Source organism: Cornus florida, unplaced genomic scaffold (assembly GCF_030987335.1).
Source record: "Cornus florida cultivar Cherokee Brave unplaced genomic scaffold, ASM3098733v1 CherokeeBrave_3.0.0_Hap2_Chr09, whole genome shotgun sequence".
Lineage (NCBI taxonomy): Eukaryota > Viridiplantae > Streptophyta > Magnoliopsida > Cornales > Cornaceae > Cornus > Cornus florida.
This window is the reverse complement of record NW_026775579.1, coordinates 93,933,655-94,051,071: the sequence shown is the minus strand read 5'-3', so window position 1 is coordinate 94,051,071 and position 117,417 is coordinate 93,933,655. Positions and strand designations below refer to the sequence as shown.

The following is a 117,417-nucleotide window of genomic DNA, read 5'->3' as shown; positions in this document are numbered from 1 at the left end:
AAAATTAAAATCACAATACCAATTACCCAAATTTCATCAATCCATGGCCAACAAACAAACTTAAAATTAAAATCACAATACGAACTACCCAAATTTCATCAATCGAGGGCCAACAAACAAACTTGAAATTAAAATCACAATACCAATTAATCAAAAGCATAAATCACATGATAGAAAGATAAAAACAACAAACAAACTTGAAATTAAAATCAGAATACCAATTAATCAAAAGCATAAATCACATGATCGAAAGAAAAAAAATGATGAAGAGGGTAGTTAATAAGTAAGTACCACCAACATAACTCTAATATAAAATCTAAAAAAAAAAAAAAAAAACATAAACCCTAAAATGAAATAAAGCATTTAAACTACTCAAAATACTGTTCCCCTTCTCTGCTACTAAAGAAACCTAGATGGTAAAATTAGAAGAACCTAGTAAACCATGAGCGAGACGAAGCAGTGGTGGTGCCTTTGGCATCTTGCAGCACCCGGTCAGTGGCTTCCTTGCCCAGTTGATGGCCGTGTAAATCTGAGAGCATGAGATAGGAAGCCTGTGTCACCATCTTCTCATTAAGGTTCATCTTGTTCAGAGCTTCGTCGTCCTCAGGATTAACATGCAATTCCATAACCCCCTTTGGAACCGAAGGATTCAACACCTTCTTGCAATTCAGACTGTGCATTGCCTTCGCAAAGAATTTAATAGTCTCCGTTTCTTTCATCGTCTCTCTCTCTCTCTCCACTCTTCCCTTTCAAGTGTGTGTCTCTCTAATATATATAGTGCCGGTGTTGTCTTGGACAACAAGTCGTTAAGCTCCGTTTAGGGTTTAAGGACCCGCGCAACAAGCGCGGCAAATGTTAAAGCCTACACTACTCGGGTTTGGTTATTTGATTTGAGTGGTATTTGACCCGTTTAGTAAGGTTTACCGGGTCCAACATGTCCAAGGACGATAGAATAGAAGGCCCAAACTCAGATATACGAGGAATCTAGATGGGTCTCCGCCAGTCCATTATCGCTCGACACACATTCAATTGTTTTTATAAGAACTTAGTAGAAGCCCTTTAAATTCTCGACTTTTTATTTTGAATGGCTGAAAAAAATAAATAAATAAATAAAATAAAATTACCTAACGGACTTCAGAGATATTATTTCAGACTCTATAGCTTTTTAAGTTATATTTTGAATGCTTAAGAGGCACAACTGCCTCTTCAGACTCTATATAGCTTCTTAAGTTATCCCAATTTATGTTGCAAACCCTTTTTTATATCTTTCATGGGGACAAAAAATAATGAGAAACTCAGATTTAAAAAGTACCGAAAATGGCTTCAAGACAAGGCAGGCTTATAGTTATCACTTATCAGCTAACCAAGAAAAAGCCCTAAACCGGAAAGTATATATAAATTTTCTACTCTGGCAAACTAAATTAGTCCAACTTATTTTTATATAATATTCACCAAATGAATGCTTCAACTTCTTATGTGCATCTAGAAAAAGGTAAATTTACTACAACCGACTTAAATAGATGAAATTTTATTCACATGCATAAACATAAAAATAAAATAAAATAAAATACCTCTTATATATAGTTGTTTTATGTATTTTGTTGACGATGGTGGTGTCGGCTCTCTTAGAGCATTTTAACTAGTCATACGTATTCACGTGAGTTAACATGATATCATTTCATCGACATGTATTGATTATTTTATTTTCTTGTCCATGCATCAATTAAGTATCGATCATTTTATTTTCACGTCCATATATCAACTAAGTTTTTCTATGTATATATATATATATATATATATATATATATATCAATCTAACAGTCATTCTGTTTAGCTATACTTAAAGAGTAAATGTTTGGACATTCTTATCTCTTCCTTATTCAATGAAACAGTAGTCATATGTAGCGGGCTAGCAGCATGCATGTGGGTTGGAAAATGATCATTGGATACTTCACCAACATTCATCGTAGTGTTTGGGTGAACTAACGCATACAAAGACACGGGTTCATTGTGTTACCCGCCATATTATATATATATATATATATATATATATATATATATATATATATATTGTATCTCAAATTTTTATTCTAATTAGGTTTTTATTTTAGAGTTATATTCTACAAGGAAATTTCTTATTAAACAAGTAATTCTTGTCCAACAAATAATTAGGTTTGTAACTCTATAAATAAATACTTGGGTTTTGGGTTGAGACTTGTGAGATTGAGAGAGATCTAGTCTCATGAGAGGGATAGGTAAAGGTAATATGAGTAGGAAAAACACCGATGACATTGTTAACAACTTGGAAACATGGTAAAAAGACATGTACAATGTGTTGATTTTCTATTGGTATAATATATTTAGGAGTCATAGTGAAATGTAGGTCAATTTAGATTGAACCATGTATATTTTGTGTTTGTGTGTGTGATTACTTTGTTAGCTTTCATTGGATTTCTGTGTTCGCATACTTTCTTTGTCCCCAACAAATTGGTATCAAAGCCAAAAGTAATGGAGATCTATAAACACAAGTTTCAACATGTGCTGCAACAGGCTTTAGTTATAGGTAGAATCAATCGGTTTGGTTACATGGCATGGAGCTTGAGTAGTCGAGGTGGAGACTTAGAGGTTTAACTGATCGAGCAACGTATAATATGAACAATCAGAGTTTTGCACGAGTAACGACAAGATTGAAGTTGCAAAAAAATTATCCTGATTAATGCCATGGGAAGCGATAATTGGCCGAATAGAATTTGAGATGTAGATTGTTGGAAATTGTGTCTCAAATTTCTACTCTAATTAAGTTTCTATTTTAGAATTGTATTCTGTAAAGAAATTTCTTACTCCCTCTTTTCCAAAAAGAATGTTTTTTTTTTAAATTAAACAAGTAAATCATTGTTTAACAAGGAATTGGTTTTGTAACTCAATAAATAGATAATTTATACTTTGAATTGAGAGAAATGTAATCTCACGAGGGAGCTGATAGATTGGATCGAGACTTGTGTGATTAAAAGAAAAGTAGTCTCTTGAGAGAGTTGATGGGTATAGATAGTACGCGGCTTGGTAGAGTAGGAAAAACATCGGCAAATCTAGAAGAGAGGAAATAGTCTCACTGGTGTTTGTACTTTATTATTATAACATCTCTACAAATCATAATAGAATCTCTTCTCATCCACGGACGTAGACTGATTTTGATTGAACTATGTATATCTTGTATTTGTGTACGTCTGGGATCATGAGATCAATTAATATCATTTTACATTCCCGACTACCTATTAAAACATACAAGAATGTCATCCCCAGCCTTCAAGCAACCCAGATGTTACTTGTTGCATTCTAAACCCGTAAAACTGGGGCGTCCAGTTCTGCGTAAGCTAAAAGAAATGAAGAAAACACACACACACACACACACATTCATATATATATATATATATATATAGTTTAAGTCTCTCTTCTCTTACAATATGGTAACATGCAAATAAAATTTGAAGACCACCTGGACGTATACAATTAAGAAGAAACACCAATTGAAAAAAGAAGGAAACTGTTAAAAATATATATATATAATAAAAAAATGATCAATGACTTGTCAGTGGTCGATCAAAATTACATGAAGCCCAAGTGGGCAGGGATATCCACTTATTCCAAGGAAATTTCCAAAATTTTATTGAGAACTATTTCTATCCCAGAAACCAATGGATACAACAGCTTCGGCAGAAAAAACTAAAAAGCCTAGCTGTGTTTTGAGGTAAGAAAAATAATTTCAGGGGAGCAGTGGACATTTACCAATTCTTGTAAGAATTAATCTCTCTCTCTCTCTCTCTCTCTCTCTCTCTCTCTCTCTCTCTCTCTACGTGTGTGTGTGTGTGTGTAAATTAAAATACAACATCAGGGGTGCTAAAGTAAAACAGGTGTAACTCAGCACTGTCACTTTATGCACTACTTAACCTTCTGTCACGGCATAAGATTATATTTAGTGAAAAACTTGTGATGCATAATACTCGCTTTCATTGAAAACAGGTCTTAAATCTTCTTTGCACATGAAATCCAGAGGGAAAGAAACAAGATGCCCCCTCACTGACTCTAATCTCTCAATTGGATCAGTGACCTTGATATCTCCATCTTGATATGATTCTAGCTTCTCAGGGGCAATTCCTAAATCAATGGTGGTGTGACCAAGTTTTTCCTTCCACTCGGCCACGCATTGTCTGAGTGAAGCTCTGAATGTGATTATAGGAATGTTTACATGTTAGAAACATGGACACACACAAACAAAAATGACAGGAATATAGCAGCCAAGTCATACCTGGAATGTGTAAGATCATTAGGGAAGCAAGAGAAGACATCTTGGTAGATCATGGTATTTGTCTGTGGATAAAAGAAAACATCAACACTTGGTTTTGTTGGAGATGGATATGAAAGCAAAAGATAAATGCAGAAACCTTCAACACAAAATCCATGCGATCATAATCCATATTTTCACACTTCAGCAGATTTCATGCCTCAAGGGGAAAAAAGGAGAAAAGAACCTAAATCTGTTGTAGACAATAATTAGATATTAAACCTACATCCTAATCAACTTCAACCTCCACCCAACTCAACAAAGCTTTTGCCCAACTCTTTGGAGTCGGCTACATAAATACTGTTTCACCATTCCACTCTATTGAAGGTCATAAGCTCAATCAAACCACACACTATCATATCTATCATATCTCAACGCATTAGTTTTGGTCTTCCACTTTTCCAAGCTAGATTGCCCTTCATAAGGACCACGTCACTCTTCCTTATCATGACTCGTTGTACAATATCCCCCTGCCTCACTCCCCAAATATAAAAGAAGAAAAAGGAAATAATGCAGAAAAATACAAAAGATAAAAGTTATTCTCTTCATATAAATTCTCAAGAAGCCTGGATTTCTTATCAAGAAAATGATAAGAATAGTCATACGTGCAAGTCTTCAACTTAATAAAAACAAAATTTTCATCTTTACCTTTGCAGTTGCCATCCATATATCTCTGTAGGTTGAATCAACCACTGGATCATTTACTCGATAAATCTGCAATCAAAAAAGAAAAAGAATACAGTGTTAGCCAAAATTAAATTCACTCTGTTTCATTGCTCCTTTTTCCAGCCATCTCTTCCACAACTGGAGTTGTTTGACAGAGCTTTAGATGTGTAAGCATAATTGAAACTTAAATAAATATATAAATAAATAAAATTGCGTTCAAGTAACTAGTAGATTGAAGGACCTCCCCAGAACGAAGACCTAGGTGTTCCGACCATAGAGAAAGGCGAAGAGTCAAAGAAAAATTTCCAGCCTTCCATGGCTTTCCTCCCATGCACGAATCAACAAATTGTTTGTCTTCAATAAGTACACCAATCTGAAACAACAATAGTTTTGTGACAACCAAGGGGAAGCTGCAACAGAAAATGTGAAAGATTTGCACATAGAACAGACAATCAACCTATAGAATAAAATATATAACTTCTAATCACTATTGTGATTGTAAGATAGTGGGGAATATTCAGAAAGTCAGCAGTAACAATGAAATTCTATATTAGGGTCAAAATTGCATCAATCTCAAAAACAAAGAATCAAATTTATAGTTTTAATTAGTATTATCACAGCATAATTTGTCTAACAATACAACTGTACTCATTGTTCACTTGAACCATGACATCAACAATGTGAAATTTTTCTACAATTGAAAAGATCATATATAAATAACACTTAAATACTCAATATCTTAAAAAGGACATCCTATATAAATAACACTTAAAGACTGAATATCATCAGCTGAACTTACGCAATCTAACAGTATGTAGGTTGCCAAAGCCTAATTTGTCTAACAATACAACTGTACTCATTGTTCACTTGAACCATGACATCAAGAATATGAATTTTTTCTACAATTGAAAAGATCATATATAAATTACACTTAAATACTCAATATCTTAAAAAGGACATCCTATATAAATAACACTAAAAGACTGAATATCATCAGCTGAAATTACGCAATCTAACAGTATGTAGGTTGCCAAAGCCTAACGCAGTAGTAAAAGTGTTGGGACGGAACAGATGGCATCTGAAAGTGAAGCAGAAGGGTGAATTGGGAGTTCAATTCATATTGTTTTATTAAAAAATCAAACCAAAAAAAGGTTTTAAAAAAAAAAAAAAAAAAAAAAAAAACTGTATTGTATCAGATGATTCTATAAATTTTCTTAATATTCACAAAGCGAAGGCACTGTCGTCATTTAACCGTGTAATTGACAGTTCTGTAATTAATTGCCTGGTATGATTAGTTTTGTTAGTTAAGGGGGTTATTTGTTAGTACAGGGATGTAAAAAGTCATTTCTTTATGGTACAGGGGGGCTTTGTGAAATTAACCCAAGAAAGAAAGAACAGAAAACAGACTTTTTAAAAATAAAATAAAAAGAGAACAGAACAAAGAGAATTCATGGATGGGAAATTTAAAACTAATAATATTATATCCAAATCACAAAAATAAAAAATAAAAATAAAAAAAATAAAAAAAAAATATTACTCCTTTCACAAGAGTCAAGTCAAATTCAGAGATTCAACAGCAAGAAGGGAGAGAGAGAGAGAGAGAGAGAGAGAGAGAGAGAGATTTATCAAATGATACCTACTTTTGAGATTTATAATTGCTGGCTGAAGAATATAAAATTACAATGGAAGGGATAGAGTAAAAGAAAATACCTCAGAATCTCTTGATCCAAGCAAACTCCTGTCATTAATATTAGCGGATCCAATCAAGGTTGTACAGTCATCAATGATCATGACCTTGCTATGTACATAAACCTGGAGAAACAAAAGGAATATGCATATGAATATAAGATATATAGATGTCGTACAAGCCAAAACTTGTGCACACAATATAAAGAGGCGCTTACAAATAAATATCATAATTGATCCATGAAAAGAAAGATACATAGATGCGTATAAGCAATATGCTGCAAAGGGATCGTCGAAGACATTACCTGACTGGAGGCCACAGGACCACCATCAGAAAGTCTACCATACGCTCTGAGACCATAGAAAGATATGTAATCATGCATCTTAGGACCAAGAAGATCATAAAGATTATGCAATATTGAATTATGTCCTCTGCATATTGTTCGATATTGCCAATGCATAATGGCTCTTACAGATGCCGCGCCACCATCATCCACACCTCCCTGTTTAGTTTAAAATTCAATACAATGTATACATCTACATTCAAAATTGAAGAATAAAATCAATTAAAAATACCTGGAAGCCTGGTAAAAGTGGTATAACAATAATAACCCTGAAACACTTCTTCTCATTGTATGCTCGCATGATACGCCTATATAATGCTTCTAACACTCTATTTCGTATTATCTCATCTCCCGAAAGACCTGAGATGAAAAACTGATTCTGGAACGAGTTGTCCATGCATAAAAATGGAATTGTCAGAAACATAATCAGCTAATCAGGACCTTTGCAAAGCTTCCTTGAATAGAAACCACCCAAATATTGAGGCAAATTTAAACAATCAAACATCACAAACTACATAAAACTATGAAAAGAAAATTTCTCATGTATCTTTTGCAAAGTTTACATGGGTATGATTGTAGTTGTAGACTTGTAGTAATTATTATCATCATCATCTTTTGTTGGCGTTTCTCCCTCTTTTGATATTATTTAAATAAGGTAACTGCCCTCATACCTAAACTTGCATTCTCGTGCTTGGCAAACCAAGATTTTTACCTTTTTGCACCAATGGTTTCCAAAGAGAAGAAGGAATAAAGATTAAAGAAAAAGAGAAAAAAAAAAAAAGAAGGAAATACAAAAATAAAAATATATAGCACAAAAGAGAAACAAACTTGCCAAGGAAAAATGAGCTATTCACTCAATCCTCAGTTTGCAGTCCATGTGTCCAAGATTTAGAAACAAAAGGAAGTGTCAGTGCACATATTCAAGATTAAATCTGAAAGGCCTCTTTGCCCATAGGTGAAAAATTCAGTAACTTCCAAGTGAGCTTATTTAGGATGAAGGTATGAGGGCAAGATCAGAGAATGCTGGTTGACGTATTGAAAAAAGACACTGGTAAACAATTTAACAATAAAAATGGCACCACATAGAACTTAAATGGCAAAACATTGTAGCTGAATGGAACTTTGAGTGAACTGATTTCTTGCTTTACTGTTTTCAAAGGAAAAGGTATGATCAAAATATCTCCACCATGATTGCCAAAAAAAATCAATTAATAGTACGTGAGAGAGAGAGAGAGAGAGAGAGTCAACAGTTACTAGCGGAAAATATTTTTCTCATTATAATCCCACATATAGTAGAAATAACCCCTTGAAAGATGTTCCATTTTCCCTTCATATGGTGGTATAATTCAAAACAGAATTTTCCCAGACGAGGGAACTTAGCATAACTACGTAAATTGGATGACAAAAGATTTAAGCTATCAGAACTCTATCTAAGATAATATCCATGACTACAACTGTGATATTTCAAGTGTTCAAGGAAATATGTGATAGAAGATCAAGCATCTGCAGTTAACTATAATAAGTCTATAATCAACTGTTCATATGCTGAAGCTGTTAAGAGAATTGTATTTTTATGTACTTTTCTATATTTGTAAGGGGTAACTTTATCTTTTCTTCTTTTAGTTTGGCTTTAAATTAATCTCATCTTTTGTAATTCAATATACTGTAATGCAAAATACAAAGACTTCTTTTCTTTCCTGTACAAATTTACAATGCAAATACATGACAGAAGATCAAAATTTGCAATCAACTATCTACTTTGAAATAGCCAAAGCATTTCAGGAAGCAACTTTGCTTCCACAAAATTGACTCTTTTAAGATACTTGAGTTTATAGCTCTTGAAGAAAGAAATAAATGCCATGGAGAGCTTTCAATGAAATTTTGAATTTAGACTGGACATGCAAGATCTTATGTTTTTGACAATTTTTTAATTTTTTTGGAGAAATTCCCTTCAAAAAATTTCATAATATTATGTACATGAAATGAAACTTTAGTTGATAATAATCTGGATTCTAAAACTAGTAAAAGCATCTGACCATGTATTATGCTTCTAAGGAAAGATGCTAGACACTTGTTTCCCTTATCTTTACTAAGGCCAATCTGTTCAATTCCACATGATCAAGGAGAAAAAGTTAACATAATATAACTGATTAAAATACTGAAAAGTTGTTTTTTTTCTTCCCGGAAGATAAAGGCAAAAATACCCACAACACGCCCCTAGCAGGGCACAAACTCTCAACCTCCCCTTCAGGGAGGACAGATTATACCATCCGGGCTGGTGGCCCAGTGGTAATAGAACAGTTGTTGCCTTTTACAATTATTGAAATATAGTAGGAAGTGTAGCTAGAGTGGGCAAAGCTTAAAAGAAAGAGCCGTTTACATACAAGACAGTATCATTGCATTGTTTTGGAGTTCTTGGACTTCATATTTTGTTTTCACCATTTGATTTTAACATAAAAAAAAATCAATCCTAATTTAAAGATCGAAACTTTCAATATATACCTCAATATAGACGAAGTGTTCTGCTTTCTCAATAAGAGAACAATAAGCATTGTGAATGCTTTCTTCATTTTGGCTCGTTCCAGCGGACCATTGACTGACACTCCTTATAATCTGAAAATGAGAGAAATCATCGATGATGATAGAGTACATGAACTCAAGATCATATAAAATAAAAAGTATTGGAAGTTGCCAGTTGTATTGCATTAATTATATGTTATGCAGATCTGGAACTGGGACAAGTAAATTTATTTACCCAAAAAAAAAAAACTAGGACAAGTAAATTTACTGAATACAGTACAAGAACATGAAAATAACAGCAGACAATCTGTACAACTCTTAACAGTTTGTGAAGTTGTTACAAAATCCTTGCAACTGAAAAAACTAGACATCATACAATATTAAGGGTATCAGGGACTAAGTGAACTCATAAAGATATTAAATATTAAACACTACATATATATTTATCTGAATTCTTCAAAAACTGTGAGGATGCAAGGAAATTAGCAAATTGTAGCTTATGTCTCAGAGATGAGTTCTAGGACAATGACAAGGGTATCAATGTCTGCAAGAGTGAATGCAGGGAGAAAAGCAACATCAATATATTCACAAACAGTTTATGTATTATATGCAACTTAACTGTGGTTGTACCAATTTATATCAACAACATTGTCTGGACAAAGAAATGGGTCAAAAGAAACCTAACATCATTGCATAGATGCAATCTACTTCCAAAAGTCCACCCATGATGCCTTTTTCTGGTGGATAACTATCATGTCGTGGAAATTCCAAACTGAGATTTGAGTAAATAAAAGAAACCTCCACAATGGTTTCTGATATGCACCGCCCAATCTCACTGAAATAGTAATTTATACAATCTTCAAAATCAATCACTTTAAAGCTTTAAAGATACTGTCTAGACCTAATTAAAATAACATCCAGTTAAGGATTGTTGAGTTGAATGAACTGAGTAATCAAGCGATTCTTTTTCTTTTCAGCTGGTTTGAATTACAGAATTTATATAAAAGGAAGATAAACAATGCAGATCAAAACTGCAAGATAGGTACACGATATATACCCAGGGTGCACATGATACTGTAAAAAACTCGAGAAATATAAGCCCACTTCAAGTTGCACCCACCTGACAACGGCATGGAACACGAGGACCAACTTGTCCAGTTTCATCAGCAGAAACAACCAGATCACCCCGCTCCTGTGTCTCCCACCATTCTCCATCCGCAGTTTTCACACCAGGCTGCACAACTAAATCTGAAGACAATGATCGCCGATGATGCATACTATCAAGGTCATCGACAAAACCTTTCATTGGCATATCTGGAACTAAAAATTCAATTTTGGACTTCCGGAAAGAGAATGGACTTCTGCTTCCCTTGCCTGTCGGATCATGGAAGTCATGAGACTTGTCCAGGCCATTTAATTTTGAGTCTCCACTGGAAGCATCTACCCCGTCAGCCACTTGAGGCATAAGCAGTGGAATATCTTGAAAAGATGATGGAGAGGAAAACGAATCTTGTCTTTTGATGTCTCTACAATTCTCTCCTACTTTCTCACTTTCAACATCCATCTCTCTGCTTCTTCCCATGTAATGTGGGATAACCATGTGGTGTTGAGGCATAAGTAGTGGAATTGCTTGCTCATTTGGAGCTTTATTTCTCTGAAAGAATGCATAGGTATATTAAGTATCAAAATGTATCAAATTATTCAGAGGAGACGTACTACCCATTTGTAAAAAAAATTAAAAAAAACCTTTGCATAGTTCCAGCGCTGAACAAAGTGCCTAGCAACATCACGACAAGGTGGTCCCCAAAGAGCACACTGAACGTCATGCCATGGCATACGAGGATATTTCCCACGATCCAACTCATCTTTCATTGTGTCTTCCCAAGAATTTGGTTCTGATTCCCTGAAAACGAAACTAAAAATCTTTAACCAATTTGTATTAAAGAAAAGAATTTTAGCGTACACAAACTGCAAGGCTAGCAAATAGTTTATTTGAAGGGGGAAAAAAGTACATAAAAATAAAAATAAAATAAATGAGCACCAACTCTAAGCTCGAGTGGTATCTCCTGCCACCTCCGAAGAGGGTGAGGTGTATGGTGTAAGTCCCTCTAGGGATGTAGGAGTTGTATAAAGGAAAAAATGACCTAAATCATCTGATCAGCATCAAGCACAGACAAAATATTCATATCATTCCGCATCAATCAATGGTGCATCAATCTCATCTCTTTTTTAATGACTATCGATCTCAACCAACCTAGTAACAATCCCCGTCAACAAAATGATATTGATTATGTCACTTTATTCCAGCAAGTGCAACAATACTAAAGTTCTCCCCTAAAAGTTTGTTGTCTGAAGCAATTTTCAGTACAACTTCAATGATAAAACTAAGTCTATCAGCTATACAAATTGAGATGGAACACAGTTGAAATCACAAAATGTTAAACAGTAACAACAGGAAATACAATCATTTTATATCTTCTAATCCCTAACTATTTAACTAACTGAATCAGGATAAATATAGAGACAAGCAAGAAAACACCTTGGGTTATAGTAGTCCTTTCCAGGCCATATCTGAGGAGGGCAATCACCCACTTTGTGTTCAAGTGAGTCATAACGACCAAAGCATAGATCAAGTCCTCCAATAAAGCAAATCTGGTGATCGACAATGACAATTTTTTCATGGTGGGACCTGTATGTAACCAAGAATATATTTATGCCATCAACTAAGTACCAAACTACACAAAATAAAATAAAATAAAATAAAACAGAAAAATAAAAGAAAATACAAACTCCAAGACAGTTTCCCATGTGAGAACTAAGTACCATAGATAGACACCACTTGAGAAATGGTCGGGAGAACGCAGTACTCTGACATTCTCGTGAATGTGAAGAAGCTTTCTCTTACTATAGACACTGTTTATTTTCAGGGCAATAGCAACCTCCTTGTATAGAAGAATGTAAATCTGCAATATAAGATAAACCAAATCAACAAACTTGAAGTGGTTCCGTATAAGTTTCAAAAAACGAAAACAGTAAGAATAAAGGCCGAAAGAGTTAAAACACACTGAATCTCGAAATATTTCGTCTATGAAACTAACAAAAAAATTAAAAAATCTCTGATTTCTTTGAAAATTAGAAAATAAGAATAATCAGGCAAAAGGGGAGGTAAGAAACGAGCTTGTCATAATACTTAGTGGCAAATTGTTACAGCTCATATAGCAAAATTGTTTATATTTCCAGTAAAAAACACGGCACAAAATCAAAAGCATAGGAGATTGTTTTGCTATCTGACAGATGAATTAGGAATTTGTTATGCAGTTGACAACTACCGATGGCTTTCCAATGTGAATTTCATGATGCTACATGAATAATCAGTGATTTGGTAGCATACTATTTTTAACCATTTTATTCTTAATAGTTCACTCTAGAGTCCATGCACATGGTATGTAGCACAAGAGAAATACGCCTGCTGAAGTGAAGGATCCAACTAAAAATCAAGTTTTAAAGATCTTGAAATTGAAAGTACTAAAATTACTATTTTTAACCATTTTATTCTTAAGAGTTCACTCTAGAGTCCATGCACATGGTATGTAGCACAAGAGAAATACGCCTGCTGAAGTGAAGGATCCAACTAAAAATCAAGTTTTAAAGATCTTGAAATTGAAAGTACTAAAATTATGTAGCACAAGAGAAATACGCCTGCTGAAGTGAAGGATCCAACTAAAAATCAAGTTTTAAAGATCTTGAAATTGAAAGTACTAAAAGTACTATTTTTAACCATTTTATTCTTAAGAGTTCACTCTAGAGTCCATGCACATGGTATGTAGCACAAGAGAAATACGCCTGCTGAAGTGAAGGATCCAACTAAAAATCAAGTTTTAAAGATCTTGAAATTGAAAGTACTAAAATTATATATAGTACTTTCAATTTCAAGATCTTTAAAACTTGATTTTTAGTTGGATCCTTCACTTCAGCAGGCGTATTTCTCTTGTGCTACATACCATGTGCATGGACTCTAGAGTGAACTCTTAAGAATAAAATGGTTAAAAATAGTATGCTACCAAATCACTGATTATTCATGTAGCATCATGAAATCACTGATTATATATATATATATAATTTTAGTACTTTCAATTTCAAGATCTTTAAAATTATATATATATATATAAGCATAGGATCTAAACTACTGCTGGCTTTCCTATGTGAATTTCATGATGCTACATGAATAATCAGTGATTTGGTAGCATACAATTTTAACCATTTTATTCTTAAGAGTTCACTCTAGAGTCCATGCACATGGTAAGTAGCACAAGATAAATACGTCTGCTGAAGTGAAGGATCCAAGTAAAAATCAAGATTTAAAGATCTTGAAATTGAAAGTATTAAAATTATATATATATATATATATATATATATATATATAAGCATAGGATCTAAACAAAAAATATACCATCTAAAATTTAGTAAAACCAAAGATAAAAGTGTGAATATAGTGAAGATCGAGAATCAAGAGATGTCAAAAGGCAAATATTTTCATTCTATAGGCTTGTTATGCAAAAAGAAAGAGAGATTGCAATGGCGTTAACAATATAATTAAAGCAGGATGGGTTGGAAGAATGTTTCAAGTATGTAATCATCTGATTGCCTGATCAGAGTATAACTTCAGAATTTAAAGGTAAATTTTATAAGCTACTACACTAGCCATAATATACAAGACACAATGTTGGGTAATTAACAGATCATTAAATGAGTATGACATGAATTCAAATACTAAGATGGATATGTGGCAAGACAAAAAGAAAAGAATTATAAATGAATAAATTTGTTAGAAAGGTGAAGTAGTACTTATTGGAGATAAAGTGAGAGGAAAGCGAATAAAATGATTTGAACTTTGTGCAACAAAGGTCAATAACTGCACTGTTTAGAAAAAGTAGAAGTGATCCTTATTGAGGGCAATCTAGGAAGCACAGACACGCCTAAAATGGGTCAGACACAGACATGCCCCGACACGTGTCGGACACGCCAAAATCCGTGTCTAGAATTTTTCATTTTTTATTTTTATTTTTGGACACGGTGCGAACACGCCATTGCAGTGTGTCCTATTTTGGGGGTCCAACAAGCGTGTCTTCTTTTTTTTTTTTTTTTCATTTTCATCTTTTGTTGATGAATTTGTTTTCCTCTTCTTCATTCTTGATATAATTTCAGCTGTCGCATGTGACTTGTGATGAAATATGAATTAATTCTTGATTTAATTTCAGCTGCTGTGAGTCTGTGACTTTTTTTTTTTTGATAAGTAAAAGTCGAAGAGTCTGTGACTTACTGACTTGTAAACACATATGAATTTATTTCATTCTTTCTTTGATGAGTTGTTCACTGCTGTTCTTTCTTTTGCTGACTACTGTGCTTACCGCTTTCTTTGCTGACTGCTGTAACTATGGTTAAACAATCACAAATGTTATGACTATGCTATTGTATTTGGAGTAAAGTTGCAACGACGATTAAATGATACAAGTTATCATTCTAATGTCTTGTTTTTTATTTGGTTTATGATTTAGTGACATTGTTCTCTTATAGTTCATTAGTTATGACTCGTGTATTTTTTTCATTGTGAGGTTGATGAAAAATAGTAAAACACTTAATTTTAAAGTACTACATCACATGTATAAAAAAATATTTATATATTATTCGCCGTGTCCCCACCGTATCCGTGTCCTAATTTTTTAGGATTTGCCGTGTCGCCGTGTCCGTGTCATGTCGTATCCGTGTCCGTGCTTCTTAGAGGGCAATGCAGGGGAAAAGGAAGACCAAAACTGACATGGTTTAAGATAGCTAGAAAGATTTGTGATAGCACGTGTTGAATTGAGATTATGATCTTAAATAGTTATGAACATAATTCATGTAGGTCATTCCAAATAGTTAGAAAAAGGCTTTATTTAGCTGTGTTGAGTTAAATTTGAGAGGAAATTATTTGCAATAATTCATTGCACCGGAAAACCTTGCTATTTATCAACAAAGTGAAAGTTTTTCTTTTTAATCAAGGAACTTACTAGGCAAATTAAACTGAAATCCCCTCTAGTTAGTCATAATAAGACACAGTTCCCTACAATTTTTGAAAATAACAGTCCTCCCGTCAGAGACTGCGTTTAAAATTCGTTAAGAGAACATGCAAATTTACCATATTAACCTTGCAAAATTTATTTACTTTAACCAAAATCATAGTTTAAATATATTACATATAGAGATTGTGCTCTCTCTCTCATATATATATATAGGAGAAAGAGACACTGTACTTCTATCATCTCCTTCTCTGCGTTGTAGGACTTTCCATGCCCCTCATCTTCCCCATTGTTGCCAACCTAGAAAGCACGGATATGAATACAGGGTGCAGATACGATACGATACGGGCACGGCGATAGTGCAAATTTCAAAAATAAAATAAAATAAAATACGTGTACTGCAGGATACGGCAAAAAAATAATAATCATAAATTCATTTTTTATATACAAAAAATATATTTTAAAATCAATTTCTTGTAATATTATGAATCTAAATGCAATCATTAATATAACAAAAGAGTTTGTTTCACAACACATAAAACAAGCACCCATAGTCATCATTTAATAAATTTTGAACTTTTCTTAACAATTACCCTATGTTATTATTGTTGAAAAAGTTACATTTTAATATTGCAAACTTGTTAAAAATGTGTTATGAAATATTTGAGAAGTATTGGAAACGCAATCAAAGTATCTGAGAAGTATTGGATACGCAATTGAAGTATCTGAGAAGTATCGGATACGTGTTAGAAATTAAAAAATATATTTTAAAATAATGGACACGTTTAAGGAGTATCGGACACATATCCTCGAGTATCCGAGAAGTATCGGTATCTCACACGAATCCAATATGGGTAAGTCGCTCTCGTAGAAGTATCCCTACTTCTTAGCCAACACAAGCAGTATCTCTGTCACCTTCTTTAAATCATAACTATAATCCACCACATAAAACCCATGAAAATTCTTTTATAAATGTTACCAATACATATATCCAGATATATCTATATATATGTGCGTGTATATGCATATATAAGTGAATATTGCAATTATACAAATGAAATTTAAAATTTTTCATCACTTCCAATTCAAACCTTTCTTAGATATAAGGCAGCGAATTCAATATTTGGAAAAAATTGATTGAATTTGTGATTTTTTTTTCCTTCCAACTGAAGAAAATATTTTATTTTTGGGTGTGAGTGGTTCATTTTCAAATCTCCAAGAAGAGCAATTCTAAGATTTCTGATGTCTTCAGCCTGGTCCTTGTCGTACTGGTGCTACAGATAAGTTCATGGGTACGAGTCATTGGATTAGATTGTTTGATTTTCTCAAGGGATCCATTCTCATTTCTGGTTTAAATCCAAATGGACTCTCTTTGCATAGCTCAATTTCAATTGATCGGCATCTAGACATTGCTAGTTTGAGGGGTTTGAAGCAGTGATAAAAAGGAAAACCAGAAAGAGAGAAAGAGAGAGAGAGCGGTCTTGTGTGGGAGCGCTTAGATAGCAATAAAATTTTAGAGGGAATAGTCTAGAGAAAGAGAGTGTATTTTATAGAGAGTGGCAAGAAAAAATTTAGAAGTTAATGAGAGGGCAACCATGTCTTCCAAGGCCAAAATTATCTTTTAAAATTTTAATTTGATGATATCAGTGGCGTTGACCATTATTGACATTGTGTTACAAGTGTATCAACTAAGAGAGATGTAATTTTTTTTTTTTTTTTTGATAAGAGAGATGTAATTGATCTTTTTAAAAATCAAAAGGAACCGTGTGTAATTTTGATGAAGTAGAGGAGAGGTTAGTGTAATTTGCCCAAAATGATTTTGAAAACCAAAGACAAGTATATCACAAACAGTGGTTTAATCAATTCGGATGAAATAATACATCATAAAAAATAACAAATAACTATGAAACAAATAGTACCTGAACACCTTTTTTGGCTTTTGCTTCCAGTAAAGCATCCAGCCGAGAGGATGCGTGACCATCAAAAGGACGTCGCAGATAAAGTTCTGGGCAAAGCCACCAGCCACAAATAAATATCTGCATCAAAAATTCAATCATCCAACAATTTCTTTAAATTAACGTTAAATAATCAATATGGACTAGACTTCTGACTATGCAAAAACTGGAATAATTAGACCTCTGATTTTGCTTCCTCAATTGCCAAAGCTATAGCTTCAAATGCTGCTCGACCATCTACAAACCACTGAGCCTGACTACCATCTTCAGTTAAACCTCGCGGAGGAGCAAAAGAGCCAAAGCGATGAGGATGACACCAGCCCTCAGGCGGCTGAAGACCAGCATCATTGATTGCTGCAACCCAGTCTTTAATTTTAACATTACTCTTAGTTCTTAACCTTATGCTCCGGGTTCCACAAGACACCTGTTATGACTTCCCATTATTTGTTAGAAGATGAACTTTCCCGAGGTACTTTTAAATTAGATATAACACCTTCCACCATCACACATGAAGAGGTATCAAGGGCAATAATCATTTCATATTTTGTAAGAATTCTTCAGTCACTAGTAATTTAGTCCCTTTGTTTGTAAACTATGGTTATAGAAATTCCTAGATTATAAATCGTGCTTGGACAAATTAGCAAAGCTCTATTTAGCTTACATAGGCTATCATAACTTCTTATCTTGAATTGGAAATTATAAGTACTTCTAAATCTAGTAACAGGAGCAAGCTGGAGTTCTTCACGTTGTTTCTGAGAACTTCAAAATAAATCAAGAAATAATTTGATACTACTTGGTACTTCCAAGTGGGAATCGAAGTTGTCATGTAGAAATTTTTGTTTAGAAAACCATCCCTTTACCTCTACAAGAAGATGCCGAGGTGCAAATAACCAACAGAAATATATGAATCTGAATTCCCTCTCAGATGGTCAGAACCAGTGCTTTATGATGATTTGTTCAACACATTTTTCCTTGCAGTCTGAGTCTGTTTTTCCTTATTTATATGCTTATTCAAACTCAAACTTTATAGTGGAAAGTTACCAATATTTAAGTTTGGTCAACAATAACAGTAGCACCTAGACAGCCTACATCTGTTACATGAATTAGATATCAGCCTTTATTTACTACAAATGCAAATCTATATAGTTAGGAAAAAAGTAACGCATTCATGACTAGTTAACTAAAATATGGTAAATCTTATCTGCCAAATTAAAATGTTAATTAACCAATAAACAACCTATGCAGTGAATTCTCTACATAATATAAGGTACATATGTTACTCACCTTAAATGAATGGCGTAAAGGGTTACGATCCTTTATTTCTTTTGCTAATGATACACGACCCTCTCCATTTCCATCGGAGGCTGGTAGTACATCAAAAACAATTATATCTAAAGGACTGGTATCAAAAGGATCTTTTAGCAGGGCCAAGAATCCAGGTTTTAACACAGCCCACACCTGCACACAATTCAAGTACAGGGCAACAATAAAGACATGGGTAATAGAGTAGTACAACCTTTGGAAAGAAAATATTCAGTGAAAAGGTTCCAAAGTATGGTAATATTTGTGCTCCACAGCATATAATGTCATGCCAGATGCTAAATTTCCAATTGCAACAAATTTTGAATCCCCAACACACTAAATGACAATAAACACAATTAGAAAGTTTAGGGTTTTGTAAGCATGTAGGTGAAACATGGAGAAGGTTTTAGTGAATCATTTTGTCTAATTTTATAATATATTTCCTTGTATGCGTTGAATGTGACTAAAAGTTATCAAACAGGTGCATTAAACCAATCTTAAATTTCATCATTCACCTTAATCTATCATTCAATTGCAAAACTAAAGCTTATTAGTGCTAACTTAAATAAATTGAATTACAGTAACTACAGTTCAATTAAATTATAATCAACTATTAAAAGCTTGCATAAAATTAAGTCCCTGTTTAAAAGGCCAAGAAGAGTCCTAAATATTGGCAGGTGAATTAGACCTAGACACGTATAAAGAGAGAAATTTAATACTTTTTTCAGAATTTAATTTAGGTCCTATGTACTGCAAACTAATGCAACAGCTGCATTGATTCCACATAAAAATGAAATGCTCTTGGTGCACTTAGAAATGAGAAAACACCCTTCCCAAAAATTTCATGAACACATAGGCATGCATCCTGATGTCTGAGAGACTTTGATAACTGTATGGTACCATTCTAATCCAGAAAGTAATATGCTTCATTTATTAAGATGACATGCAATCCTTGTCACGTCTAAGGCAATTTTAAAAAGAATAGAAATTTTCCCTCATAATCCACCATCAACAATTATGCAATTACTATTAAGAATCAGATATTAAAGGTCACTGTTTCAACTCCCCTTGCACCAACCCAACACACAGCTTGGGGCATGAAGGTGTGCTCTGAGGGGATAAGTCTCACGCAAAGGGTGGGGATACCCCTCTTGTTACATAAATTGTGTGTATTCAGGAGGGACTGTATTTGCAACTGATATTACTTTATGCATGACATGATCTGTACGCATGTATGTACAAATCTGCTATAGCCAGTGTCTAAAGAACAATTAAAATATAGAACTACTTAAGCCGAATCGATCTGATTGATGTACCATATAAAAACTATCTGCCAGACTCCGATGATTGTCTTTTGTCAAACTTTTGTGGGTTGAATGCAGGGAGATCATTACTCAACATTTAATCAGTCAATCTATGAAAGTTGCTAATTTTATGACTCCTACCAAAAGAAGCTGCTTAATCTACAAACAAGCCGTTTAGGTAACAAAGTAGAACGCTATCTAACCAGATAAAGTTGAGATAGTTACTACAATCAACCAGATGATAGCTTCTCCTTCAGGTATCTGCCAAATGGCACTCATCATTTCAATATGGCTAATGCCAGCATTTTAACATTTATACAAGAAAATTGGATTATCCTCTTAAATAGAAATGGACACAAATCACTGTCGCTTTAGAAATGAAAGCAGAAAAAGGACAATTCCAGAGACTGAAAGGAACTTACAACAAGCGAGTCTCAAATGGGGAAGAGAGAAGGCTTCAGTACCACCCAGCTAAGTAACCTAAGAATCTTGGGGACTCTAATACACAATTCTTGTTTACTTGTGACAACATACTCTATAGAATTAGTGATGAGCGATCTTTAGCCCATTTCCGTGAAGATCCCAACAATAATTCACAGTGTGATTAGTGAGACCGCAGTGAGTACATTTTGAGGATTCTCTGCCTCAACACTGCCTGCCCTCGAGTCACGACCCCCACGTCCTCCACGAGAACTATTGGGTCAACTCTAGGAAACAATTAAAGCTGAACGTTCACTACCAATATCAGTATTTACACTTGAAGCACCACTAGAGAGAGCAGCTCACTGGAATTGGGAAAGATCAGAATTGCTTTTTTAGAAGCATATTGGAGAGGATCAAAAGAATTTGGAAGGTGAGAGGAGGGTGACGCCATCTTAGTGACTTCGCCTAAGACTGATTGAACTTGTAATAATCTACACAATCCAGATTGATTTCTAGGTCTTTTTCCAGAATTGGCCCTATATTAGCCACAAATGTAGAGCACTGGCAGGGGTAGACTAGGTATGAAGCTAACAATTGATATATTTGCATAAACCAGATGCCCTCATACTTGAACCCATGTTTTACTCTAGGCAGCTCAAGCTTTTAAGCCAACTTAAGGGGAGGGTAAGGAGGAGGAAGAAGAAGAGGAGGAAAATTAAACTGACAAACTTTGAAGAGCACATGCTTCTAAAATGAACAATATTTGTCCTCTGATGGTTTTAAGCAGCAATAAATGATTTGAAATGAAACACACTTGGGCAGCACCACTAATTTCTCTCCAATAAGATTACAAGTATATATATAAAATATTTTCACAAATAAGATTATGTCACCTTTTGCCAGTTGTCATTACAACAACTGGACCAATGACATGCACAACATTTTCTAGTAGCATCATCCCTCTGAATCTTTGGTAAATGCTTCACCATTACAAAATCTTCTTTTAGCTTAGGGCCATACTCCGGTGAAAATGATAGCTTGGAAACCTCCAAAAACTTGCAAACCTACAGAACAGAAATGTTCTCTGTGAAGGACAGGTCCAAATTTATGGTATAGCAATGAAAATAAAGTATAAAAATTCAATTTTACTGAAAAGTCTCATTCAAAAGCATGTTATGTAAATTAAAGGCCAAACAATACAGTTCACAGTTATAAGAACAAATATAGGGATGATATAAGGTTAGTGTCAAAGAGTTAATAAGATGTATCCATGAGCAGTTTTAACGAGGCAAAGATCTTTCTTTATTTAATTTTTGGCAAGTATAAGGTGCAAACACAGCTTCATGTATTCACAGTTATGAAGGAAGGAGATAAAATTCAGCAACCTACACAAACAATCAATTGATTGGAAATCTTACGATGTATAATTGTACACTGATGTAACTGAATAGTTAGGACGGGGTTACTATCCAACAGTTGACCAATGCACCAAAATGAGGAAACCAGAAAAGCTGAAAGGTAAGCCTGTGAGAAGCAGAATGCTACATATTGCACAAAGTAGGGGTGAGCAAATAATCCGTCAATCCGGTCTGAACCAATCCGATCCGTGTGGTTCGGTTCGGTTTTCAGATCTCATGGTTCGGTGATGGTTTGAAAAATTTGCAATTCGGTATTCGCAGTTCAGTTAACGGATTGGCCCCTGAAAAAACCGATCCGAACCGTTAACCGAACCGAACCGAACCGTTAGTCAATCCGAACCGAACCGTGAATTATATATATATATATATATAATATTGAATATACTGTATACTTTTTACCTTTTTTTTTTTTACTTTTTTCTTTCTTTTTTTTTATTCATTATTCTAACCCTAACTCCCAAATAACTCATTACTCTCACTGGCATCTCATTAGTCATTTCAGCAGCGCCTCTCTCGCCTCTTCTCTCCACTCTCTTCTCTCTTCACCTTCTTCTCTAGAGTCTAGTTATCTTCGCCTCTGTGACAGTCTTCACTCTTCACCTCTGTTTTTGTTCACTCTTCGCCTCCCAATCTCTCGCCTCTCAATCCATCACCTCTCAATCCATAGTTCACCAGATTCGAAGCAATGGCGACCTCCGCGTATCGAAGCAACGGCAACCTCTTCGAGTGGATCTACCTCTTTTCCGGTGAGTTCACAATTTTTTTGCATGGATCTTCTTATTCTCCTCTTCTCTGAACATTTTTTGTAAATAACATCAATATTTTCTGTTAATCACCATAATACAGTGATGGATCTTCTTATTCTGGAAGACGACACCGCAGCCGACGGCCATCCCGTGGCTGAACTGTAACTGTGTGGCTTCGGGCTCCACTGTGTAGGCCATCACGGAGGGTTCTCGTATTTGTTCGGTGAACGCCGCCGATCTCTCAGGTCGCTGGAGTGCGATTAAGGCCAATGCTAGTAGACCTTCAGTTTATTTTCCTTTGTCAAGACAGGGAATCCATTGCCCTAACCCTTCCCAAGATGTAAAGTTAAAGTTTTTCATTGGAAAATAGACCCATATGTCGGATTGAGGAGGTGTTTTGCTTTTTCTGAAATTTTGATTCTTTGTGTTTTTTTTCATTTAGGGTTTCCTTGCTACCATGTTTCGTCTTTTTCCCTGTAAATATCATTGATTTTGTATTCATGTTTTTTTTTTATAAAATGAACAAGATTGACAAAGCCCAATCCGCAGAAACCGAACCGATCCGATCCGTTACTTCACGGATTGGTTTGGTTCGGATTGAAGGCCCTCACGGATCGGTTCGGTTTCAATTTTTGCCAATCCGTGGTCAGGCTTGATCTTTATCCCCAAACCGAACCAATCCAACCCGTGATCAGGCCTAGCACAAAGATCAAATGCTTCCAGCATAAGATCAATTAGGAGTAAATTAACAGACTGCCACCGGAAACATCCACTTCAAATGAGATCCATAAGGCTGTCGACCTCCTTGCATCTAGTATAACAATCTTAGAGAAAGATAATATTGCTGATTACTTAAACTGAAACAGCATGCATGCATGCAGGTTTCAAAAAAACATATGAAACAGCATGCATGCGGAACCTAAATCTGATGTGATATTTACATCGAATCATGGGTTGAGGTCAACCATATCATTCTTTGAATTTGAAATGCAAGTGCTACGAATTTACAGCACGTGAATCTCACATAAAATCACAAAGATCTTTGCTCAATAAATTATTTTGATTCATAATTTATTGGTATCAAAAATTAGCACTAAAAAAACAAATTCAATATACTATTTTGCAGCATCGTATGACCTTTTTTTATATTTAATTCAGTAACACACTAATATTCTTAATGGTCCACTTTTAAAAAACATTGTTGATATGCTAACAGATACCTAACAACTGTTTCCTTTTTTCGGATGAATCATTCGTAAGGCAATTTGAGGAGGAAGTTGTCCACAAACCCTGAGGGAGGTAGACAAAATGAAGAAGTGCTTCTGGAGAGCTGTGTAATCTTAGAATTCCTGTCAAGTTAAGGGAAACTTTTACAAAGCCAATTGCCATCTATGCTTTATGAAACAATATGTTGGGAAGTTAAGAATAACATTCTAAAAATGAATATAGCTTAAAATGAGAAGTTAAAATGTACGAATAACAAACTAACTAAAGATAAAATTATATATATATATATATATATATATACACACACACACACACTCAGGAAGTTAGAACGGAAAGAATTGAGTGAAAAAAAGAGTGGAAATCATAGCAACATAGAACAGCTAATGCACCCCATCAGGCAGAGAAGATTGATCCATATAGCCAATCAAGTAGTTGGGATTAGGGCTTTTATTTGAGTCAAAGTGAGAATCGATATAGTAGCATTAGAAAGAACAAACTTCAAGTAACTTTCCGTGGAAATTATGAGTATTCAGAACTAGTTCTCTTTATCGACGATGTGAATATTCCGAGTTGTAACAAACTCTACGATGTCCTCCATATAACCAATGTATCAGTAGCAATTCGAATCACATGAGACTCAGCCGAGTCCCTAATAGAGGCTCTGTTTAATTTAATTTTCTGAAAATAATTCTCAAGAACTCAGAAAACATAAAAAAGTTCTTGGCCTGTTTTCAACTCAGTTTTCAGAGAGAGAGAGAGAGAGAAAAAAAAAAAAAAAAAAAAAAAAGGGTTTTCCAAACATAGTTAATCAAACGAATATTTATATTCTTTTAGTTCTCTAAAACTAGAAAACAATTCTCAGAAAAGTGAACCAAGAAAACCCGAGTTTTCCAGTCTTTCCTATCAAAGCGGACCCATATGAGTTGTTAGGGGAAGAAAAAAATAAAAATAAAAACTAGTCTCATTACAATGGAAGAGCCTAGCATACCTCTCGGGAGTTCACGATATCCATGTTTCCTAGGAAATGATTCAAGTACCCTTGCATTGCTACCTTTGCTCGGTCTGACATAGAGTGCTGCCTTCCAAGAGCAGGCCGAATAATTGGCAGAGCCGCACTAGATGGAACATCTCTGAACAAAAAACCACCTGTAAGAACTATAACAATTATAGCTGGAAAGGGTGTATTCTGTGCTTCCCATCCAACTTAACAAGTGATAGGTGATCAGTATTCACCTGTTTTTAGAACTTTCGTCCTGATGGAGTGGAACAGTCTCATCATCAGCTTCTTCATCGTCTTGGACAACTGCTGTGTGATCTCCTATCCCTAGGTTTTGAAGCCATTCTTTTACCTTAGATATTCATTTTCAATGAAAAGCATATCAAAACCCCCACAATATAATGCCATATAATATCAGAAATATAATTTGGATCTCCACAAGCTTACAAGGTCAGAAGCAAGAATAAACTAATCATCAAATTTTATTAACAGCAGTTGAAACTCACCTGCTCTTGCTTCTCATGAATTTCCTCAATAAATGCACGTTTCTTCAAGGCAAAGTGTAAATAAAATACTTGTGAAGCTTTCTTCAGTAATTGCCACTTGAACTAGTGAACAAAAATAATATATTAGTGCACCAGAAGTTGAAGAGTTAATTTCTAACACTAGGGGAAGAAATAAAGTAGAATTGCATAATCCTGGTGCAGAAGGACAACCATCAAGAACTCTATAACACGTATCATTTTGAATACCAGAGATGGTCACAAGATCTAAAAAGTGCCAAACCAATGCACAAGGCTCCCGCCATTGCCGGTCTGGGGAGGGTAACATGTACGCAGCCTTAACTCCACATGGGCAGAGTCTATTTCCGACAGTGGTTTGTTATAATTGTTACTTAGGTTTATCTATAAATACCAAAAATAATAATAATATTAATATTAATATTAATTATAAATTGAGAGAGAAATTGGATATAATATTAATTATAAAATTAAAGAAGGATGGTTAAGTGGAGTACTCCTACAATACTGTGATCCTACATTACTATGCTATCAAAGTACACCTTTAACAGCAATTAAACCAACCATAGTATTTGGGGCATTTAAATCATTAAAAAAAAAACCATGTTTTTATTGAGATGGACGTGTGGTAAGATAAGAAATGATAAAATTGAAGATAACATTAAAGAATCAAACTAATATGATTTATCCATCATACTAACTGCCAAAGATTATCAGCGAGAGTGAGATTAAAAATGAGTTGCCATAGAAAAAGAAAATTTCGATACCTGTGGTTTGTTCATTGACCGATCTCAAATAATATAGACAGATTCTCTGATGAATCACTCAATATATATAAGCATCATATATCTATTTATTGAAGTAAGAACACAATTATTATATATAAAATTCTCAAACAACAACGTTGAATTTGGAAGAATGTGTGATATAGAATAGAGATCATGCCTGTTTATATTGAAATTCAATGGTGTAGGATAGAAGCATAGGGCTAATATCGCCGGCGTCGGGTCGAGAGACGGAGACGATTATGGCCTTGGGCAACTCATCGAAAATCCGAGTTGGCTCAGGGATTGGGTGGAATGATAGCATGGATGAGGTCGTCGACGGCAACGGCTCCGATTGCATTTGTACGTAACGTGGACCACCGCCGGACATTAACTCCTCGGTCGCCATTGATTCCGATCAGAAATCTTCCTCTTGATGTAGAATACAATAAATATCTTTATGTATGTGTATGTTTGTATCGGAGAGATCCAGAGAGATGGAACGAATAAGAAAAGGTCTAGGGAGAGAGGGAATTAGTTTTGGTTTTGCCTTCTTTTTGACAAAGCACCTAACACGAGCCCCGTCATCACAGTAAGGCATCTCATTATGCATTTTAATTCGGATTCTGGATATTCGAGTTAATGAAAAGGATCATACGAGATCATATTTATTTTAAAATTTCAAGCAAACATATTCACTACCACAAATATGTTTATTTTTTCACCTGAGTACTCATTTTCAGAATGTTTTCAATTATTTTATATTTGATTAATTAATTTAATAAAATTAATATTAATATATCTTTATAATATATTAATACATTTTTATTAGACTATTTTTTTAATCTAATAATCTAGATTAAATTAATTTATCAATTGTTAATAGTTCAAAATCACCTAATGTCTAAATTTTTTTTTTTTCCCAACTTCAATAAGCAGTGACAAAAACCCTTACATAATAACTAATTAAACTATATTCTCTTTCAATTTTTAATATTTTAATCAATACGTACATGAATAATTTTAGAAACTCATCCATATTTTAATCATTTTCTTATTTCTATTTGCTCGTGAAAGGAACTTACTTCAATGCCTCATTTGTCCTTAATTTCCAACATTATTTCCCGATCTAACTTACCGAGGATAAGGCTTACCGAGGATAAGGGAATTGCTAAAAACGATCAATCTCTCAATCTCTCACAGTTATCACTCTTAACAACTTACTTATTTATTTATTTATTTTGTTTTATTTTGTGTAATTAACTTTGGATTAAATACTCTGACACTCCCTTAGATATACCTTTATTACCCACATATTAAAAAAAAAAAACCTTCACTCAGGTTTGGTTAACTTTGCCCTAACCCACCCCTTATAAAAATCAAAAGTCAACTAATTAAAAATATATAATGCCAAAACTACCATTTCCCAATTTAAGTCATTTTAATTTGTACAAAAATATCAACCTAAATTAACTTCGATATATCATTTTAATTTAGAAATAAAGACATGAATAAAAAAAATGCATGCACCATATGTTTAAGAATCTGAAATACACACATGATTCGGCATGTCATGAAAAATCGAAAAAATAACATCTAGTGTTTCCAATCTAGTTTCATGCGTGATTTTTTCTTTAAATCAATCCTATAAAATTTATTAATATTATGAATATATATATATGTATTTAAATCAATTCAATAAAATTGATTTTGAATCATGGTACATAATTTAGCTGATTAAGCTAACAATATAAATCAACTACAATACGATTACTTAATAAACTTTATATAATGTTCATAATATGATGTCATATTTTTTCTCTATTTATTTATTCTTCTTCTTTTTTTCTTTTCCTCTACCTTCCTTCATTTTATGAATTGAATTTATTGTAAACACTAATGTTACGTTTGGTGTGCATGAATGAAATGAAATAAAATTTGGAATGGAATGAGGATGAGAATGGAATGTAATGAGTATTACCATTCTAATGTTTGGTGTGACACGGTGAATCGTTATGGAATGGAATGATTACTACCATTTTATTGTTTGGTTGAATATCATTAAATTTGGAAGGGAATGCCTTTTCTCAAAAATACCCTTTTCATTGGAGGAAAGAAAAATAAAAAAATTATAACTAAACCAAGTCACCATGATTGAATATTTAATCTAAGAAATTGATGTAAATGCTAAAAAATAATATATATATATATATATATATATATATATATATATATTTAATGATATATCAATCTTAATAATATATAAAAAATCGTGCATCACAAGATCAACTCAAATAAAGTTAAGGAAATAAATAAATCATCAACCCAACAAAAAAACCTGGTAATATTTCCAAGTACTTATGCAATGTTTTTTTTTAATTTTTTTTTATTGTAGATTTTTTGAAAATTCTAGTTTTGATAAAATTCTAATCAAGCAAGGTTCTCCATCCAACGATGAACTTGACTAAGGGTCCAAAAGTCAAACTAGTCCACTTTTGGTTCCAAATGATTACACAAATGTTCCAAGACAAAGATACAAATAAATAAATAAATAAGAAAAATAAAAAAAGTGATATACTTATAAGATAAAAGAGATTTAATACCTACTTATCAAAAATAAATAAACAAAGAAATTAATACTTGTAATTTGGTTGAAAGTCCTTCAACTTTTTTGTCAGCTCTGGATATATTTAAAAGAGAGGGAAGATGAAAGACCTTTATCACGTCTAATAAAGAAGTCGATAAATATGAAAAATGGAATGTGAAATTTTTTTGGTGAATGCGAAATATTTTTGCCTTATTGGAATATGATTAAGGACTTATTGGAATATGATAAACAGCTGAATGGTTGGAAGGAGCATTTTATTCCTGCACACCAAACGTAGCATAAGGGAAAAGAAGAAAAAAAGGTCTAAGTAGCCCCTCAAGTTTGATTAACTTTATCCCGACACCCCTCTGTTAAAAAAGTCAAAAGTCAACTAATTTTAAAAATATAATACTAAAACTACCCTTGATTAGTCAAGATGAGATGTACAAGGCCATAAATGAGTTTGAGACCAACTAGGTCATACATGACGTGAACGTTGAAAATTGTTTCATTTTTCATTAAGTTGGACGTTTAATTGAGGCATATATTGTGAAAGTATATTAGTATATTTTTAAATGTTTAATTGAGGCATATGATTGGTAAAACTAATTATATAATTTCATGTTGATTAATGTTTAATTTGTAAACAATAAAGGCAAACCTGAAAAAGGTATCAAAGCATTTAACCCTTAACTTTGTAATGATTAGAGACTTTCCTTCTTTATAGAATTACTCAAAATAATATACCCAAAAAATATGGATCTATAAAGACATAAATTCAATTTTTATTATTTATTATTTTCATTTTTTTGGAAAAATTAGGAAATCCCATAGACTACCGTCCTTAGTGACCCATTTGTCCAAGTTACAACACTTTTTGGTATCTTCCTTTTTTTTCTTTTTCTTTTTTATAAATTAGAATAACCTCATTTACATTATATTGTTATACACATACCTCTTCTCTTCTTTAAAAAAATATATTAGTCTCTTCTATAAATTATTTTCGTCCAAGCTTGACAATTATTTGAAAAACTATGTTAGTCTCTCCTATAAATTATTTTCCTTCAGTCAAGGATGCAATTTTACTATATTTTAATCTCTTAATTTGCAAGTACCGTTTACTTTTGGATAAATTAAGAAATAAATTATATTATATTTAAAATTCAAGAGATTACAAAATTACTCCACTGATCACTTAAAAAGAAAGAAAGACACGTCTAGTATTTTTGGATAAATATTGAATATAATAAAACACAAGATCGAAAAGCCACAAAAGTGACAAAATAGAGACTTACCATTTAGTCATTTACTGCCCATGATCGATAACTGAAAGTCTGAAATAGGTAGGTGCAGCAACAAATGGTCCAACATTAGGACGGGGTGTTGGAAATGTTGTTGTGGACATACAGTGGGACAGCAAAATACCGCTGTACCACATCGCTGGTTACTATAATTATATTCTGGAATTTTATGATCCTATTTACAAATACAACATAAAGCTAACGTAACATTTTATTCTTTTTTTTTTTTTTTTTTTATATTTACGATGTGTTTAATATAATGCCTTCTTATATTTTGATTTCCAAGATATGAAATAACTAATAATATTTTATGAGGAATGTTAAGGGAAGTCGTTATTCTTATTGGTCAGTAAAATTGTAATTAATGAAGACATTAATTATAAATTTTTAACTTTTTATGAAAAGTTAAAACTATATATATATATATTTTTTTTTGACAAAACAATCCTTTTAAACCTTTCATCCGTCTTCTCAGTTTTCTTTTCTCACTTGATGACGGTTTACATATATAGTGTATATATGCATATATATATATATATATATAAAGCATTATATGTATATATAGATATATACACACACACACACACACATATATATATATAAAGCTTTATTTTCTTTTTAACAATGAATTCATATTTATATATAAAGGTTAAACAACACAATTAAAAATAAAAGAGAAGAAATAATATGCTCCCATGTTGTTAGCTATATATATATATATATATATATTCTGTATATGAATTCATGGTTGAGAGGATTGCATATATATATATATATATATATATATATATAAACTGACATACGGATTTAACAAAGGAAAAAGAAAAGGAAAGTAACCCATACAAATCTAACAAGGAAAAAAAATGAAAAAAAGAAAAGAAAAGTAATGCTTTATATATATATATATATATATATGCATATATCTATATATACATATATTGGTATACCTATGGAACATTTATACAGTTTAAATGTAAACCTCATCAAGTGAGGTTCAATTCAATTGCCTAAGTTTGGAGTTTGAAAACTGAGAATTGAGGAAATGGATGAAAGACTTAAAAGGACTGTTTGTCCAAAAAAAAAATAATTTTAACATTTCATAAAAAGTTAAAAATTTGTAATTAATGTCTTTATTAATTACAATTTTACTAACCAATAAGAATAGCGACTGCGAAACAGTCACTTAGCATTCCTCATATTTTATATATCATGATATCAGTGTTGTTTTACAAAATTCATTATTTTGTATTACAATGAAACCATGCTTCACCAGTTTCGTAATGTTTTGCTGCTTTTGCCCTACATATTATTGGCAACCATAAAAAAAACAAGTCATCAAGAGCAACTATTTGTGATATGATTATTTTTCTCTTATGCCGATCGGAACAAAATTTGAAACTTGAGATTTAATATTATTATAGAAATATCATAATAATAAGTAAATTTTCTCAAATGAAAATGATACAAAAAGACATAACTCAATTTTTGCTTAATATATACTTAATATTTTAAATATAAAATAAATTATGAGAACAAATTTGTAATTTATAATTGGGGTTGGACGACATTTCTCATCTGCAATTGCACGAATTTTCAATTATAACTCCAACCAACACCAATCTCCATTCTAAAATTATTTAATCATCCCGTTAACGTTTTAAATGGACTGATCTTGCCATCCTTAATGACACATTCGATTGCGGAACGTAATTATGATTTTAAGACGAGCACAGTGCCATAAATTGTTCCTATCAAAATGTCCCCAAAAACATGTGTATGTACACCAACTTAATAAAGTTGAAAACTAAGAATCTTATTAATTGTAACTCAAGACCCAAAAAAATAGTACATGTGTGGCCAATTTTTTAATGGCGAACTTCTAAACAAAAAAAAGTACCACATATCTGTATCCGTATTTTTCTATTTTCATTTTTTTATGCTGAATTTTTTTTTACCACATTTACGGAGTCGTACTTTGCTAACTATAATATATATGTATAAACATTAAACACAAATATATAGTACAAGTAAAAAATAACGTATAAGGCACATGAGTAAAAAAACAATAATAAATAGATAAAAAAACACACACACATAGAATGAGCTATATATATATATATATATATGACTTTGATAAGCACCTAAATCAAGCTATTTACTTAAAAGAATAATTTTTTTTTTTTTAAAACATGTGTATTGATCCCACAACACTATTCAAATTATGAGTGCGGTTAAAAAACAAAACATGAAGAGGCCCTAAGGCAGCACAACTGTTGAAAGTCCAACCTTAACGATTAAAGTTTTTAAACACCGAGGAAACGAATTTATATACTTACAAAGTTTGTGTATGTACGTAATGGTAATAAAATAAAAAAGAAGAAAAACTTAAAACTCATTTCATCCTAAATTATTGAGGGCACCATCCATAGAATTTATATACATACAAATTGTGTGCATATATGGGCAGTAATAAAAATAAAAATAGAAGAACAAAGAAAAACCTTGCTCACGTATGAACTCTCATATTCATATTTATCTGATTGTTTATCTGCATAGATATTGTTCGTTTGCACGGTTATTATCAAAACGACATATATACAATTGGGAGTTGTAACGACCCACTCCACCATATGATATTGTCCGCTTTGGACCTGATGCGATGTGGGACTTTGCACTACACTTATATATAAGCATTTCACATTTCCTCTACTCAGGCGATCCGTCCACGGCATACCCGTCCACAGAGTCATCATAATCCACCCCCTTTGGAGGCTCGACGTCCCCGTCGGCACACTTCCAGCTCGGTCAGGCTCTGATATCATTTGTAACGACCCACTCCACCACATGGTATGATATTGTCTGCTTTGGGCTTGAGCCCGCACAATTTTGCTCTTTAGCTTTACCCCAAAAGGCCCCATACCAATTGGAGATGATATACTTATATATAAGCACTTTACCTTTCCTCTACCCAGACGATGTGGGACTGTGCACCCATAACTCGTCAATGTGGTAGCTTGACAGTGTCTCTCGCACCCGCCCACGGCACACCTGCCCACAAGGTCATCACAAGAGTTTTCCACTTATAAGTGTAATCAAATTTTTCCATAGGGTGATGTAGGACATTACAATAACTGATAGACGTGTATTTATGATATTTTGTCGTTGTAAAATATACTCCATACAAAATTAAATCCTACAATCACTTAACTAAAAATGTCTAGTAATAAGTATAGTCAATTCACGCATTCAAGTGTGTTTTTGTTTTAAAAAATGAGATTTAAAAATATTGATTTTGGAGTTTGTCACTAACTAGAATTAACTCAAATCATAGAGAAATGAATATTGAAAAACAAATATTTAAAGTTATATTAGAATAAGAAAATTCAAGTATATTATTAATAGTATAATAATATATTCTATAATATATTCTAATATATATAAATTGAGAGCAAGAAACTAATAAGTAATAAAACAATAATATATTAATGGAGAAGGAAATTACAACTAGAACAAGAAAGAAGCGCTTTCTAAGAATTTATTCTATCATTATATCTATCTCTCTACCTGCTCTGTTTTGTGCAAAAAGGTTGGCCTATGGCGTGTGGATCTACTTGCCTATTCTAACTACTCCCATCATAGGCCACTTTCAATGCTTAATCTACAATTTGCTTCCTTACACGCCACCACTTCTTATCATTATTTTTTTTTGTTAACTTCTAACCACTTCCATTTCATTTCTTTACTTTTTATTTCCTCTTGGATTTGAACTTAAAACTTATTGAATGATAATTTGCACAACAAACTTTCTCACAATGTTTCTTGTGTACGTCTTTTATTATAAATACATATAATCGTCCTTTTGTAGCCAATTAGTTTCTTGATGTAGTATCTCCCAAATTACATCCCAATGATATCATAACTTTGTGTATTCTAAAAGGTGATTTTGTTGAGAGAATATATGGCAGGACAGAAATAAAAAATTGCAAACTGAGGGAAAAAAATATAATAATAGCCATATTATTTATGATAGAATACAAACCTTAGAATAACTCTTTGACATACACTTTAGGGGTGATTTTTTTTTCTTGAATAAGAAATCAAATTTTCTCAACTGTCTACATGCCTGAATAATTTGAAAAATACATAATCCTGGAGAATACACACACACACACACAAAAGTAGACAAAAAGAAAAGTAGAGAGAAACCTAAGACTTGCTTGGTTTGTAATTCTAAAAATAATTTTTTAAAACTCAAAAAATAAAATTATTCTCAAAGAACAATATTTTATATAGTTGTTTGAAAATATGCATTTTTATAAACTAAGCAGCTTTCAGAAACTGCCTGAAAACTGTTTGGTTTGTAACTTTAAAATTAATTTTCAAGAACTCGGAAAATAGAACATTGTTCTCAGAGAACAATATTTTATATAGTTTTTTGAAAACATGCATTTTTATAACTGAGTTCTCAAAAAATTGAATTAAACAGAGTTTTTTATATTGTTTTCAGTTTTTAATTTTCTGATAACAAAAAATTATATGCATAATTACAAACCAAGCAGACCTCAATTTAGTTCTTGTTTTCACTTCTCCAATGTGATTGGCGAGATATTTAAATATATGTTACACCTGAATATTGTATATGTTTCCTGGGCCTGGGCCCTTAGGCTTGGGATAGACTATTTTTATTTTTTTATTTTTATCTTGTATGTAGTTCGTGTGGTTCTTTTTGAGCCGTGTTCCCTTTGGGCTTGGATAGTTTTATCATTTGTCCGTTTGTGGCCTTCTCAATCAATATATTTTTCATTTATCGGGAAAAAAAAAAAAAAAAAATCTAATTCATAGGTTGATGAATCCTGTATGTGTTGCCAGTTGAATTGAATTAAACTCATTGCGTGAATGAGTAATTGAAGTGTTTTGAGTTTGTTTTGAAAATCACTCTACATACAAATGTATTATTATTATTATTTATTTGTGTGTGAATTCAAAACTTGTATCAAATGATCAGAAATCTATAAAATTGAGAATTAAACTGCAGCAACATCTTGATTAGGATGATTCACTACCATTCCAACATCAAAATATAGAGCAAGCTCATTACTCTGCTTCTTTATTATTTATTATTAATTTATCTTCAGAAAAAAAAAAAAAAAAATACTTTGCTTTTCGTGTTTTCTACTTTGGTTGGTAGGCTATAATATGATAAATAGGTTCAGAATTCTCTCTCAACCAAATTTACACATTTTCTTGACTAAAACCCCAAACTTGTTCATTATAACTTAGATGTAGAAAAATGGGTTTAAGAAAATTAAAAGGGGAAAATTTGTTATCTGAAGAGCATAAGGGGGAGAAGTTTCAGATAGATCTTACTTTCTATCAATTCAAAAATAGGGGGAAAAAAAAAAATAGTAGAGAGATCGTATCAAAAAAATAGTAGAGAGATCGTATCAAAGGAATGTGGGTCAAGTCCACTAATTATTATTAAGGAAGGCTTTAAGTTTGAAATATTTTACCAAAGTAAATAAAATTTTGGAAAGTTGGTTAAGTCTATTGGGTGCTAATGGATCAAACTAGTGATGGGTATCAATAATTCAATACGTAGTAGAAACGGACCTAATTTATAGATGACATTGAAATACCACTTATTACTCGATTATATTTAAATTAATGGCGTTGAATAATTGTGTTTTTGGAATGATAGAATCAAGTCTACTTGGAGAAAATTTGATTTTATTCTTAGTTCTAATTTTAGGTCTCAAATTCCACGCCACTAAATGTAACCTAAGATAAATTGTGTTCGGTAACATAGAATCTATAATTCCATGCTATGCTGCTAATGCAAAATTATTATGTATATGAAAATAAGACATAGATAAGAAACAAAAAGAGAGTACTGTATTATTTTATTTTATTTTATTTTTATTTTTATTTTTTTTACCTTGATAACAACTCTACAAATCATACAGTAAAAGAGTAAAATGCGATACAATCGTTCATAAGAGTACAACACGGATGTTGTAACACGGAGATTCCCACACCCGTGAACTATGAACCATATAGTAATATGCTAATTGGGCGAGAAGAATGATGTATATATTGCCTAGAAAGAAAAATAGGGAAACATGGCGACTGGGAATAGTAGTAACCCCGGGGAAGCAGCAGGAAGTAATGGAATCAAGGAATAGATTAATAGCCCCCACTTGGATTTTGAGTGACGCACCTACAGTTTGGTTCATGCATCTTCCCATGTGAATGGCTACTCTATATTGTTTAATTTCATTGTCTCACCAACCTAACTTCATCTATTGTGGTTTATCTCTTCCTTTCTTCTTCCATATATATATATTATTTAGGTACATATTTAGGTCTTTTTAATTAATATGACACTTGTTTAATTGGCTATTGTGGTTCCTCTTCTTGCCATTAAGCTTTTCAATTATTGTTTTTCACTTTCGTTTCTTTACACGGCAGCATAGGTTATCTGAACATGAAAATTTTGTCTTCAGAAAGTAAAATCTTTGACAATCTCAGAATCTGTCAAGTCAAACTTTGTGGAAAAAAATGATGGAAATTTGGATTATGCTCACAACACATGTATTACTATAGCAGAGAAGCTTGGGTTTCGACAATGTTTGCTTACCACCCAAGGATGAGCACGAATATATATATTTTTTTATCATCCGACGTCATCGATGTGGTACAGTAATAATATTTTATTGGTCTCAAAATACATGTTTTGTACGAAGAGTCTAATGTTTTATGGTTATAGAGTTTTAATAATTTTTTGTTATATTAATAAGAATGAAGTTTCAAATATATCGATTTGGCACAGTAATAATACTTTACTTGTTCCAAAATACATGTTTTGTACGAAGAATTTAATGTTTTATGGTAGTAGAGTTTTAATAATTTTTTCTTATATTGATAAGAATGAAGTTTTAAATATATTCTTGTTAAAAAGATAAAATAATGTTCCGTAATTAGTGTACTTGTTTAGTTAATATAGTGTTTCGTAATTAGTTCACTTGTTTAGCTAATTAGACGTTTAAAAATGTTATAAAAAATAATACATTCTTTTCAAAATGAGACATATTTTTTTTTGGGACATCTTAAAATGTAAAGAGAGACAAATATTTTGAAAAGGACTAAATAACATTTTTTTTATTTTGAATTTAAAATATAAGAGAAAAAATATTAATATTTTTTTAATTTCAAAATGAACACCTTCATCATTGTGCAAACATATACGCAGTACAATATATATATATATATATATGGCCTCCAAAGTACTTTTTAAATAATTCGTCCATGTGAATTGATAACTGAAATGAGATCCACATTTTGAAGGAGATGATCACTCACTTCTGCAATGTAGCAGCCAACAATACTTAAACTCATTATATTAAGGTTGTATTTGAGGTATAGAATTGGAGTATTAAAAATAAAATTGGTGAAATTTTAAAAAAATTTGATTCAATTTGGTGAGTTATTTTTCTTCAATTTCATAAATTGTAATTTCAAGATTCAAATTTTATGCAACTGAAAGCAGCTTAAGTATTTTAGGCATGTCATCTCTCCATTTGGTTGGTTAATACTAGCTTAACAAAGCATTCAAACAATAATAGTAATATGGGTAAAGTGCAAAAAAACTCCTTCAACTATTGGCCATGTGCAATTAACTCCCCTGAACTACAATTTGCCCCCTTGAACTATTGAATTTGGTGCAATTGACCCCCAATGTGACATATCTGGCCAATTGGTGTAAACAGAAATAGTAAAAGACAATTTTACCCTTATAAAAGCAACCTTATGACCATGGTGACATGGAGGGGAGCTTCAATCAATGACAGACATACCCACGCCGAACCGTGCCATGCAGCTTCTCCGGCGACGGCAACCCATTTCATTAACTGAGTCGTATATGCGTTATGGGTCGAGCACCTTAATCACGAAGCTTCAACGGCATCAATGGTGGTCGCGAGACAAGAACGGCGACTGGTGTGATTTAGTGCTTGCCGGTTTCTAAAATCAATTTAACCTCTCCGCCGGGAACTCCCAGTCGTCCCAACACGGCTTCTGGGCAGGAGCATTCAAGACGTTCGAAAAGCCAACAAGCGGCTTCGCCTCTTCCTCACGATCTCTGTTGTGATGGTGCAAACAAAGGTCCTGCAATTGATTCCACCCGATTAAGAAAAATTAGTAGATCAAATATGCGACAAAATGGGTTCATTCGGCGATGGAGCCACTGGTTATTCCGGCGGCAGTGAAGCCGAAACTGAAGCCAAAGAAGTGGCAGTGGCTGCGGGTTTTGATCTACACTGCGAGACAACCACCACTTCGAACACCAAATCCAAACCCCAAATTGAAAGCCAATAACACACAACACGACCACCGGTCTTAATTTGCAGGTGGTTACCAAATCGTCCTCAATAAATCGATCTGTTGTAGTGGTGGCCATTGCCGTTCTATCCCGCCAAGCCGCGCCGCGTCGCAATCTTACAGCCGAGCTTCTTCTTCCATCGCCGGTTAAACCCTCACCGGACGAGCTCTTCACAGCCGACCCCTTCATCACGGACGAGCTCTTCACAGCCGTTCCATCCCGCCCAGCCGCGCCGCGTCGCAATCTCACAGCTGAGTTTCTTCCATCGCCGGTCAAACCCTCACCGGACGAGCTTTTCACAGCCGACCCCTCCATCGCGGACGAGCTCTTCATAGCCGACCCCTCTTGCTTGATTTTGGATCTTTTTTTTTTTTTTTTTTTTTTTTTTTTTTTTTTCATTTTTTGGATTGTATATTGTGTTTGGGCTTTACTTAGGCCTTGTTTGGTTGCTGCTCAAACACTATTCCGAGATTAGACAATAATAAGGGTACATGTGTCATTTTATTCACTTAGCTTAAAGAGTTGTATGGTCATTTAAAAAAATTTGAATAGTCACGTGACCGATCATGTGCGTCTTTACGGTAAAATTCAACGGATTTGTCCCCGGACGGGGTTAATTGCACCAAATTGATTAGTTCAAGGGGGTTATATGTCAAATTAATAAATCAGGGGGATTTTCTGCTTCATGGCCAATTGTTGAAGGGGAGTTTTTTTACACTTTACCCTAGTAATAATAATATTATTAATTCTTAAGATAAACATAGTTGCAAACAATATAATAACACTAAGGGTAAAGTGCATTAAACCCCCTTGAACTATTGGTCATTTGTAAGAAACCCCCCTGAACTACAAAAAACTCCCCTGAACTATGATTTTGTTGCAATTTACCCCCTTGAACTATTGGTCATTTGCAAGAAAACCCCCCTGAACTACAAAAAACCCCCCTGAACTATGATTTTGTTGCAATTTACCCTCCTAAACTATGATTTTGTTGCAATTTACCCCCTTGAACTATTGGTTATTTGCAAGAAACCCCCCTGAACTACAAAAAACCCCCCATGAACTATGATTTTGTTGCAATTTACCCCCCTAAAGTATGATTTTGTTGCAATTTACCCCTATGACATCAACTTCCGATACCAAAAATTTTGAAAGACCAGTTTACTCTTATAACAAATTGCGTCGTTTTAACTTATACACTTCTTACATTTTTTTTTTTTTTTTTTTTTTTTTTTTTTTTCTGCCAAAAGATGTTTTTCACCCAACACAACCCAAAACAGAGAGCTAGAGAGAGAAGAGACCAAAGAAATTCGAGGTCGGCGGGATGGCTCGGTCTAGGATGATGGCGGCTTGTGCGCGAAGGACTCGGCTGTGATGAGAGCTTGGTTGACTCAGCTGTGAGCTGTGGAGGCGGCGGCGAGCTCAGGGGGCCTCGGCGGTGAATTGTGGATAGCTGTGTGCTCGAAACACGAACAGCGGTATGCTCGACTATGGAGATGGCAGAATGGGCCGGCGAGCTTGGAATGGACGATGGAATGGACCGGCGAGCAAGGTGAGCTGAACGGCGGGCAAGGCGGTAACGGCGATGGGCTGACGCAATGGTGCAAAGAAATGCAATATATATGGCCAACGGAGACGGGTGGTGCAACGGCTATGATGGAGCTATGACAGGAGACCCACCAATCTCAGCAACAGATTCCTTGGCTTATCCAAACACTCCTCAGATGACATCTACTACTTCGATCCCAGCCACAAATTCCACGGCTTCATCGTCCCTTTCAATCAATCAATTCGCGCGGATGGGGTAAATTACAAAAAAATATATAATTCATGGGAGTTTATTGCAACTTTTATAATTCAGGGGGGTTTCTTGCACATACCCTAATAGTTCAGGGAGGTTTTTTGCAACTTTTATAGTTCAGGGGAGTTTCTTGCACATACCTCAATAGTTCAAGGGAATTTTTTGCAACTTTTATAATTTAGGGAGTTTTTGCACATATCCAAATAGTTCAGGGGATTTAATGCACTTTACCCTAACACTAATTCAAACCATAATATAGTAATATATTATTATTATTATTATTATTAAGTACGAGATGACACATGCATCGATCCACATCTCCATCATCCTCTAAGAACTAAAAACTAAACAAAAAGGCCACAGCATATCCATTACTGATAATAGTACAAGCAACTTACTGTCATATATATATTAGACAGATATGTCGATTTGGCCAAAGCATCAACAACATAACATACCGAACTTTAAAAAAAAATAATAAAAAAAAAAATAACATACCGTACACAATAAAACACTAAAATATCTTAAACCACCACCCGCACACAGCTTCTAGTTTTGTCTGTCTTTTTTTTTTTTTATTAGACCATATGATGCTGATCATAAGTCATCGGAAGATCATCCAACATCCAAAGATCAGCCGACTCCGACACACCAACTCCGCCGAACTGAGTTGATTCAGGCACCAAACCAAGGAACGACTCCAAGCCGAAAATATGCTCCTGCAACTCAAATTCACTTGCCACTTCTTGCTCACAGCTGGGTTGGCTTTGGAACCCGAAACTAACGGATGGAGGTGGCTCGGTCGACTCGAAACTCGCCTGACTCAACTCGGATTTGACACACTGCCTTTTGGGTGGTGGTGGTGAGGGTGAAGGTGGCTGACAAAAGTTGAGCTTGGCCTTGTCACCACGTATACGCTTAGCGGCCTCGTCGTAAGCTCTGGCCGCTTCCTCGGCCGTGTTGAATGTTCCGAGCCAGACTCGGGCTCCCTTTTGAGGGTCACGAATTTCAGCAGCCCATTTTCCCCATGGCCTCTGTCTGATTCCTCTGTACACGTTCTTCCGAGTTTTCTGACTCGGCTTTTGTTCACTCTTCTCACTTGTTCCTACCATCACAAAATTCATAAACCATTAGATTCTACTGAGTTTTTCAATAAAAATATTTTTAAATTAAGAAATAAAAAAAAAAAAACTATTTTCAAATAATAATAACTTACACTTCTCTAAAAGTAGAGATTTTCTAAACTGAATTTTCAAAGAAAAAAGTTTTAGAATCTATCAATTCTACAGATATTTTTTCAAAATTTTAATTTATAGTAGTTCTTATATATATATAAAAAATATTATCAGAAAACTAAACCATGTCCTTGTTATTTCTATTATCACGTCATGAATAAGCACTCATGAATAAAAAATAGACTTTTAAAAAAACAAAAAATTATTTTCAAAAAACTAAATCAAACATGACGTTATTATTTCAATTAACAAGTCATGAACAAAAACAGATGCATCTTCATCATCTCCTCATCATATAGATATATATGCTTTATATACGTGTATAAGTGTATGCATGTAGCTTATAATATATTTCACCTTTGTTGATAAGTAGCTCAGACTTGGCGGTGGCCTTGTTATCGGACTGGCTTGAATGGGGTCTATCGTTGGAGCCCGAACACGAGCCCAATCCCAAGAAATCAGAAATGGTGTCGAGCTCGGACCAGAGGTCTTTCGACGTCACTTTCCGGGCTCGTTTGTCTTGGATGTAATCGGAAATGATAGCTCCGCCGCACATCTTGTTGCTACTTTTGAGAGAGAGAAAGAGACTGTGTTTGTGTGTTTTAGAGAGAGAAACCGAAGATAAATGTGTGAGTGAGGAAGTGGACCGTGTCGAGTGGTTGATTTATAATTGAGATGAGATTTGAGACGGTTACACAATCGGTGAGAAAAGGACAAATCCCCGCAATTACTTTTTGCCGACTAGTTTGATCAGATGGTGATGAGTCTGACGACTGATGAGAGAACCGGCGATTTTAAAGCAAAAATCATGAAAGTATGTGGGTCCATCATGTCATTGTATCATTATTATTATTACTCCGTATTTTTTTTTTTTAACCAACTTATTGGTTTTAGATATTTTGTCAGTACAAATTAAATTGAGCTTACGTTTGTCACTTAGCAATTGGAATGCTTGTATGTGATTCTTTATAGTAATATTTTTTCAAGATTTTATAATGATGCGATCTCATATTAATCCATTTGTATTAAAAAAAAAAATAATAAAAGGCTATTTTTTGAAAGAGAGTTGATATTGGCACTTTATTAATATTTTAGAATATTTTTAGTAATTTATTAAAATACTATATCTCTCGTTCTAATTTAAGCATAGTTATTAACAACTGTGACTCATATTTTGTGTAAATCCATATAATTTTGTGACTCGTATTAACAATTTTGAGACGGAAAAATAATAAGAAAAGAGTAAATCCATCATATTTTGTGAGTCAGTTCTCAGTAACGAGATTTAAATTGGAATAGAGAGTATTTTGTATAAGTGATAATTTGTAATTTTTTATTTTTTTTAATCTCTAATAATATGTTAAGATAATTTGTAATTTGTACAAAGTTATATATATATATATTTTTAGTCAACATAATTTATTACTACAAGGGCTAAGGTGTAGATGTAGATTTTTTAGAACTCAACCATGGGCATCTGAGGCCTGTTGGCCGGTGTTTCTCAGAGTAGGTATAATTTTTGACAGTTGATTGATATAATTTATCACCACTAATTGAATTTTCCTTCTAACATTATTTTAGTGTAGAATTTTGTGTTTGTTGATTTGACTATAGCAATATAAAAAATTTCAAATTAATTTTGATTTTGTTGTTGATGAAAATCTTTCAAAATACTAAACTTTCTTTGTTTGGGAGCACTCGATACAAAGTTTATGAATTCATATCTTCTATAGTTGTTATTGCTAAGAAATAGAAACGTCATGGCTAAACGTAAAGTGTTTAATAAGGGTAAATATAAGATTCAAAATATAAAAGATAATTCTTTATATATATATATGTGGACTCTTTAGGAAAAAATAGAAGGTTGGAATGCATCTCGATTTTCTTTAAGTTGCTAATGAAAACAAATGAGAGAGAATTCTCTCATCTTCTCAAACAAAAACAAAAATGAACTAAAAAGAAAAGACGTGAATACTTATAATAGGTGAAAAAGGTAAAAGAATGAAGAAAAAAAGTTGGTTAAAAAGAAAAAAGAACAAAACCTGCTAAGCTTGGGAAACAAAATTAGAAATTGAGGGAAAAAAGAGTCATCCCATTTCCCTCGTTCTCTCTCTCTCTCTCTCTCTCTCTCTCTATATATATATATATGTGTGTGTGTGTGTGTGTGTTTTCTTTCTCTCAATCAAGTGAAAGTCCTGGCTTTTGAAGATGGGTATAAAACAAGCCAATATCACCCATCTTCAAATGCCAAGACTTTCATATATATAAAACAAGCCAATATCACCCATCTTCAAATGCCAAGACTTTCATATATATAAAACAAGCCAATATCACCCATCTTCAAAAGCCTAGACTTTCACTTGATTGAGAGAAAGAAAACATATATATAGAGAGGGAGAGAAAACTAAGGGAAATGATATATATATATATATATATATATATATATATTGTTGAGGGTGAAATTTATACGGTTCGATTCGTTTCTTTGCAAAAGAAGATCGATGAATCTTAACGGTATCGGTATGATGCCTGTTAAGGGCTCTACGACGATGAAATTAGTTATCGGAGGTCTAATAGAAAGGTAGGGATATATATATATATATATATATATTGTTGAGGGTGAAATTTATACGGTTCGATTCGTTTCTTTGCAAAAGAAGATCGATGAATCTTAACGGTATCGGTATGATGCCTGTTAAGGGCTCTACGACGATGAAATTAGTTATCGGAGGTCTAATAGAAAGGTAGGGATTTAATAATAGTTTTTTGTCGTACCTTTATTAACTGGTAAGATCTCATTCTTATAACTGCTCTCCCTCATTTCATTTGCGGTATCACAGAGGAGAGGAGATCCGTTTGTGCTAGATCAGAGGAGATCCGTTTGTGCTAGATTTGCAAGGGATATGATTTAACCCTTTGACTTTCTCAAATCGTGCTAAGGTTATCTTATCTGTTGAACCACGTCATCTTATCTTTCCTTGATAATATTATCATTCTTATCCAATGAAAATATCATCAATCGAAAGTAGAAGAGATTTGGCAGCGAGTCAACACTTACTTACCTTTATCGTTAGGTCAAAGTAGGTTAAGTTTATTTTTTCCTATCATATATAGTATGATCTCTATACATTATTAGTATTGGATAACATAAATATTATTAATTAAGCCCGATATTAAATTATTAATTATTAATTTAACTAGATATTTTATGTACATTATTTATTTTTTTCAAAACATTTAGTTTCCCAATAATCTTAAAGATTCAATCCATTGTACTTACTATCTAACTCATATAATCAAGTACATGCAATGTATTGAATGAAACATAAACTCTATTTTTATTTTTATTTTTATTTTTTCAGAAGGTAACACAAACCCTATTTACTCAAACACGAACTCTTGTTGTACTTTATTACACATCTATGGTAGTAAAATATCTATAATGTACTTCTTAAATTAGAAAAGACAAACAATACTAGAATATTATTATTATTTTTTTTTTTGAAAAGTAAAGCAAGTTTTATAGATCAGAAAAAAATATACTAGATTCATATTTTAAGAAAACATCTAGTCAGTCATATTTTAAGAAAACATTATAGTGAGTCATACATGTACTTCATACTAAATTATTAATTTATGTAATAGGTGGGACCTATAAAAACTTACAAAAAAAAAAATCTAAAATGTATTATTTTATAAATTTAACAATATTATTAATTTAGTATCTTGGCACAGTCGAGACTAAGATAATTTATTATTTAAAAAAGATTATTAATTTTGAGAGATAATGAAATATAAGTAAAATGTAATTTTACACTTGGCTTAAAGTAGATGAGAAAAAGGGAGTGAATTACAACCACACGTTACCTTTAGAAAGTATACAAAAGAGCATCAGACTAAAGCAGGCTTTTAGGATGCAAGTGTAAATGACCCAAAAACGAAAACGCATAGAAACGCTTTCGCACTGTCTCCCAACACCTCCGTCGGCCTCTTCTTAAGAAACAAACCCACCACCTATAACGGCTTCCTCATCAATCATATTTTCTTCGTGATTCTTGTTGCAGTCATGGAATTCTTCCAATTTTTTGCCCATAACCAATCAAGAAGGAAACCTCTATTGTGTTGTATATGTGTAACACAATTAAATCAATAATATAATACGAAGTAATTTTATCAAGAGAGAACAAGAGTCACGAGTTCTAACTATTTTAATAAGGGTTAAGTGCAGAAAATATCCTAGTGATTTACGTTTTGTGCATAAATAATTCCTCCTTTTTGAAAATATGTATTTCACTTCATAAAATTTTTAAGAGATGCAAATAAGCCCTAATAACCACTTTTTTTTTTTTTTTTTTTTTTTTTTTTTTTTTTTTTTGTCAAAATTGACATAAAGATAAATTTAAAAATCATAATTTGCCCATTTCTCTTCATATTCTGCCTTTTTTTATCAGTTGGGTTTCACCCGTTTAACAATGAGTTTTCTCTATTTTATTTTTTTAATTTTACATAAATTTTTGTACACATGTTTTATTTTTTATTTTAATTTATTGTGCCACCTAACCAATTAAGGTTGATAGATATGTGTCATTGTCTAAAATGATAATTTTACCTTACTTTATTTTTTAAATATTATTTCATTTTATTAGCAGGGGGGTATTATAGTCTTTTTATGTAGACGAGGTATTTGCACCAAATTAAAAGTAGAGGGGTGTTTTATACCACATAGGAACTTTTTTGCACTATATCGATACTACAAAAAGTTTTTTTGCACTTAACCCTTATTTTAACCGCTCAATTGAAATAGTTTTTTGAGATATATAAAGGGTTAAAATCATAAAACCCCTACTACTTTCAAATTCTGATAATAAAACCCCAACATGTTTCAGAAAATTCTTGCACATTTAAAAAGTGATCACATTGTCCCAATATCCGTGATCGGGTCAATTGGGTTATAATTTAACCTTACTATTTAATGTTAAATTAAAAACTAAAAATTATTTTTTAAAATTATAAAAATACCCTTTTAAATTACAAAAAGTATCTCCCCCCTCTCAAACTCTCACCCCTTACTTTAAAATATAATTTTTGTAATTTTTAAAAATACTTTTTAATTTTTTATTTAACATTAAATAATATAGTTAAATATGTCATTTCATAGTTCGGTTAACAGGTCGAATACGAATATTGAGACAACGTAATCAATTTTTTAAAAGTGTAGAAGTTTTCTAAAACAAGTTGAACTTTTATGATCAAAATTTGAAAGCAGTGAAAATTTTATGATTTTAATCTAAATATAAAATGTCAAATTAATTATATGATAAATTATTCAATGTAACTATTAAGGAGAGTTGTCACTTTTATCACGAGAGCTCTCTTGATAACAATATAACTCATTAAATTGAAATCACAAATGTCACTAAATTGACCATTATTTTGAAGACACAACACCACCACTATTAATTCAATTATAAAACGCTCCGAAGTAAGAATGTTTGCATAAGCGACAACGATATGACATGGCAAGCATTTTAGAACAATTTACACTGTATAGAATACAACATTCTCTGTAATAATCTAGTTATAGTATAAATATCTTAAATATTCTATGGAAGTATTGCTCTAAGTTTCTAGTGTGGCTCGTGAATCCTCAAAGCATCAATCATCAACGATTTAAAATGAAAAAGAAAGTATGATTAAAATTGTCATTTCCTATTGGCTACATCAATATCAATCTTATTCAAAAGCTCGTGTAAAAGATCAACGTTTAATTTTCAATTTAAAAATAATGGAGTAGCTCTCCACCCTTTCTTTCTTTCTTTCTTACATTATTCTTTCTTTTTTGACAGAAGACGCGTAAGGACCTAAGCATATGTAAACGAGAGAACGAGCCGTTGGCCCCGTCAATCCTCAAAAAAGTATCAGTCCTCTACAATTTAAAGCTTACTTATAAATAGAGTGGCCATTTGTCTTAAGATTAAAATGAATACGAAAATAATTCACAAAAATGCAAAATTTGAATATAATTATTAGTCCTCTACAATTATTATAGCATCTCATTTGAATATCAATTCAATGCAATCAGACGAATTAAGGACAATGGACATCATTTGAATATCAATTCAATGCAATCACACAAATTAATTAAGGAGACAAACAAATTAAAGACAACAGTTACTTTAATTGTGAAATATATCTTTCTTCATTAGGCATGCTAGCCCCATACCAGGTATGATAATAATTTCTTCTAAATTAATTCATGTTGTGTTCTTCTACTGGGTTAAGGCAGAAGGAAAACTGAATTCTAGTATATGTTTCTATAAAAAATTTCTTTATGTTGGCTTCCAAAATAGCACTATTTAGCCTTTTGACTAATCATATATTAACTGGAAAATGATAACTCATCATGACACATTTCCAATGATACTCTCTTCATGAAACATTACCAACCTCATAAAAATGTATAACTACCATTTAATTTTGTGTATCAATAAATGACCCATAGTAAGGGATTGAATTGTTTGATTTGCTAACCCGAGTCTAAACAAAAGATTGGCCATGATAAAATTATATGGATTTAAGGACTCAGCGGGAATTAGACATAACTACTGCATCTATATCCCCCTAATCATTCTTACCATATATAGGCTCAGTCGATTTAAATACGGAGAAAATTACTTAAGAATCAGTAAAATATTTTATTGTTTTTAATTTAGAAACACACACTGAAAACTTTCAAAAATTATTTTTAGATGAAAACAAATAGGCCCTTATGGTCACGAGGGAAAGCTAGCACACTCGTCCATATTATTAATTTATATCACCCACAAGTTTTTCAAATCGAGATACACAGTCCATAGTGTACATAACAACCATCTGTAACACAACATGCTTCGCCGATATGCAAAACCCAGCAGAAATTGCATCACTTATGATTCATAATTCTAAAAGCCAAATTATATTAACAAAGCGAAATAATTATCAGCCACAATTAAAAGAATATCTGCAATACAATGCATTATGCATTAAATTCACAAGACAAAAACAAACAGAAATATCCATTATCTCAAGCAAACTGTTATTATTCCCCGCACAAGTTCGTATTAAGAGGGGACATAGTATTACCAACAAATGGAAAGGCTTCCCCAGAAAGAGAAAAAAAAAAAAAAAGAAGAGAGAGAGAGAGAGAGAGAGAAAATATATATATAAATATAACTTCTTACTCGGCCATTTTGGTCAAGCGGTGAATGGTACTTCTAGCAACCCTGTTGCCAGGATCAAGTTTCATCACAGTCCTTAGGTCTTCTGCCCCAAGTTTGTACTTTTCCATACTCTCGTACAAGAGTGCGCGCTGTACAAGGACTGCTACATTTCCACTATCATCTTCTAGCACCTGCAAAACACCATACAAAGTTACAAACTATGGAGTAATTTTACACATCAATAATGAGCAAGAAAATGACCTCCCACTATATTTTACATGAATTGGCAACACAGAAATCTGCAGCATTCAATTGGTTTTTATCCGTTAAAAAAAAATCATAATAATAAATGGTTGCTATCCTACCACAGGCTAAAGCCTAGTAGAAGATTGAGGGTTCGAGTCCCCTTAGGTGTATAGTGGGTGTGTGAGTTTCTTGCCAAGGTAAAAAAAAATTTTAAAATTTGGTTGCTGTCCAATAAAATTGTGAAATCTCCAATAACACATGCCAATAGATTGTCCTAAAATATAAATAGCCATTTTTTTTTTCTTTTGCTAGACTGAGTTCTTAGATAGTAGTCGGGATCCTCTGCAGCACAGCTGCTGCACTGCACCAAATCCCAACACTAAGATAGACAAGCCGTGGATTGATTAGCTGAAAAAATTGCTAGTTTGAGGAATCCACAAATGGGTTAGAGAGCCTTTAAAAAATCTGTCTACCAGAAGAGCAGAATCCAGTACTTCATTGCAAGAGGGCAAAAGAAGGGATGAAATTCTGCAGTCGTACTTACCTAGATAAACAGAGAAGAAAAGAAAAAGTAATTCCAGAACTGCAATACAGCAGCTAGCCAACCCATGAATTGTCCAAACAAATGTTGACTTACAAAATTCTAATCACCTATAAGCCATAATGACACAGCAATTTGTTGAGTGACAATTCACGGCAATTCCATACTGTTATTTCTAAATTAATTTAGTAAACTGAAAATAATTTTCCAAAACTTAAAACAGAAATTAGGAAAGCATCAAGTATAACAGTTATACCTTTGTGCAGTCGGCCACAGCCTTTTTATATTCCCCAACTTCTTTGTAACATGAAGCCCTGCACGATAAGACCTCCTTGGTGGCAGCATCATCACCAGCCTTCTCAAGAAGAATCACAGCCCAAGACAGCCACTTAATAGCATCAGCATATTGCCCTTGCTTCTGATTATCCACCCCCTTATTCATTGCAGATGAAGCAGAAACTCCAGAGGGTGGGGGAGGAAGCCCTTCAAGCTCGGTTGTCCCACTAGCGTCATCCCCTCCTCCAAAATCACCCCAATCTTCAGCTCCAGAAAATTGTTCGCTCGCAAGTCCTTCAGACGCTTTTGGAGCAGCTCCAGCTGAGGCCGAGGATGAGGAGAACAACACATCAAATGCATCAACACCAGCGGTCTGAGTAGGAGGTTTATTCTGAGAAGTAGGAATCCCAAAATCATCCATGTTTGAATAAGAACCATAATTAGATTCCACTGAGTTGTTCTTATTTGCAGGAGAGGCATTCGATGTGAATACAGGTGTACTTGATTTCGAAGCATTCTGAAAGTTACCGAATGCATCATTAGTTATATTATTACTTTTCTCCGATGAATTCATACTACCCATTGGCTTCGATGAAAAATCTACCAAAGAACCAAAAGGGTCCTTATTTGAGCTCATCCCACCTCCACCTACACTACGAATTGAAGGACCTCCAAGATTTGCACTCTTTGTATTGTTAACATTGCTGCTGCTACTATAATTGAATGCACTAGTATAATTCCCAGTATTCCCAGAAGATCCCCAATTACTGCTATTCGACGCTGCATTACCAGCTTTTGGCAACGAATCCCCCAAATTACCCATTGAATAAGCACTCTTATTGGAGGCTGGTGTGGCATTTTTCAAAGGAACATTTGTGTTGCCCTTATTTTGCCCAATGGCCGAGCTGACAAGATCTCCGAACAAATTAGGGTTTTTATTGACAATTCCAATACCGGAGGTGGTACTAGAAGGAGCCGATGAACCCCAGGTCTTCCCAAATATATCTCCCACCATAGAGGTCGAACCAGTCGGTAACCCAGGCAGATTCGATTGACTCGGCGCGGGTTGGTGAGTCCAGGAGGGTTTGTTGGGTTGCCAAGACGACGTGGTATTAGGTTTTGTTTGCGTGGATGAAAATGAAGAAGAAGAAAATGAAGAGGTTTGGTTTTTCTGATCTTTGAGAGGTCGAGAACGGTTTGTGTTTAATCCTAAATCAAAGTCGAAGTTGTTTAGGGACACCGATTTACTGGATTTTCCGTAATTCGAATTCATTTTTTTTTTTCAAATGTATAAAACGATCTAAAAAACCCTAAATTAATAAGATCGAGGAATTGGAACACGAAATTGAGAGATCAGAGGGATGCAAATGAGATCTAGTTCGATTCAGAGCGTACCTGATGGGGAGGATAATTTTTATTCGTGATCCAACAATACAGAGTGTAGATCTGTAACAGAGAGAGATCAAAGTGGTTCTAACCTGCGCCTCTTCACTGCGAGACAGAGATGATGCCCTCCTTGTTGACGCTAACCTGCGTAGCAGCTTCTTCTTCTTCTTCTATGTTTGATTGCTATTGTATGAGAAGCTAAATTAGGACAGCGGTCATGCCGTTTGATCCAGAGAGTCCCATATTTAGCACGGAAGACAATGGCAATTTGTAATTTCACAGATTAGAAAGGGCTGCTTATGTAAAATGAGCCCACTCTATAATCTAGCTAGGCCTTCTAATACGGTAATTTCTTAAAAAATAATAATAATAAAATCACTATTTAATTTGGGGTGAAGGGCAAAAAAAACACCCTAACAGCTTAAAAAATGTGCAAATAACAGGTGGGCTTGAACCCCCCAAAAAAAAATTTTTTTTTTTGAATATTGTATTTTCAGCCTAATTTTTTTAAAAAAATTTTTTAATAGTAGTATTAGCCCCTTTTTAACCCACTCAAAAAAAATTTGCTTATAAAATTGTGTAATTAAATTTATGTTCAATACTAGTCCCCATTGACAATTCTTTGATTCGTCCTTGACATTTCGTGTTTTAATTATGTGTGCAAATAAGAACTTCTAACTCCAAAATTGACATGTGCGGATCATGTGATAAATAAATGATCTTTAATACCAACAATGTCCTTTTAGAGGACCCAAACTACTCTTTATTCATTTTCTCCTTCATTTCTATATATATAATATATATAATAGCGTTATTTAATTAATTTTCTTTCTATAAATACTTTATATATAATACATATATTTTCTATATATAATACTAATTATATTCATATTTCTATTATATTTCTCTCTCATATTTCTATTATATTTCTCTAACGCTTTTTTTTACTTTTCATATTTGTATTCTTTATTTATTTTCTTCACTCTCTATATAATATAATTTTTACGGATCTCAGGAAGATATAACCCTAAACAGGGACACACCTAGAAACCAGGGGTCCACAAAAATTCGGTGAAACCGAAAATTCAAACCAGACTGAACAATTTGGTTTGGCTTACTAGCGGTTTGGTTCGGTCGCGATTCTAAATTTTGTGAATCGTAAAAATACGATTTGGTTATGATTTGATGTCCTTCAAAATCGAAACAGACCAAACCGAACCGTTAAGAGATATATATATAAAATTATACATATAGTCAAATGGTTTGGATTGGATCATTTCCCTTTTAGAATTAAGACACCAATTTTGTGGTCTCAAATTTAGTGATAATAATTTTTATTAAGGCTCTCTTTGTTTCCACGTAAAATATTCCTTTTGAAAAATATTTTTCTTTGAAGTAGAATATTCTTTTATTTTTACTTTGTTGGTGTTTAGCAAAAGTCTACGTTGAGATTGAGGTCGAGTTTCATATAAAATAAATTGCGAAAAATTGATGGATAAGTTATTTTTGTTAATTTTTTTTTTTTTTTTTTTTTTGTAAATATATTACGACAATCAAATACCACAAAATAAAAAAATATTTTTTAAAAAATATTTTACGTCCAAACAAACGGAACCTAACTAGTATTTAATTATCAAAAAATTTGCTGGACCGAATTTGTAAAATAGTAAAAGTAATCGATTCTTAAAGAGCATCCAAAGTCCAAAAAATGTTACGATTGGAATAATGTTTTATGTAACTCTATTTTTATTTTTAAGGCTCAATGACTTGTGAGTGTGGCTTAATTCAGGAGAAAGGAAAAGATGGTCCCTTATGATTGATGGGGGTGGAGACGAGAAGTTTAAAATAGGGAAGAGAATAAACGAGTTATGTCTTCTTCTTTTTTCTCTTTCTTTTCCGGTAATTTGAACGATTTATTGCAGTAAATAAAAATCATTTAAAGATGAGGCAAAGACATGTGAAACTCTTAAATAGTATACATATTCTAATCTAATGTGTAGATATAGCATTTAAATGGAATTTTAATGTTGGCTAATGCTTGTTTATTTAAATGGAGACAATTTGGTATGTTTTAGTTTGATGAAACTTTAGTGTCAGTAAATGTTTGTTTATATAAATGGTGACAATTTGGAATGTTTTCATTTGGTATATAACTTGTTTCCCCCCCACCCCACCCACTGTTTTTAGGAGTCTATTATGTAATTAAATCTTTGTTATATTTCGCGCGTTTATTTATGGACCATTTTATGAATGGCATGATAAACTCTTAGTTGATAAAATTACAATCAAAATCCAGAGTTTGGTCAATAGTCATTTATATGATGCTGGAACGAATTTGGTGATTAAGTTTGTTTTATGTATTAATTAATCATCGTGTATTTTGAACTCGGATCTTCTCTTATGATACATAATAGTTCTGTAGCAATTATTTTATATTAATTATGTAACAATTTCATATTGGTTATGTAATAACTTATACTAGATCACTTATGCAATAACTGATGTATTCACGATAAATAAAGGACGTCTTGCGCAGGGCAGCGGACCTAAAACTTTAGGTAAGGAGGGCAAGGCTGAAATTTTGTAATAATTTTAGGGGGCATTAGCAATATTTTAGGGGTATATATTAAATAAAAAAAATGGTATATTAGTAAAAAAATAAAAATTTCAAGGAAGCAATTGCCCCCCTCACTTGCTATTAGGTCCGTCCTGTGTCAGAGTAGTGATCCCGTTTCTATACATTTTATTTCTAAAAATCATTATATTGACAAAACCCTCGTTCTTTCTAACTTCCCATTTCTCTTAATTAACAATTGCTAGGTAGTGTATCATGATTCATGAATGACATATATTAAAGGGATTTGTGCATGTATTATAATCTCAAACTAGACTAATAATTTAATCCTAGCTTAGTCATTTATGTACTAAATAAGAGTGCTAAATGCATTTAAATTATTAATATGATCGAAAATTTTCCAAAGATTTTTTTTTTTGTAGTGCCTAGTTGTTAGCCCCTTGACGGTTGTCCAAGGGAAGACATGGGCATTTCAAGGCCATGCCATGTCTTGGGAATACTTGGCTTTGGTTAGACAGCCATGAGGATGCTCAGTGGGTTGTCAGCGTGCACAAGATGCTCAGCGTGCACACAAGATGCTTAAAAGGATGCTCGGCGTGCACTGGGGATGCCCAGTGGCACTTTCGTAAATATGGCAAAAAGTGAAACTTGGAGTTTTGACTCGAGATCTTTATGGGAGGTACCTTGAGTCCATAGAAGCTGGTTGACGCAGACGGCACTTAATTTGGATGTCGGGAAAGGCCTGAAAGGCCATTATGACTCCTCAAACATGGGTGATGTCTACTCCTGTCAGAGTGCTTGATTTCCTTAAGACTATACTAGGGAGGGGTCTGTTGAGCACATCGGTTGGGCTATGGCATGGCTTGCTTAGAGGGCTTAGCCAACGTGCATGGGCACGTGTTGCACCACTCCAAGATGGTTGCACAAGTGAGGAGCATCCAAGATATTGAAGGGCAAACAAGTGGGCACCGACACGCGCGCTGGTGTGCAGCGACGCGCGTGCGGGCGTGCAGGTGGGCGCGCGGGCAGGCGTCCAACCTAGTGTGCGCGAGCGTCTAGCTCGGCGTGCGCATGGGCGTCTAGGCGGGCGTACAACCACGGGCGCATGAGGGTTCAAACATGGCGCGCGTAGAAGGGCGCTAGTGTGTGCGCCGGCGTGCACTTTGGCATGCACCCGAGCGTGCATGGCTTGGCACGCCGTGCACTCAGAGACATATATATGTGGGTGCAGATTGGTGGACTTGGGCTAGGTTCACAAGGTTGACTCAGATGTGGCTAGAGCATAGACAACACAAAGTCATGGCTTGCGGTTATAAGAGGTGGTAGTTTAGTGGGCTCGGTCAGTTGGGGGAAGTTACTAGCACTTCCCACTCATCATGAGAAGTGGGGGAGTGCTGAGTAACCTCTTAAGCATGTGGCATAATTCTGAGAGCACCAACACATAGGCGGTTAAGGGTGGTTTCTTCCACTATGCAGAATGTAACTTCTTGTGGTTATGTGGCATGAGCAGAACATGCCAACAAGTCTAACAGTTGGGCTTGTCAACTGCATTATAGTGCTGGCACATTTGGAGGGTGCCAGCACGACCCTAGGTGGATGGGGGTATCATCCATCATCTTAGTGGGCAGTTCTGGGCGGTTTTGAGAATGGCCTATATAATGCTAAGGTAAGCTTTGTAGAGGGGACAGAGAGGAGGGTGTGAGCCTTGGTTGTTCCTTGTACGAACTCATGTTTCTTTGTGATATGTTTAATATGAGCAAAGGTTGGGGCTTGTCCCTGTAAACTGTGTGTGCCTTCTTTACATTTATATACTGTGTGTATTGTGTTGTTGTGTTGGCTGAGACTTGGTGGCCCCAAGTGCCATTACAGAGGCAAAAATTCGTGGTGTAATTTGGCCCTGTAACACTAGTCATGGAGGCATGTCTCTTGCAAATTCATGGAACACACGTTTACCCGGTGCTACTACCATTGTGTGACCCCTCCCTGCCTTTGGAGTGAATGTAATTTCTATATTACAAGATAAAACGTGAGTGATTATTGGATGAATGTGCTACATTGATGATATACTTATTAATTTCTCGTTTATTTATTTATGTTCTGGGTAATTGGGTAAAGATCGAACAATAGGAATATAATTTGAAACTATGTTAGCAATTGGCAAATAAAATATGAGAAAAAGTATTAAAGTGGCAAATAGTCTAGTTCTTCACTTTGCGGCTATACTCTACGCTTTTGATGAAATATGAATTATATATATATATATATATATATATATATATATATATATATATTGGCGAAGTGCAGACATGGGACGTAAAACCAATAAATTGATTATTTGATTGATTAATTTATTTATTTTAAAAGGGTGATTGAGTATAAAGATCTGATTCGTCCCAAATATTTTATTTTTTTAATCACAATTTATCCTTCTAATAATATTTAATTTTTAAAAATTATTCTTACTAAATTCATCCATGTCAATAGTAGGATCACACACCAATCCATGCATAAAGATTAAATTGCTCAATATTTCAATCTGATTATGTTTTTTCATGTACTTATTTTTATACAATAGGAGCAACTTAATATTTCACATGAAATTGTGAAATAAATTTTTACTTTATATATTTAAATCATAATTTATATTTTTCCCATACTTTAATTTTTTTTTTTCCTCGATAAAATCATTTAAAGACTTTAATTGCATTGCTAACTCAGTATTTTAAATAAAGTGACACTTTAATCATTCTTTTATGTAATATAAAGTGAAATGGATCGATGCTTTCACATTTCTTTAATGCAAACTGAAATTTAAGTGTGAAACTCTTGATCATTGAAATAAGATTAAGAATCATTTTTTTTTTCTAGAAAAATTCTTAAACAAATGGAACTATGGATACTAATGTCAAAATTATGAAGTCAAAGTTGACTTTTTTTAATAAGGTGGAATTTTATAAAGGTATGTCTTGTTTATCAAATTGCCCTTCCTCTCTCTTTTACCTATCTTTTTCTCCATCTTTTTTGGAAAAATAATCACACCATTAACAAAGCTGAAGGTAAGTACATTCCCTTAAAATTCCTCGTATCTCCGACAAATTGTCCTTTATCATATGTGTGCATATATTTTATATATTTATGGTCTTTAGCAGTAATGGCTAGAAACCATGGTGGAGAGAAGAGAGAGAATCACAAAGAGGGAAAACGGAAGTATGTGTACATATATGTTTTATATATTTATTGTCTTTAGCAGTAATGGCTAGAGACCATGGTGGAGAAAAGAGAGAGAACCGCGGAGAGGGAAAGCGGAAGGGAGAAAGTAGCAACGGAGAGATATAGGAAGAAAAGAGTGTTGTGGCGATGGTTATGACAGTGAAGTGATGATGGCATTGCTGGCAATGGCAATAGTGCTTTTGGGGAATTATATATATAAAATCAAGGGCAGTTGGTGTAATACCCCTATTTTTAAAAGGATAGTCTCGGTATTTATTTATTTGTTTTAATTGTATTTTTTAATTATTTAATTAATTATTTGACTAATTGCTTATGTGTTTAATTGAATTAGGTATTACTTGATTATTTGATTATGTATCTATGTATTATTTGTATTTGTCTATGTGTTAATTGTTTAATTAGATTATGTGCTTAAATGGTGTTTTGATTAATTGTAAATTAAATGTTTTCTTTTCTTTTATTATTTTATTTTATTTTTCTTTTATGGTTATGGTTAGTAGTAATGGGCCAACCAATTGGGTCCCATGGACTACTTGGATAGGAGGTTGGATGTGTATTGATTATTACCCATGGATAATGTATGTATATATATAGATATATATTATATACATATATAAAAAGGAAAATAATTTATTAATTATTTTTATGGTAACTTGGGTAGTAATATTTAATCTGATATATATGTTTTATATTTAAATAATAAAAATATACATAGATTTGATACGTGTTATGTTTTAAGTTACTTTATAATATTATGGTAACTTAAGTATTATTGGATAATGCATTAATAAATAATGGAATGTGTATAATTTATTTATTTAATAAACATATACATAAATTATATACGTAACATATTTTACTTACCTTTTTAATATATATATATATATATATATATATATATATATATATAAGATAAAGTAATTTATTAATTACTTTTATGGTAATTTGGGTAGTAATATTTAATCTGATGTATATGTTTATTTAAATAATAAAAATATATATAGATTTGATACGTGTTATGTTTTAAGTTACTTTACAATATTATGGTAACTTAAATATTATTGGATAATCCATTAATAAATAATGGTTTGTGTATAATTTATTTATTTAATAAACATATACATAAATTATATACGTAACATATTTTGCTTACCTTTTTAATATTTTTATTTTCATTTTTTTTTAGTTGACTTGTATTGGGAAAAGGGTTAGGGTTATTTTATTTAGCCTATAAATATATAGCTATAGGTTGTAAAAGGGGATTAGAAATATTCACGTGATATATACTGGAAAGATAGTGTTAGAGAGGGAAGGAGGAAAATGAAGGAATGAGGAGAAAAACCCTATAGAGAGAAGATCAAGGAAGAAGAAGTTTAACTTTCGATCCGAAAGTTAAACTTCTTCTTCCTTGATCTTCTCTCTATAGGGTTTTTCTCCTCATTCCTTCATTTTCCTCCTTCCCTCTCTAACACTATCTTTCCAGTATATTAAGGAAAGTTCTTCTTCTATCTCTTTCCCTTTGATTCGTGTTTCTGTACATGCCTAGGAAATTCCAGAATTTATTAAATACATAAGATTAAATAATTATGCATGTTTAATTGGGTTAGAACATAGGTTTTATGAAATTGGTTCAAATCTGTTCTTGTATTATGAATTGATAAAATGCATGATTTTGATTTGATTTCTTATGTGAATTTTTATATGTTTAAATTATGTATTTTTCATATCTATGGAATGATGGAACGTAGAAACATGCCTAGGATTCCCGAACATTAAATAGGGACTAGGTTTTAATAAATTTAAATAGATTCAATCATAATGATGCTTGCTATTTGAATGTTTTAAACAAACGAATGGATTTAATCTTTTAAAATATTTTAGCAATTAAGATTAAATGTGTAGGATGAATTGGATATAGAGAATCCTTATTTAACGGTATAATAAAATATCATCATGTATAAGATTCAGTTTGTGTAGGACATATGATATAGGAAGTTTAAAGAAATAATAAGTCATTCCTATATTGTGATAACTTGATATCATATTTATCATAGTTATTTATGGAATGTTTGATGTATTTCCTTAATTGTTACATGAATTATTGGATTGTGTGGTTTAATGCACCGGTATGGGACGGTGGCATTCTAGGGATGGATTAACTTATCAGTTAAGTCCTACCTATTTTATATAAGGGAATGGATTAAGTAAAATGTTAAGTCCTACTTATATTTAAGTCAGGTCAGCTGAACAAGTTGAATGACTTATGGAGGATTAATTTATTATATAAGAGAATGGATTAACTAAAATGTTAAGTCCTACTTATATTCAAGTCAGGTCAGCTGAACAAGTTGAATGACTTATGGAGGATTAATTTATATTGGATAGGATGGTTACTAGATTATATATATATAAGTATGGTGCCATAATATGAGCTTGAGTCTCAGGATCAATAGTTAGGGCGCGTATATCGCCAGGGATGTGTAGCTAGATATAGTGTAGTTGTGTACCCTGGTAGGTCTAGGTACTCATGCCCACTATATGTGCGTTTTGCATGTTGCCTACTATTCAGGTTAAGACAACCCTATAGTCTAGTGAGGTTTCTTTAGTGTGTATATATATATATATATACGGACTATTAGTTACTGTTGGATTGACTAGGATGTATACGTGTATCGGATCTCTGCTTGGACTGTAGTAGAGTAGAACTTGTTTGTGGGTCTGACCCACCATTATTTTTCAGGTGTTCGTCACGAGTAGAGGTTGTTCGTGCTGAGCGGGGATCAGTCTACTTCATTCTTCCGATGCTACATAGGAGTTCCTTTATGATTCAGTTTTCTGTTTCAAATTACGGTTATTTGTTTAGTTTGGATTTTCTAGGGGTCCACATAGTATGGATTCCCGAGTTGTATTTTGGAGGATCAGTTGTATCAGAAGAGTTTATTAATTAATGGAAATATATTATGAGGTTTATTATTAGATTATCATTTTAGTTTCTTGTCAGCATTTTATTTATTTTTCTTTATTCTTTTGTACTCTGTGTTCGTTTATTATCGGTTTGTTTTGATATCCTCGGGTATTCGGGCGTGGGTCTGGCCAACCCGCATTCGGAAATTCGGGGGTATCACAGTTAGGGAGTAAATGTATAGTAAATTTTCATATCTTGGTCAAACTTTGATAAAACTCTTTAGTGCTTTTGGGAAATAATATATAGATACATATATTTTGATAAAATCATAGGCAGTTTGAAAATAAAAGAATAATGTAAAGTAATTTTCATGTCTTGGTTAGACTTTGATAAAATACCAGTGGTGGTGCTTTTCGGGAATTATATATATATATATATATATATATATATATATATATATATAGACACACACACACCTTGATTTTGTCAGTGACAGTTTTAGAATAAAGGGTTAATTACAATGATACCCCCTGAGGTTTATCACAATGACAGTCATATACAAGTTGGGCTTTTTTTGAACAACGACACCCGCTGTCAGAAATTGAATCTAAACAAACCCTTGAAAGGTGTGAAAAGTCAAGATTGCCCTTCAATATTTTATTAATTTAAATTAAAAAATAATCAAAACTCACCAATGATGTTTTTGCCCTTGGTTTGTCATCAGTATACGTCACTACTTCCTCTAACCTCTCACCTTCTTCATTAGAAACCCTAAATCCTAACCCTAACAAACCCACCACCACAACAGAAAAAACAGAGCAATGATCTCTCAAATCCTAACCTTAACAAACCCACCACCACCATAGAAAAAACAGAGCAACAGATAACCATAATCTCTCAAACCCTAACAAACCCAACCCACGCTCCCTTCCGTCGTAGTTGAACCCTCGGATCCCGCCGCCGCTGCCACCAAAAAATCCGTCATCGTTGAACCCTCAGATCCTGCCGCCGCTGCCACCAAAAAATCTGTCATCGTTGAACCCTCAAATCCCGCCGCCACCGCCACCAAAAAATCCGTCATCGTTGAACCCTCGGATCCCGCCACCGCCGCCAAAAATCCGCGTCGTTGAACATTTCCTCTCCCTGATACTTGACCAGAAACTGGTGCAGCTGATCCACCAACATGTGGGACCCCTTATCGGTGTACTTCACGAATGCTTTAAGTGGCAGAGGTGGCAGGTGATAGTTGGGATACCTTTGTTAACTTTATTAAACTTTGGGGGTGTTATTGTTTAAAAAAAGCTCAATTTATATATAGTTGTCATTAAGACAAACCTCAAGGGGTGTCATTGTAATTAACCTTAAAATAAAAGGATAATATATAGTAAACTTTCTTTTCTTGGTCAGACTTTAATAAAACTCTAGCGTGATGCTTTTGGGGAATCATTATGTGTGTGTGTGTGTGTATATATATATATACCTTGACAAAATCATGGGCAATTTGGAAATAAAAAGATAATGTATAGTAAATTTTCATATTTAATCATACTTTGATAAAAAGTGTATCATTTTGGAAAGTGGTACAGTTGACTCCATCATTTTGGCATAAGGATTCTATGATTCTATTTTTTAAAGAATTATTCCTTTTTCTTTCTCAATTTTATTTATTTTTGAAAAATAATATTTATATCGAATTGTTGTAGTGAATTGTCAGACCTATTTATTTTAACCAGTCATTTATGTAATAAATAAAGAAATTAGACCTTCCATTTACTTGTATTATGCATAAATATTTAATTAGAAATATTCGGTTAAGTAACTGCAAATATTACCACTCTTTATTATTTTTTTTACAAGAGTCCTTAACCTAATTTTTAAAGCAATAACCAACGGGTAATGGCCTAGTGTTACGGGGTTAGGACCTTGACAAGCCCCCTAACAGCTATGGGATGCTGTCAGCGTGCACTGGGGGTGCCCAGTGGCATTTTTGTAAATATGGCGAAAAAGTGAAGCTTGGAGTTTTGGCTCGGGATCTTTATGGGAGTTACCTTGAGTTCATAGAAGATGGTTGGCACAGACGGCACTCGATTTGGATGTCGTGCACTTTGAGACATTTATATGTGGGTGCAGATTAGTAGGCTTGGCACGGGCTAAGTTCACAAGGTTGGCTCAGATGTTGTTTAAAGCATGGACCACACAAGTCATGGACGTGTGGCATAGTCAAGTCAGGGACATGGGCACAAGGCAGTGGGCGTAGGCAAGGCTCAGCGTGCAAGGTTGGCTCAGGGGACTCAGACATGGCTTATGGTTATAGAAGATGGCTAAGTGGGCTCAGGTGGTTGGGGGAAGTTACACTTCCTATTAAGTGGGCTTAGTTGGTTTGGGGAAGTTACTAACATTTCCCGCTAAGTGGGCTCAATTGGTTGGGGGAAGTTACACTTCTCATTAAGTGGGCTCAGTTGGTTGGGGGAAGTTACTAGCACTTCCTACTCATGTGGGGAGTGGGGGTGTGCTGAATAACTTCCCATCCATGTGGCACAGATTTGAGAGGACAACACATAGGCGGTTGGAGGTGGTTTCTTCCACTATGCTGAGTGCAACTTCTTGTGGACACGTGGCATGAGCAGAGCATGCCAACAAGCTAGTAGTTGGGCTTGTCAACTACATATGTAGTGTTAGCACACTTAGTGGGTGCCAACATGACCCTAGGTGGCATGAGCAGAGCATGCCAACAAGCTAGTAGTTGGGCTTGTCAACTACATATGTAGTGTTAGCACACTTAGTGGGTGCCAATATGACCCTAGGTGGATGGGGGTGTCATCCAACACTTTAGTGGGTATTTGTGGGTGGATGGGGGTGTCATCCACCACTTTAGTGGGTAGTTGTGGGCGATTTTGAGAGTTTGCCTATATATTGCTAATGTGGGTTCTGTAGAGAGGGCAGATTGAGAATGAGACACTGAGTTGTATTGTGAGAGACTCTTGTATGCTTCTGCAGGTTAAGGCCTTTCCTTGTACAGTTTTGTGAATAATAGTAAAAAGGTTGGAAGCCTTGTGCTTCTGTAAAATCGTGGGTGTTATTGGCTTTACATTCTTGCAACTATACTTGTGTGTGAGAGTGTTTTACTTGCTGTGTGTTTTAGGCAGCAAGTGTGAGTTGGCTGAGCTAAGTTAGAAATTTAGAGAAAAGTTGTTCATATTTCTGGCTTAGTGCTATCACAGGGCACTAGATTCGTGTTCAGAATTTACCCCTGTGACACCTAGTGGTATAAGACCCTTACTAAAGGTTCAAACTTTCGTGGAGGCATGTGTGTGTGCGTATCAACTATGAAAAAAAAAAAAAATTTAAAGCAGTAATATTATTTTTTAAATATAAATGTTCACTGCCATGACTCAATTTGTAACCCTTCTTGGTTAATCATGCCCTCCGGAAATAATGTCGTGTATGGCTGTATAATAAACCGCCTAAGAAATATGGGAGTATTTTAGGGTTATCAAGAAATATGGTTTTATTTTTGGCAATGTCTTGGGGTTGAAACGCCGCCTTTAGAGCGAAAAAATACGATTTTAGGAAAAAGGGTTTTCTGACAAGAGTACCCGAGGGATATTTCTGATGGAGTTTTAGTGAATCCATAGCTTCTGAAGAATGCGAGAACAGAGTCTGGTTTGTCTGGGGTATCGAAACTCACGTAAGCTTTTTCTGGAGGTAACCCACATGATTTGATGAGGTAATCGACTGTGAATGAGTGTTGATTTAAAGGGCTAGATGTGGATTTTAGTGTTGATGATGATAAATATGCGACAAGATTCCATCTGAAGAATAAAAGTTGAATGACAGGTGAGTCCCTTCCTTCATTGTCCATGTTTAATTTCATATTCAAAACTTTTCCTTTTCCTCATTTGAGGTGGTTTGTATCAACTTCACCATTAGAGAAACTTCATTTTCTTCAACAGCACCCATCATCTTCATCATCATCAACACTAAAATCCACATCTAGCACTTCAAATCGACACTCATTCACAGTCGATTACCTCATCAAATCATGTGGGTTACCTCTAGAAAAGGCTCTCGTAGCCTCCAAGTCCGTTAGTTTCGCAACCCGAGACAAACCAGACTCTGTTCTGCTATTCTTCAGCAGCCATGGATTCACTGAAACTCAAATCTCAAGTCTCATCAGAAATCCCTAGGGTACTCTTGTCCGATCCCGAGGAAACCCTTTTTTCCCAAAATTGTATTTTTCCACTCTAAAGGTATTTCAACCCAAGACATTGCCAAAATACTGACTGCAAAACCAGCTCTTTTGCTAAGGAGTTTGGAAAATAAAATAATTCCATCATATAATTTCTTAAAATTTCTTCAAGAAATTATTCAAGTCTGAAGATAAAACAATTGCAGCTATTAAACGCTACGGTGGGCTTTCCTCGTTGAACTTATGTGTGGAACCCAATATCGAAGTTCCAAGAGAAGTCGGTGTGCCTGAATCGCAAATTCTGTCTCTCTTGACAAATAAACCTAGAGCTTTCATGACTAGGACTGATAGGTTCAAGGAGATTGTGGAGGATGTAAAGAAAATGGGTTTTAAGCATCAGAGAATGAATTTTGCTATAGCAATTCAGGCACTGAGGGGAATGAGTAAATCAACTTGGGAAAAGAAGGTGGAGGTTTATAAGAGGTGGGGTTTGTCTGAGGATGAGATTTTGGCTGCTTTTGGAAAGAATTCATGGTGTATGATGGCGTCCGGGGATAGGATTATGGGGATAATGGAATTTTTTGTCAATAAAGTGGGTTGGGAGTCTTCGATTGATTGTTGCGAGGAGGCTAGGGCTTATTTCCATGAGCTTGGAGAGGAAGATCATTCCAAGGAATTTGGTTTATCAAATTCTGTTGTCTAAAGGTTTGCCTAACAAGAAATTTAGCTTGTATGGGATGTATTAGTCTCGTGAAAGTTACTTCCTAAAGAAGTATGTGAAAAAATACGAGGAAGAAGCTCCTTAGCTTTCGAAGTTATATCAGGAGAAGTTGAATCTTTCAAAGTAACTAGGATATGGGAAAATAAGGAACGGAGTGGACTCTCTTTTTAAGGTTATACATCTCTGATTCCAACTATACATATGTTTCTCCTATTTTTAACTCTTGGGTAGCGAATTTGCTTTTGTTTGAAATACAACATGACAGTCAATTCACTTTCATTAATCTCCTAGCAAATTTGAGTTCTCTGCTTTAGTTCTGGCAATTAAAACTTGAAGCTCAACAGCATAGTGCATTGGATTCTCCGGTGCTTTTCTAGTGGTTAAGGCTTGGTGTGATATGCCGTTGTCTGTTTATCTGGGAAAGCAGCCTAGGTGATCCTGATTTTGTCGGACATACAATTATGGAGCTAGTTCAATTTGGTAAATTAATGATTTTGATTGTCAATTGTAATGATGCAAACATGTAACTCAGTGTTGTACTTTTTTATCCAGTAACTGTTATCTTCCTCTCTTGCTTAGAGCATAAATAAATGAGATTATATAACATTGTTCTCTTTATGCAAATGTGACATTGTTAGTTCAATTCATGCTTGAGTCCACATACCATCTTCATCCATTTCTGTATTGAGAACTTTTTTTAAATATGAATACAATGTCGAGTTTGTCCAGGATAATTTCAGTTCTACACTCTTCTATTACTCGTCAATTTTGCACTTCTGGTTGGTGTAGACAGCACAAACGCAATACGATGCTTACCTTAACGCACTGCCAATTGAAACCTCAACAACAAATAAATTTACCTATTATTTAAGAGGATTAGTCCATAAAACAATTTTCTTTAATATTCCATTAATAAAATTAATGCTCAGAGACTAAAAAAGGTCACCAATTCTCTCTAATTTTCCATCCTAAACATTTAAGGGTCCGTTTGGTTAGACGGAAAATTTGGATGGAAAGTGAAAGTGAAAGAAAAGAAAATCAAGTTTTCATCATGCATTTGGTTACCAGGAAATTTTCTGAAGAAAATTGTGAAAAAAACTTATTTTGATAATTTGGATAGCATGAAAAGGAAAAGAAAATGATTTCACTTACCGAAAATACCCTTATAATGTTAAATAGTATAAAAATAAATAAATTTGTGTCAGAGGAATAGTATTTATACTTAATTATTTATTTTAGCAATAAATAGTGAAATATGAAATAGAATGTGATATCATAATATAATTTTTTGCATTCTTCTTTATATAATTGTGTGTGTATATATCTATATTCACTTGAATTCACGATCTTTTATTTTTAAATCACCTTATAGCTAATTGTTTATATCTATTTTTAACAAACAATAATAATAATAATAATAATAATATATTATTATTATTTTAATAATAATATTATTATTATTAAAAATAATAATATAATATAATTATTTCTATTAATATCTAAATTGTATCTTACGAACACAACAATTATAAAACTTAAATCTCGAGCTTGTAAGTTTCCAATCAAATTAAGAATCCCACTAGCCTACAACACCAACACTAATCCTAATTTTCCAATAAAACTGAAAAACGTGTATGTATACCACTCAATCTCAATCATTATTAATTATGGAACCCAAAATATTTGAAATAAAAAATTAATTTTATATGCATATATAGAAATATAAATAATTATATAAAGATTACACCAATTTACAGAAGAAAATCTACCTCTGCATGAAGTTTGTGAAGAAATTGAAGAGTGGAGAAAAACAAGGAGAAAGCGGAGAAGAGTGAGGGGAGAAACAACTGACAGGGGTACAAGAGGAAACAAAGATACAAAGTGGCTAAGTTTTGTGAGAAAGTAGATTTTCTCGTGTTTTGTACAGAAAATTTTTAGGGTTTGTTTGGTTAGACAGAAATGTATGATAGAAAGTGAAAGTGAAAGAAAGGAAAATCAAGTTTCCAGCATGCATTTGGTTAGCAGTAAAATTTTTCATGAAAGTTGAGGGAAAATATTATTTTGCTAGTTTGGATGGCATGAAAGAGAAAAGAAAATGATTTATTTACCAAAACTACCCTCGTGATTTCAAATACTTAAAAATAAATTAATTTTGTGTTAGATGAATCCTCTTTATACTTAATTATTTATATTATTTTTTAACAAATAAATAGTAAAATGATGGATTAATAATAATAATAATTATTATTTATATTCATATTTAAATTAGAACAAACTAAGGAGGACTGGATTTTAGTTATCAAATTCTTTTTATTTTGTGTTTTAAATAATAATTATTAAATTCATATGTAGAATGTAGTTCATTTATCATAACATACTCGTGTTTTTATTGGAATATTAAATATATCTTTTTTGCAAGCCCCTCGAAGAAACACTAAATGAGAATACTCTAGGATAATAATGGTCATGCAAAAGTAACATTTTATAGTTAATGCATAATAATTTTTTGGTTCATGCATAATTTATCGGTCCACTTCCATATTTTATGACTATGAACCATACAAATTTTTTTATACAAAAATCACATATGATTTGAGTATAAAACTCTATTAAGTTTCAAAACTATATAGATAATAAAAAATAAATATTATTTTGATTTCCATCCACGTGAGAAGGTTATCTCATATAAATAATATGATGAATTAGATCATATATCTATTGAGATATTGGTAAAAATTAAAAGTAATATAATTTTACTATTCAATTCTTAATTTATTTTAAAAAAATTTAGGTAACGACGGTATTATATATGATGAATCCAAATATGTGTCCTAGTAAATAGATGGCGTAACTTAATAACCTCTGTGAAAAAAATTAGAGAAACAATTCAATTGGGGCATAATAGGAAATTTGGAAATTAAAGGACAGTTTTGAGTTGTGTTTTATGCAAGGAAATATTTTAGGAAAATTTATCCGATACGGAAATTCACTTTCCCTGGGTTCATTTCGTTAGCCGGAAATTGATGGTAGAAAGTGAAAGGAAAAGAAAGTGAAGTAAAAGAAAGGAAAATTATGTTTCTATCATGCATTTGGTTAGCATGATTTTTTTGTAAAACTTTTGTGGGAAAATGTTGCTTCATTAGTTTGGTTAGCAAGAAAGTGAAAAAAAAAAATGATTTATATGCCAAAACTATCCTTATGAATTCAATATTAAGTAATATACATCATGCAACAAGCATAATAAAAAATATAAATAATTGTTTTATGAATAATATATGTGCTTGCATATATATATAGAGTCCTAATTTAAAGATTCAGAAAATTTTAACTTAATTAAGAGTCCTAATTTAAAGAGTTAGAAAGTTGTAATATAATTAGGATTTATAAAAAAGAAGTCTACTCCTTTTGTAAGTTTAAAAAGAAGGAAGAGAAATAACTGACAAGGTATAATTGAAAACTAACATATAATGATACAATTTTCACGGGAAACTGAAATTTTCGTGTGTTTTAGAGTTAGTTTGGTTAGCGTGAATTAGCGAGAAAGGAAAGAAATAGAAAATTTTTAAGATTTTTAGCCGTTTGGTTCGGGTGAAAGGGAAAATTTTCAGGAAAGTAATATTCCCGCAACTATTTGATTTTCCTCAAAATGTTTCCTCTATAAAACACGCGAAAATTTTAGTTTCACGTGAGAGTTTTATCATTATATATTAATTTCCTCTTATACCATTGTGTAAAATGATTCTTTTTGTTTCTTCATACTCACAAAAGGAGAGTTTTCTTACACAAATTAATACTCCTAAATTGATTACAACTTTTTTACTCTTGAAATTAAAATTCTTCGCGACACCTACAAAACAAAGTAAACTAATCTAATAGCAGAGTCTTAATATAAAATGAAAACTTCCAAAAAAAAAAAAACCTATATAAAGAGACACATACATATCTAGACATATATATTTATTTATAAATCCAATTGTATATATTATTTTATCACTATTATTATTAGGGTAAAGTGCATTAAACCCCCCTGAACTATTGGGGTATGTGCAAGAAACCCCCCTGAACTATAAAAGTTGCAAAAAATCCCCCTGAACTATTGGAGTATGTGCAAGAAACTCCCCTGAACTATATATTGTTTTGCAATTTACCTCATCCGCGCGAATTGATTGACTAAAAGGGACGATGAAGTCGAGGAATTTGTGGTTGGGATTGGAGTGGTAGATGTTGTCTGAGTAGTGTTTAGATAAGCCAAGGAATCTATTGTTGGGGTCGGTGGGTCTTCTATCATAGCTCCATCATAGCCGTTGCACCACCCGCCAGATTCGTCGGCCATATATATCGCACTTCTTTGCACCGTTGCGTCAGCCCATCGCCGTCACCACCTTGCCCACCGTTCAGCTCACCTTGCTCACTGGTCCATTCCACCGTCCATTCCAAGCTCGCCGGCCCATTCCGCCATCTCCATAGCCGAGCACACCGTCATCCGTGTTTCGAGCACACAATCGTCCACAGTTCACCGCCGAGCCCCCTTGAGCTTGCCGCCGCCTCCACAGTTCACGGCCAAGTCAATCGAGCTCTTATCACAGCCGAGTCCTTCGTGCACAAGCCGCCATCATCTGAGACCAAGTCATCCCGCCGACCTCGGATTTCTTTGGTCTCTTCTCTTTCTTTCTCTAGCTCTTTGTTTTGGGTTGTGTTGGGTGAAAAGCATCTTTTGGTAGGAAAAAAAAAAATGTAAGAAGTGTATAAGTTAAAATGACGCAGTGTGTTATAAGGCTAAACTGGTCTTTCAAAATTTTCGGTGCCGAAAGCTGATGTCATGGGCGTAAATTGTAACAAAATCATAGTTCAGGGGGTAAATTGCAACAAAATCATAATTCAGGGGGTAAATTGCAACAAAATCATAATTCAGGGGGTAAATTGCAACAAAATCATAGTTCAGGGGGGTTTTTTGTAGTTCAGGGGGGTTTCTTGCAAATGACTAATAGTTCAAGGGGGTAAATTGCAACAAAATCATAGTTCAAGGGGATTTTTTGTAGTTCAGGGGGGTTTCTTGCAAATGACCAATAGTTCAAGGGGGTAAATTGCAACAAAATCGTAGTTCAAGGGGGTTTTTTGTAGTTCAGGGGAGTTTCTTGCAAATGACCAATAGTTCAAGGGGGTTTAATGCACTTTACCCTTATTATTATTATTAAATTCATAAGGGTAATTTAATTGTATATATTATTTTACTAATATTATTATTATTTTACCATTAAATTCATAAGGGTAATTTTGACATATAAAATCATTTTCTTTCATTCTCTTGCTATCCAAACTAATTAAACAACATTTTCTCACAAGTTTCTTCAAAAAAATTCTTGCTAACCAAATGCATAATAGAAAACTAATTTTTTTTTTTTTCTTTCACTTCACTTTCTTTTCTTTTACTTTCCATCATCAATTTCTACCTAACCAAATGGACCCTTATAGAGGAAACATTTTGAGGAAAATGAACCAGTTACGGGAATATCACTTTCCTGAAAACTTTTTTAGCATGAAGTAGATAGAAGGAAAATAAATGAAAATATTTAACTTTTTTAGGAGTTTGGTTAGCGTGAAAGAGAAAATTTTCAGGAAAGTAATTTTTTTGCAATTGCTTAATTTTCCTACATGCATTTGGTTTACAAAAATTTTTTCAAGAAAGTTGTGGGAAAATATTATTTTATTAGTTTGGATAGCATGAAAGGAAAAGAAAATGATTTACTTACCAAAACTACTCTCATGATTTCAAATATTGAAAAATAAATTAATTTTGTGTTGGATGAATCATCTTTATACCCAATTATTTATATTAATTTTTAGCAATTAAATAGTAAAATAATGGATTAATAATAATAATAATTATTATTTATATTCATATTTAAATTAGATAAACTAAGGAGGACTACATTTTAGTTGTCAAATTCTTTTTATTTTCTGTTTTCAATAATAATTATTTCTATTTATATGTAGAATATAATTCATTTATCATAACATACTCATGTTTTATCATAAAATAGTGGATTAATAATAATAATAATAATTATTATTATTATTCATATTTAAATTAGAAAAACTAGGAGGACTGCATTTTAGTTGCCAGATTTTTTTATTTTGTGTTTTCAATAATAATTATTTATATTTATATGTAGAATATAGTTCATTTATGATAACACATACTCATATTTTATTGAATTATTAAATATATCTTTTTTTAAGCCTCCTCGAAGAAACATTAAATGCAACTCTAGGATAAAAATTGTCATGCAAAAGTAACATATTTTATAATTCACGCATAATAATTTTATGGTTCAGGCATAATTTATCAGTCCCTTTTCATATTTTTTATGAATATGAACCACTTCTATGCAAATTTTTCTTTGCAAAAATCACACAGTATAAAATTCAATTCAATTTAAAGCTGTATAGATAGTAAAAAATAAAAATTATATGGATTTCCATGCATGTGAAATTGTTATGTCATATAAATAGTATGATGACTCAAATTAATCTCTTCCCATATTTCTATTGAGATATTGATAAAAATTAAAAGTTATATTATTTAATTTTCTACCATTCCACTCTTATTTTATTTCCAAAAATTTTAGATAACATATAATCAAATTATGTGTCCCAATATATAATAGTGGTTGGAATATTTTCTAAGTGTGAATTTAATAACTAGTGAAAAAAAAAATGGAGAAACAACTAGGCATAATAGGAATTTTGGAAATAAAATGATAGTTTGGTGCGAGAAAGTAAACTTTCTTGTATTTTATGCGGGGAAATATTTTAAGAAAATTTATCGATGCGGGAATTCTACTTTCCAAAAAATTTTCCTTTTCCAGGTAACCAAACCCCAAAAATTATCTACCTACTTCACGCTAACCAAACGAACCAAAATTTTTTGACATAAAACACAGGGAAATTTTACTTTCTCGTGAAAGTGGTGCCTTCACATCTTAGTTTCCTATTATGCCCATGTCAACCTCCTCACTTTCTCCACAAACTTCTATAACAAGTGAGTTTCATTCTTTTGTAAATTGCTTATAAGATCATGTAAATACTAATTTAATTGTATATAGTTTTATATCAAAATTAAAATTTTATTTTATTTTATTTTCCTTCCACAATTAATAATGATTGAGAGTGATGTGTGTGTGTATATATATATATATATAGGTTAGTGCCTTTACGTATACAAGTTTTTAAATTATAATTTAATTCATATGTATATATATATATATATATTTTTATACATAGACTTCTCATGACTTTAGGACTCAACTACTGAAATGTACCAAACTCATTTAATTTTAACTCTATGTATATTAGATATACCAAATTAATTTAGTTTTAACTCTACGGATATTATATATATGTACCAAACTAATCTAGTTACAAGTATTTTATTCCTATTAGACATTTTTTTTTTTTTTTTGACTAAAAGTATATATATATATATGTATTAACTTCAACCTTTTATATGACCAAAAAAAAAAAAAACTTCAACCTTTTATTCTCAAGAATTTTAGGATCAAATTTTTTTATTAATTAAACTTGTACCTATAATCACATATATCTAATTATTAAACATCAAAAGACAAATACTATAATGTCCATTAATTTATATTTGAACTTAAAATTTTAATTTTTTTCATAATTCTGGAGATATGATACTATCCCAAAAGACTACAAAGTAATCTTACAATTAAAAGGGTTGTTTTGGGATCTATAATCACTTTCTTTTCACTTTCATTCATTCCAAACTCACAAAACAATATTTTCTTGTAACTTTCTTGAAAAAATTTCGTACTAACCAAATACATAATAGAACTTGATTTTCTTTTCCTTTCCTTTACTTTCTTTCACTTTTCATCAAAAATTTCTATCTAACCAAACGGACCCCAAAAGTTTCTCTTTCTAGGCAACTAAACTCCAAAAAATTTTTAAAAAATTTCCGTTTCTTTTCCTTTCTATCTACTTCACGCTAACCAAACAAAGGGAAAATTCACAAACATGCGAGAATCCTACTTTCCCCAAAGTTTTCACTTTCCATCTAACCAAACGCATTCAAATTTTAAATTTTTTCCTTTTCTTTTCCTTTCTAACTAGTTCTTGCTAACCAAACGAACCCGTACAGAAATTTTTTTGGAAAAATTCACAATATGCGAGAATCCTACTTTTTCCAAAGTTTTCACTTTCCATCTAACCAAACACATTCAAATTTTAATTTTTTTTCTTTTCTTTTCCTTTCTAGCTAGTTCTTGCTAACCAACGAAGAGCAATTGACAATGAAGAGCAACAGACGATCAGACCACAATTCTCATAAAAATTCGAAACTTTTACTGTTCTAAAAGGTAATGCATGTTTTGATTCTGAACTGTCAAAGGACCAACAAAACTGAAAATCCATATGAAAAAGCACTGATAGGAAAGCGACTAACTAACGTGAAAAGAAGGAAATTGAGAGGGGGGAGAAGGTTGACAGTGGGAGAAAGTAGAGAAGATTAAGGTTAATGGGTAGAGAGAGAAATTAAAGAAGAAGAACAAACCCATCTGAGCAAGGTATGACTACTACATGGTGTAAGAGGAGGTCTATGGATTAAGTGGAGAGACAGAGTTGGTTCCAAGAAAGATCACTGAAACAAAATTTAGGGAAAATATATGTAAGACGCAAAATGTTTGGGTAGAGATAGAAGAGTAGCAGGATCAACCAACTTTTCCAAAACGCTTTTCCAAGAACCCAAAGTTGTTCTAAAAAAATTAATCAAACACTGCCCAAAACAGTTTTTAGACCAAGAAGGTAAAAACTGAGTTAGAAAAGCAATTCCAAACAGGCTCATATACAACCTAGGTGGTCATTGAACAACGAGGGTAAACTGCACATTTTTCATACAATAGAGGCATTTTTTTTGCACAATTTTCAAACTAGAGGAATGTTTTTTACACTTCACCTGCTAGTTAAAGGATAACAAGTACCAACTTAGATATTTAGATCATAAAAATTAGTGTTAGTTTATGATGAGCTTTCCCTCAACATTTTTCACATGATTAGATATTCTTTTCATATCTCTTTCTTCTGTACTGTAGATTAGTGTTAGGCTCAGTTTGGTAGAGTGGAAATGGAAGGAAAGGGAAGGGAAGGTGATGGAGGGTGATTAAAAAATTGTGTTTGGGTAAAATGTGTGGAAGGAAATGAAACGAGAGGGAAGGCTTTGGAGGGTTAAGTATAGCTTTGTACAATAATTTGCTTATCCTCCCAAAAATGGGAGGAAATGGAAAGAAAGAGAAAACAATGGCTGATGGAGAAGTTGTTATGCCAATTTTATCCTCAAGATTATAGTTGATATTAGGGCATGTATTCAGTGCGGGAACAAAGGCGGACATGTATTCAGCGCGGGAACAAAGGCGCCAAAATTCATGCTATAATTTCTGACGCCAAATTTACCCACACAAAATCAATGATTTAGTTTGCAAAACAAGAATTACAGACCTTGATGAAAAAAAATTAAAACAAAACTCATACATACAAGTTAGCAGTTGGAGAGAGAGAGAGGGGGTGGCAAGGTTACAGCAGGCCAGCGGCTGAAACTTGCGAACGGCGAACCCAAATTGGAACATCCGGCGATGGAAACGACGAACCCGAATTGGAACAGCGGGCGATGGAAACTGAAAGATATGGGTCTTGAATTGCAGACAGATAGATAAACTAAAATATATGGGTTTGGAACTTCTGATTCTTGTAGATTTTGAAAGAGAGAGACTTGCAGAGAGAAAGAACAAGAATAGAGATGGAGGCGGGGAGGCTAAAATGATTTGCCCTAAAAATATTATAGGTATATTACATACGTTTTTTTTTTTTGGCAAATATTACATACTTAAATTTATAAATTTTTCTTTTAAAATATAAAAGGGTATAATACTTTGTTTTCCTTTTTTTTTCTAAACATAATCATTATCCTTTTGTTTCTTTTCCTTCATTAACTAACTAAACACGACGGGGGTTAAAATTACCTTCCCCTCCCCTCATAACTAATGTTATTCTCCTCCTTCAAACCCACCATACCAAACATAGCCTTAAGAAATTACGACAATAAGCAATCTTGGAAAGTTTTAAGCCATCGATCATTCGTTCATATCTTTGGAATATGCAAGATTTGAGACGATTTGGGGAATATTCTTTCAAAGTGAAGGGCTGTAAAGTCTATAGTTAGCGTACATTTTCTTTTTTGACGGGAATGGCATCCGTAAAAAATGGGTGACAATTCACGCATGGTTTAGATTCTATCATGATTACGTTATCAGTTATCCATTCGATTACGTTATCATATTAGTTGAATGATAACTGCTTTTGGACTGTGAATTAGTTTAAGCAAAAGCATCAATGCCATGCAATTGAAGGGTTCTTATCTATATAATTAATTACTACTATATAAAGGGCTTTCAGGTTGTAGTTTTTAGACCAGGAAGCAACAAAAAGCAAATACTATTTGAGTGCTATATATATATATATATGGCAAGTGGTAAAGCACATGTAAGGAAGATTGGATTTGAAGGCTTTGCTGGTGTGCCAACTAAGATGGGTGGTCCTCCTCCACCACCACCACCACCAGGTCCACCACCACCACCACCAGAAACTCAAAGACAGTCGGGATTAGTTCCTCAGGTGAAAAAAGCTGTTATTAATCACAAGCAGGCAGCACAACGATATGGTGGTGTGGTGATTAAAGATGATGGCAAGTGGAAGAGCAAGGGCGGTATTATCGACCACGAACAGGCAGCGAAAAGGTATGGTGGGGTTGTGATAAAAGATCAAAGAGAGATGAGCAAGAACAAACCACTCAACAAGGCTTAGTGAAGTACTCTCCTTCGTACTAATCATGGTTCTCTAGTAGTAGTAGTAGATACCAATAAATTGGGAGTAGTTTTGCTGATCTACTTGTACTGTGGAAGTACCTGTGGATCTACTTGTACTGTGGAAGTACCTGTGCATCTCTAGCCCTTGTATTATGTACTACAAACGTGTGTGTTCCTCTAGTATCATGAATCTAAAACCTGTTTTTAAGTATATCTTGAATATATATATATATCTATACACACACACACACATTTCTGTTCTAGTAGGACGACTGTGGATGTTCTGTTTTGGTAACAGATTTCAATATTTAAGTTAATTACACCGTCTCTAATAACTTCAGTTTTTAAAGCATATGGAAGTTAACATAATATCAAGCAATCAAAATTTGAATCAGACATACATAAAGTAATTGAATTTGAATGAAAGATGACTTAAGATCACAGAGGAATATTTCCAGTACTGAGTTCACTTATATATTACTTTGTGCAAAATAATCGAATTTGGATGAGATGAAAACTGTCTTTTTAGGGTAAAAGCGCAAAAAAAAAAAAAACCCGGTACCGTTTTCTTTGCAGAAATTAGACCTTTCTAAACTCTTCTTATGACATGCAAGAAACCAAAGTAGCACTAATTACTACCACCTTTAAACCAAAATTGGGATGCGAAGAAAGGGATCACTGCTAACTGATCAATCAAATATACTAGAAACTCAATCACTTCTTAAATAAATATATGTTGATTTCAGCTCTCTTTCCCTATCTGAATGTGCTGGCTGGGTTCATCATTTACAACATTAATTGTTCCAATCATAAAGTTTTCAGATGTTTGTCGAGAGTAAGATTTTATTATTTTTAGGAAAATGATTATTATAGTGAAAGTTTCAACCGAATAGCTCCTCATTCACTAAATGGAGAAAATGAGACCCATATTTGAGTCTTACGCGCATTATCTAATGAATGAGAAGTCTTTCCGTCCCATTCGATTGAAACTTTCACTATGCATATGGTATCATGTTACAAACTAGGTCTAGCAAATTTTCTCACCCGGACTAGTCAAGTTGCAAAAAAAAAAAAGGGCTGCTGTAGTTTGCATGTATAAAACAAAGAAATAAACAAGGGAACTTAAAAGCAGAGCATTTTCTAAATGGGCAATATGAATGAACCAGATTGGATAAATAGTAGATGATCCATACCAGCTTAATACACTCTCGGCAAAAGGAGTATAAAATTGTTTTAAGCAAATAGAAATTTGTTTTATGGACTAATCATCTTAAATAATAGGTAAATTTATTTGTTGTTGAGGTTTCTGAGGGCACTGCATGTATTAAATTAAGCATCGCGTAGTATTTGACATTTGTGCCGTAAACACCAACCAGAAGTGCAAAATTGACGAATAACTGAAAAAGTGTAGAACCGAAATTATCCTAGACAAACCCAACATCATCCAAACTTTTTATCGAATCCTTTTTGTATATACAATGAAAAACTTTTCATTAAATACAGTTGGGAATAATAAAGGAATTATTTCCTTTTATGGACAAATGTCCAAACTAAAATAGAACAATTTTTTAATACTGCAATATAGGAAAAAAATAAAAAAAATACTGCAATATAAGAGACTATGCCCCAAGGCGTTTGTTACTCAGGAAGTTTGATGAATATATACATATATATATTTTTATTGACAAGAAATTCACATTTTTTGGAGACTGAAATTCTTACCATCTATTTTAGGGGATAGAGAAGATGTCAATAGTCATATATGTCTTTATTTAAATAATAAAGACACAACTGCAAAATATAAAATTACTTACGGAATAAAAGAATTATTTCCGTTATTTTTGTATACTTCATATTAAAAAAAAAAAAATAAAAAAATGAAAAATTTTGGGAGAATAAATAAATCTTGATGAGTTGTTTTGTTAAATGTTATCTTCCCAAAATGCGAGGAAATGGCCGGAAAAGTTATACCTTTTAATAAAAATTTATTATACTAAATTTTTTCTTATTTTTATAAGAGACAAAATATAATAATATTTTTTTAAATAGTTTTATTTTCTTTGTTTAACATTCTTATTCTTATTCTTATTATTTTCTATCGCGTATGCCCTATTGTTTTACCATATATATATATATATATATATATATATGAACATATCCATGCCTTGTCATTTGTCGCGTGTATATACAGCCTCCACAAAACGAAAGGGTTGGCGCCAAACCGTCTCAAATTACTAGCAGGGTAGATGATTGGCTTATTAGCACCCACTGATTCAGATTTGAAAGATCCAAAAGAAAGAGAGGTTTCACACCTTTCGATCCACCGATTATCACACAGCTCTGCTTTTGCATGCAACAACAATGGCCGTTTCTCTCCTCTTTTTGTCGCCTTCCACACCATTCACATTCATTGCGCCACATCTGCTTTCTCATACTCGCACTGTAATATATATACATACATATGTATCACTCCACCTTCACACACTCTCTCTTGTTTTCTCTCTTCTGTATTTTCTATTGCATTTGCATCAGTTTCATCTTCAATTGCAACAACTAATAAGAGTTGTCTAAGTTAATTTGATTCTCATAATGCCGCACCGTAGAATTTATGGACCACCAAGCACGAGGGACAGGGTTCAGGAAACCCTCTCTGCTCACCGGAACGAGCTCGTTTCTCTCTTCTCCAGGTTCGTCTAGCTATATATATATATATATATATATATTTGGAATTTTTGTTTGGATTGATTTTGGAGTGTTGTTTTGTTTAGATTTTAGGAATTAGGGTTTTTGAAATGTTGGGGCTCTGTTTTCTTGCAGGTATGTGGCTCAAGGAAAGGGGATTTTACAGCCTCATCACCTGATAGACGAGCTAGACAATGTTGTTGGGGAAGACCACCAAGGAATACAGGAGCTCAAAGATGGTCCCTTTAGCCAAATTTTGAAATCTGCACAGGTGATCATTAATCTCTAGTTGTTGTGGGTAATTGGAGCAAATTAAGGTCTCGAGTCATGCATTGAAATCGAATGAGTTGGTTATAAATTTCTAAAGGATCATCTGCATGAAGCATTTTTGGGTGAACGTTTCTGTCTTACAAAAAAAGAAAAAGGAAAAAAAAAGTACTCCTCCGTCGAAAGAAATAAAATCTTGTTTAGAAGACACTACAAATAATGAAATGTTGGTGATTGTTGGTGTCAATTGTTCATAACAGTCTAGAATTGGAATACCACTACTCCTATTAAATAGTTTCTTCAAGTATTCTTTTGCTTATTTTTCCTAAAAGCAAAATTCTTTTTTCCTATTATAAGCAAAACACTTTTTATTTTGATAGGTTATAAGCTAAACACTTGCTTTATTGGATTTATTAGTTATTTCCTTATGTATACACCCACATAGTGCATACATATGAATGCATCTGTTTAATTAGACTTGTGTTTGTGTGGATTCCTATGTATCTGTATAAGCACCTATATGTTGTTGCATGCGTTTATGTCCCTCCCAGCACCCTCGATTAACGGGGACCACACTAGCTAACGATCCTTTACGAACTTGCAGGTGTATATATGAGCACCTATAGACCTATATACGCACGGCATGTCGCTTTTGATATCCCCATATACTAATACCTACCTCTAAAGGCTTTCCATACATGCCTATATACTTTATATGTTCTTGTGTAATCATATTCATATCTATAAATGTTTACGTGTATACCTGTGGTCACATATACACCTCTACATGTACTCAGTACTAATGCTATTATTTGATTTCACACACGTTCATACCTATATATGCATATTTTTCACCTATGCATGCACATATCACACACATTCATACCTATGTATCCATATTCTTAACCTATGCATGCACATATATATCCACTCTATCGTTCTTTTATCTTTAAATAACAATCTTGACAGGCCCATGGAAAAAATAATTTAGGATTAAAACCACTTTTAATAAGATAGCTACCAAAAAATTATTTTAAGCAAAAGCGGAAAAAAAAAAAATAGAAGTTGCTTTTTCCTTATTTAAAGGACTTCAAAAATCATTATAAACTCTAACTAAACAAATAAATAATTAAATATATTTTGGTATCTACCTGGTGCAATAATCCATTTATCCACTTCTAATTTGTGCATGCAACCTGGATCTATGGTGGTTGATTGAACTGGTAATTGAACTGACAAAATGCTATACTTCTCTAGTTAGAGAAGCCTTCTTCATTTCTTGCCTCATTCTTTTTAAGGAAAAGGAAAGGATTAGTTGGATGAATTTAGGATGGACTGACATTATGATTTCAATTCTCATTGTGGCCTCTGGATCTTGTGATCAATACTATATCACCACTGTAGTCTTATAGTTGTTCTTTTCTTTCTTCAGTAACCAAGGAACCCAACCCACATAGGCCTTTTTCTTTTTCCCACTTGATCCATATAAGAAAACTACACTGCCTTTTCATTTACATTCATGAGGGTTCCTTATAACCTGGATGTAGTTTTAGAATGGTTTAACTCTTTAATTTGAATTTTGATTTATCCATTCTGAATGTAATGTGTGAATTCCGTTTTTATATTTGAGAGTTGACCTCTTCATACTCTGAGATGAGCCCTTCACAAAGGGTTGGAATGAATGTATCATGTTTTTAATAGCACTTAACTGAGTGCATTAATGTGCCAACAAAAGAAAGAGTTCATTTATTTCTTATTGCTTGTAGAGTTCATTTATTTCTTATTGCTTGTTCAAGTAAGGGCAATTTGGTCATCAACAGTTTACCTCATTTTTGTGCTTGTTTTGATGATTTTAATGCCTCTTAGTAGAACACTTCTCAGTTGATTGTTCGAAATCCTTGTAAAATAATAGAACTACTTACTTTTAGTGGGATGCCCAAACATCCTAATTGAATGCCAATGTAAAATTCTCTTCTATCCTATTTCCTTTTTCTAATTATTTTGTTGTACTTGCAGGAAGCTATAGTTCTGCCCCCATTTGTTGCCATAGCAATTCGTCCACGTCCTGGTGTTTGGGAATACATTCGTGTTAATGTTTATGAACTTAGTGTGGATCAACTAAGTGTTCCTGAATATCTTCGTTTCAAAGAAGAACTTGTGGATGGACAGTAAGGAACCACACTTGGATTCTAAAAGTTGTTTCATCATCGTGAATATCCTAATCTTCTCATTTGATAAGTGAAACTGCAAAAGATGCATACATGACTTGATTTTTGATAAACTCTTCTTCGTTCTGGCACAAATTTAATTGAAATTTGGAACTTCAAATCTGTTTTAGGTACAATGAAAATTTTGTGCTTGAACTTGATTTTGAGCCGTTCAATGCAACATTTCCTCGACCAACGCGTTCGTCATCCATTGGCAATGGGGTTCAATTCCTCAACCGTCAACTATCTTCAGTTATGTTTCGTAACAAAGATAGTTTGGAGCCTTTGCTTGATTTTCTTCGCACACATAAGCATGATGGACATGTAAGTCTGCTTAATTAGTGACTTTTATTGAGCAATCATTCCCTTGTCATGTGATGCTTAACTAATTGCTTGTAATAGAAAAGAATGGAAATAGAGAATTCATGTGGCTGATCTATTCATATGGGATAAAGGTGAGTATGATGATGGTGTCAACAACGAAGCTGTGATGCTTAACTAATTGATTTCTAGTAGATAGCTTCATTTAGTTATTTTACTGAACTCCATTTTCCTTAATTATTACTTTTCAAAAGTCATTATCATCTCTGTAGCTGGCATTTATCTTGCATTTTGATTTAGTTGTAGCTTTTGAACAGGTTTGTCGATTTGATCCATAACATCCATAAAAAACTAAATAAGAACATAAGGTTCCTTGAACTTGCAGGAATTTGAAAGTCATATGATTCTGATTTTGCATATATTTTTTGTAGGCGATGATGCTGAATGATCGGATACAAACGATATCTGGACTTCAGTTTGCTTTGGCAAGGGCAGAGGAATATCTTTCTAAGCTTCTTCCAGATGCGCCATATTCTGATTTTGAATATGTGTAAGCAACTCTCTGTTTTATGCTTTCAATATTTGCTTCCTGCAGGGAGTGAAATGCTTGGCTTTTACTTTTGTAACCTTCAGAGTATTGATGACAAACATATTCACTTTTTTTTTGTTGTGAAGACTCCAAGGATTGGGTTTTGAGAAAGGTTGGGGTGACACAGCTCGGCGGGTCTCAGACATGGTGCATCTGCTTTTGGACATCCTTCAGGCTCCTGATCCTTCTACCTTGGAAACATTCCTTGGGAGGATCCCGATGGTGTTTAATGTTGTGATTTTGTCTCCGCATGGATACTTTGGCCAAGCAAATGTGTTAGGTTTGCCTGACACTGGTGGGCAGGTATTGTCATGATAAATGTTATCTATATATATGTGGTCTTATGTTACCTAATGCAGTCACTGTTCACTTCATTGTCTTTCATTGTGTTGGTCCTTTTGGTAGTTATGCTTTTGTTCTCTGTGGTCAAAAGTACAGCGTTTGGGTATGAATACTTCTTTGCTGATGCCAGGAATAATTGTATGGTTGACTATTAATGAACAGGTTGTTTATATACTTGATCAAGTGCGTGCATTGGAGAATGAGATGCTTCTTAGAATACAAAATCAAGGACTGGATGTCATCCCCAAAATTCTTATTGTAAGTGTCCTTGATATTTTTTGTACTAAACTCAATTCAAACAATATTTAGTTTTTTCCTCTTCTCCATTCACCTGTATTAGCATCGATTCCCAATTTGGCTTTATATCTAATTTTTCCAAACTTAAAATGGTGGTTTAAGGTAACCCGGCTTATACCTGATGCAAAAGGTACATCATGCAATCAAAGACTGGAAAGAATCAGTGGAACAGAGCACACACATATTCTGCGGGTGCCTTTTAGAAACAAAAAAGGAATTCTCTGCAAGTGGATTTCAAGGTTTGATGTGTGGCCATATCTGGAGACTTTTGCGGAGGTAAATTAGGGCTAACAATCAAACTTTCATATTTCTTTCTCCTCCCCGATTTTTATATGCTATGTTTGAATGCTTGATTGAGTACTTACTTCTGGCCTTCATGTGAATCAAATTGAATTGTTCTTTGTTTTTCTTGATGAATTAGATTCCGTAGGAAGTTCGAAAAGTTTTTGTGTAGCTCTAGTTAATTCTGATTTAAACAATGCAAAATTTGTTAATTAATATCATCACCAAATATCCTCAATTCAACTTAACAAAGCCATTTCCCCCATCTACTTGGGGTTACTACATGAATCCTATTTTTCCGTTATGCTCTATCTAAGGCCATAGCCTCATTCGAACCACATGTTACCACATCTTTCCATACAAACTTTATCCATGTTAATTTGGCCTTCCCCCTTCCCCTTCCACTAGCATTACACACACATATATATATGTATATGTATATGTATATGTATATGTATATGTATGTATGTATATCTATCCATTATTCCATTCAGAATGAGAGTACATAAAACATATTGCATATTTTATATGTAGGACATATCAGTTGGAAAAGCTAGTTTCTTACCTTGCAGCCCTTAGGTCTGAGGGAGTTTACCTTGTATTATTCAGCATTCACTAATAAAGAGCAGGGTTACAATCCTTATGTTGCCCTTTGCCTACAACCATTACTAGGGACATGACTATGACTGCTCCTTACTACATCAATAAATATTTACAGTCCCTAACACCCTTCTCCTAACAAATATATACAATCTTAAATATCTTCCTGTGTGAGATATTAATCATAGAACTTTGGAAACTGATATCAGCCAAAGCTGTATTAGAGACTCCCTAAGTTGGTCTACACCTCTTATCCTCTCTGTGGATGAAGCATAAATATCAACCATGTGAAGAGGGTCTCAGATCTGATTTAATGACTCTTCTCAGGTGAATATTACAGATGTCCACCAGTTTCTTTTGTGAATTCACATATGGGGTGAAGAAATTCTTGCTACCACCATATCTCTATACTAAAGTTGCAGAAAACTTCACTCTCTAAATTCCTTCGGTGAAATACAGAATTTCAATGTTATACAGCTTCCTTATCTAATTCAGATGTTATATAACTTCTCGATTCAGTCACTTTGATGGAAGAAAGATGAGATTGCTGCTGATGAGATACTCATGGCTGTTTGTGTATTAGAGTTCTATTGGATCATTTTGTGGACCATGTATACAGCATTAAAATTATATCTATGTCACTTGTTCTGAGAATATTGTTTAACTGATGCTTACTCTAATTAGGATGCATCAAACGAGATTGCTGCTGAGTTACAGGGTGTTCCAGACCTGATCATTGGCAACTACACTGATGGGAATCTTGTTGCTTCCTTATTGTCCAATAAACTGGGGATCACTCAGGTTTGTGTCGTTTTTATTTTTATTTTTTATTTTTATGTTTTTTTTTTGGGGTCTTTGAAAAACTTTCTTTGTATGAGCAGTGCAATATTGCTCATGCTTTGGAAAAAACGAAGTATCCAGATTCTGATTTATACTGGAGAAAATACGAGGACAAGTACCATTTCTCTAGCCAATTTACTGCTGATCTCATCTCAATGAATAATGCCGATTTTATTATCACCAGTACATACCAAGAGATTGCAGGAAGGTAAGTCCTTTTATTGACAAAAAAAAGAAGTCTAAAAAATTATCTCCTGATGTGTTTTTTACCTCTTTCCTTCTGAGTTGAACTATGCATGTATGATTTGCATTTTGTATGCTGCAATTATGTACCAAAAGAAAGAAGTTATAATATAAATTTATAGTGCAAGTTATATTGATTGCAGTATTATGAGTACAGTTAGGTATAATTCTATTAATAATCTTTATGTTCTCTGGATTTTGGGTGAATTATATTCTATTTAGTTCTTGTAGTCCAATTATTTTATTTGTACAGTGAGTATTAATTTGGTGTGATATCTTGATCGTTCTTTTCACCATAAGGTTTCAAACATCTCGATTCTATTGGCTTTTTTTTTTTCCCTGGCAACTAACTCCCACAGTGCACTTGGGGAGACTCAGACCCTCTACCTTTCAGATTGAAAGGAAAGGAGATACCACTAGGCCACAGGCGTTGGTGATTCTATTGGCATTAACTTGACAAGAATTAGTAGGCTTCTAGAGGTCTAAGTACTCAATCATGTCTTCCCTTCTGAACTCTCCTCCATTAACCTTGGAATCTGTTCTGTTGGTGATCTTCTGTCTCTCTATCTCTCTTGTTTAACCATTGTGGATTTGTCCAACTAATTGCCTCTAGTATTGATGGGGTTTTAGATTCACGGCTTCTTCATGAAACATCTCATTGTCTATGTTACCAATAGCATCTGCATATATTGAAGTTCATTTAAATGTAGAGTGTCCGTGCATTGTTCATCTAAAAGTATTTCCATAGTTTTTTTTTTTCTCCTGAAAATGTTCAAGTCTGTCTTCTTTTCTTTCATAATATACAAGTTTCGCGTGTCATGCTTAAGTCTCTCTCTCTCTCTCTCTCTCTCTCTTCCTGTTATTGTTTTTAACTTTCCTGGGGGTGGGTTAAGCTCAAGCTCAAGCTCAAGCTCAAGCTCATGGTTGCCATTCTAGCATGACATGCTGTTGGCCTTAATCCTTCTTTTCATACATTATCTCATTGAGCAGTCGCATTAAAGAGATGTAATACATTTATTGTATTTTTATTGTGGTGGTTAGTCTACCTTGTAGAAAATTTTATATTTTACAAATTGGCCCAATCCACATGCATTTAGTATCATGACATGGTTAATTTATTTTTACTAAACCATCTTCCATGAGTTTGAAGATGATTATTAGATGCTCGCCCAATTTTATTCTGCTGCAGAGTTGCTAGTTTAGTTCTTATCTTAATAGATGAGTGGCTCAACATTCTTGTTATATGTCTCAGCAAGAATCATGTCGGACAGTACGAGAGCCACACAGCTTTCACTCTTCCAGGGCTGTATCGAGTTGTTCATGGCATTGATGTCTTTGATCCAAAATTCAATATCGTCTCCCCAGGGGCAGATATGAGCATATACTTTCCATACTCAGAAAAACAAATGAGACTTACTGCTTTGCATGGTTCAATTGAAGAACTCTTGTATGGTCCAGAGCAGAATGATGAACACGTGTGAGTATTTTATGATTTTACGAATGCATTACCACAACTTCTGTGAATTTTTTTGGTCTCTGTTATGTTAATGGATTTGTCCTTGTGAATCTACTTGACTACTTGTACAACCCGGGGCTAGATTGCATCAGATGACCAAAATGATTCCTCCCACACAATAATCTACTTTGCTCATAATGGGAGTGCTATGATATCTGCAAACAAAATCTAAAATTTCATTCTATTAACCTTAACCTCTTCTTGATGAGAGTGCAGGTAGAAATCTTCCCTGGAAAAGATGGCTTTTAATATTCTCAATTTCTCATTATTTACCTTCTTTTCAAGTTTTAAGTCTCATGATTAGAATTGCATAATTGATTTTTCCGCATACATTAATGATGGCTCTAAACTCATGGAGATTATGAACTATGAAATTAAATTGTAGCCAAATAAAAATTGAAAAAGCAGTGCCAGTTAAAGCTGGCTAATTTCATTTAATAGCACACTAACACCCTATTTTAATTTTTAGTGCAAATATATATGGTTTAAATTTCAAAATACAGAAGACAGTATTGTCCAAGTATTTTAATTATAAAAACGTACCTCTTGCATATTGCATTTGCACCCTGCAAGTTCATCTTATATTGGTCACAGATCTGATACTTGATATATACTAATGCAGTGGCATGTTGAGTGATCAGTCAAAGCCCATTATCTTTTCGATGGCAAGACTCGACAGGGTCAAAAACTTAACGGGCCTGGTTGAGTGCTATGGTAAAAGCAACAAGCTAAGACAGCTGGTTAATCTTGTCGTGGTTGGGGGTTACATTGATGCAAAGCAATCCAGGGACAGAGAAGAGGTGGAAGAGATTGAAAAGATGCATGCCCTTATAAAAGATTACAACTTGCATGGCCAGTTTCGATGGATAACCGCACAAATGAACCGCGCTCGAAATGGTGAGCTTTATCGCTACATTGCAGATACAAGAGGGGCTTTTGTGCAGGTATGGCACCACGGCGTAGTTGGAAACTTTAAATGCTTTTACTGCCATGACAACTCTAAATGTTTTCACTGTTTTATCCTTTTTTGCAGCCTGCATTCTATGAAGCTTTTGGCCTCACAATTGTGGAGGCCATGACTTGTGGGCTTCCTACATTTGCTACTTGTCATGGTGGCCCTGCTGAGATTATTGAGCATGGTATTTCAGGATTTCATATTGATCCATATCACCCTGATCAGGTAGCAGCCGTTTTGGTTGACTTCTTTGAACAAAGCAAAAAGGATCCAAGCCACTGGGACAAGATCTCTGATGCAGGGCTTAAACGAATCTATGAAAGGTCTGATTTTCTGGACGGACCTGTGTAAAAGCCCCTCTTTCTGCTGAACTGCTAGTTCTGAATTTGATATTTCAGGTACACATGGAAGATCTACTCCCAAAGGCTACTGACATTGGCTGGGGTTTATGGCTTCTGGAAGCATGTGTCAAAGCTGGAGAGGCGTGAGACTCGACGATATCTGGAAATGTTTTACATTCTCAAGTACAAGAATTTGGTAAGTAATCTGACCTCGACAACATTGCTTGTTACCTGTCTGCAACTATTGGAACCCTTCAGTTCCTTTTAACCTGTCAAAATTGGCGTTGAGAGGTTTGAGAGCCAAAACAGAATTTCCATCATCATTTCCTGATTAAAATTTTTAAATTCACAAATTTCTCTCTTCTTGTTGCAGTCAACATGACAATGATTAGTACTTATTTTAAACCAGTGAGTGTTAGTTTAGGATAGAAAATATAAATTTTCTTCTGCTTAATGCTTGTTCCAGTTGCATGAAAACCTTTTACCTGGGCCATGGAAGAGATTAAGTTCATTGTTCACTCCTCGATCAGTTTGGCATTTTTTCATCCAGAAATTATAGAAGAAACAATTGTTCTAGCCTCATTATTAATCCATGTAGACAAATTTTAAGAACTCCAAGTAACTTTTTCATGCACTCTGGTGTTTCAGGTGAAGTCCGTTCCACTGGTAGTTGACGAACAAAATTAAACTTTGCACAGTGAAGTGAAGCCCCCTCTGCTCACTGCTGTCTTCGCTGTTATGTTTACGGGATGAATAAAGTAAACGTTTTCATTACTGTATCTTGTATCCTACCTTGGTTTTTGTTAATTATGCTTATGGACAAAAAATGTACGAACTTTATTCTAGTAAGTCTGAGTTCTTATGTTTAATGTTTTATGCATGCTATCACTGTGTGGATGTGTAGAAAGTGTTCAGCCAAAGTCCATTTATTTTATTTTGGGATGCAGAACATGTAAGCAGATCAATTCATATACTAAGATCTGTTTTTAAATGAATCTGGAGTAATATTTTCAGGGAGTAAAAGCTAAAAAAATCATTAGAATTTGTGACAGTCTGCAACCAGAGAAATCAAGAAACAATAAGATATATAACTAACAGTGAAATTTGTTTTACTTGTTTCGGTTTAGTGAGAAAAAAAAATGACACAATGGGGTGGAAGTTTTACTTCATTGTATGGTGTGAATAAGAGGTTCGTTTCCTTTTTCGTAACAAGAAACAACAAAAGGTACCACCGTTACTTTTTCCTCTTTCACATAGCAAAAATTTGTTGCAGGTCCATCCAATATCATTAGATTCGAATATCATTTACTAGAATTTTAAACACATTAAAAATAAGCATAATATAACAATCAGCGAGTTAGACCATAATATTATTAGTGTAAGTGCTTTATTTCAATCCATGTTTGTCATCTAGTAGTATCATTTTCTATCATACTCGGATTTAGTAGTTTCATTTAATCCATTCATTTGTACGAATTTCTTGGTACTGAATTTCACGCACTCATTAAACTACGAATCTTTAGTATTGATAGGAAAAATCCTACAACAAACAATGTGGTTATGGTTTAAAACTGTGACAGCCTCTAATCATATAAAGTAAGTTAAGGAGATTCTCTATTAAGTTTGGTAAATTTTCTATTTTTTCGGACATCTCAGCCTCACATTTGCTAACTGAATATACTGTCCAGTCCCTGTCTTTCTTAATTCTCTCTCTTGTATCTATATGTTATATATAAGTTGCTACATACCACCATTTTCATGTGTCTTCCGAAATCAGAGCACAAGGGGCATCAATAACTGCAAATTATAGAGCCCCAGGAGCTCTGTAGAATTCTCATACTCGTCCATTAAAGCTAAAGAGAGATATATATATAAATACAAAAAAACAAACAAACAAGTAGGAGAAGAAAAGACAAATTCCTTCTTGTATATGCCACAGAGGTTATCGAGCTGCATATTTTAGATTAAAAATGGGTGAAGGTGAAAATGGTGGTGGAGGGAAAAAGAAGGTTGCCATCATGGGAGTGTCTTCTCTACTCCTAGTGGCAATGGTGGTGGGCACCGTGGTCGGAGTCACCCGGCATCAGAATCAGAAGAGCGGCGAAGCCAACGGTGGTGGTGCTCCGGCAACCAGCGGTGGTGATCAAATAACGACGTCGTCGAAGGCAGTGAAGGCCATCTGCCAACCAACTGATTATAAGGAGACCTGCGAAGGCAGTCTTTCTTCAGCAGGAAATACGAGCAACCCAAAAGACCTCATCAAGTTGGCCTTCAACGTTACCGTACAAAACATCAGAGAGGCCATGAAGAACTCTTCTCTTCTCAAAGAACTCGCAAAGGACCCGAGGACGGAGGATGCTTTTGGGCTCTGTCATGAGCTCTTGGAGGACTCCATTGATGATCTCAAGAGATCTTTCGATAAACTTCGAGGTTTTGAACTTAGCAGTTTGGATGAATTCGGGGCAGACCTGAAAACATGGCTCAGTGGTGCCATTACCTACCAACAGACTTGCTTGGACGCCTTCGAGAACACGACAGGCGATCTTGCACAGAAAATGCAGGAGCTGTTGAGGAGGTCGGGCGAGCTCTCCAGCAATGCTCTTGCCATGGTTACTGAGCTCAACAAGATCATCAAAACCATAGAGCTACCGGGGGCCAGCCGGCGACTCCTCGAACCAGAGGGTCATGATGCGTTCCCTTCATGGGTCGGTTCTACTCAGCGCAGGCTCCTACAAGCTACTCCGGCAACCATCAAACCGGACGTCGTTGTCGCTCAGGACGGGTCCGGGAAGTATAAGACCATTAATGAAGCCCTAAAAGATATCCCAAAGCATAGCAACAAGACGTTTGTCATATACATCAAGGCTGGTATTTATAAGGAGTATGTTATTATCACTAAGCAAATGATCAATGTGATGTTCATCGGAGATGGCCCAACAAAAACCAAGATCACTGGAAACAAGAGCTTTGTTGGTGGTTTTAATACATTCAGAACCGGAACACTTGGTAAGTTTTTACTACGTACAAAACCCAAAAACACATGTAACGTGTTCAGTTATAGCCCATTTTTCTTAGGTCAGGTTAACAAATTTCTATATGAAATTGCTAAATTATCATATCTTTGTGTGTGTGTTTGCAGGTGTAAATGGAAATCAATTCATGGCGAAGAACATTGGAGTTGAGAACAGTGCAGGAGCAACAATGCACCAAGCTGTAGCAATCCAAGTTTCATCGGACTTATCGGTCTTTTACAATTGCCAATTCGATGGTTACCAAGACACCCTCTACGCTCACACCCACCGTCAATTCTACCGTGACTGCACCGTCTCCGGAACCATAGACTTCGTCTTCGGTGACGCGGCTGCTGTCTTCCAAAACTGCACCATGGTGGTGAGGAAGCCACTGCCCAACCAGGCCTGCATGGTCACGGCTCAAGGAAGGAAAGAGCCACGTAATTGGTCCGCCATAGTCCTCCAGAACTGCACCATCATAGGTGCACCGGAGTTGTTAGCTTCCAAGCCCCCGGTGAAGGTGTTTCTCGGACGGCCATGGAAGAATTTCTCGAGAACCGTTGTGATGAATTCTCATATTGAGGGGATTGTGGACCCGGAAGGATGGTCTCCATGGTTGGGTACTCAATATCTTGACACACTCTATTATGTTGAGTTCAACAACAAAGGCCCAGGCGCAGACCAAGCAAAGAGAGTGGCATGGCCGGGTCTGGTCAAGAACGTAACCCCGGAGCAAATAAGTGAGTTCACTCCTAAATCTTTCATTAACAGCGAAACTTGGATTCCGGCCACCGGAGTGCCCTACCAACCTGGCTTATGATGATGATCGTGGCATAAAGTAATTAAGAGGCTAGACATGCAGTAATATACTTAATCATTACATCTTTGTGTTAATTAATGTATCTAGAAGTCTTGTATTCATGTATGCATATATTGCATGATTTTTAGACTTGACTAGGAAGATAGTTAATGGAAGAGTCTCTAGGGTTCTCTGTGTACTAGCATAAAAAAAGGGTACGCTACTATTGATCCCCTTTTCTTTCTGTAAGCAATGAACTCTTTGTGTTGTAACTCGAATAAAAAATTAATTTGGTAGCCATACCTGTATCAAATTTTAGTTTGCGGTTGCTCAAGTTATAGGATCTTAAATTACACAAAATTTTTAAACGGTGTTACTCTTACGTACTTACAGTGTAATTTAGATTTTATCACTTTTTCACTTCGGTGTGGCTGTGTATGACTTAAATGGATCTCTTAACCCATCTTATAATTAAGCACTAGATTAAATAATTATGTGAAAGATGAAAGGATTGTCAAGCCGGTAAAAAAAATAAATAAATAAAAGACTAAACTTAATAGAGATGACAAGACCTAAGTCACACAATCCTTCTTAATAGGTATCGCTCTCACACTAGGGGCGGAGCCAAGATCTAAAAGTAAGGGGGGCTAAAAAAAAATTTAAAGCAAAGGATTTACTTGGGAAAAAAAAAATCAAACAAAGAAGATGATAATGATAACAACAACAATATCGATGAATATTTAAATAATGGTAAATCGAGGCACCATATGAAAAATCCCTAATTATAATTAATTTCAGTTAATAACTCAGGTTTGATGTAAAACACCATAATCAATACAGTGTCCGAGTCTGCACTGGTGAATTTGAAGTGGGTACAATAGACATGTACCAATAAATCAAATGTCCGCTAAGAGCAGACTCGGACACCATATTCATATTCACCAATGCAATGGCTATCTCAAGATGCCTATTTTTGGTGTCATTAAACAAAACTGGAAGCTTCAAATCAATTAACCGAATCAAAAGCAAACAAATGAAAACGCAATAAAATCTAACAGTGAATCTAAATCCATAAGAGTCAAAAGCAAAATGAAAGAAACTCGAAACAGTTTTTGGGTTCACTGATAAGTGTGTTAAAGAGAATGAATTGGGAATGAGACAAATGGGCTACAATATCTTTAAATTTAGAGGAATCTAGAAATGGGTTCCTAGAGTATGTCTTTGTTTCAAGCTACAATTTGTCCATGTGTTGGTCTATAATGGTTGGTCCAGCCTAATGGGTTTGGCCTTTCTGGGCTCAGTTTTTGGCCTAGACTCTATTTATCATTTATTTTTTATTATGAATTGGGCAATTTGGGTTGGGTTATGACTGATTGGGCTAGGTTATGACTGATAGGAAATAGTAGTACTAATTTTTTTTTTTTTTTTTTTTTGGACCTAAGTTATAGCCCAAGTTAGCCCACAAATGGTTTCGCCACTATCTCACACTCCGCGTGCTCTCGCTCAAATTCTAACTGTTTATGACTGCCGCTCTCGAATTCGTTCCCGCTTTATGTGACTTAGGACAAAACTGAAATACCAAGTGAAGTAAAAAGAGAGATGTTTAAACAATGAACATTTATAGACAAAAAGAAGAAAGAAACATTTATACACCAATTAAACAACCAGTATGGACTAATTTCCAAAGCCAAATACATATGGACGATTGTACCTTGAATTTCAGGTTGGGTTGGGAAGAACTGGGCTGTGTGAGTTAAGGCCGCTTGCTAGGTCATTTAAGGCCCTTGTTGTTTCGCCTCTTTTAACGGGCCCTAGGCCCAGAAGCAATTCTACACAAAACTAGTACCGCTGTTCCTGAGCGGGAAAACGGTCGTCGAATTTTTGATCTCTCTCTCTCAGACTCTCTCTCTCTCTCTCTCTCCAGATTCCAATCCACTCTGCTGTTACCTCTACTGTACTCTCTCTCTCCATCCCATATTTTTGGGCTTACTTCGAAAACCCTAAACCATTTTTGGGGTTTTTGTTCACTCACTCCAAATTCAGGAGCTAGGGTTTCAAACGAAACTCGATTATCGCCGGAATGGACGATTGCTCAATCGAAAATGAATAACAACCAAGAAGGACCTAGTGGTGTCGATTCTGGAGGCAGATTCCATACGGTTCAGCCACTTCGTGACTTAGAATCAAATTGGGCCGTAGATCTCGCCAAAAACCTTGAAGAGTATCTTTTGAAGATTTGCTCCGGTGAGGTAACCGGCGAAGACGACGGCCACCTTTCCGTGAATTTTGCCGAAGGTTTGTACTCTTTTTCATTTATAATTTTTTTGTAAAGTCTACATTTTTAAAAAAGAATTTAGTTGTTGGATTAATTTGGATTTTTTGGGAATTTTTCAGCTGCTTTGCTGCTTCAGGGTTCAATTCAAGTGTACAGTAGGAAGGTGGAATATCTTTATTCTTTGGTTCTACATGCTTTAGAGTTCATTTCTCAGAAGAGGTTTGATATTAATTTGATTAGCGTTGTCTTGTTCATTTGATTTCTTACTTGGTTTTACGTCTTATTGCTTTTAGTCAAGTTGATTCTGGATTAATGTAATTTGAAGTTTAAGTTTTATTGAATATTTGGGATTTCCATGTCAGATGTGAACTTTGTTGTTGCCTATTTGCATTAAAGTGTGGCATGGAAGTGTCAGTAAGCTCGTTATCTTTTTATTTGTTTTATATTACAAACTAAGTTCTACAATATTCATTTTTATCTTCAAGATTGATTTTTTTTTTTTTTTTTGTATGTATGCTTTTCTTTTCTTGGTGGGTTCTGGAGAGAAAATAGTATAAGTGCCTTGTCCGAAGTTTATAGGTTGTATTATAGCTTATGTTGGTTACGGCTTAAAAGTAAGGTATTTGACGGATTGCTTTTGAGTTTTTGTATTAACATTTCTCAAGCACTGCATTTAGGTGTTTGGGGATTTGCTTCAAATAGGAATATAAGGAGAGATGGTGTTTTAATCTGTTGGAGGAGAAATGATGATAGTTGGAAACTATTAACTTTGAAAAATATATAATTCATGATAGATTTAACAAACAATGAGACGGGAGACCTAATGCTCTGAATCGATGCTATAAAAAGCAAGCATGAGCTTTGGTTGAAGCACTCAGTTTAAATAAAGAAAAGGAAGGTTGTTGGTCTAATGATCAAAGCAAGTGAAGTTGCAAAATAAACTTGGGATACATTTAAGAGGAAGTGTATGGTGTTGGTTAGAGTCCTAAATCCATCAAAATCTGAATAGTGATGTTGCCCGTTCCACATGCTGATATAGATAGGAAGAATGTGATTCATTGTTGATGGGGCAAGAACCTAAGTTATGAATTGAGTGGTGTTCATTTGCATTTTAGGTCATACATATGCTTTATGCAATGATAAGAACCCTTGAGAGGAATATATTTGGGTTGAAACTGACTACTTTTGTGATAGATTCAATTGATTCTACCAACGGGTCAGTGGCCTAGCGGTATCTGCCTCTTACCTCCCAAAGGGAGGTCAGGGGTTCAAGTCTCAGAAGAGATATGTGTGTGTGAGTACCAATTAGGAAAAAAAAAAAAAGATTTAATTGATTCTAAGTTCACCGGCGTAGGTGTTCTAGTGAACAAGGGGGGCTTAACATTGGAAATTTTTGCCTGGCAGTGGACCTAATGGCTGATTTAATTCTACACGCAAGGGGTTAGAATTTTTAATGAGTTTTGGCAAGAAGGTGAATGTTGATGGTGCCCAAAGAAGGATGGTGTGCATTTGCGCAACAGTGTGGCTAGGGAGTAGAGTTGTTTTAACTTCTGCATGTTTCAGGCCGCAGCAATTTTGTGTTATGGCGAGGGTAAGTGGATAATTTCTCTACAGAGGTTTGGTTTGGTTAAAATCATTGACACCCCACACCCCCCATTCATTTTTTTTTACCTTATTGAAATTATAAACTAATATCTTTGGAGGGGGCCAAGAGAAATAAAATAAAAAAATATCGAACTGCTATGTATTTATGGGAGGTCAAAGAATTTTTTTTTTTCCCTCATAAAAGAATCTGGTATAAGAGCTTGTGAAATTTCCAGAGAGTGATATAAGAGTTTGTGGAATTCCCAGGAAGTTGAATTGCTTCCATTGAGATGGCATCAACTTGGATTAATTTGTTGACCATGAATTGATGAGGTGTTCTTATTCCAGGGCAGTGGGGGAAATTCTTTGTTTTGGAGCTGAAACTTGGCTTATATGCTCACTTGGGTTGAACAAATGCTTAATATTATGCTACTAAATCTAAATTACTGTGACATCTGAGAGCTAGAGTTCACTTGGATTTGTATTTCTTTTAGATTCTTTGTTGTCACTTGTCCCCAACATCTTTCAAGTACTTGTTAAGATCTGCATTCCCTTTATAGATTCTCTGTTGTCATCAACATCTTCTCTAGTTAAAAATTTCCTGATAGGAGTGTTCTCTAATCAGATATTGTTACTTTTTTATTTTATTTTGAGAATTTACTTGTTTCCTTAACCATAATTCAGTTGCATTTGTTTTATAAGTTCTGAATTGTTGAATAAATAAGTAAATAGACTTGTGAGACTACACCTAGAGTGTAATTAATGGATAATCCTTTTACACAACTTGAATATGTTATCATGTTCCATACCAATGCATTAATTACACTCTAGGGGCCAATTTGGTTGGAGGGTAATGAAAGGAAAAGAAAAGAAAGGCAATAGAGGGAAATGAAATATTATGTTTGGTATAGATTATTAAAGGAAAAGAAAGGAAACGGAGGGATTCGGAAGAATACAAATAAGGGATGAAGTGTTGGTTTTGTTTATTGTTATCCTCCCAAAAATGGAAGGAAATGCTAGCATTTTTAATGAAACTTTGTTATACCAAATTTGCCCTTATATTTTTAAAAGACAAAATATATGGAAAAGGGTATGGTAGTAAATTCTTTAAAATAGTTTCCTTTCCCTTCTTTCCCCAAACATGATTGTTATCATTTCCTTTCTTTTTCTTTATTAATCAACCAAACACGATAAGTGATTAACAATATCCCCCCGTTTCCTTTCTTTTCTTCTCTCTCCTAACTAATGTTTTCCTTTCTTTTATTTTCTTCTCTCCTAACTCATATTATACTATTCCTGGGTATGGTAGTAAATTCATTAAAATAGTTTCCTTTCCTTTCTTTCCCACAAACATGATTGCTATCATTTCCTTTCTTTTTCTTTATTAATCAACCAAACACGACAAGTGATTAACAATATCCCCACCTTTCCTTTCTTTTCTTTTCTCTCCTAACTAACGTTTTCCTTTCTTTTATTTTCTTCTCTCCTAACTCATATTATACTATTCCTGGGAATCTGCACAGTTGCAGCAACATATATTTTAAACTTCTATCACCTTGTAAAAGAAATACTGCGGACTGGTTTTTTCTTTTTAATGCCAAGGGGCATTATTCTACCATCTACACTGAGCAATTGAAAGACCAGCTTTGTTAACATATTGGTTCTGGCTGTACATGTAATTGCTTTGGGTCAGTTCTGCATTTACAGTGGCTCCCATCTGCTGTCTACCATTATACTACATTAAATGGGTACATGGTAGTTTAGTAAAAATGGTTAGTAAATGTAGCATAATGTAACAAAGAGAAAAATAAATTGAAAAACTACACATATTAATCATTTTTCTTTTATAATATTTGAACAGGCAGCAGGATCAGACAGAGGATGCCGCAGTCCAACCACAAGAAGATGGTTCGAATGCAGTTATTGGTGAAGAAAATGATCTGTTTTGGGGCTTGGATGATATCTCAGGTAGCCTGTCGCTGTGTGTGTCATTTTGGTAAAAGAGTTACTGTGCATTGCTTGGCTGACCTTTGTTTACATTGCAGTGGAGCCTAAGAATTCCCTGGATAGTTCATCTTGCAGAGATGCTCCATTAAATCATTTTGTGAAGACCCCTGCAAATCTAGTTGTACTTGAAGGTGATTGCTTTGATGCTACTGGTGATGGTGGGGAATTGGAGTCGTATCTGGTAAAGTAGTTCTAGTTTTTGGCAAAATCATCATCATCATCATCATCATTATCCTTGCCATAATCTCATATGAATAGGGTCGGCCACATGAATTCTCCTTTCCATTCGTTTCTATTACACTCCATCTCACCTATTATATTAAGTTTTTAAAATCATTTCCAATAGCTTCATCCCACGATAATTTGGGTCATTCTCTCATGAATGGTGATGGTGTGTTTGCAGTTAGCCACCAATGATTTCTACCGGGATTTTATTCTATTAGACCCATGTGATGCCGTAGCTGTTAATGATTTTCTGAGCGATGACAATAATGGTAAAGGGAAAAACAGTGTCTACAGAGGAAGCTCTCTTACCTCTAAATCTCGCAAGATCTTTCAGTCTCCCACAAGACGTTCTGGGGGAACTTGCCAAAAATTGTCGGTTGGGAAGAATCAGGATGCAAATGTCAATCGATCTCCTTTGGTTGATCACGGTTTTGAATTTAATGATTGTAATATAAATCCTGATCCTCCTGACCACAACAATTGTGGATTTGAAATGGATGATGGATATTCTGAACCTGGGGACTTGGATGATTCAGATGACGAGGACGATCCTTGGAAGCCTTTGAATCCCCATGAACCTGGGAATTTGAAAGTAAAACCTTTTAAAAAAGGTTGCTGGAACTCTTTGCTTACTTTTATTCTTACTAACCTTTGTTAGTTTATTATGCACCTAATGCTGTTAAACCTTTTCATTTTGCTTCCAAGCAGTTAAAACTTTTAGAAGACCGGGTATAAATTCCGCTAAGCGGATCCAAATAACTACACAATTTCCTCTTGCAAGATTGCATGGTACCATTAGTCCAGAACTCACTGAAATATGGGAGACACAACGTAGTGCCTTAGGAAAACAAAAGGAGTCTCAATCTCCTCCACTATATGAGAAGGTTGGTTGTTGGTTGGTGAATTTTCTGCCAACATTTGTGTAATGGTTGTTACATAATGCCTGATGTTCTTTCTTTTTTTTCTTTCCTAAATAATGCCTGATCTATATGCAGTTGCGCCAATCACTTGTTCATGGAGGGCATGAAACTTTTGATGCATTTTCTAATAGTAAGGATGACAATGAGGACAACGGATATGACAGTGGGGACCATGATTTTGGACCACCTGATTTTGACATGCCGGAGAATACATACATGTACGAAGAAGAATATTTGCATCCTGAAAAGGTTTGGCAGACCAATAACATGCTTTCTATATAAGTCATGTAGCTGGATCTAGTTGCCAATTTGTTTTTTTGCTTATATTTTAATCTTTATGCAGCATGGAGATGATGCTGTTCACGTTGACACTAATGAAGCTTATGGACATGAAGATCCAAATTCTCAAGCAAGTCTAGAAGACCTTTGTCGCTCTCACCTGGTATGAATGAATTCTCCAGTTTTGCATTGATTATCGTAATATGAACTTGTAAGGTGCATAAAAAATTTCACTATCTATCCACTCTCTCTCCCGTGGATGTGAGTGGAAAGGCGGATGATGGTGGGAGATCAGTTTTGACATCCTAGTCATATGGTGGCAAACAAGTCTAGTTTTGCCGATCATGCTCCAGATGTTTTAATAAAACCTGGGAGTTTTGATCTGAAATATTGCAGTTTCATGCTTGCACCTGTGTCACACATACAGACAACCTCGCTGAAAGCAATGATTTAAAACATGTAACTTATTTTCTTTCATATATATATATATATATATATATATATATATATATATATGTAACTTCATCAAGGAACAAGGACAAGTACATATAATTGTGTCTTTATAGTAAGTTTTTCCGATGCTCATTCCTTCTACATTTATTTGACATCAACGTCCTGCTTCTTATGTTTTTATCTTTGAAGTAATCCTTTTCTTTTTCATTTTGAATGACTTTGCAATCCACTAGTGCAATCACAAAAAAGCAGGCAAGCCTGCTATTGCCGTAAATTTACTGCATCTGTTTTCCATTTGTTTGATTGCTGTGGAGCAATACATTGTTGTTAACCTGTCTTCCTAAATGCAGGATGCTCTCCTGGCTAGCATTGCTGAAACTGAGAAGCAGACTGAAATGGCAGCTCGAGTTTCGACATGGAAACAGAGAATTGAGCAGAACTTGGAAGAGCAAGTACGTACAGTATCTCTTTTGATATCCCAAACCTTGACTTAATTATGAGCATCAGTTTTCATGTCCATTCTAGTGTTTTGAATCAACAGTAGTCATTTCCTAACAGGATTCACGCCCACCATTTGATATTCATGAATACGGTGAAAGAGTTTTGGACCAGCTATCCCTGGAAGCAGATGGTGGGAATGTCAGGTCTTTCGCAGATGTCGTCAGGGGCCAAGAGAAGCATGATGTTGCTCGAACTTTTTCTGCACTCCTTCAATTGGTAATCCATTGTTGAGAAATGGAAGCAGTGTGTTTGGAAACTGCTTTTTATATTAATTGCATCAATTTTAGACTTCCATCTAAACTAGTATAACTTTTTTGTACAGTTCCATAATAATACTTCAGCAGTTTTGCTGGGAAAATAAAACTAAAGTGGAGCAACTACTTTTATCCTGGGTAAAATTTATAGTTCGCTTTAATTTTTGTAGGTGAACAATGGAAACATTGGCCTTGAGAGGCGTGAAACGAATGGTGAGACCATGTGTTACACAGCTGCTAACCCCTTCTATGTCCGGCTACTTAGCGACAAGAGACGGAAGGAAGTGCAGCTCCGATCATCAAAGAAGAGAGCAAAATCACCTAAAATAAAAGGATGCATGAAAGGTGAAGGCAACAAGTCAAGAAGAGAAAAATCTCCAGCTCTTAGTTCATCACCTTCAGCATCTACATCAACAGCAATGTCATCACAATTGAATTGCAAGCTCTCTTTGAAGCTAGGAAAGCTTGGCGGTGTTAGCTGCACTCCCGATGGCAAGAGGAGACGAAAGTCTCGACTTGTTAACTTAAATTCTGCAGGATGACACGAAAATCATATGGGGAATTCAACACATTTCTGGTTGAATGGCGTCCATCACTGAGAAGGTAACCTACCATTATCATTTCTAGATCACTAACATAATCTGTTGCAGTGATATGTAATATTTTTTACCCTTAATTTATTACTTGGATATATAACTCAAGAGGCCCTTGCCTTTCTGGAAACTCGAGAGGCGGCTTGTAAAAACTTATCTTTAATCAATGTAGAATTCTCTCTTATAAGTTCGTCCAAAACTTATATACTTGTATTAGTCTTTGTTGTGCCCTGCAATTAAGTTCTCAAGTAGTACTGTAATAATTGGATGCATGTGTGTTGACGTAAGTTGGTTGTGGTCTTCCAACCTAAGTCACACGATTTTTCTCAATAGGTGTCGTTCTTACGCTTCGCATGCGTTCTTGCTTAAATTCTCACTGCTTATGACTTAATTATGTCGCTTTCACGCCTCCGCTCTTGAATTCGTTCTCGCTCCGCTCCCGCTTTATATGACTTAGCTTCCAACTCTCTCTCCATCTCATATTTATATATTTATAATTGATATATCATAGTGTGACAATAAGAGTTCTACAGAAATATACTTCCTTAGTTTTACAAAAGTAATGTACTTGAATGAATCAACTTACATTTTCTGTAATTTTAAGTTGCAATTTTTATATGGGAATTTACAATTTGTACTTCAAATTAAACCTACTACTACCTATTGGCTTACAGTTATTAAAAAAAAAAAAAAAAAAAAAACTGTATGAAGTGTGAAATGAGAAGGTTTTGTGGAAAACAAAACCGCCTTCGTTTTTTAAAAAATAAAAGTTTTATAGGATTTTTCATTAACGTGGTCAAGCTGCAAACGAAGTATTGTATGACCCGTGAACTCAGTCATACATACAATGCAGTTTGTACAAGTTTACCAAAAAAAAAAACCATTAAAAAAATAAATAAACAAATTGTAGTAGTAATTAGTTGAATGGTCAAAGGGTAAAGTGATTTGAGAATTAGGTTGAGTTTGGCCGCGTTTAAATTATCTTCCAAATTACTTCAAAGTACAAATTGATCACAGTATCTCCGCCTAAGGATGTTAACCTAATCATTTGCAGCTAACGTGGATACCAATCCGAAATCAAAATGTAGTCATGTTCTTGGCAATTTCCGCGCGAGGGCGTAGCATTCCATAATTTTGCCCCCACACGAAATCAGTAACGTGTTAGAAGACTAATATGACATTGTCACATTTATGTTGAAACTAACATTGAAAACAAAAATAGTGCACTCATTTGTCTTTTTCGGGTCTCAAATTTTTATTATGTATATTTTTTATTTTTTATTTTGAGATAAAAGAGATATTATTAAGAATGAATTAAAGGCGCAACATTTTTACTTGTAAATAAAAATATTTAGAGATTTAGTAATTAATAAATTAAAGGCACAACACTTTTGCACGTGGATAAAAATATTGAGAGATTTAGTTTTGATTTAATTACTTAACCGATCATAAAAGATAATCAAATATATTCTTTCTATGCATATATTTTTTAAACAAACGTGGTTGAAAAGGAGAGCTTATCAGTAGATTTTATTGATACATCTGAAAATGTCAATTAATTTATAAAAAAGAAAAAAAAAAAAAAAAAAACATTTGCTATATATTCAGAATTACTCCGTTAAAAAAAAATAAAAAAAACTATATACATTTTTCAAATCAAGCAAATAAGGGGACAAAAATACTTAAAATGTCCTTAAAGCAAAATGAAAAAAATAAAAATTTATTTCAATTTATTTGTAATTTTAATTTATACTTTTTTATTAAGGGTATTTTGGAGTTTTTAGAAGATTTTTTATTTTATTTTATTTTATTTTTTTTGATCAAAATTGATGATTGAGGGTAATTGGCTACAAATTCACAATTATAAAGAATTTATATACATATACTAAATAATAAAGGTATTTTTTTTCCTCAAATTTTTTTTTTTGGGTATAATACGAAACTTTTTGCATTTTACCCAAAATAATATATATAAATATCACAATTAGCTCTCAAAATAAAGTGTGTAAGCTCTTTTAAAATGATTTTTTTTTTTTTTTTTCCTGAATCTTCTAAAATGATGTTTTACAACATCGAGTGATTTTGAAAGACAATCCTTACCTTCAAAAGTAAGTGAATGCAAAAGTAGAAAAAATAAGAATACCAGATTTATAAAATAGAGTTCCAATACATGTAAATGAAACAATTATACATGTATTTTTCCATCAAAATGTATTCAATTATATGCGTATTTTTCGGAGAATACACGCGTTTTTACTCACAAAATGACAAAAGCAACTAACTTTTCAAATAATAAAATTAATTAAAAAATTTAAAAAGAAATCAACACATCTGCGAGTCAACATATTTCCAGTCTTTGATGTCTCGCGTGCGCTAAAAGCCACCTCAAATAATGTGTCTGGTTGTATATTTTAAACCGCAGCCATCTCATGATTCTGCCACGTGTATTGAACCAACCCAATCCACGGTCCTTGATATAAGAGCCTGACAGTCAGTGTCCCATTCCAATTATCAACGCTTCTTACACTGTTGTCGCGTTACTGTTACCGTCTCTTATCTCGGCGGCTGAGCCCGATTTTTGCTGAGTCGACTCGTCCACTCCTCGCTCTATATCCAATTCAGTACCCACACCCCCACAACTCGTTCCGACTCCAGACGCCGGCGAAAACGCCGGCGATCTTCTGTTCATACTCAGTATTCTCAGAAAACGAGTCACGGGAGATTTGAAACCACGACTCGCGGGTGAACTCACCGCTAATTCGATATCTGAGTCGTTTCTCGGTATCTCAATCGTCACACTGGTCAGATCTAATCCCTTCCGTCGAGCCCCCAACGCCGACGTCGCCGACGAAGAAGAAGAAGGAAGTGACGTCACTTCTTCCTCGTGTTGACACGTGGAGCACAACCCAGCACTCGAACCGGCCGGTTCATCAATTGTAACAACAACATCGCATCGGTTTTCATCTACAGGAGCTGAAACCTGGGGTTCGACCGGCGACCGGCAAAGTGGGCACGTGGAGTGAGAGTGAAACCACATGTCGATACAGCCTATATGGAAGCTGTGGTTACATTTAGGCAAGAGACGGCCCTTTTCGTTCTCTTCGAATTCCGATAAGCACACGGCGCACTCTAGCACCTCGGGGTGGGTCTTGGAGGAGTAGGCAAAGACGGGGAGGGTACTGAGGACAGAGGCGTCGAGGCCCGGGGCGATAACGGTGGTGGCGTTAGGGTTGTTGGGATCGACGTAGAATACAAGGTGGGCGGTACGGCGGCGGCGGAGGTTGCGCCGCCGGGCACGAAGGAGGTACCAGCGGGCGTAGATGTGGAGGCAGACCACGAATACGACTACAGCGAATAGGATTACGATTGCGCTCAGCATGATCTTCCCGCTCAGTGCATAGCCCTTTGGTGGGGAGCCTTGGTAGAAACGGTCATCGCGGCCATCGCTATCCATTACCTGTGTTGCAGACATTGGAGAGAGCCGGTGTGAAAGTGTGTTTCTAGAGAGAGAAACTGTATTTGTTGCAGAGAGAGAAAGTGTAAGGAGATGAGGTATGAATGAATGTTGGGTGTAGTGAGGGGATTGGGGGAGTTATATTTGGACTATAAAGAGAGGGGAAGGTTCTTGGTCATCGTGTGTTTTAGAGAGAGAAAGAGGAAAGGGGGGAAGGTTCTTGATAGTTTCGGAGTAGGGCTCGTGTGGTCTTGCAGTCTAGCAGACGCCGCGGTTGACGCGGGTTTACTTGAAATGACTAAAATATCCTTCAATTATGCCTCCACCAGTCCACATGAAGTTGGATGATGGACTAGGTTGAGTTTTTGTGGAGCAGTCTTAAATTAATAGACCCAAAGATGCCAGTCAACCACTTCTTTCTATATCCATTATCAATACCTACTGGAGTTAGTCAAAGGTTCGCTCGAGCTTGGCCTTACAAAAGTTTGGTACTCATTGGGCCTTAGGTTCTTGGGCTGAAATTTGTGCTTGTTTTTGTCATGATTTTGCATCTTTTAAGCAATAACTACGCTACATTGCTTATACAACAATGACAATTTTGTTTTTATGTGTCTACATACTACGATATATTGTATTACACTAACAATCTAAATACAGCACAGAATCGTCTCCATAGAAAATCAGAAAGAAAAAATCATCTAGATGGGAACTTTCCGCTCCTCTATTTGATTGATTCTTTCAATTTACTAGTATATATCAGTGCCTATTTCAAAATAAAAAATAATAAGGTGGCCGAATTATCCGCTTGATTGCTATCGTGAGCCTGCTTAATTTGTAATTCTGAAAACAGTTCTCAAGAATTCAGAGAATAGAAAACTATTCTCAAAGAACAATCTTATAGTTCTATAAAAACTGATAACTAAACCAAAGAGATATTTTTGTATTATTTTCTGTTTTTAATTTTCTGAAAATAAAAAACTATTTTCATAGTTACAAACCAAACAAAGCCTTAAAATTTTAAATAATACTAACACCAAATTTTACATATACCCAATTAGTTCTCCATTCGAATTTAAACGCATGCTTGCAATTTGATTCTAACCAACTTAATGTTATAATGGGAGACAGGGCTGAAATTTGACTAACCAACTTGGACTTTTTGACAAATTTGTGTAGTCTGTTTTAGTTGTTCAGATTGGACTTGTATTTTTTTTTTTGATGGTCAGGTTGGACTTATATTGAATGCTTTTAATTATTCAACTCTTCGAGGGAGTGAGAGAGTGAGAGAGTGAGAGAGTGAGAAGTGATCTCAGAAATTAGAAAACCGAACTAGACACCTTCGCAGTCTAAGCCTAGTAAACCGGACTAGACAGTCTAGACCCATATAGAAAAGAAATAAAATAGGAAAAAAATTGTATGTAAATACTTATAATTTGTAAATTTAATTTTTTTTATTTTATTTCTTTTCTATATATATATAAAAACATGAAATCTTAAAACCATTCTTAAAAGAAAATTATATTTATTGTGACAATCGTGCTGTAAGGTTCAAGCTGCGGGTTCGACGTGGGTTGGGTTGAATCAAATTAAGGTGTGTCTAACCACTCCCCAGCTTCCCTGGTTTGTTATTGGCTTGGCAAATGATGAGAGGCACAATTAAATAATATAAAAAAAATAAGAATGTTGACTAATGCCCGCGTGTTCAAATTAAATTATTCAGCCCACCATTTTTTTTTTTTTTTTGGGGTCAGCCCACCATTTGGTAAGCTTGATTAGGTGAAACAAAACTATAATGTATTTTAATAAAAAATAAATAAATTTTATTTGAAAAGCTTTCACACTGAATTAATAATAATGAAATTTGAAATTCATGTGGGATTGAAAGTTACATTAATAAAATTGCGAGTTCTCTCTCTCCGCGCTTTACATCACTTTCTCTTGCGCAAAAAGTCTGGTTGAGATGGAATAAATTCGTAGAAAAGAAAAGTGAGGAACTTCAAGCAATTTATAAAGATAAAAAACAGGTCAAGCAAGACTCCCATTTTTCTGATTTGGTTAAAGGATCGTTCGGGCTTGGGCCACGAAAAGTTTGGGTCTTGTTGGGCTTGAGCTTCCTGGGCTGAAATGTGTGGGCTTACTAACTCTTAATAAGATTACTAGCAAATTGTTGTTCCATTAAAGTTATGATCTTTTGGGTGTAAGCTTGAAGCTGCGGATTTGAAGAAGCGTCGGTTGAATTAAATTAAGGTGGTGTGTAACCACCCCCAACTTGTTGCGAAATGATTAGGATGACTAATTCGTGTTCAAATTAAATGTTCAGCCCCACCATTTGGTAAGCTTGATTAGCTCAAACTAAAGTATATAATGTATATATTTTTTTATTTGGAAGGTAGAGCAAATTTATAGTAGTATATATTTTACATGGATGGGCCTTAGTCCTTTTAGGTCCAACACCAACTTGACATGCAGAAACAAAAGACAGGCCCACATATATTTGACAAGCTTTAGACTTTAGTACTGAATTCATTAATAATCATGACGTTAAAAATTCATGTGGGATATATAATTTTTTTAATTAAATTTTGAGTTCGTATTAATTTTAAAATTATTTTTCATTTAAATTTTTTTATCTACCTTTCTAATTTGAAACATCACACTCAAGTCTTAAAACCGATTTCCATGTCGTGCTAGTTCTGTATTGTTACATCAATTATACAACAATTTTATAATATTTATGTAACAAATATGTTATATCACTCATGCAATAACAATCTTTACATATATTTATTACATTTGCATTAGCAACATAATAACATACGGGATCGACACAGAAAAATTATTCTGAAGCCCAAGTATTAATATTACTTTGTTATTTGTCGAGAAAAATAATTTTTAGTGCAATTTCTCTAAACTTAAACTATTTGTATGGTGGATAAAACTCAAATGATTAGATTAATATGCGAGATGAATAGGTTTATATATAATTAGTCAAAGTTAAATAATACACAAAAAAAAGAAAAGAAAAAAGAAAGAGGTAATATTCATTTGGACCATGAGGTATTTCTATGCCTAAAGGAGATCCCAAGTTTGCATAATTTCAGTCAAACCATTTATTTATTTTTTTGACACATATCAGATTCCCTCTCTCATGTAATGGTCAACCATATGGTCAAAGATTATTAAAAAAATAAAGAAGAGAAGTCATAATGCCAAGACTATCATTCTCAATCCCCCAATTTCTTTGTTTTGTTTGGGTTGGTGGAGTCGATTTGAAAAAAAAAAAAAAAAAATTAAAAAAAAGGAAAGAGAAAATTTTAAATTTTTTTTTTCTTTTTTTTAGATTTTAGATATATGAAAAAAGAAACATAATTGAAAATTTTATTTCCATATTTGCCTATTTTCTGTGAAAAATTTTCCCGCACAAAATACGGAGAAAGAATATTTTTGCGTGAAAGGCATTTTAATTTGACATTCATATTTTACACAATTTATTTATTTATTATTTTACTGGATTTCTAAGAGGCAAGTCCTCTGCAATTATTATTATTATTATTATTATTATTTTGGGAAAAATTAGATTTTGGTGACCATATCTAAACAAAATTGTTGAAAAGTGGTCTTAAAGTCAAGAAAAGATTAATAGTGACCAATTTTGAAACTTAATTGCTAATAAGTGATCATTTAAAGATAATTTGGTCAAAAAAAATTCTCTTGTTTATTAAACATTCTAAAAATAATCTATAGATTACAAAATTCCCATTAAATTTATCTTCCCGATCGTTCTCTTTTTAAATTTTTTTCCTTTTTAATTTATAGCCAACCAACTAAAAAATTAGAGTTTTTTTTCTCTTCAAATTAGGATTTATTATGAACCTTATCTTTGGTCCTGAAGGGAAATTCATTGGGGGCATGAGGGGTCCAATCTCTTAAGATTACATCTTCACTCGGATATGTTTTCAATGTACATTTAATTGGTTGAGTAAGGTAAATTTTTTTAATTAAAAAAAAAAAAAAAATTCGAAGTAAGATATTTACGTAATAAATCATTAAATGGTTACACCCCTCCCCCCCCCCTTTTTGGCTCCTTTCTTTGTTTTTCCACAAGTTACAATGGAATCTCTCTAAAAAAAATTAGTATTGCCATAAGTAGATCTCAGTGTTTTTTTTTTTTTTTTTTTAATTTCATTTCTCTTAAACTAAGAATTAGTTTGACTTTTACCTAAGAAAATATTCTGAAGTCTTATTTTAAAAATAAATAATTATATTATTAAATTTAATAATCCAGTATTTTACTATTTTTTGGCTAAAATTAGACTTCATCAAATACAAAATTATTTATTTTTTAGTATTTGAAATTATAAGAGTAATTTTGATATGTTCAATCATTTTTTTTTTCACTTTCATCAATTCAAAATAACAAATTAATATTTTTTTACAATTTTTTTGAATAAATTTTCATGCTAACCAAATACATTTTTTATTTTTTTTAACAAGACAATAAGTGTTAAAAGTTAGATTAGTATCGCAGAGAGGCATAAAATGTATGCTAGAAAATAACTTTTCTTTTCATTTACTTTAATTTTCTTTCATTTTTTATTTCTTTTCTTTTCTTACTTATTTCCATCTAACCAAATGGAGCCAACGATCTTTTTTTTTTTTTTTTTTTTTTTTGATAAAATGGAGCCAACGATCCTTCTCTTCAATTTCCCTTCACTTTGAGTTTATTCCCTCCAAACACAATATTATTTATTAAAATTTCAGTTTATTTATAAAATCATAAATTTAAATCCTTTCAATTCATAACCTTTGTAAAATTCAATTTCAAATAAATTTAATTTCCAAAAAAAAAAAAATAGTGACGAATTTAAACCTTTCCTTAATCAATCCTAATTTCAAAAATAAATTTAAATCCTTTCAATTTCCAACACTAGTAAAATAGGATTTTCAAAATAAATTTAATTAAAATAAAAAATTAGTGACTAATTTAAACCTGTCCTTAGTCATCCAAATTTGATAAAATCATAAATTTAAATCATTTCAATTCCTAATCTTTGTAAACTTTAATTCCCAAAATAAATTGAATCTCAAAAAAAAAAAAAAGGGACTAATTTAAACCTTTCCATAGTTGATCCTAATTTGATAAAATCAGAAATTTAATTCATTTCAATTTTAATTCCAAAATTTAATTTAATTTTCAAACTTTTTTTGTGATGATCAATTTGACAAGGGTCTGACTGAAATTATGCAAACCTGAGAGGATTTCATTGACATATAGACGTATATCTCAGGGTCGAAATGAAGATCACCAAAAAAAAAAAATAATAATAATAATAATAAAAAAGCTTGCCGTGGAACATGTGAATAAATAATGCTTTTTGAACAATATGAGTGCATTTACTAGCATTTGCAAATTGCAACGGCCATTCCCACCTTGAGCCCCCAAATCACTGTGTGTCTGTGTGTGTGCTTTACATCACTCTCTCTTGTGCCAAAAAGTCTCATAGTTGAGAAAGTGAGCAAAGGCAGCTAATCAGAAAGAAAGAGAAAAAATGTCGAACAAATCGCCCATTTTTCCAATTTCAGAGCCTCATCATTTCAGTGACTATGGCTTTGACCCTCAAATCGATTATTTTCAGGTCTTATCCACTCTTATAATATCTATCTATATATGTATATATGAACTATGTGTATGTGTATGTGTGTATAGATGTTAAAAACTCTCTGATCCATATTTTGGGTATTTGTTGTTTGAAATCAAAGGTTTTAGAAGAAGCAAGGAAGCACAAGGTCGAAACATCAACCTCCTCCATAGATGCTCTGCACTTCAATCTCAAAATACCCATCTCGAAAGAGGAGTCAAAGAAGATCAAAAGGAGCAAGAAACGATGGTGGCGAAGCGCACTGCTCTTCTTTAGATGGAAGTGGACCGCCCACAACTACAAGGACAAACCCATCTCCTCCAATGGTGGTGCTCTGAGGGGATCAATATCAGGACCAGTGTACTTCACGGAGAGCCGAAGTGGGTCCGCCTCGCCGTACCGAACCACCAGCCGGCCGTCGTCGGGGCCACTCGCCTTAACAATGACGCCGTCGAGAAAGGGGGAGGTGGAGGTACCGTACACCAGTCTGAGGGAGATGGATGTGGATCAGCAGCAGCGGAGGGTCTCTACCTCCGCATTGCCTATATATTTGGTCCCTTGATATTATCAATTTATCAGTTTTACAGATTGGGTTTGATCAATTTTTTTTTCTTTTTCTTTTTCTTTTTTCTTTTCTTTTTCTTGGTTTGTGAGTGGCATTTTCTGGTGGGAAAGGTGCTTTAATTGTTGGTGGAAAAAGTTTGATGTGTTCCTCCTCTTTCTCTTTCACTTTATTGACTTCTATATGTAATGAATTTGTGGGTCTTGACATGGAATTTCCAATATAAATTTTTGTTCATATAACAAAATATAAATGGTTTGAGTATACTCGATGAAACTGATATCAACGGCAAGAAAGGCCTTTCTTGGTCGACTCACCTATCTCTCACAATTAGGATGAAGTGTTTTAGTATTTTCTCTTCTTACCTGAGGGTTAGGAAAAGCGAGTTTGGATAGAGGTAGGGGTGACAATATTTGACACGACACGTTAACACGATACGAACATGACATGAGATAAGCGGCTTAAGATTGGGTTAATTGTGTTCGTGTCATAATCGTGTCGACACGGATTGACCCGCTAACTAAACGTGTAGTGTCGTGTTTGATCATGTAACACGATTATGACACGATTAACTAAACGTATCGCGTTCGTATAAAAAATGACCCATTTAGAAAAATATGTCGTGTTCGTGTCGAAAATGACTTAAATGTGTCTTTTCGTGTCGTGTCAAATCTTGACCCATTTATTAAACAGGTTATGCGTGTCGTGTCGTGTTACACATATAATAATCGTATCGTATTCGTGTCAAGGGTCTTAGACACGATTAATAGTTATATCATGTTTGTGTCAACCCTAATCGTGTCCGTGTCGTAATCGTGTCGACACGAGTACGACACGCCAACACGAATTGCCACTCCTAGATAGAGGAATGAGGTTAATATTGAATTATCCAATTAATTGAGGGTATTCAAACGATTCTAATCTAAGGGCTCGTTTGGATTGATTTTTCAAATGTTATTTTTAGTTTTTGAAGTTTGGAAGCGGTTTTGAATTACGTATGTTTTTTGGAGGAGTTTTTAGATTTTGAAAGAACGTTTTAGATAAGTTAGTACCTCAACTTTTTCAAAACTTTTTTTTTAACACTTTACAAAAATAAAATCCCAATGGTGTTCCTATAAAAAAAAAAACCCATTATTAAGAATAGCCATTATTTTTCTTCCCTAACCTTACGCTCGGCATCAACCTTAGCAACAACCTCATGTCTACTAGAGATCAACCCCAGCAACAACCTCGCGTCTACTAGAGACGATTGCATCTGAAATTTCTCCTTGGGTAAGCTAACTTCTCTCCTCCTCCATTCTCATAGCAAAACCCAATTGGTATATATGTGTTCGTTTATATCTCATTATGAAGATTAATTTCATTTATATGCCAAATATTTTTTCTTTCATCTTTCTTATGTCTTTTCCAACAACGGAATCAGCGCCACTGTCACCCTCTAAGGGTGGTAATTGGGTGGGTTTTGGGCGGGTATTGAATGAGCTGTTCATGAATGGGCTAATAATCCATTATCAACCCACCAATGGTGGGTCATGAATGGGTCAAAGCTCAAATGGGCCGGTTATAAGCGGGTCAACTCATTTCGACCCTCTTTTTTTTTCGAGTGCATCTTTTGCCTATGAAAACACAAACATGTGAAGATGTGATATTGAAAAAGCAAATTCAAAATGACAAGGTTTCAATTTATTTTTTTTTTCCTCTCAAAATGACAAGCTAAAATCAAAACATTGTAATAAGAAATATTAATCTAATTTAATTTGATAAGAAACAAGCAGCCTCCAAATTCAGCAAATCCATCTTACTACCCAAATTTAGCATTCCTTAAGCAAACTTCAAATAAACAATCATGCCATTGTTCTTGCCATCAACAAATCTCAAATTTTCTTTTGCTGAATTATTTAGCTCCACATTCCAATTTACAATATGAAATAATCAAATAGAGCTTCAACAGAGAACCCAAATATGAATAATCGGATACGAATATAGCGTGAGAGTGTGAGAAAGAGAGTGAGGAGAGTTTGAACTCTTGGTGGGTTATATATGTTGATGCCAAAAATCTACACGCTCCGGAGCTCGTGAAGATTCCTGCAAGACAAGAGAAGTGATGACCGGCGTGGTGCCGGCCGGGTGCACTCCGACGGTCAAGTTAGTACTCGACGATTAAAATATCCAATAAGGATTCCATATGAAATTTATGGCGTACCTTTTTAGGTTGACTGATCATTTCTTTTATAGAGGTAGTAGTTGTTGAAGCGAGATTCTCCCTGATCCAAGATGATATTGTTCACTTTTTACAGGAATGGTAACTCTGGTTACATATGGTAACCAGATATTTTTTATGATTTCATAGAGATTTTGGGTAAGATAAATCCCTTACCCTTATCTTATTTCTCTTTTAACTTTGAGTTGCCTATTATTTTTATCCTTATCAGTTGCCCCCTATTCTCGTGCTTACTTGTCAAGCATCGAGAATGTCAGAGTATTTTTTTGGAGTGACGTCTATTTGGCATAAATCAATCTCTTTTTAGGTTAACCCTTGTTAGGCGGCCTTTTTTTGGTTGATCTCTTAAGATTTGCCTGAACTTCATGAGCTGGGGGAGTAGGCTTTCTTAAGCCGAATGAGCTTACCTTTTAAAAAAGGGAAGTATATTTACGAGTTTTACTCAGTTCACCTCCTTAAAAAGGAAAATATATTTTACGAGTTTCACTCAGCTCGCCCTTTAAAAAGGAAAGTATATTTTACAAGTTGATTTCGACCCCTTTTATTACGGAGGACAACAATTACGATTTAGCTCGGGCCCTTATAGTACGGAGCACTTTTATATCAATCCTTTATAATACCGGGATGGTAATTACGAGCTTCATTCAACTCGCCCTTTAAAAAGGAAAATATATTTTACGAGCTTCACTCAGCTCACCCTTTAAAAAGGGAAGTATATTTTACAAGTTGATTTTGACCCCTTTTAATATAGAGGACAACAATTACGAGCTTCATTTAGTTCGGGCCCTTATAGTACGAGGCACTTTTATATTAATCCCTTATAATACGGGGATGACAATTACGAGCTTCATTCAACTAGCCCTTTAAAAAGGAATGATCAGTCAACCTAAAAAGGTACGCCATGAATTTCATATGGAATCCTTATTGGATATTTTAATCGTCGAGTACTAACTTGACCGTCGGAGTGCACCCGGTTTCGGAGCGTGAAGATTCCTGCAAGACAAGAGAAGTGATGACCGGCGTGGTGCCGGCCGGGTGCACTCCGACGATCAAGTTAGTACTCAACGATTAAAATATCCAATAAGGATTTCATATGAAATTTATGGCGTACCTTTTTAGGTTGACTGATCATTTCTTTTATAGAGGTAGTAGTTGTTGAAGCGAGATTCTCCCTGATCCAAGATGATATTGTTCCCTTTTTACAGGAATGGTAACTCTGGTTACATATGGTAACCAGATATTTTTTTATGATTTCATAGAGATTTTGGGTAAGATAAATCCCTTACCCTTATCTTATATCTCTTTTGACTTTGAGTTGCCTATTATTTTTATCCTTATCAATATATATATATATATATATATATAGAGAGAGAGAGTCTTACCATCAATTGAATACGTGCAAAAATGAATCTCAATCGAAGAACTTCTTCTGCTATAAGTTTCTTAAACAACCTACAAAACTGATTGATGCATTAAAGGGAGCTAGGGTTTGTTAACTTTGGGGGTGAACGTACACAGAAAGAGAGAGAGAAGGGGGGGTGTTTGACGAGCAGGTCTCAGTTTTAAGATTTTGTTAAGTGGGTTAAGTTGGGTACTCATCTTAACCAATTATTCACCCATTTATTTTTCATAGTTGATACTCACTCACACACATGCTTCCATGGATGCTTGAATCTTTGACTTCCATTTAGGAAGTAAGGGCTTGATACCACTAGATGACTGGCTCATTGGTAATTATTCACCCATTAATTATAATGGGTACTTATTTTTTACCCATTTAATTAAATTGGGTACCCAAATAATTTAATTGTAATGGGCAAGTTTGGACAGTTTAATGAATTTGGGTATAAATTATCACCTCTAAGTGGGATGATCGGCCATCCCATATTCAAGATATTTAATATACTGACTTTTTATTTATTTATTTATTTGGTGATTGTGTAATTGGGTTTTCCAGTTTTAAGTTGATCTTGATTCTAGACTCCTTTCTCTCTGCGCGCGCACGCGCGCACACACACACACACATATGTTGTTACATCTGTCTAAAACACTGTCTTAGAATTTTCACTTGAAGAATGACAAAAATGATTTTATCTATCAAATTGTCAATTCTTTTCAAGTTTTGTGAAATTTGTTTGTGATGATTTCTGTACATATAAATTTCTCAATCTACAATAAAAGAATAGAAATAGTGGAACAAATAATCAATTTTTATTAATATTTGACAAGTGAGTACCATTCTCTTAATATTCTTTATAAAGAAAGAAAGTCCTCTGATCCACAATAAAAGAATAGAAATAATGGAATAAATAATCAATTTTTATTAATATTTGATAAGTGAGTACCATTCTCTGTAATATTCTTTATAAAGAAAGAAAGTCCTTTGATCCGATCTTCTAAATCTTCGGTGCAAATGTTTCAATATTTGATGTTGAATCGTTTGCAACGAACTTTCCTCAAATCTCCAATAAATGAAAGAAACTTGGATTGATTTTAGATTGAGCATTATAGAAACTTAATTTCAAACGGTTAAATGAAAGTCTTTTAATAGGGTCGACACTTGTAAAACGTGCTTATGATTCTTTGTATTCAAAGTTTCAGAGTGTTGAGTTTTCAAAGCTTTAAGTGGTGAATGTGTGCGGAGTTCGGAGCTTCAGTGTTATGTTAAATTCCCTTTCCTTCTCCACTTCACTTCTATTTATAGACATCATGAAGGGATAAGATAGTAATTTTGAGTCACTTTGGATAATTATTACAATTATAATATATATATATTAAGAATAATTATAATTTTATTGTACTAACCTAATATCTAAGTGGGCCTGGTTAGTTAGCAATTTGAAATTGGCCCATTAATCTGGATTGGGTCAATTGAGTAATTTAGGTTGATTCATGAATCAAATTTTGTAGTGGGCTTTGGTTGTTTGGGTTATCAGCCCATGTTTCAAAGTGGACTAAATTGATGATAAGTCCAAATTATAGCCCGAACCCATTATGTGAATTTTTTAGTGTCTACAGTTTCATCCAAATTGGTGCAGCATGACAACTGCTATATATAGTCACTGTAGATAGGAATGCATATCTTAATTTTCTGCAAAATTGGATCCATAAAGTGGTAATCAGTTAGGTTGAGAGGGAAACACCTAATCGCGTTGTAGCACATGGAATCATTTTGAGTAAGAATCCGTATATAATAATAGTAAAAGAAGTTGAATTTAGAACTAAGCTTGGAAACAAATACATGTACAAGAGTGTCCATAGTTGGAGAAGAACCTTTATCTCTATACCATTAGGACATTTGAGGACAATCGGATATGCTGCGAGTGACCGTGTCTCTTGGCTATCCATGTATGTACATTTATATGATTTATTTATTTGTATTTAATAAATTGAATAATGATTATTTCTAATTCTTTATTTGTTCCGTTCTTTACAGGTTGCAGCTAGAGAGGGACGAACTTGTTGACATAATTGCAATGCAATGATTTTATCTTCATCATTTTTTATTTTTCCTTCCAATCATGTTGAATTGAATTTGTGACTTTTTAAAGCACAATCTACTATTTTTATATATGACATGTTAATTAAAATTGATTATAGAATGGTTTATTTGTACAATGTTTAGGAAATAGTAGTATAAAAAGCAGATAAATTGCTTTATGTTGCTGGTCCACACAAATAATAATAATAATAATAAAAATAAAAATAAAAAATAAATCAAAAGAAAAGTAGTTGTTTCAATAATAAAAGAGTTTCAATAAATGATTTGTCAAATGGCCAGAAAAACTCTTCTATCATGCTCTTTGAGAAAACACGATTTCCAAACACTAACAAATGGAAACAAAAACTTCAGAGAGAGTCTATCCACAAAATGTACTTTGTAACTTGTGTCATATTTTTTATTTTTGAAAGTTAAAACAATTCACTCATGCCTTCACCAAAACTAAAAATCTGACCTCTCTTTAACAATAGTCTTAGGGTGTATTTGAATAGATAAGGGAGAAAAAAAAGAAAGAAAGGATTGTAATAATTTATACTCATGTTTGAATAGATAGGGAAGAAAAGAAAATGAAGTATAATTATTATTGTTTGGATAAGATAGATGTGAAAAAAAGAAAAAAGAAAAGAAAAGAGAGGAAGTATAGTGACCAAATCCCTGTCATACCCTTTCATAATCACATCACACATTATATATATATATATATATATATATATATATATATATATATATATATAATTCTAATATCCGAAACATAAATTTTTATTCTTTTTATAATATTCTTGTCACACTGCATTACATATTGTTATAGTTTATCAAATAGGAAATAATATTACCGGTAAAAGTATAGGTGTTATGTGTGTTATATATATATATATATATAATTATAAAATGACTTGAAATTATTCAAAGACAAAATAAAGAAAAATAAAGGTATAAGCTAGAGTCTGGATAATTGAAAACAAAAAACAAAACAAAAAAGGCTAGAGAGAGCCAACAGAAATTTGCTCAAATTTATCTAATATTTTCTTTACCTTTTTTTTTATAAAAAAAAAAAAAAAAATTAATTAGTCGGGGCATTTTGGGTATTGTGTTAAAAAAATAATTAATTAGCTGGGGCATTTTGGGTATTGTGATGCTACTTCAGTACAACACTATAGGTGCACTAGTATACACCTCATCCATCTACACCTTCCAAAATTTTCTTAAATTGGGATATAAATGAAATAACTTTTTTGTATATTGATTTGTGGAGGGTATTTTTGATATTACTAATTGATCACTTACTTCACTATGCTTTGTCTCCCTATCTTCTCAAATTAGGAGAGAAACCAAATGAGAGATAATGATGGATAGCTCCCTATGTCTCCATATCCTTTCTTTCTCTCCCTATCTTCTCAAATTATGAGAGAAACCAAATGACGGATAGGAAGGGATAGCTCCCTATGTCTTTATATCCTCTCTCACCCTATTCTTTCTTTTCTTTCTCTCCCTATCCTTCCAAATCAACCCTACCAAACACACCCTTAATGACATTTAAATTGTGTAAGTGAAGTATTATATATTAGGGGTGGCAAAATGGGTCAAAAACCATCAACACGTCCATATCCGCCCAGATTTTAATGAATTTGGGTTAATCATATTTAATATAGGTTAAAAATGGGTTGGATAATTTTTAACCCTCTAATTTTAGGGTCAAAACGGGTTGAATATGGTTAACCATATTCAACCCATATTTCAGCCCACATTATTAACCATCGATGCATGTCCTTAGGGTTTGGTTCTGAGTACAGCTCTCTTTCTCTTTCCTTCGCCTTCGCTGTGCAAAGAAAACCTTATATATATATATATATCTATAAATTCTCTGCACGAACAGAGATTCTTGAGCACCGAGAGGCAAAACCCATTTTAGTGTTCGTATACATATGTATTCAGCTGGTT

The 117,417-nt window shown here is 33.9% G+C and overlaps 8 protein-coding genes across 9 annotated transcripts; 4 read left to right on the top strand and 4 right to left on the bottom strand.

Moving 5' to 3' along the window:
* Positions 1–3,524: 3,524 nt before the first annotated feature.
* Positions 3,525–26,882, bottom strand: LOC132275319 (phospholipase D zeta 1). Its single transcript, XM_059776782.1, has 20 exons — positions 26,450–26,882; positions 25,490–25,591; positions 25,220–25,335; positions 24,975–25,116; positions 21,489–21,659; positions 18,851–19,024; positions 17,748–17,990; positions 17,531–17,647; positions 12,379–12,518; positions 12,095–12,244; positions 11,302–11,458; positions 10,676–11,209; positions 9,538–9,648; positions 7,268–7,414; positions 6,997–7,194; positions 6,716–6,817; positions 5,247–5,378; positions 4,988–5,053; positions 4,304–4,365; positions 3,525–4,217 (listed from the first exon to the last, which is right to left on the bottom strand). The coding sequence occupies exons 1-20, from the start codon at positions 26,675–26,677 to the stop codon at positions 3,971–3,973; spliced, it is 3,339 nt and encodes a 1,112-aa protein (XP_059632765.1). The 5' UTR covers positions 26,678–26,882; the 3' UTR covers positions 3,525–3,970.
* Positions 26,883–40,679: 13,797 nt separating this feature from the next.
* On the bottom strand, positions 40,680–42,222 carry LOC132275318 (ethylene-responsive transcription factor RAP2-3). Its single transcript, XM_059776781.1, has 2 exons — positions 41,927–42,222; positions 40,680–41,439 (listed from the first exon to the last, which is right to left on the bottom strand). Exons 1-2 carry the CDS (start codon positions 42,123–42,125, stop codon positions 40,913–40,915), a joined length of 726 nt encoding a protein of 241 aa, XP_059632764.1. The 5' UTR covers positions 42,126–42,222; the 3' UTR covers positions 40,680–40,912.
* A 6,335-nt stretch (positions 42,223–48,557) lies between these two features.
* LOC132275317 (uncharacterized) lies at positions 48,558–51,451 on the bottom strand. The gene is made up of 2 exons (XM_059776780.1): positions 49,812–51,451; positions 48,558–48,959 (listed from the first exon to the last, which is right to left on the bottom strand). The coding sequence occupies exons 1-2, from the start codon at positions 51,102–51,104 to the stop codon at positions 48,786–48,788; spliced, it is 1,467 nt and encodes a 488-aa protein (XP_059632763.1). The 5' UTR covers positions 51,105–51,451; the 3' UTR covers positions 48,558–48,785.
* A 26,451-nt stretch (positions 51,452–77,902) lies between these two features.
* LOC132275316 (sucrose synthase 2-like) lies at positions 77,903–88,085 on the top strand. The gene is made up of 15 exons (XM_059776778.1): positions 77,903–78,405; positions 78,536–78,671; positions 80,684–80,835; positions 81,006–81,198; positions 81,627–81,745; positions 81,871–82,087; positions 82,289–82,384; positions 82,526–82,699; positions 83,990–84,106; positions 84,187–84,353; positions 85,641–85,865; positions 86,527–86,848; positions 86,938–87,182; positions 87,258–87,396; positions 87,849–88,085. The coding sequence occupies exons 1-15, from the start codon at positions 78,308–78,310 to the stop codon at positions 87,885–87,887; spliced, it is 2,439 nt and encodes an 812-aa protein (XP_059632761.1). The 5' UTR covers positions 77,903–78,307; the 3' UTR covers positions 87,888–88,085.
* A 946-nt stretch (positions 88,086–89,031) lies between these two features.
* On the top strand, positions 89,032–91,310 carry LOC132273507 (pectinesterase). Its single transcript, XM_059774463.1, has 2 exons — positions 89,032–90,206; positions 90,340–91,310. The coding sequence occupies exons 1-2, from the start codon at positions 89,171–89,173 to the stop codon at positions 91,029–91,031; spliced, it is 1,728 nt and encodes a 575-aa protein (XP_059630446.1). The 5' UTR covers positions 89,032–89,170; the 3' UTR covers positions 91,032–91,310.
* A 1,546-nt stretch (positions 91,311–92,856) lies between these two features.
* Positions 92,857–100,802, top strand: LOC132275315 (condensin-2 complex subunit H2). 2 transcript variants are annotated; one of them, XM_059776776.1, is made up of 11 exons: positions 92,857–93,305; positions 93,405–93,504; positions 96,731–96,837; positions 96,915–97,057; positions 97,280–97,712; positions 97,810–97,985; positions 98,097–98,270; positions 98,365–98,463; positions 99,104–99,205; positions 99,312–99,470; positions 99,679–100,802. In XM_059776776.1, exons 1-11 carry the CDS (start codon positions 93,113–93,115, stop codon positions 100,048–100,050), a joined length of 2,058 nt encoding a protein of 685 aa, XP_059632759.1. In that variant the 5' UTR covers positions 92,857–93,112; the 3' UTR covers positions 100,051–100,802. The 2 variants fall into 2 exon arrangements, with proteins under 2 accessions (XP_059632759.1, XP_059632760.1); XM_059776777.1 differs by having other exon boundaries at positions 99,298–99,470; positions 99,679–99,818.
* A 1,424-nt stretch (positions 100,803–102,226) lies between these two features.
* Positions 102,227–103,939, bottom strand: LOC132275313 (RING-H2 finger protein ATL2). Its single transcript, XM_059776775.1, has one exon. It carries the CDS (start codon positions 103,571–103,573, stop codon positions 102,623–102,625), a length of 951 nt encoding a protein of 316 aa, XP_059632758.1. The 5' UTR covers positions 103,574–103,939; the 3' UTR covers positions 102,227–102,622.
* A 5,025-nt stretch (positions 103,940–108,964) lies between these two features.
* LOC132275312 (uncharacterized) lies at positions 108,965–109,805 on the top strand. Its single transcript, XM_059776774.1, has 2 exons — positions 108,965–109,191; positions 109,316–109,805. The coding sequence occupies exons 1-2, from the start codon at positions 109,105–109,107 to the stop codon at positions 109,754–109,756; spliced, it is 528 nt and encodes a 175-aa protein (XP_059632757.1). The 5' UTR covers positions 108,965–109,104; the 3' UTR covers positions 109,757–109,805.
* Positions 109,806–117,417: the final 7,612 nt, after the last annotated feature.

What these genes read in the sequence shown, in the direction of transcription:
- LOC132273507 (XM_059774463.1), top strand. Translation starts at nt 89,171, where the DNA reads ATGGGTGAAGGTGAAAATGGTGGTGGAGGGAAAAAGAAGGTTGCCATC. An exon ending in ATTCAGAACCGGAACACTTG is followed by an intron (nt 90,207 to 90,339) that starts GTAAGTTTTTAC and finishes GTGTGTTTGCAG; the next exon opens with GTGTAAATGGAAATCAATTC.
- LOC132275318 (XM_059776781.1), bottom strand. Translation starts at nt 42,125, where the DNA reads ATGTGCGGCGGAGCTATCATTTCCGATTACATCCAAGACAAACGAGCC. An exon ending in TGAGCTACTTATCAACAAAG is followed by an intron (nt 41,440 to 41,926) that starts GTGAAATATATT and finishes TTGTGATGGTAG; the next exon opens with GAACAAGTGAGAAGAGTGAA.
- LOC132275319 (XM_059776782.1), bottom strand. Translation starts at nt 26,677, where the DNA reads ATGGCGACCGAGGAGTTAATGTCCGGCGGTGGTCCACGTTACGTACAA. An exon ending in TTGAATTTCAATATAAACAG is followed by an intron (nt 25,592 to 26,449) that starts GCATGATCTCTA and finishes TTTGTTCACTAG; the next exon opens with TTCAAGTGGCAATTACTGAA. An exon ending in TTGAGGAAGCAAAATCAGAG is followed by an intron (nt 17,648 to 17,747) that starts GTCTAATTATTC and finishes TTTTTGATGCAG; the next exon opens with ATATTTATTTGTGGCTGGTG.
- LOC132275313 (XM_059776775.1), bottom strand. Translation starts at nt 103,573, where the DNA reads ATGTCTGCAACACAGGTAATGGATAGCGATGGCCGCGATGACCGTTTC.
- LOC132275315 (XM_059776776.1), top strand. Translation starts at nt 93,113, where the DNA reads ATGAATAACAACCAAGAAGGACCTAGTGGTGTCGATTCTGGAGGCAGA. An exon ending in TTCCGTGAATTTTGCCGAAG is followed by an intron (nt 93,306 to 93,404) that starts GTTTGTACTCTT and finishes GGAATTTTTCAG; the next exon opens with CTGCTTTGCTGCTTCAGGGT. An exon ending in AGTAAAACCTTTTAAAAAAG is followed by an intron (nt 97,713 to 97,809) that starts GTTGCTGGAACT and finishes GCTTCCAAGCAG; the next exon opens with TTAAAACTTTTAGAAGACCG.
- LOC132275312 (XM_059776774.1), top strand. Translation starts at nt 109,105, where the DNA reads ATGTCGAACAAATCGCCCATTTTTCCAATTTCAGAGCCTCATCATTTC. An exon ending in CTCAAATCGATTATTTTCAG is followed by an intron (nt 109,192 to 109,315) that starts GTCTTATCCACT and finishes TTGAAATCAAAG; the next exon opens with GTTTTAGAAGAAGCAAGGAA.
- LOC132275317 (XM_059776780.1), bottom strand. Translation starts at nt 51,104, where the DNA reads ATGAATTCGAATTACGGAAAATCCAGTAAATCGGTGTCCCTAAACAAC. An exon ending in CTGTGGCCGACTGCACAAAG is followed by an intron (nt 48,960 to 49,811) that starts GTATAACTGTTA and finishes GGTGTTTTGCAG; the next exon opens with GTGCTAGAAGATGATAGTGG.
- LOC132275316 (XM_059776778.1), top strand. Translation starts at nt 78,308, where the DNA reads ATGCCGCACCGTAGAATTTATGGACCACCAAGCACGAGGGACAGGGTT. An exon ending in ATCTGGAGACTTTTGCGGAG is followed by an intron (nt 82,700 to 83,989) that starts GTAAATTAGGGC and finishes TACTCTAATTAG; the next exon opens with GATGCATCAAACGAGATTGC. An exon ending in TACCAAGAGATTGCAGGAAG is followed by an intron (nt 84,354 to 85,640) that starts GTAAGTCCTTTT and finishes TATATGTCTCAG; the next exon opens with CAAGAATCATGTCGGACAGT.